Here is a 144,179-nt window from a genome sequence, read left to right on the forward strand (position 1 = left end):
TCCCATGGTCTTTGATAGCTCTGACCCTGTGGTTTGCAGGGTACAGCCTCCCTCCTGGTTGTTTTCATGGGTTGAAGTTGAGTGTCTGTGGCTTTTTCAGGTGCACAGTGCAAGTGTGGGTAGATCTGTCCAACTGTCGGTGGACCTACCCTTCTGGGGTGTGGAGGACAGTGGCCCTCTTCTCACAGCTCCACTAAGCAGGGCCCCATAGAGACTCTTTGGGGGTTCTCCGACTCCACATTTTCCTTCTGCACTGCCTTAGCAGAGATTCTCCATGAGGGCCCTGACCCTGTAGCAAACTTTTTACTAGGCATCCAGGCATTTCCAACATCTTCTGAAATCTAGACAGAGGTTCCAAAACCTCAATTCTTGACTTCTGGGCAACTGCAGGCTTAACACCACGTGGAAACTGCCAAGGCTTGGGGTTTCCAGCCTCTGAAGCCAAAGCTCAAGCTGTATATTGGCCCTTTTGAGCCATGGCTGGAGCAGCTGGCACACAGAGCACTACGTCTCTAGGCTGCATACAGCACATGGACGCTGGGCCCAGACCACAAAACCACTTTTTCCTCCTGGATCTCCAAGCATATGATGGGAGGGGATGGCATGAAGGTCTCTAACGTGGCCTGGAGACATTTTGCCCATGGTCTCGGGGATTAACATTAGGCTCCTTGCTACTTATGCAAATTTCTGTAGCCAGCTTGAATTTCTCCACAGAAAATGGGATTTTCTTTTCTATCACATAATCAGGCTGCAAATTTTCCAAACTTGTATGCTCTGCTTCCTTTATAAAACTGAATGCCTTTAACGGCAGCCAAGTCACGTTGAGATGTGAAGCCAGCTGGACTTGCTGGGTCGAGTGGGGACTTGGAGAACTTTTCTGTCTTACAAGAGGATTATAAAATGCACCAATTAGTGCTCTGTAAAAACGCACCAATCAGCACTCTGTAGCTAGCAAGGGGATTGTAAAATGCACCAATCAGTACCCTGAAAATGCAACAATCAGCACTCTGTAAAATGCACCAAACAGCAGGATCCTAAAACTAGCCAATCACAGGGAGGATTGATAAAGGAGCACTCTGATAGGACAAAAACAGAACATGGGAGGGGACAAATAAGGGAATAAATGCTGGCCACCCCAGCCAGCAGCAGCAACTCACTCGGGTCTCCTTACACACTGTGGAAGCTTTGTTCTTTCACTCTTCACAATAAATCTTGCTGCTGCTCACTCTTTGGGTCTGTGCCATCTTTAAAAGCTGTAACACTCACTGCGAAGGTCCGTGGCTCCATTCTTGAAATCAGCAAAACCACAAACCCACTGGCAGGAACCAACTCTGGACACATCTTGGGAGCTCCTCTGGGATATTGTCATGTGGTGAGTACCATCGGACCCCTTTTGCTTGCCATTCTGTCCTATTTTTCCTTAGAATTTGGGGGCTAAACACCAGGCACCTGTCACCCAGTTAAAAGCAACTAGTGCAGCTACAACACTAAAGACATGGGTATCAGTCTTTCTGGGAAATGGCTCTCTAACAAACCCTGACACTTTGGAGTTGGGAGCGTCGGTTTTCTGGGAACCAGCTTCCACTTTTCCTGTACTTTGGGCTGAGCCAAGGGTCAACAGACAGAAAAGCCATTCAGCTCCAGGGTCCCAACAAAAAGTTGGTTGACCCTGCAGCCATGAGCGGAACTCTCAAAGTTACTTTGCCCAAGTGAGATTTACCCATCTATCCTATCTATCCTGACCCTTGCCTCCTGGGTCCTAACACCTATCAGACAAACTTTCTCTTGCCTCTCTTCTCCGAGGCTAGTCCTGCTTCTAAAAACCACTCGCTGTCTCTGGTGCTTTTCTAGTTTCTCCTATAAAGATTTTTAGTATAAACTTCAGGGCTCTGTTCCCTTCTTTAGGCACCCAGGCTCACCAATCAGAAAGACATAGTTTTTTCTCAAAGCCCCATTGGGGGGGTACCATCCAGACTTTCAGAATCCCTCCTCAGACTAGCCTGCCTAACAAAGGCTATTCCTGAAGCTAGGACACGGGGAGCCTCAGAAATTACAGACTCCAAAATTGGGGGGGCTATCCTTCCTATTCATACGATGAGAAGTGAGGACAAAAGGTGTCACTCTTCCAACCCTGGAGATCCCTTCCCTCCCTCAAGTTATGGCCCTCCACTCCATTTTGAGGCATATCATCTTTATGGGATAAGGGTAAGGTCCCAATACTAAAAGGAGAAAATGCTTAGGACTGTAATTGGTTTTTGAGAATGCATCAGTAAGGGCCACTAAATCCGATTTTTCTCAGTCCTCTTTGTAGTCTAGGATGAAAACTAGTGTTTCTGCTGCTGCTTTGGTGAGTGCCAACTATTCTGAACAGCAGGGTCCAGGGACTGTTGCAGATTATCGGGCAGGGGAAAAAAAAAAAACTGCAGGAGGTTTTTTCTTTCAGATGGGAAACACTCAGGCATCAACAGGCTCACCCTTGAAATGCATCCTAAGCCATTGGGACCAATTTGACCTGCAAATCCTGAAAAATAGGTAAGTGGCTCATTTTTTTCTGCATTATGGCCTGGCCCCAGTATTCCCTCTCTGATGGGAAAAAATGGCCACCTGAAGGAAGTATAAATTATAATACTATCCTGCAACTTGACCTTTTCTGTAAGAGGGAAGGCAAATGGAGTGAAATACCTATGTCCAAGCTTTCTTTTTATTGAAGGATAATCCACAACTATGCAAAACTTGCATTTTACATCCCACAGGAGGACTTCTCAACTTACCTCCATATCCTAGCCTCCTTACAGCATCCCTTCCTATTAATGATAAGCCTCCTCTAATCTCCCTCACCCAGAAGGAAGCAAGCAAGGAAATCTCCAAGGGACCACAAAACCCCCCGGGCTATCGTTTATGTCCCCTTCAAGCTGTAGGGGGAGGGGAATTTGGCCCAACCCAGATACATGTCCCCTTCTCCCTCTCTGATTTAAAGCAGATCAAGGTAGACCTGGGGAAGTTTACAGATGATCCTGATAGGTATATAGATGTCCTACAGGGTCTATGGCAAACTTTTGACCTCACTTGGAGAGGTGTCATGCTATTGTTAGGTCAAACCCTGGCCTTTAATGAAAAGAATGTGGCTTTAGCTACAGCCTGAGAGTTTGGAGATAACCTGGTATCTTAGTCAAGCAAATGATAGAATGACAGCCGAATAAAGGGACAAATTCCCTACTGTTCAGTAAGCCATCCTCAGTATGGATCTCCAGTGGGACCTAGACTCAGATCATGGGGACTGGAGTCGCAAACATCTGTTGACCTGTGTTCTAGAAGGACTAAGGAGAATTAGAAAAAACCCCATGAATTATTCAATGATGTCCACCATAACTCAGGGAAAGGAAAATCCTACCGCCTTACTCTAGCAGCTACAGGAGGCCTTAAGAAAATATACTCCCTTGTTTGATCCTAAAAGATAAGTTTATTACCCAATCAGCCACAGATATCAGGAGAAAGTTCCCAAAGTGAGCCCTGGGCTTGAACAAAATCTGGAGGCATTATTAAGCCTGGCAACCTCAGTGTTCTATAATAGGGACCAAGAAGAACAGGCCGAAAAGGAAAAGCGAGATAAGAGAAAGGCCGCAGCCTTAGTCATGGCCCTCAGACAAACAAACCTTGGTGGTTCAGAGAGGACAGAAAATGGAGCAGGCCAATCACCTGATAAGGTTTGTTATCAGTGTGGCTTGCAAGGACACTTTAAAAAAGATTGTCCAACGAGAAACAAGCTGCCCCTTCGCCCATGTCCACTATGCCAAGACAATCACTGGAAGGCACACTGCCCCAGAGAACAAAGGGTCTCTGGGCCAGAAGCTCCCAACCAGATGATCCAACAACAGAACTGAGGGTGTCTGGGGCAAGCGCCAGCTCATGTCATCACCCTCACTGAGCCCTGTGTATGTTTAACCAGTGAGAGCCAGGAAATTGACTTCCTCCTGGACACTGGCACAGCCTTCTCAGCGTTAATCTCCTGCCCTGGATGGCTGTCCTCAAGGTCCATTACCATCCAAGGAATCCTGGGACAGCCTGTAACCAGGTATTTCTCCCACCTCCTCAGTTGTAATTGGGAGACTTTGCTCTTTTCACATGCCTTTCTTGTTACACCTGAAAGTCCCACACCCTTATTAGGGAGGGACATATTAGCCAAAGCTGGAGCTATTATCTACATGAATATGGGGAACAATTTACCCATTTATTGTCCCCTACTTGAGGAGGAAATCAACCCTGAAGTCTGAGCATTGGAAGGACAATTTGGAAGGGCAAAAAATGCCCACCCAGTCCAAATCAGGCTAAAAGACGCCACCACTTTTCCTTATCAAAGGCAACATCCCTTAAGGCCTGAAGCTCATAAAGAATTACAGGATATTGTTAGACATTTAAATGTTCAAGGCTTAGTAAGAAAATGCAGCAGTCCCTGCAACACCCCAATTCTAGGAGTACAAAAACTGAATGATCAGTGGAGACTAGTGCAAAATCTTAGACTCATCAATGAGGCAGTATTTCCTCTATATCCAGTTGTACCCAACCCCTATACCCTGCTTTCTCAAATACCAGAGGAAGCAGAATAGTTCACTGTTCTGGACATATGTTATAGAGTAGCATTAGGTTGGTGCAAAAGTAATCATGGTTTTTGCCATTACCTCTGTACCAACTAATAGACAGATTGCAAGTTTGTAAATATTTTATGTATTCAAAGAACTAAATTACATCAAATTTTGGAAAGAAAAAGCAATTTCTCTAAGTAGAAAATAAACAGAAACACATGAACCTACTTAAGTTCACAAAGAAAAAAATAGCAATTTCAACCAATTGAATATCACAGAACTCTTCTGGTAAAACCTTAGCAGGATTGAAAAAGTCTTAAAAGACGTATTATCAATTATGGTATTTGTAATGCTATTTTGAAAAAAAGTTGATTAATACAGCAGGTACATATTTATTTATTGTATCAAGAACAAAGATTTTCAAATACAAAAAAACCCTAAAATTACATAATTGTGGAAATTAAGTAAATTTCCTATAATAATTTCATACTGAAAAATGCTAGTATGGACTCATTTAAGTTTCTTTTTTTCAAGTACATATATTTTCTGGCCTTCATCACAAAAACGGACCTAGAAAGCATGCAAACCCAGCAACAATGAAAGATTCTGTGATCTGTATTTTCCTGTCTGAATAGAATTTCTTACCAAAATAAACTAATAAAGAAAGGGTTGATTTGGGGTATGTCGCAGGGAACTTACGACAAGTGTTAGAACACTGACTATCCTTGAAAGCAACAAAACTTTCTACTAACAAGGTGGTGGAAGGGGTAATGGCCGTGTTAGAAAGATCAAGGAACCAGTGTGAAGGTTTTCCTTATGGTCAGATTGGAACATAAAGATATACTAACTGTAAATGATTTTAAAACTATCTAAAATAAAAACCTTTAAGTCAAGAGTGAAGAGATAGGAAGAGAGAATGAGAATGAAGTTGATTATTACACCATCCTCTTGCTCTGAAAATTGATAGTTAAAAATAAAAAAAACTAAGCATTTAACAAGCCTTTACAAGAAAAGATATATATATATATATACATATTTCATATATATATATGTCATCCAAGTTAGGAAGAAGAGTTCTCCTTTATAAAACAATTCCAGCTAATAAAAGAATGATAGAATGAGAAAATCACTAGAATGTGAGATAAAATTGCAAAATTTTTCCAATCTATTTAACATATTAATGTCATTTTTACAAAATGGGCAGGAGATTTTTCTAGATAAAAATAGATCAGATATTCTGATTGATCATATCCTACTATGTTTATGTAGGAGACTGTTCTTGTTTTAAGGAGATCTTTTCTAAGCTATTCTATGGAAAAGCATCATACTGTCTGCAACAAAATTTTAATATCTATATTTTTGGCATGTGTGGCAAAACTTAACTAATTTTGAGTCGAGGTGACAAATTGTGTTGGTCAATATAATTCTTTTTCAACTTTTCTGAAAATTAGACATTTGTTGCAATAAAATTTGGGGAATTTTATTTTAGATTAAAATGTTAAGAAACCATGTACTCTCTTTGGTAGTCACCAAATAATATTTGTGTTATAATATTATATGAGGTAGAATATAAGAGATTAAATATATTATCATTATAATGCTATTTGCTATTTTCTGTACTGGTACAGGTACTGTAAACATGTAACTTTTACAAATTATATTTAACTTTTTCTTATTATGTAAGTCATAATGCTTTAAAGAAAATATCGTATTTTGATATTTTAAGTCTTGTGAATGAATTATAAACAGAATGTTAATTTTATGACCAGAGAAAGAGGTTGTTTGCAAGCAGAAAAACTTGGAATCAAATAAACAATTTTAAATAAAACATCAACTTTTATCCAGCCATTGTCAAAAATAAATAGTAAATGAAGAAAATAATTTATCTTCCTCCTATCTCAATCTTAGTTGGAAATGGGTATCAATTTAGCATCACAAATAGTATATTACAATTACTTATTGACTAGACTGATAATTTCAGCCTTTCTTAATTTCAGTGGGTTAACCAAATTGAGAGCTAAACTCCATGAATTTAAACAAAAACAAATAAACATAAACTACTGTTGGAGTGGTGTGACCAAGAAATTCGAACTTGCAATCTGTCCTTGCAAGTTCTCATCCTAGGTTATGAGGAAACTTGCAAGTTAGGAAAAATTATTTTGCATTCAAGAATTTAAGACATCATTGAATGCAATGGAATAAAGGAACAAGATAACGTATGGAATAAAGGAACAGGATGAGTTTATGGAAGTGTGTGCAGACTTCCTGATAGAGATTCTTATTGGCCAAATTAAGGATTTTGTATTGTTGCTTGACTAATGAAAGATTTTCAAATATTTGTAGCATTTACTATCATCTAGCTTATATTTACAAATGATCAAAATGTCTGTTATTTTAAAAAGGTACAAAAAGGGAGCAAGTTGAGTTTGTCAGGGAGAAAGGTGAGAGCTTTTTGGACTTTATTTTAATGTATAATAGCAATACAGGGAACTATCCAATTTGAAATACGAAGTTTGAATTTGGTAAGCTATGTCTCCATTACCCTGTATTCTTAGCTTAAGGATATGTTTATTCTACTAAACTCACTTTAGAAATATTTTGTCCAGGGAAGGAAAATTTTCTTTAGTATTTCAATAAGGGATCTCTCTCTTATCATTCTTGACTAATTCAGGAAAAAACGAGAACTTTTACCACATTTTTGGCATTAAGCTATTTGATTTTTCTACGCATATTTTTTGAGAACCACATATGTGAAAGGTGTTGCATTAGGTAATGACAAAAACAGAAAGCTCCTGAATTCTGGGAGCCTTTTTTCTAGTATGGAAGCACATATGAATCAGACAGTGAAACAAATGCATTTAAAATAAGGAATCTAGTAGATAACATGGAGTGGCTTTTCCAACATCCATTTCAATTTCCTTTTTGCATACAGTGATTAGAATGCTTAAAATATTACAATTTAGACTCTGTTAAAGCTATAGTTTGGAATAATTTCTTTTTACTTATTGATTGTACTTGCAAGAGACTTTGATTTGAGACTGAATTGTGTGGCTAGAGGAGCTAGGTGCAGGGCTTCTGCTTTGATCTAGCACTTTACAGCAGCAATGGTAATGTTTTTCTGTGAACATTTGTTGTAGTAACAATTTTGCAGTGAGATTAGGATTTTTCACCTATGGGGGCAACATGCTTGTGAATACAGGAATTTTCCAGGAAGTTCAAGTTGGAGGTTTCTCCACCTCTACCAATGAGCTTGTATGAACCTAAAATCATGTATTAGATTGCTTTTTACACCAACCCTCTAGAGTAGATTCCGTTATTGGCATCTACAAACCACTAAGTAAAATGAATAGGTAAATTAGAGATGGGAAACAGTCATTCTAGGACACCAGTTTCTGTGAGCGCCTGTTTACCCTATTTGGTTTGAAAGTTTTAATATTACCAAAGTGTGTTCATGTATTAGTCAGGGTTCTCTAGAGGGACAGAACTAATGGAATATATACATATATATTTTTATTATATGTATAATATATATTATATATTATACATATTATATATATTATTATATATAATAATAATATACATAATATTATAATATTATTATATATTTTATAATATTATATTATATAATATTATAATATTATATAATATATATAAATAATATTATAATATTATATAATATAATATATTATATATATTATATAATATATTATTTTATATATTTTATATATTTAATATATATATTATATATTTATATATAATATATATAAATATTTATATATTATATAATATAATTATATTATATAATATATATTATATAATATAATATTATATAATATATATTATATAATATAATATTATATATAATATATTATATAATATTATATATAATATATATTATATAATATAATATTATATAATATATATAATATATATTATATATTATATTATATAATATATAATATATAATATTATTATATTATATATTATATATAATATAATATAATATATAGTATATACATAATAAACATATATATATGTTTATTAAGTATTAAATTACACCTTACACCATCACAGAGTCCCACATTAGGCTGTCTGCAGGTTGAGGAGCAAGGAGAGTCAGTCAGAGTTCCAAAACTGAAGAAGTTGTAGTTGATGTTCGAGGGCAGGAAGCATCCAACACGGGAGAAAGATTTAGTGAGGGAGGCTAGGCCAGTCTCTCTTTTCAAATTTTTCTGCTTGCTTATATTGCCAAAGGAAATTAACATTTGAGTCGGGGGCTGGGAAAGGCACACCCACTCTTAATCTGGGTGGGGACAATCTAACCAGCAGCCAGAGTGCGGCTAGAATATAAGGAGGCAGAAAAATGTGAAAAGAGAGACTGGCCTGGCCTCCCAGCTTACATCTTTCTCCCGTGATGGATGCTTCCTGCTTGGGAACATCGGACTCCAAGTGCTTCAGTTTTGGAACTCAGACTGGCTCTCCTTGCTCCCAGCCTGAAGACGGCCTATTGTCGGACCTTGTGATAGTGTGAGTTAATACTTAGTAAACTCCCATATATATGAATACATACCTATACATACATATATACATATACATATTCCATATATACACACACACATATATACGTATACATATTCCATTAATTCTGTCCCTCTAGAGAATGCTAATATGATAATTATTGGAGACAAAATATATTTCAGTTACATTAGGCATATTATTTTCAAATTATTTTATCACTCTTAACTTTTAAAAGTACATTAACCACAGTTATATAGGAAACCTCATTACAGATATTAAAAAATAACCAGGTGACTTATCAATGGAGAATGAAAATATATCACTATTTTATAAATGGGTTGGACATAAACAAATGTTTATCCTCAAATCGAATGGCAGGAAATTCATGCTAAGAAAAGCAAGACCATTTCAGAGGTAAGCTCCAAATGTGGACAGTTATGCAAACAAGATAAGAATAAAGATACTCTGCTAATTGCACTCTGCTACAACAAACATATAAAACTTTCATTACAACAAAGAAGTTTCCTGTTACAATACCACTTTAAATATAAAGTAGTCTAATTAGATCAGATAATCAAATTTCTTAATTGGAAAGAGAAACAAAGTTATAACAATCTTAGGAAAATAAATGTTTATTTTGTACAGATTCAAAGAACATTTATCATTGTGAGCCAACCACTTCCCATTGTCCTTTCTTCTAGTCAGAAAAACCTAAGTCTCTTCTGGAAAACCATCTCATGCCCTATTTTCAGTCTGCTGTTGGTGAAGATGAACTTAGTTGAACTGAATTACTTTGAACCAGCAGTTTTGTTTTGCTTATTTTATTTGTTTATTTGTTTTAAGTTGTGGGGTACATGTGCAGGATGTGCAGGTTTGTTATATAGGTAAACGGGTGACATGGTGGTTTTAATCAGTGAGATTTCAGGTTTAAAATATTACCTGGATTATGTTCCTGATACAAGTCTCTTCTAAATTGTGACTGAACTACACATTCAGGAAACAAACAAACAAACAAAAAACAGATGAATTCACATAACACCACTGTAAATGAAGTCTAATAATCAACTTATTGCCAATATCTGGAATAATTTTTATTGCTTACAATAATCAATCATGTGGATTGGTATATACTGTCTGCTCTGCCACAATAAGCAGGGTAGTTAGTAAATACTAATATTAAATCTTAGTCCACATTACATCAACAACTAAGAGCTTTAAAGTCAGTAGTGAAATAACAACTGTTATGATGTTTCTTCTCTATTTGAATTATCTGATCTAATACATCTCGAATATTTCCCCAATTATCCATTATATTTTCTACGTATTCCAAATTGCCATGTGATAAAAGCACAAATTTCTGTTTCAAGCTATATAGTTGCTATGTAGATCATTTATAGAGACAGAAGGAGTTATATTTACAGGGTAAATTTTATGTTGAAGCTTTTCATTTACATAATACATTTAGGGTTTACATAACTCAGGTAGTCAGAAAATGAATGGACCCCATCTTGGGCCAATCTACACTATTACATTAGACACTGGGAACTGACTTAGGAACAAAAGGCGTCAAAAAACTTGACTCCCAATGTTATATCTTGTAAGAGAATGTGTCCAGCAGCCAATGAACAAAGGGTGGAGTAAAGGACACTGTACTCTTTTTCACTTAATAAATAAATGTATAGGCTGGGCACGGTGGCTCATGCCTGTAATCCCAGCACTTTGGGAGGCCGAGGCAGGTGGATCACGAGGTCAGGAGTTTGAGACCAGCCTGACCAACATGGTGAAAACCCATCTCTATTAAAAATACAAAAATTAGCCGGGCATGGTGGCGCGCACCTGTAATCCCAGCTACCCAGGAGGCCGAGGCAGGAGAATCACTTGAATCCAGGAGGGAGAGGTTGCAGTGAGCCGAGATTGCACCACTGTACTCCAGCCTGGGTGACAGAGCGAGACTCCATCTCAAAAATAATAATAATAATAATAAATAAATGTATAAAATGATATTGGTAACTTTATTTTTACCACAAATACATGTATTTTATTTCTTACACTTTCAAAAGCAGAATATAATGCAAAATAGAAAATAATAGCAAGACAAAATAATAATATAAAAGGTAGGAAATACCAGAACATAGAATAGAAAAAAAAATTAAAAATCACTCTAAAACCTGTAAAACTCCTATAAGTAGAATTATATTTCTGTCATATAATAATAACTAAAAAAAAAGGTTTGAGGATGGAACTACAACCATAAATACAGAACAGATACAATGAAATGACAATTCTATAAAATTACTATGCTAATTTTTAAAAATAATATGATAAAACTCCAGATTTCTACTAAGCTAAAAAAGTAAAAAAGAATCCCAGATCATCTGGAAGAGTATGATTTGACCATCTTTTTCTAGATTTCCAGAAATAGCTTCATGAAATAAGAAAAATTTAAAAAGCAAAACCTCATGATATCTTCGAAAAGTAATGTGCGTTACCAATATATTATAAATCTGACAAACATTTTCCTGGAAGAAGTGAAACATCAAGATATTCATATCCAGTTTGAAAAGTATTTCATGTCCATATCGCAGCTGTTACTTTAAAATGTAGTGTCAATGGTCCAGACAGAAGAAAAGATATCCAAGAAAACTTGCAATTATGCCTTGAATGTGAGTGCAGAGTATCCATAATGCATTCCTCAGATTCCTCTGGAATTAGACAGGTTGGGTAAGGAAGTAAGATCACCCACATAGTTGGTTGACTGAGAGATCAATTTCACCTTTATGGTAAATTTTATGAAGTACAGCATTACCAATATATAGAATAATTAAGTAGATTGCTCTTTTATCTGAGCCCCTCGTTGAGGCCAAGGAATTGTGAGATGCCGCTTGGTCAGATTTGATTCAAGTGCTTACTCCTGGGATGACAGATTCAACCTCAATCTTCACTAACAGCAGACTGAGAATAGGGCACGAGATGGTTTTCCAGAAGAAACTTAGGTTTTTAGTATTAGAAGAAAGGACAATGGGAAGTGGTTGGCTCACAATGATAAAGGTTCTTTTAATCTGGACAAAATAAACATTTATTTTCCTAAGATTGTTCATAACTTTGTTTCTCTTTCCAAATAAGTGAAGTGATTTCTGGTCTAAAAAGACTGTCATGTATTTAAAGTGGTTTTGTAACAGGAATGAAAGTTTTAAGTGTGTTTTGGTTCCTGGTAAACATAGAACCTATGAAAGGCAATAAAGCAGTAAACTTATTTCATTACAATTCCTGTAATTAATTATATGCTCTTTTTTAAAACTCCTATTCTAATTATACTGTATAACTTACTGTCTTTAATGGTTAATGATTGTAGTTCTCACTCATGTCTCATAATCCTCCAGATTTGTCCAAATAGCACTTCCACTGTGCAGAGTTGGACACTTCAAGATATCTTGCTAACATACAAATGCTTTGCAATAAATCATTCACTGCTATTTTTTTAAATAGTAGGAATATAGAATATATATAAATAATTCCCGAGGTGAAAACAATGAGCTTCAATACATAACCAGATCCAGGAAAAAATAAAAAATATTTCGTTTTAATATATTATTCTTTAATATCTGCACTTACATTGAAATTAAAATTTACAATGAATCTTTAAAACTAAAGCTATCATGCAGAAAAAATCAACAAAATTCTGCTCAACAAGTGCTTTTAAGCTGAGAAAACATAAGAACAAATTGTTCCTCTTTGGGGTTTATAAGTAAATTTTCATTTATATATACATAATAGTAGGAGAAAAAGGAATAGACATACAATATAGAAGGATGGAAAAATTAAGAGAAGTGAAGGTAAGGGTTTGGTTGTGTTCTGTGTCAGAAGTATAGGACTTATGATCTATACTTATGAAATAATTATCTTTTACACATTATCTCTAAAAAGACCATGCAAGTTCATTTCATTCAACCTGAAGGTATCATTTTACAGCTGAATAAACTGAATTTGAGAAAACATGATTTACCTTTTCTAGTTTCCACATTTTCCTGCTCATAAACTTTCAATCTATCACTGATTTTAGGCATTCCTGCCTTATACATTCTCATGTAGTTATCAGAGAAAAGAAAACCAGTTTGGCTTATGATTCATCACACAACTCAGGTAATTAGAATATTCTTTCATATTTGTGTTGGTAGTTATTTTGCTATTACCATAAAATCAGGAGAAATATATATTCAGCATTTTAACACTATTGAAATGTTAAAAATCATCACAATAGAAATGATAATTATGTATTCTTGCTAGGTGACACTAACAGAGTATCTGTTTAAAATTGCAAGGTACAGAGAACTTATAAGCATGAGTATCAAATTATTCAGCTCTTATAAATCTATTGCATTTTTCCAAGCATCAAATCAGTGTGTTTCTTCTTTCTCATTTGCCTAATTTATGGTAATCCGTACTGCTAGCAGGGTCTCTGAATACTTTGCATATTACATGTATTTGGATAATAGAAAAACACTTTTTTAATCATTAAAATAAGGAAATTATCTTTAAAAATATTTTATTTTAGATTCAGCATGTACATGTGCATATGTGTTACATGGATATATTGTGTAATGGTGGGGTTTGGGATTCTAGTGTACCCATCACCCAAATAGTGACCATTTAACCCAGTAGATAGTTCTTCATCCCTCACCCTCTGTCAACATCCCTGCTTTTGGAATCCCATGTCTACTGTTTTCATCTTTATGTCTATGTGTACCCATTGTTTAGCTTCTACTTATACGTGAGAACATAAAGTATTTTATTTTCTGTTTCTGAGTTATTTCACTTATGTGATATAATGGCCTCCAGCTCCATCCATGTTGCTACTAAGGATATGATTTAATTTTTTATGGCTGCATAGTATTCCATGGTGTAGATATACTACATTTTCTTTATCCAATCAACCATTGATAGAAACTTAGGTTGATTCCATGACTTTGCTATTGTGAATAGTGCTGTGATAAATGTGAGTGCAGGTGCTGTTTTATATAATGGTTTCTTTTCCTTTGGGTAAATACCTACCAATGGGATTGCTGGATCAAATGACAGTTCTATATTTACTTATTTGAGAAATTTCCTTACTGTTTTCCATACCACATTCTATGAAACCAGTATCACTCTGATATAAAAATCAGGTAAGGACACAACAACAACAAAATAAACTACAAGCCAGTATCTTTGATGGCAATAGATGCTTACCATCCTCAGCAAAATAGTAGCAAACCAAATCCAGTTGCAAATCAGAAGGATAATTTATTAGAATCAAATGGGTTTTATTCCAGGGATACAATATGGTTCAACATTCACAAATGAATAAATGTAACTCACCACATAAACAGAGTTAAAAACAAAAATCATACGATTATCTCAATAGATGCAGAAAATGTATTCGACAAAATCGAACATCCTTTCATGATAAAAACCCTCAACAAATTAGGTATCGAAGGAATATACCTCAGAATAATAACACCATATACAACAAACTCAGTCAACATCATACTGAACAGGGAAAAGTTGAAAACATTCCTCCTAAGAACTGGAACAAGACAAGAATGTCCACACTTACTATTCTTATGCAACATAATATGTTCAAGCCGAGAACAAAATCAAGAACTCAATCCCATTCATAGTAGCCACACACACAAAAATAAAATACCTAGGAATACAGCTAACCAAAGAGGTGAAGGATCTCTATGAGGAGAACTACAAAACACGAAAGAAAGAAATAGATGTCATAAACGAATAGAAAAACACCACATGCTTATGGATTGGAAGAATCAATATCATTAAAATGACCATACTGCCCAAAGCAATATACAGATTGAAAACAATTCCTGTCAAACTACCAAATCATTATTCACAGAGTTAAGAAAAAAATCCTAAAGTTCCTTTTTTAAATAATAAAAATAAGACTTTTTTTATTTTTGAGATGGAGTTTTACTCGGGTTCACGCCATTCTCCTGCCTCAGCCTCCCGAGTAGCTGGGACTACAGGAGCCCGCCACCACGCCCGGCTAATTTTTCCTATTTTTTTTAGTAGATACGGGGTTTCACCGTGTTAGCCAGGATGGTCTCGATCTCCTGACCTTGTGACCCGCCCGCCTCGGCCTCCCAAAGTGCTGGGATTACAGGCGTGAGCCACCGCGCCCGGCCGACATTTTTTTTATAAATACAGTTTAAAGCATTTTAAGAAGAGAAAAAAGTGTCTTCGACATTCAAATTGAAAAAAAAAATGGTAAAAATCCCAGCTCTGAGTTCTCATTATCCAAGTTAATTAATAGTTTATATGGAAAGAAGTGAATCATTTTCTCATTTCATATGTGCACTATTGGTTTGCATTTATTCAGAAGCTTTGTAAATATCCAAAAGCTATGGTTCTCTGGCAAGAAAGAGCCAAGGAATAGATACTTAGCATTCACTGGTTGTTATAGTACATTGGCTGCTTCATCCTTCAGTGTTATTTAGGTTGTCTTCTTTATTACTAACACCTCAGCTTAGTTCCTCGCTTAATCTAATGCTAAATTCATAGTTTGGCATTTTCCACTGGTTATCTTGATTGTGGCAAAGAAGAAAGAATATACTGGGGGATTTTTTTTCCCCTAGAATTAAACAATCATACCACCAGAGGAATATCTACTTTTACAATATCAATGAAAGATACACAGATAGGTAGAGGGATAGAGATAGGAAGATAGCTAACTAGCTAGATACATAGATACAAATTGATATAATATAGATATGACAAAAGCCAGGAGATTTTCTAAAGGATAGTTAACTTAGAAAATAAGTGTGTAGTGACTAACTGAAGATAGTTTATCTAGATCTTCTGATGGACATAACCTTGCTCTTTAAAACCAAACTACCTCATTTCTATTATCTTTAATATCAATTTGATCTATATATATGGATAGATAGATAACATATATAATTCTTCCCTATGATCAAAAAACAGTGTAAAATCACAAGATGATTTCCATTTCAAGATTAACTTCAAATTAACAAATAATTAATAGAGATCCACAGTTTCCTCCATACTGTTTCAGATATGAGGAAAAGTGAAGAAATATACTATCCAGTCACTAAAATTTGACAGTAATAATACATTTAACTATCACAATGTAGAGAAAAAGAAATACGTTCTGAGTGGTCAGGGACATCTCCTCCTTTCCTTATCCTTTTAATGGGTGGAGACTACAGGCCACATAGAGACTATGTTTACACAAGAAGTCCAGTTCATTTAGTTTCCATGAAACCTTTCAACAAATATGAGAGATAATTTGTTATGATGATCATGATCATGTTAAATGAGTGAACATAAGTTATGAAGAAAAGTTATTTTCAATGACAATTTGATTAAAAAGTCTAAAAGAGTACAAAGCTCTTCTTGTGGAGACTATTTTTTTCATATTCAGTAAAGTTGCTTTAGTTTTGAGACACTAAAATAATTTGTGTTTAGCTTCAACAATTACTGAAAAACCTGGTTTTAAACTTTTTGAAATAAACTAATTTATAGGGACAGTTTTTTTGTGTTCTGGGTTTCTTTCTCAATTACATTATTTAATCTTCAGAGTTTTCCTAATGTTGTACCCATTTGATATCTTACTGGTATGCTATCAAAGAGAATAGTAAGTGTCTAGGTGGGATATGAGATGTGAGGGTGGAAGTTGAGGTAAGTGGAGAGATAAAATACATCAGAATCTGCAAATCAAGAAAACATGACTTTGAAGGCCTTATTAGGAGACTCCAAAATCATTCACACCCTTCTCTCAAGATAATCAGCATTTCTTGTCTTCTGCACAAAGGAAATAGAGCCAGAAATGTTTACAATTAACATAGAAAGGACAGAAAAAGTTTAGGTAATCAAAAGGCATCTCCTTTTTTTTTTTTTTCCTCCCTTCTGTGTCTGAACTCCATTGACCTAGAGAATGAAGGGGAAAGGAATGTTCCAGGTACAGACAATGTACCCTCCTCTAAAGGCTGCAGAAAAAAGAGAATAAATAAAAGACCACACTCTGCACACATCTCAATTCTCAATGCTGGGAGAAGAGATTATATTTAAATTGCATACGAGATTAAAGTTTAGAACTAGAATCAACTGAAGTATTTAAAAAAATAAATAAATCATGTGGAAAATTATGATATCTGCCTGCATTATTGATAAGGTAACTGAACTTCATTTCCAGCCTCTTGCTGCTTGGAAAATCAATGCTCAAGAAACAAGTGTTGGCAAGAAGAAAAGTTACCTTTATTAGGGAAGCCAGCAACCTGGGAAGATAGTGAACTCACATGCAAAGGCTACCTCTTCAAATGGTGGCTCCATATCAGAGTTTATCAGGGAAATCAGGGGAAGAGCAAGTGGTGATTAAAGTCTTCTTGTGGCAGGAGCTACGTGTGCAATCTCAGGCAGGCAGTGAATCTTCTCTGTCTTGGTCAGAGTCTTGTGACCTTTTGCTGGCGTTAGGCTCTGCTTACCTAGTAGCAGCCTAGACTGCTGGCCAGTCTGCCCCCGAAATTGCTGGTCAGCGTATTTCTCTTAATCTCTGTCAAAGGTCCCGTTTTTCTGAGATTGTTCTGTTCTTAGTGAATAATCTACAGACTTAGGCAAAGCAGTAATTAAAACTCAAATAAGCAAAATTTTTTCTTTAACATGGTGGACGTTCAAAATGGAGTCAGTGTTGTTACAAACTCCCCACTGCCAATGTATCTTTCCATATCTATGGAAAATGGGCGAAGGTCTCATCTTCTGTAACTACTTCTGCTGAGCTGGGACATAGTGGGTATTTTAGTTGGAAGGTTTTGACATGGTGTCATACAGAGTTTTTGTTCTTTTCTGTGGTAGGTGAGAAATCAGAGTTCACTTTTCATTAATGGCATTGTTGACCTTTTTGATAAAGCATAACATTACCAATTTAAATCTTAAGAATAGATCAGTAGTTATTAGCAGAATTGTTCATTTTAATTTAAAAATTTTCTGTCATGCTGATTTTAGTTCAGCAGATAGTATCATGCTGATATTTTGTTCAGAGAATAGGCTAAAAAACAAATCCCAGCCTCCTCCAAACAAGGAGATATAATGGTTTAGAGTTTGTTGTAATCAGATCACTTGCTCTCTAACTTTTTAAATGTTTGTTTCTACTTGAGAGGAAGTACTGATATATATGAACAGGAGGAATTAGTAACAACACAAACACCATCTCGTTCTGTTAAAATATAGTCTAGGACTATTCTGTTATTTAGCACTACTTGTATTAATGGATCTACTAAGTTTTGTAAGTTTGCAAGAGACTTAGTGGCTTCAGTAGCAATTACGATTAAAGTCCTGGGTAGATTTATCAGTTCATGATAATATAAAGCCATTCCCCCATGAAGGCAGAAAAGAGTACCCAAAGAAGTACATGGGTTCTGAGGGTATATGGGTATATGGTCAGAAAGAAAGTCTTTCAAGTCTTGAGAGAGCTTGTCCAACGTCTTTATTGTGTTTTTTTTATTTTTTTAGGAGCGTGAAGGGTGAAAGGAGTTATTAACATGTCTATTAGGCATTATCCTGAATGTGTGTCATTTTACAAGCAATGATATGCCCATGGTACTCAATTAGGAAGTTATATTAATATATATCTTCCAGGGGGCAAAACATATACTCATTTGTTTTACTAATCTAAATGGCTGTATTGTTTTCCCCAAGTATTTCCAGGGAAATCTATTAAATCATCTGTTATGGATATGATTACAGGTTCTTGGTTGTAGAGGGGGAGAGTCTTCCCTGGTGTTGGAGTCAATGTGTAGCTTGTTTAATTGGCATTAGTTTTTACCCACCTAGAAAGGCATGGGGGATTGTGTCTTTTCAGAGGTGAAATGAGTGATTCTGACAATATATGTAACTCTTGGTTTTTTATGGTATACACGACATACTAAATGGTCCCACATGTCATATACTGAGTAATGGTTGGAATGGCAAATCTAACAATCAGTTTTTTATGTATTATTGGCAAAGATTAAGATAGTTTAACTTAAGCAATATGTAACCGCCATGTTAGATGGTAGCAGCACCACCTTTAGCATTCATTATTTTATTAGGATATTTAATATTTTTGTTATTAGAGGTTAGCAAATCTCTTTTTTTCTATATTGCCCCATGTGCTTGTATTACCATGAAGGCATATCTAGAGTCTGTGCAGCTCTCCTCTTTCCCTTGGGATAAAGTTAAGGCTCTGGTAAGGGTTATTCATTCTACTTTTTGGGCTGATGTACCAGGGGGAAGTGCAGGGGCTTTGATTATCTGTTCCAGAGTGGTCAGTGTATACCCTGCTCAATGGTGTCTATTTTTCATGAAACTGCTGTCATCGGTGAACAATTTCTAGTCTGGAGTTGTTATCAGCTGATCACACAAGTCTAGGTGGCTGGAATAAACGACTTGATTTATTTATAAACTGTTATGCTTAGGCTCTATGTCTTGCACTGAACTGCCAAGGAGCAGTGTTGTGGGGATTAGGGTTGCAGTGGTTTGGAGGGTGGTATTAGGATTATCAAGAAAAATGGCCTGACATTTGCCCATACGCCCAGCAGTTATCTCCTTTTTTTAAATAGGGTTAACACTTGATGGGGAACATGCACAGTTATGGGTTGTCGTAGAGTACATTTGTTGGTTTCTTGTAATAAGTCACATGTGGCAGCTACTGCCCTCTGGCAGGGAGGCCATCCTTTGGCTGTTTATTCTGTTTCAAAAAATATACAATAGGTTACAGTTTTTCCCCAAGTTTCTGGGTCAGAACTCCTAGTCCAATTCTCTTTTTTAATGTACTTACAGGGGAAAGGGCTTTGGGGGTCAGGGAGCCCCAAGGCAAACACTAATGTTAATTTTTTATTTATATTATCAAATGTATTTTGGCACTTCATTGTCTAATGCAAGGGTTCTGACCCAGTCATTTTAAAGCATCATACAAGGGTTTTGCTGTGAGTCCAAAGTTAGAAATCTAAATGTCAAAAAAAGTGAACCATCCCCAAGAATTCTCTTACTTGTTTCTGTTTTGGGGAAGGCTTTAATGGCAGCTACTGCCTGTTTCTTATCAGTCATAAGACTGCTTACCTTGTTGTAGGTGGAACCCCAAGTTGACGATGTCTTTTTTTGCATATTTGGACCTTACGTGGGGCCACTTTATAACCCCATTCAGCCAGGTTATTTAAATCCAGTAATGTGTTTTCCAGGAAGTCTTTGTAAGTGGGGCTGGCAATTAGTAAGCCATATACACACTGTAATACTACCCTTCGGTTTAACTGTAGGTCACTCAGATTTTTAGCCGAAATTTCCCCGAAAATGGTGGGGGCATTTTTAAATCCTTGGAGTAATATAGCATAGTAATATTGGAAAATTGTCTTAGCTTTTGGATCATGCCATTTAAAGGCAAACAGGAATTGGGGTTTTCTTTAACTGGTATGCAAAAGACAGTATCTTTGAAGTCTCATACTGAGAACCAGCCATAATCTCCTGGGATAATAGTGACTTGGGCATATGGGTTATGTACTGTTGGATGGATATCTTGAATGATATCATTAATTGTTCTCGAGCATTGCACAAATTGATATTCATTTGAATGTCATTATTTTACTGGGAAAATAGGTGTATTGGATAGAGAGAGACATGGTTGAATAAGCTCATACTTCGAAAGTAATACCTTTGTAATACTGGCAGAGTGCCTTCTAATGCTTCCCTTTTCAGAGGATGCTGCTTTCTTGTTTGTTTGTTTGTTTTTATATGGGATTGTATCTCCTTCTTTTAATGTAATGCAGACCATCTGAACTCTAGTAGCTCATCTGGATTCTCCATCGGCCCAAACAGTATTGCTTATTCTATAGTAGATTTCAGGTGGAAACAATTCTTGGGTCTTGTTTTTAGGCTGAGTCGTCAATGTCTGCAAACACACGGCCTTTTTGGGTGGAATCTGGGTCCTTAGATGTTGTTTTTTAGGAGAAAAGTTTACTTAAGCATTTAGTTTAGCATAGTAATTGTCATTCCAACAACAGAACAGGGCAATTAGGCATATTTAAAAAAAACTAGGTCTTAACTTTATGTCTCCCAATTTGGATTCTAAAGGCTGAGGGAAAGGTATTTGCTCCAGTTTTCTGTTGACTCCTGCCACTGGCACTATAACTTGTGTACTTTTAGTTAATTTAGTATTTAAACTGAAGTTGCTTCAGTATTAACTAAGAAGTCGATTATTTTATACTTCAATGTCATTCGTACCCAGGGCTTCTGTGGGGAAATGATTATTGGCTCCATTATATCAAGGAAAACACCTGAGCCTCCTCAGTCTTATCAGAGCCACAATCTACTTGTCTGTTTCTTTGCTTCCTATTTTTTTTTCTTTTTCTCTCTTATCCTTTTTCTACTGTCATCTTTCCCTTTTAGCCTGTAGCAATCATTCTTTTAATGCCCAGATCCCCAGCAGTAGGCACATTGATCTTTGCCTGGGAGTCCTATTCTGTTTTGTCCCTTACTCTTCTCAGGCCCTCTTTTATTTTTCTGAATGCTTTCTACAAGAGTGGGCACTTGTCTGGCTCTTGTTTTTCTGGCATTGAAAAGTATGTAAGCAATTTCTACCAATAGAGAAGGGTTTATTCTTTCTGATTTTTTCAATTTCCTTTTGATACCTGAAGTGCTTTGGCTGATGAAAGTCAGATTGACTGTCCAAATATTTTCTGGGGCCTCTAGATCCATACCTGAGTATTTTTTTATAAGCCCGATATATTCGTTCCAGCCAAGAGGCTGAATTTTCATTAGCCTCCTGTTGGAGATCATGGATTTTGCTGATGCTACGCTTCTCGGGTACTCCTTTACTCAGTCCCATCAAAACATGTTTTTAGTAGTGTTCTAGTCTTGGCATTCCCCATTGTTATGGTCGCAATTGAGCTCCATTAAGAGAGTCGTCCCTGTGGGGGATCAGAGGTCCTAGAAGGGTCTTTCTGAAGTAGCTGCCTGACCTCATCATTGGCTTTGTCTAGGACTTGTCTCCTTTTACCAGCCATTATCATGAAATTTAATGGTGTTTGAATGTCCACCCAAGTGAGGAAATATGTGGAGAATATACTGGTACATAATTCAGCCATGTGCTATGGGTCATCTCTGTAGGAAGGGCTTATATTATTTTTAGTTTACTAAGTCTAAAGTGGAGAAAGGTGAATGTAATCCCCAAAATCCCATGGGTTGGCCATGTGCATTTAACTCCTGTTGGATCTTAAAAGGGGAGACCCATTGGCCTTGTGCATTTAAGACCCAGTCAGGTCTTAAAAGAGGAGACTGTCTCCAGCCTGCTTGCATAATGTCGAAGGGACACTGCATCTTGTAAATATGGATTATTTAAATAGTCTTCTGGGGGAGTGGGTAGAGGAAGGAGCAGTTCAGTGTGCAACGCTGGCAGGGTCAGCGTGGGAACCTGCACAGGTGCCAGAGCAGGCAGCACCAGGGAAGGCACTTGCAACACCACAGCATCATTTCCCTGTGGCGAGTTTAAGGCTAACAAAATTATCCTATCCTCCTGCTTCTGTTGGGATGATCAGACCCAACACCAGGTCATGGGGGCAACAAAGTCCGACAGAGCCAAAGGATTGAGAAAAAGACAGTTTCAGAAGTAAAGTGGGACCAGGGGGCCATCGCTAGTGTATGGAAGCTGCTAAGGCCCCAAGCTCTGGGAACCCACACTATTTATTGGTAATTCAACATAGAAACAGGTGGTGAGAATGTGGGGGGTCAAAAGGGCAGGCGCATGATCTACAGCTGTGATGGTTTAGCATTTATATGGAACATGTTCTTCTACTCGAGATAATGGGAATACAATTGATCTGGGAGCCTAGGAGGGCTAGAAGCAAGGAGCCAGCAAGTCTAGACACATTCCAGAGGACATTATGTCAGACATGCAAGCCTTGCCTCAGTTTTTTTCTCAACACTCGGCTTTTTCCCAACATGCTTCTTTTTCCCTTCTGTATCTTCCTCAGGCAGTAGAGGCCAATGAGATTTCACTTTATGCAGTCCTCTTTGCACCACTAACTGGGAACCTTTCTGGGAAGCATCTTTATTACATGATAGAATAAACACCTGAGCATAAGTATTTTTTTCCATTTACCTGATCTTTGATAAAACTGTTCAAGCTGTAAGACTGTATAAAAGTTCAAAAACCCTAAAGGCCACCTCTCTTCTAACACATGCATCTGCCATGTTGTATTACAACAAAATGCCATTTTTTTTTTGTTTTCCTTTGTCCCAAGGTCATAGCTATAGGCTGACCAGTTAGCTAATATGCTTTTTCTTTGAGACAGAATCTACAAAATACCTCCCATGGTAACAAGAAAACAACACACAATCAAAACAAATGAAGTGCTTCCCAAACACCATCTTCTTCAAGGGAGGAGACCAGTACGGAGTCACTACAAGTTGTTTCTTCTACCAACGGTACCACAAATGGCCCCAAAGGCCCAAATGGTAAGGAAAGAGGACCCCTGGTGTTCACACTGGTGGCTGTACCTTGTTATAGAGCTGGTCAGCTCATCTAGAGAGCTTGTTCCCATTTACCAGCTCTAAGTGAAAATAGGCAGCTGGCGTCAATTGAGGGAAAGAAGGGTGTTTCCCCAAAGTGAAAAAGAGTCTTGGCAGTTTGCCTGTGTCAGGCTCGGCCAACCACAAGTAGCTGGTGTTACTGAAGGCTTGCTGCTAACCTCTGGTAGCAAGAGAGGGTTAGCCCATACGTGCTGCCACAGTCAACCGCTCCAGCCATTGTGAATCTAAATGAGCCTCTCGGTAACCTGAACAAGGTAGCCCTGGTGCACTGCTGCGGCCAATTGCTTCATCTGTTGGGAGCTGAGCAAACAGCTCAGGGAGCATGAGACTCCGGACTAGCTCACCAAATATTGTAACCAAACTCAGGTTCGGGACACTTGACACCAGAACAACCAATGCTCAAGAGACAACTGTTGGTAAGAAGGAAAGTTAGCTTTATTAGGGAAGCAGGCAAGTTGGGAAATTAGTGACCTTGTTTCAAGACTACCTCCCTGAATTGTAGCTCTGGACCAAGAGTTTTTAAGGGAAATCAGGATAAGTGTATGTCATAATCAGAGTGTCCTTGTGGAGGAGCTACGTGTGCAATCTCAGGCAGGCAGTCAGTCCTTGCTGTCTTGGTCGATGTCTTGGGACCTTTGCTGGCATTGTTAGGCTGTTTTTATCTAGTTGTGGCTAAAACTGCTGGTCAGTCTGTTCCCGGAATTTCTGGTCAGCATATTTCCCTTTTATTTATGTTGAAGGTCCTATTGTTCTGAGATTGTTATATTCTTAATGAGTAATCTACAAACTTAAGCAAAGAAGTAATTGAAACTCAAGCAAATTTTTTCTGTAACATGGCAGGGATTCAAAATGGAGTCAGTGCTGTTACAATACGATCTTCTATTCAATAAAGAAGCAAAAGTACTCACAGCAGAGTGGGGTAAGTGAAGAAAAATAAAATTATTTCCTATTTTTGTTTTTTGTATGTATCCCTAAAGTTCAAACTCTTCAGAAATTGTTATAAAGTTAACTCAAAAGAAATTCAGTAAATGATTTTGTGTTCTATTGCTTCAATTATTTGAATTGATTGTATGCTTTTCATGAACCAGGTTTTAAAATTTTTCTGTTTCTTTATAAATCACATGGAAAGTTCACACTCAGACTGTTTAATACAAAGAGCATTCGATTAGAAATCTGAAAACAACTGGGTGAACTCTAATGCAGTGTTTAAGATGATGTCTAGTCTTTGATATCATTAAACTTCCCTCAGCTTCAGTTTCTATATCTTAAAAAATAAAGATATTTAGTGTAGTAAATTTTCATTGCTAACAATTCAAAATAATTTATTTACCTAACATATCTAATAATGCTGAATAAATAACACTAAGCAATTATAAAACTAAAAATCGATTTTAAATATGTGGTTTCATTAATTTTATATATTTATGATTAAAAATTACTGTCTATGAGTTTATTGAAATTAAAGTTAATCATCGAATATTTTGGTAAGATAATGTTTGAATATTACTTTATAGTTATTGAAAGAAAACATATAAATGTAGACTTTAATTCCCATAAAAGGAAAATATAACCACATGAACATAATTGAGAAATTAATAGAATATATTTTAATGTAGTAAAACAGTATAAGTCACATCAATGAACAGTATGAGATTACTTCAAAATAGGTTGTAAAGAATAGACATAAGAATTTACATACAAAATAGAATGGATTAATCACAGAAGGCATATGAAGGTTTTCCTTGAGAGAGGCCACAGTTTGGCATTGACAAAGATGAGTGAAATAAAGCACTACGAGTAGAAAAGCATGGAAGCTTGTAAGCCAGGTATATGTTATGAGTATTTTTAATTAGCTTATTTATTTATTTATTTACAGTTTAAGTTTAGTAACATGGGCAGTTCTGGTTCTAGCTATGCTGGAAAAATGAACATCAGAATTTCCCCTACTACCATAAACAATGATAACACTAAACCCGTCATGGAAAACAACTGTTTTCAGGTCTTGGACAACAAATATTGCAAGTCTTTGATTCATTTGATAAGGGAAATATATAATGGGAGCTCCACATGCCTGGGCTTTCTGCCTTAGAACCAATTTCATACAACAGCACAGAGGGGTGAAATCCTAACAGATTGGCAATTCCACTGGCATAAAAAGCATGTGGCAGAGATTAGTACTGTGGAGATTGCTCAAATATGCAAATCAGGATTCTGAAGAGAGCAAAAAGGGAGCACACTAGAATCTGAATAGAAGTCTCTCCAAGCATTTGTCCAAGTACATAGCTGTATATGTACAAAACAAAATAAAATGTGATCCCTGGAAGAATCAGCTACTGAAGAACTGTGAGTTAAATGGACATTCAGAAGTTCACATAATTCTAGGAGACACAGAAGTTACAACCATTCAGTGTTTAGAAATTTCACAAAAAGCTCCCTGAAGCAGTTGAGATGACAAATAGGCCAAACATCTGAAGTGACCTAATCTTGCTCCAGAATAAGAACAATTCTAACATGCTCTAAGAATCACAAAACAAAACTCCTAAAACATCATTTTGAGCAGTCAGTAAATTAATTGCTTTATGAATTTAAAAAAGAATACTTTCCTTAGAAGGACAACATAATTTAAAGTCTCATCAATGTAAAATTTATGATGTCAGCATAAAACTTAAATATATATATATATATACACACACACACACACACACACACAAAGCGGCAGAAGAGTCTGAAGCATAAATAGAAGAAAAACCCCATAGAAATATATCTAAATGTTGGATTTGGCTGACAATATCTTAGAAGAGCTATTGTAAATATATTCAGTGATTTGAAGTAACAGATGAACATTATATTGAAATAGATGAAAAACGTCGAGGAGAAAGTTGGAAGTATAAAAAAATGAAAATTATAGAACTTGAAAATTCCCAGTATTTTTTAGAAAATTATCAGATAGGCATAAAAAGTAGATGGGATACTTTAGAAGAAAACATCTGTAAACTAGAAGATAGGTCAATAGAAAATGTTAAAACTGAAGCACAGATGGGGAAAAAGAAAAATGAATAAGACCTCATGTTCAGTAGTCCAACAAAAAATATTTCATATATATATGTAAAAGTCATCTCAGAAAGAAAAAAGAGGGGAAAGGGGTTGTGCATTGTTTCAACAGACTTGGATAAAGCTAAGAATTAAATAGTTACTACCATTTTTATTATCATTTATCCTGAGTCAGCAGCCACTGAATATATGGCTTGAATATTGTATTAGTATGTGTGAAAGATATTTCACATTATGTTTTGAAAGTATTGCATTTCTGTATGTTTGTCTTATGCAAGTTTTGTACTACAATTAGGATAATATTTGTATGAAAATATAGAGAAGATATGTAGTGTTTTATTACCTACTTGTTAAATATTACAAGTGACAAGAAAATAACACACATAAGTTATTCTATATAATCTATAAATATTACAAGAGACAAGAGTGACAAGAAGCATAAGTTATTCTATATAATCTATATTCTCTATTTTTATAATATTTATATATTATATACCTAGATTTCTATATATAGATGTCTATACTTATATACATATATCTGCAAATCTATCTTGCTGTATATCTATATAATTTATAAGCACATATAATCTACTCTGATTATATTTTAGGATTTTGTATACAATTTAAAGTACTTTTAGGGTCATTTTTAATTATGAACATTTTAACAATTTGATTCAGCAATTCCACATCTAAATATTTACCCAAAATAATTGAAATCAAGGTTTTGAAGAAGTATTAGTATTCCTATACATATTGCAGTACTATTTATAATGGCCAAGATATGGAAACAAACTAAATGTCCACTGGTAGATGAGTAGATAAAAATAGTGTGATATATGCATATAAGAGAGTATGACTCAGCCTTAAAACAGAAGAAAATTCTGCAGTATGTGACAATGTGAATGAACTTCATAAGCATTACTCCAAGGGAATAGGCCAGACACAGAAAGAATCATAATGCCTAATTGCCCTTATATGAGGTATTTAAAATAGCCAAATTTATATAATCAAAGATTGGAATGGTGATTGCCAGGGGCTGGGAGAAAAGGTAAATGAGGAGTTAATAATCAATGGGCATAAAGTTTCAGTAAAGCAAGATGAATAAGCTCTAGAGGTCTATAAAATGTTGTACCTATAGTCAACAATAATGCATTATACAGTTAAAAATATGTTAACAGGACACATTTCATGTTAAATGTTCTTACCACAATAACATAACATTTTTAACACAGAAGTATTTTAAAGCCAAAATTGTATCATCATGATTGGTAATTTCTTGGTAGTTTGTACTGTAGTTTTGCATACCTCTAGTCATAGTTCATTACTTTTTTTTTTTAATGTATTCTGCTTGCTCATGTTGGAATACAGGCTCTACCACGTACTACTAACATGAACTTGGCTAAATTATTTAATTTCTCTAAGCCTCAATTCCCTTTTATATGAAATTGGTATAATAATATGTAATTTATAGGATTATATGGAGGATTACATAAGAAAATTAATGTAAAACTGCTTAGCCTAATGTCCAGTATAAAATATTATATATATAAAACTTCATTAACTAAATTCTAAAGTATTTTCACAAAATTCTAACTTTAAAAATACATTGAAAGTCATTTCTTCATAATCATTAGCATTAATTTAGATGTTCGTTAATCATCTCTTCTTAAATACCTTGGGGATATTGTATGAACATTTGAAAATCCTCAGCTTTTGGTTAAAAACTAAATGCTTGTCCCACCACCACCACCACCACCACACACACACACACACACACACACACACACACACACACACTCTCACATACACACAATGTGACATGTCACATTCACATGGCAACATGAATGAACTTTAAGAACATTACCCTAAGGAAATAAGCCAGACACAAAAAGAATATTAATGCATAATTGCCCTTATATGAGGTATCTAAAATAGCCACATTTAAAGGATCAAAGATTGGAATGGTGATTGCCAGTTACTGGGAGAAAAGAGAAATGAGGAGTTACTAATCAATGGGCATAAAGGTTCAGTACACACAACCATTTGATCTTTACCCTCAAGCCTTCTGTTGCATCTGTGTTTTACAAAATCCACAGTATTACAGCCAGGAGATTATTTTTCTGTGATCTCTCTTGATACTACAACAATTATTTATTGACATTCCTGATTGACTTTCTATTATATATATCTCTCTCTATATATATACACACACAATTGTGTATATATATACACAATTGTATATATATACACACACATATATATACATAAGTATTATATATACATATATTTTATATATACATATGTATACACATATTTTATATATACATATATTATGTATACATATATTTTATATATACATATATTATACATACATATATTTTATATATACATATATTGTGTGTGTATATATACATGTGTGTGTGTATATATATACACACACACACACACAATTAATATAGTATGACTGAAAAATATCGTTTCCTGGAGATCCTAGAATTGTCAAGCCTGATAGTCAACAAGGTTACCTAGGCTTTTCCCTGAAACCAGTGATAATGTCGAAAGTTTTCTCTTTATCTCAATTTGTATCCATCTAATAACGTTTTCTTAATGAGGTTATTGAACATAGACATTTATAGATAACTTCAGAGTAAATGTGAGGAAACATTTATAAGGGAGAGCCTTTATAAGATTTGAGTGTTGGCATCCTCTCGGCTTTGTTTACTGCTATTTCCTTGGTAATATACAGAATACTTTTAATCTAAGAAAGATGAATAAATATTAACTACGAAAAAGAATTTGCAGAATTGTTGATTGTACGGCTACCTGCTCCTGACTTTCTTTTTCCTTCAACTTATCCTCTTTCATGGTTGAAACACAGATGGCCTTAGATATTTATACATAAAGGGATACTGCATGTCTTTTAGCTTCGTAAATCTAATTCCTCCATTGAGTGGGAAGATCAAGTTCATTAGTGTTTAATTCTATTAATGAATTTATGTTTTTAAGTTTTATGCTCTGCCAACATATAGGTAACTTATATTTATTAAATCAAGCAGAGATTGGCATGAGTTGTGTAAAATTACTAAAATGGGTACTGTAGAATCACAAAGAAGGGTGTAAGCCATGATGATTGGGCAGGTATCATGGTGAGATTTTAGTATGTTATGCTTCAAATTTCCCCCCACCAAATTATATCATGCAATAGCTTTTTCCATGTTTAAACCCTTTAACACCCCCTACCACCACCTTTAACAATCAAACAAACCCTGAAACTGAGTTGAATATTTATCTTATTATTTCAGCTAAACATCCAACTCTGAGTTTTTATGGTCTCATCACAGATAAAGCATGTTCAATAGTTTACTCATATTTCATTTTTTAAATTATACTTTAAGTTCTAGGGTACAAGTGCACAACGTGCAGTTTGTTACATATTTATACATGTGCCATGTTGGTGTGCTGCACCCATTAACTCCTTGTTTACATTAGGTATAACTCCTAATGCTATCCCTCCTCCCTCCCCCAACCCCACAACAGGCCCCGGTGTGTGATGTTCCCCTTCCTGTATCCATGTGTTCTCATTGTTCAATTCCCACCTATACGTGAGAACATGTGGTGTTTGGTTTTTTGTCCTTGTGATAGTTTGCTGAGAATGATGGTTTCCAGCTTCATCCATGTCCCTACAAAGGACATGAACTCATTATTTTTCATGGCTGCATAGTATTCCATGGTGTATATGTGCCACATTTTCTTAATCCAGTTTATCATTGTTGGACATTTGGGTTGGTTCCAAGTCTTTGCTATTGTGAATAGTGCCACAATAAATGCAATAAACATACATGTGCATGTGTCTTTATAGCAGCATGTTTTATAATCCTTTGGGTATATGCCCAGTAATGGGATGGCTGGGTCAAATGGTTTTTCTAGTTCTAGATCCTTGAGGAATCGCTGCACTGTCTTCCACAATGGTTGAACTAGTATACAGTCCCACCAACAGTGTAAAAGCATTCCTACTTTTCCACATCCTCTCCAGCACCTGTTGTTCCTGACTTTTTAATGATCGCCATTCTAACTGGTGTGAGATGGTATCTCATTGTGGTTTTGATTTGCATTTCTCTGATGGCCAGTGATGATGAGCATTTTTTCATGCGTCCGTTGGCTGCATAAATGTGTTCTTTTGAGAAGTGTCTGTTCATAACCTTTGCCTACTTTTTGATGGGGTTGATTCTTTCTTGTAAATTTGCTTAAGTTCTTCGTAGATTCTGGATATTAGCCCTTTGTCAGATGGGTAGATTGCAAAAATTTTCTCCCATTCTGTAGGTTGCCTCTTCACTCTGATGGTAGTTTCTTTTGCTGTGCAGAAGCTCTTTAGTTTAATTACATCTCATTTCTCTGTTTTGGTTTTTATTGCCATTGCTTTTGGTGTTTTAGTCATGAAGTCCTTGCCCATGCCTATATCCTGAATGGTATTGCCTAGGTTTTCTTCTAGGGTTTTTATGGTTTTAGGTCTAACATTTAAGTCTTTAATCCATCTTGAATTAATTTTTGTGTAAGATGTAAGGAAGCGATCCAGTTTCAGCTTTCTACATACGGCTAGCCAGTTTTCCCAGCACCATTTATTAAATAGGGAGTCTTTTCCCCATTTTTTGTTTTTGTCAGGTTTGTCAAAGATCAGATAGTTGTAGATGTGTAGTATTACTTCCAGGGGGCTCTATTCTGTTCCATTGGTCTATGTCTCTGTTTTGATACTAGTACCATGTTGTTTTGGTTACTGTAGCCTTGTAGTATAGTTTGAAGTCAGGTAGCGTGATGCCTCCAGCTTTGTTCTTTTGGCTTAGGATTGACTTGGCAATGCGGGCTCTTTTTTGGTCCCATATGAAATTTAAAGTAGTTTTTTCCAATTCTGTGAAGAAAGTCGTCAGTAGCTTGATGGGGATGGCATTGAATCTTTAAATTACCTTGGGCAGTATGGCCATTTTGACAATATTGATTCTTCCTATCCACGAGCATGAATGTTCTTCCATTTGTTGGTGTCCTCTTTAATTTCGTTAAGCAGTGGTTTGTAGTTCTCCTTGAAGAGGTCCTTCACATCCCTTGTAAGTTGGATTCCTAGGTATTTTATTCTCTTTGAAGCAATTGTGAATGGGAGTTCACTCATTATTTGGCTGTCTGTTTGTCTGTTATCAGTGTAGAGGAATGCTTGTGATTTTTGCACATTGATTTTGTATCCTGAGACTTTGCTGAAGTTGCTTATCAGCTTAAGGAGATTTTGGGCTGAGACGATGGGTTTTTCTAAATATACAATCATGCCATCTGCAAACAGGGACAATTTGACTTCCTCTTTTCCTAATTGAATGCCCTTTATTTCTTTCTCTTTCCTGATTGCCCTGGCCAGAACTTCCAATACTGTGTTGAATAGGAGTGGTGAGAGAGGGCATCCCTGTCTTGTGCCAGTTTTCAAAAGGAATGCTTCCAGTTTTTGCCCATTCAGTATGATATTGGCTGTGGGTTTGTCATAAATAGCTCTTATTATTTTGAGATGCATCCCATCAATACCTAGTTTATTGAGAGTTTTTAGCATGAAGGGCTGTTGAATTTTGTTGACAGCCTTTTCTGCATCTATTGAGATAATCATGTGGTTTTTGTCTTTGGTTCTGTTTATATGCTGGATTACATTTATTGATTTGTGTATGTTGAACCAGCCTTGCATCCCAGGGATGAAGCCAACTTGATTGTGGTGGGTAAGCTTTTTGATGTGCTGCTGGATTTGGTTTGCCAGTATCTTATTAACGATTTTGGCATCGATGTTCATCAGGCATATTGGTCTAAAATTCTCTCTTTTTGTTGTGTCTCTGCCAGGCTTTGGTATCAGGATGATGTTGGCCTCATAAAATGAATTAGGGAGGATTCCCTCTTTTTCTATTGATTGGAATAGTTTCAGAAGGAATGGTACCAGCTCCTCCTTGTACCTCTGGTAGAATTCAGCTGTGAATCTGTCTGCTCCTGGATTTTTTGGTTGATAGGCTATTAATTATTGCCTCAATTTCAGAGCCTGTTATTTGTCTATTCAGGGATTCAACTTCTTCCTGGTTTAGTCTTGGGAGAGTGTATGTGTCCAGGAATTTATCAATTTATTCTAGATTTTCTAGTTTATTTGCGTAGAGGTGTTTATAGTAGTCTCTGATGGTAGTTTGTATTTCTGTGGGTTTGGTGGTGATATCCCCTTTATCTTTTTTTTTATTGTGTCTACTTGATTCTTCTCTCTTTTCTTCTTTATTAGTCTTGCTAGCAGTCTATCAATTTTGTTGATCTTTTCAAAAAATCTGCTCCTGGATTCATTGCTTTTTTGAAGGGTTTTTTGTGTCTCTATCTCCTTCAGTTCTGCTCTGATCTTAGTTATTTCTTGCCTTCTGCTAGCTTTTGAATGTGTTTGCTCTTGCTTCTCTAGTTCTTTTAATTGTGATGTTAAGGTGTCAATTTTAGATCTTTCCTGCTGTCTCTTGTGGGCATTTATTGCTATAAATTTCCCTCTACACACTGCTTTAAATGTGTTTCAGAGATTCTGGTATGTTGTGTTTTTGTTCTCATTGGTTTCAAAGAAGATATTTATTTCTGCCTTCATTTTGTTATGTGCCCAGTAGTCTTTCAGGAGCAGGTTGTTCAGTTTCCATGTAATTGAGCGGTTTTAAGTGAGTTTCTTAATCCTGAGTTCTAGTTTGATTGCACTGTGGTCTGAGAGACAGTTTGCTAAAATTTCTGTTCTTTTACATTTGCTGAGGAGTGCTTTACTTCCAACTATGTGGTCAATTTTGGAATAAGTGTGATGTGGTGCTGAGAAGAATGTATATTCTGTTGATTTGGGGTGGAGAGTTCTGTAGATATCTATTAGGTCTGCTTGGTGCAGAGCTGAGTTCAATTCCTGGATATCCTTGTTTACTTTCTGTCTCGTGTGTCTGTCTAATGTGACAGTGGGGTGTTAAAGTCTCCCATTATTAATGTGTGAGAGTCTAAGTCTCTTTGTAGGTCTCTAAGGACTTGCTTTATGAATCTGGGTGCTTCTGTATTGGGTGCACATATATTTCGGATAGTTAGCTCTTCTTGTTAAATTGATCCCTTTACCATTATGTAATGGCCTTCTTTGTGTGTTTTGATCTTTGTTGGTTTAAAGTCTGTTTTATCAGAGACTAGAATTGCAACCCCTGCTTTTTTTGTTGTTGCTTTTCATTTGCTTGGTAGATCTTCCTCTATCCCTTTATTTTGAGCCTATGTGTGTCTCTGCATGTGAGATGGGTCTCCTGAATATGGCACATTGATTGGTCTTGACTCTTTATCCAATTTGCCAATCTGTGTCTTTTAATTGGAGCATTTAGCCCATTTACATTTAAGTTTAATATGGCTATGTGTGAATTTGATCCTGTCATTATGATGTTAGCTGGTTATTTTGCTCATTAGTTGCAGTTTCTTCCTAGCATTGATGGTCTTTACAATTTGGCATGTTTTCGCAGTGGCTGGTACCAGTTGTTCCTTTCCATGTTTAGTGCTTCCTTCAGGAGTTCTTGTAAGGCAGGCCCAGTGGTGACAAAATCTCTCAGCATTTGTTTGTCTGTAAAGAATTTTATTTCTCCTTCACTTATGAAGCTTAGTTTGGCTGGTTATGAAATTCTGGGTTGAAAATTCTTTTCTTTAAGAATGTTGAATATTGGCCCCCACTCTTTTCTGGCTTGTAGAGTTTCTGCCAAGAGATCTGCTGTTAGTCTGAATTGCTTCCCTTCATTGGTAACCTGACCTTTCTCTCTGGCTGCCCTTAACATTTTTTCCTTCATTTCAACTTTGGTGAATCTGATAATTATTTGTCTTGGAGTTGCTCTTCTCGAGGAGTATCTTTGTGGCATTCTCTGTATTTCCTGAATTTGAATGTTGGCCTGCCTCGCTAGGTTGGCGAAGTTCTCCTGGAAATCCTGAAGAGTGTTTTCCAACTTGGTTCCATTATCTCCGTCACTTTCAGGTACACCAGTCAGACGTAGATTTGGTCTTTTCACATAGTCCCGTATTTCTTGGAGGCTTTGTTTCTTTTTACTCTTTTTTCTCTAAACTTCTCTTCTCGCTTCATTTCATTCATTTGATCTTCAATCACTGATACCCTTTCTTCTACTTGATCAAATTGGCTGCTGAAGCTTGTGCATGCATCATGTAGTTCTTGTGCCATGGTTTTCAGCTCCATCAGGTCATTTAAGGACTTCTCTACACTGTTTATTCTAGTTAGCCATTCATCTCATCTTTTTTCAAGGTTTTTAGCTTTGCGATGGGTTCAAACATCCTCCTTTAGCTTGGAGAAGTTTGTTATTACCAATCGTCTGAAGCCGTCTTCTCTCAACTCATCAATGTCATTCTCCATCCAGCTTTATTCCATTGCTGGTGAGGGGCTGCATTCTTTTGGAGGAGAAGAGGTGCTGTGATTTTTAGAATTTTCATCTTTTCGGCCCGGGTTTCTCCCCATCTTTGTGGTTTTATCTACCTTTGGTCTTTGATGGTGACGTACAGATGGGATATTAGTGTGGATGTCCTTTCTGTTTGTTAGTTTTCCTTCTTACAGTCAGGACCCTCAGCTACAGGTCTGTTGGAGTTTGCTGGAGGTACACTGCAGACCCTGTTTGCCTGGATATCACCAGCAGAGGCTGCAGAACAGCAAATATTGCAGAATGACAAATGTTGCTGTCTGATCCTTCTTCTGGAAGCTTTGTCTCAGAGGGGCACCCAGCTGTATGAGGTGTCAGTTGGCCCTTACTGGGAGGTGTCTCCCAGTTAGGCTACTCGGGGGTCAGGGACCCACTTGAGGAGGCAGTCTGTCTGTTCTCAGATCTCAAACTCCATGCTGGGAGAAGCACTACTCTCTTCAAAGCTGTCAGACAGGGATGTTTAAGTCTGCAGAAGTTTCTGCTGCCTTTTGTTCAGCTATGCCCTGCCTCCAGAGGTGGAGTCTACAGAGGCAGGCAGGCCTCCTTGAGCTGCGGTGGGCTCCACCCAGTTTGAGCTTCCTGGCCACTTTGTTTACCTACTCAAGCTTCAGCAATGGTGGATGACCCTCCCCCAGCCTCGCTGTCGCCTTGCAGTTGGATCTCAGACTGCTGTGCTAGCAGTGAGCGAGCCTCCGTGGCTGTGGGACCCTCTGAGACAAGCACAGGATATAATCTCCTGGTGTGCCATTTGCTAAGGCTGTTGGAAAAGCACAGTATTAGTGTGGGAGTCTCCTGATTTTCCAGGTACCATCTGTCATGGCTTCCCTTTGCTAGGAAAGGGAATTCCTGGATCCCTTGTGCTTTCTGGGTGAGGCCATGCCCCACCCTGCTCCTTGGGCTGCACCCACTGTCTGACAAGCCCCAGTGAGATAAACCCAGTACCTCAGTTGGAAATGCAGAAATCACTCGTCTTCTGCGTTGCTCATGCTGGGAGCTACAGACAGGAGCTCTTTCTATTTGGCAATCTTGGAACCTCTCCAGTATTTCATTTTGTGTAGAAATACTGATAGGTATACTGCATAGCTACCTTTTTTATTCCACATTATTGTTTACATTGTTTACCTCTATTCTGTAAAAATTCTTTAAGAGGAATATATTTAAGTAAGATTTTTAAATTCCTCTTTTAACAGTAGAACAAAAATCTTTGCTTTATCTCTAACAGCAGTTATTTTTCACTTGCTTTAACGTTTTATTCAACATTTTGAAGGTAGCTGAGCCCTTAGAATTAAATATTTTTACTTGTTTTCTCCCATGTTTTGTAAATAATCCACCATGAAATTTGAGTAACAGTTTTTAACTAAACATATTTGACTTATTTTCCTTACTTAATGCTAATGTCTACTTAGCAAAATGTCTACATACCAGCGTATCAGAGTATAGATTGAATCCACACTATGGTTTTACCTATAATAGCCTCTGGATTTGTTCTTAAAATATACTTTTATTAGCTGCTTTTGTCTTAATCCTTGAGTTTGCAAAATCAATATGTGCCCATATTAACATAACAGGGTTTACATCAGTCAATGAAATTTGAATCTTTAATAGAACCTGCTTTATCTTCTATCTCTTACCAACCAACCCTTACACATAATATCAGAAAATACAATGAATTATAAATGTATAGGTGATAAATTCTTCCCCCTTTAAAACTCCTCTACAATGTTTTCTGAGAATTAGGAAGACTGTACAAGTTAAAAAGACAGTGCAATTGTGTATTCTTAAGAAGCTGTGTGAGTATGCATTTAGCAATTCTCTCAATAGCAATTTCCTAATCTGACCTTATCCATTTGTGATCTATTTTTATATTTAGATATAATTTGAAAAATAAAAGTTCGCATCCTTGCTATAGAGATAAGCAAGTATTTTGATGATGATGAAATAAACATAAGATTACGCTAGCAATTTCACTCAAAATTGACAGATGAGATGATATATGCTATATATGATATGTGATATAAGCAATATATGTGTACATACCTAGTATTGCATATGAAAAACACTGGAATATGATATACTTTTGGGAAATTGTATGTTTTCTGCCAATATCAAATTTAAGTACCAATGATGGATATCACACTTTTCTCTTGTTTTTCTTTATTAGAATATCAGTATTCATTCCTTATTCATTTGTGTGTCATCGGCATTTACTGCACAGGCTTAACCTAAACATTAATAAAAAGAATCAATATTTATTAAACATTTTATAGAGTGTGGATCAAGTATCAACTCTGAAAGTGATTTACTATATGTACAATTTAAGGAAACTACTTTATTTTTATATCAAACTTATTGTCAAAAAGATGGCAATAATAATAGAACCTCTATCAAACCGTTGTATGAGAATTTAGAGAAATGACCTAAGTGAATTAGTGAGCAGAGATTTTGGCATACAGAAATTCCTCAATATTACACCGGCTATTCTGTACCAGACATAATACTAGGAACTTTAGGTTTACCATGTTATTTAACCCTACAACAATTCTCTGCAAGGTAAATAAACAAAGTAAATTTATATCAAATAAGATATAGCACCAGTAATTAACTTCAGAGAAGGCTGACCCAAAGCCTACACTGTAATATTTCTATTTCATCCTTGCTTAGTGTTTAACAGATAAATGATTAAATATATATAGTCATAGGATTCCTTATGAAGAAAATCTAGAATCCATGTGTACCAACACCACACATTTATTTAATGTTCATTGCTTGTTAAGTAAAAAGATAAGTGAGGGAAATGCAATTATAATTCACTTTGGAAGGTTTGAGACATATATATACACACAACACACACACATGTCTTATATATATATATACACACACACACACATATATACACACACACACATATATACACACACACACTTTTAACAAAATTTTTTTGTATTTTTTACTCTAAAGGTTGACAAATGAAAGCAGCCTATAAATTAGCATCCATACCCAACACTTTGATAAGCTTTTAATTATTTATTCAGGAAGTGCTACTATATAGAGTATCAGGTGAAGTAGAGATCTTGCTAGACTATGAAGATATAAATTGACTTAGTACGCTCTAGAAAATAAGTTAAAATAATACATGCATTGAAACGGAATGGGACATATCAGGCAGAAGTAAACCTAGCATGCTTGAAATGAAAAGGCTAAGATTAATTTGGTTTAACAGATTCTTTATGTGGAAAGTAGTTGGAAAAATGTTAAGTCCAGACGATGATCATGTTGGACCAGGCTTTTACTGTCAAAATAGGGAGATTATTTTATATACGATATGATAAACATAAAGGTTTTACAGAGTTACATGGCATCAAGAAAACTAGATATAGATAGACAGATCTGCAAAGATTAGGAATATTGGGAGGAAAAAAATTGGAGTCTGTAGGATCACTTAAGTAACTACTGGAAAAATAAAAGCACTGTGATATACTGATACACACTTTATAGATAAAAGATTTGGTATGGGTTTTAGATAATCTTGCACTTAGTAAATTGATACCAAAAATATAGACATAAAAGTGAAAACTTAAAAAAGTAATTTCTTAACCCTAAGGTTGATTAAAATTATAATTGTTTATGTTAAGTATAAGGAAAAATTTAACATCATTTGGAAAACACATTTTCTTATTAAAGGTATATGCATTATAAAACATTTTTCTAGTTTTTTATTAATTAAAGTTTTCCAGAAATTCAAGGAATTCTGACCAATCTAAATAATCAGTGACTGATAGAAGGTTATTTATATTTAGTTTATTCGCTAATCATTTTTATCTAGCATTTATTTGATTGGACAAACAAAAAGACTTCTGCTTCATCACCTCATGGCTACCTTCTTCCTTTTCAGTTTTGTAAAAAGCCATTTTAGCTAATTCAAGCAATTCATAAAACTGCATTTTCCCTATGACAAGCAAATAATTCATCTGGGACTATGAATTATTTTTGCTTCTTCACTTTCTATAGAAAACTGTCCATACCAATAATAAATACTAATAAAATGATACTAGCTAGTATTTTGTTTATTCCTCATTATGTACCAGGCATGTTTTAAGCACTTTACATATATCAATTAATTTACTCCTTCTAACAAGTATAATGCATAGATAACAATTTTCCAAATTTCCAGATGTGAAAATTGAATTACGGAGTCATTTCATTTTGTTTCCAGTGTGTCTGTTGCCAGCTCAACAGCTTAAATTTGGCCCTTCTGTACCAATGGGAGTCATGTTTCTTTAGATGGCAGGTTCATAATTACATTCTTTGACTCTGAGTTCACTGAAAATATCTAATTAGAAGAAGAATAAAGCTTTTTCTTTGACTATTAGGTTTATAGGCTGCTTTCATTTGTCAACCTTTAGAGTAAAAAGTAGAAAAAAATTTTGGTAAAAGTGTGAGAAAAAGAAGCTTCACAAGTAAAATCCAATTACAGGAAACAGTGTTTACTTTTGGTTTGCATTTTGCTATATATTTTGACATTCTATTTTAAAATGAGCATATATAAAATAGAGAGAATATTATAATTAACCCCCATATATCTGATTTGATAGGAAATTAACATTTTGCCATATTTAATTAATTTTTTGCTGAAGTTTTATAATGCATAGCTCTGATATTATGGCATTTTACACCAAAATTCTTTATTTTGTCTAGGCAAGAGTACAGGTATATTCTTATACAATCAAAATATCATTATCAACTATAACAAAATTAGCAACAGCAATTTAATAATCTCATCTAATATACAGCCCATCTTCAAGATTATTTTCTGATTTTCTTTCACATATATGAAAGTACTTTTTTATCATCACTATATTTTAATTAAAGTACACATAGGGCATTAGACATTATGTCTCTTAAATCTTTTAATTTTGAATATCACCTATTTTTATGCCATTAACTGGTTTACTTGTCTTACAGAATTTCCTGCATTCTAACTTATCTTGTTGCCTTCTTATTGTTTAGCATGTTCTTCTGCCCCCTGTGTATACCATAAACTGAAAATTCATTTTCCATTTGTCATTGCAAAAAAAAAAAAGAGGAAAAAAATTGCATATGGTTTACTTCATATTTCAGCAGGTAGGTGTATAAAATGCCTGGTTGTCCCATGATTAGTGAAGTTAATTTTGTTAGTGGTTTCAGGTGGTAGAATATGAGTCCTGGCTGGTAAAGGTGCTTTTTCCCTATGACCAGCAAATCATCGGCAGGTGAAATTTGGCAAGCTCTGGGAGTTATTTTCTCATAAATATTTTATGTAAGTTTTTTTAAGTACTCATTTATGTTCTTTATGTTCTTTTCTTGAATCAATTATTTATTTAGTGTTTGCTAAATGGTGACTGTACCGATTTTGCTTTTCCTTCTGCATTCATTAGTTGATAATATTCTACAAATAAAGACTTGCTCTAATCAGAAGATATGGCTTAAAAACCATAACTATGAAGGTAAATTAAGCAAGCAACTGCAAATATAAATATATGTAATAGTTACATATATATATACACACACACACATATATATACACACACACATATATATATAGACATTTCAGAGTAAAAAAAAAAAGACCTATTTAGCATTACTTACCATTTCCTCAACTTATTCCTTAAATGATCTAAATTTAGTGCATGTTCTTTGTATAATAGGATTTGTGCATATATATGCACATAATCACAAGAAAATTCAAACGACTATATATTCTTCATAAAAGTTATTATATGTACATATATATTTGCAAGTCAGGCAGAATAAGTGTTGAGACAAGAATGATCTGATTAATATTATTATAAGGATCCATCAAAATGCTTCATACCTTCAAATAATTATGTATTAAATTCACACTGTGATGAATTATCTCCAGGGAATATATTTATGATTTTAAGAGGCATCTGTTAAAAATTAGAAAGGAAAAAATAACATTCTGAAGCCAGCTTTTTATCAAAATCATTTTGACAGCTCCAGGCTTCCTACAGATTGAATTCACCTGAAAGGCAACAAATAACGTTTATGTCAACTGTAAGGAAATAATCAGTGTGAAGCTTGGAATTGTTAGTAGGAAATATCATTTTTGGTACATAATTTTATTATATCAAAGCATGCAAAACTTTCTGATACATAAGAAAAATTAAGATATTATTGAAAGTTGGTAATATTAAAGATATATTTGTATACTTGAGATATTACATTTTGTTTCACTCAAAGTTTTTTATCTTCAGTAAATTATGACTATCAAAATCAATAGTTTTATTTTAAAAACATATAATATTATTGGTTTGCCTTATATAAGTTTACCCCATTAATAAAGAATTATACATATCTTTACTTAAGACTTCAAATTTACTTTAAAAAATTATATAAAAATTGAGCCATTTATTTTATAAAATTGAGCTATCAGACTTAGAAATCTTTTAACTATCTGACTTAAGAAAGAAAACCTAATCACTACTAACTAGACATTCATTATCTAAAAAACAAAGTGCTACACATTCTACAAAAGTAAATACACCAGGACAGTAAAAGTATTCAATTTATAAAAGATAGAGCGAATACGCACATACATACGACAAAAAAAAAGTATGTGAACAATGCATATTATAATCCAAATATCTGGAAGATAAACAGAAACAAACTAAAGCAACATTTCTTATTGTTGGAGTGGAGTGGGTTATTAAAGATTAGCTTGAGGCCAGGTGCAGTGGCTCACGTCTGTAATCCCAGCACTTTAGGAGGCCGAGGCAGGCAGACACGAGGTCAGGAGATTGAGACCATCCTGGCTAACATGGTGAAACCCCGTCTCTACTAAAAATACAAAAAATTAGCCGGGCGTGGTGGCAGACGCCTGTAGTCCCAGCTACTCAGGAGGCTGAGGCAGGAGAATGGCGTGAACCCGAGAGGCGGAGCTTGCAGTGAGCGGAGATTGCGCCATTGCACTCCAGCCTGGGCAAGAAAGCAAGACTCTGTCTTAAAAAAAAAAAAAAAAGAAAAGAAAAGAAAAGAGAAGAAAAGCTTGAATGATCAAGCAGTAATCGATTAGTTTTTGATATATCAGTATAAGTTTATGTTAAGATACATGCACATGGATACATTAAAAATATCTATAGATATGTGTATATACACAGGTTAGTAATACACATGTATATTTTCTTGTGTAGAAATCCTAGAAGGAATTACAGCCCAGGAGCATAGTACTTTTCTTTCTAATATCGTTCTCCAATGAACGGTACCAGGGCTTTTTAGATAAGTGGCTTATTTTAGCACAATGACGAGGTATATATAATTTGAGCCTAGGGTATCTTTTAGTGCCAGAAAGTAAGACAATATTAAAATTAAAAAGTCCAAAGGAACAAAGAAACCAGTGAAAGAGCTGAGGATGAGCAAGGCTGGAAAATTCAACAAAAAATAAACAGAGTGGTATTGGATTATAATAACTCAATGTAAACTTTATGAATCTACTGAAAAAAACTAAATATGAAAAAAAACACAAATATCTTGTACCAAAGAATATTAAGTAAATGATGGCAGACAGCTCTTAATTTCCCACTCACTAAAAGTTTCCTGCACATATTAACTTCTTGCAGAGTACTGTATAGAAAGTGGGAGAGGAAAGAATAACTAAGTAAAGAGCTAATGAACTCAGGTAATCAAGATGAAAACTCATAGTGGTAAGTCTTGTTAGTCATGTTGATTGTGTGTACCATTAATGTGATTTGATGAGAAAGACATTTTACCTCTTCTTCCCCAAATTACATAACCCCAGTTTAATCATTAGACAAGCATCAGGTTAATCTCATTTGAGTGAAATCTACAAAATACCTATCCAGTATTTTCTCCTCATTAAATTGAAAAATATTAAAAAATAAAGTCTTAGAAACTGTCACAGCTATGAGGAGCCTAAAGAGACGTAATGACTAAATGTAATTTGGTATCATGATTGGAATCATGGCACAGCAAAAATACATTATAAAATAATTAAATATGGCAGATAGTCAATGGGATACTATTGAAGCATGAAAAAAAATGAAATCCTGTCATTTGAGACAGTGTGAATGAATGTGAAGGGTTATTAGGTTAAGTCAAAGAAGTCAGGCACACAAAGACAAGTACAGCATGATCTCATTCATTTGGCATCTTTGAAAAAGCTGATCTCATAGACTTACAGAGTAGAATAGTGGTTACAAGAGGCTGGGGGAGGGTAGAAGGAAAAAGAGGTTGAAGAGAGATTGGTCAATGACTAGAAAATTGTAGGTAGATAGGAGAATAAGTTTTGATGTTCTATAGAATAGCAATGTGACCATAGCTTAAAATATTGCATTGTGTACTTCCAAATAACTGTAAGAGAGGACTTTATTTATTTATTTATATTTTATTTTATTATTATACTTTCAGTTTTAGGGTACATGTGCACAACGTGCAGGTTTGTTACATATGTATACATGTGCCATGTTGGTGTGCTGCACCCATTAACTTGTCATTTAGCAATAGGTATATCTCCTAAAGCTATCCCTCTCCCCTCCCCCAACCCCACAACAGTCCCCAGAGTGTGATGTTCCCCTTCCTGTGTCCATGTGTTCTCATTGTTCAATTCCCACCTATGAGTGAGAACATGCGGTGTTTGGTTTTTTGTCCTTGTGATAGTTTGCTGAGAATGATGGTTTCCAGCTTCATCCATGTCCCTACAAAGGACATGAACTCATCATTTTTTATGGCTGCATAGTATTCCATGGTGTATATGTGCCACATTTTCTTAATCCAGTCTATCATTGTTGGACATTTGGGTTGGTTCCAAGTCTTTGCTATTGTGAATGGTGCCACAATAAACATAGAGAAATGCAAATCAAAACCCCAATGAGATACCATCTCACACCAGTTAGAATGGCAATCATTTAAAAAGTCAGGAAACAACAGGTGCTGGAGAGGATGTGGAGAAATAGGAACACTTTTACACTGTTGGTGGGACTGTAAACTAATTCAATCATTATGGAAGTCAGTGTGGCGATTCCTCAGGGATCTAGAACTAGAAATACCATTTGACCCAGCCATCCCATTACTAGGTGTATACCCAAAGGATTATACATCATGCTGCTATAAAGAGAGGACTTTAAATGGTCTCAACACAGAGAAACAATATATATATATATATTTTTTGAGACGGAGTTTCGCTCTTGTTGCCCAGGCTGGAGTGCAATGGCGTGATCTAGGCTTACTGCAACCTCCACCTCCTGGGTTCAAGCAATTATCCTGCCTCAGTCTCCCGAGTAGCTGAGATCACAGGCTCCCGCCACCATGCCAGGCTATTTTTTGTATTTTTAGTAGAGACAGGGTTTCACCATGTTTACCATGCTAGTCTCAAACTCCTTACCTGGTGATCCACACACCTCAGCCTCCCAAAGTGCTGGGATTACAGGTGTGAGCCACCATGGCTGGCCAAAGAAATAATAAATATTTTAGGTGATGAGTATGCTGAATACTCTGATTTGATCATTCCACAATATATACATGCATCAAAACATCACACTGTATCCCACAAATAGGTACAATGATTACGTGTTAAATAAAACACAATAGAACTACAAAAGGAAAGAAATAATGGCTTTAATGAATAGTAATATATCAATATTGGTTCATTAATTGTGATAAATATACCATACTCATATAAATCCTTAATAACATGGGAAATTGAGTGTGGGATAATACCAACTCTCCATACTATCTTCATAAACTTTCTATGAATCTAAAACTATTCTGTAATTAAAAAGTATATTTTAAAAAGTTTATGGACTTAAATGTAATGTAGAGTACTTGGTTAGATCCTGAAAAAAAAAGAATAAGTAATATAGCTAATACTATACCTACTTTAATTTTATAATTTTGTCAAATGTGCTATGGTTATGTAAGTTGTTAACATTAGGGGAAGCATGGAAAAGACATCTTTTTTTTTACTACCATTAATTTTTTTTGTTACTCTATAATTGTTTCAAAATAAAAAGTATATCAAGAAATATAAATGATCTTAAAAGTTATTTTTATAAGTTCACAGTTTTTTAGAGAAACACACACACACACACACACACACACACACACAATCCCCTGTTGTGTGTTGTAGGCCTAGCCTAATCCTGTGAAGAATGGACCTGGTATGTAAAACATGTCCTGTGTCCTAGAATTAGACAGCCCTTACCTAACCTTGGCTTCTGCTCTGGCCCAGCCTCTCCTAACCTCTCTGCACCACCTTTTCCTGTTTAGACTAATTTCCAATCTACCAGAAGGAAACGATCAAGTCATAGAGCAACCCAGTTAAAACTGAGTCTCCCATGAAACATTTTCAAGGTGGAGGGGGTTTCAAGAGGACGCTATGGCCGAAAAGTCAGCTCTCATTGGCAAAAATGATGTAGTTCAATAGGCTGTGCACTCCAAGTAGTTACTCTCCAAGGTAATAAAAACAACAAAAAGTATTCCTGGTGTGCAGACCTGGAGCTTCTGGTGTCTTATCCCTAAGATTGCTCATGTACCTGAGAATTCAGTGCAGGAATGAAGGCCTTAAATTGAAATATACAAAAATACAAAACTACAATGATTGTATTAAGGAAAAAAATTCAAATGAATAAGATACGTCATTTGCACACAGCTAGTGTACAGTTGGCACCCCGAAGAAAGTGAGACCAAGGTGCAGTATCCAAGAGAGTGAATAAACAAAATTACATTGATCAGAATGGGGTAGGGGTGGGGGTAATCAATCATAGGAGCAGCAGATCTGCAGCTGTTTCCCAACCATCGTTTTTACCTTCATCACTATTCATTGTTTGGGACAGTTCCCAATACCCTATCCCAAGAGTGAGTATGAGGATGCAAGATGTGAAAACAAAACAAAACACTGCTTTACTCCTAAGAGGTTTTCTCCCACATAACGTAGTGGCTTGGAAACATGAATCTCGTCCTACACCCAATCCTTTCATTCTAGCATAGGAATTATTATTATACCTTCATGTAAAGGAAAATGACTTCCCTGTCCAGGCCATTTTCAAAAGCTGAGAATTCTGGGGATGAGGCCTCTGATAAAGCATAAAGGTTCTCCGCTGATTTCTTCCCAAAAGCGCTCACTGTATTTGGACAGAACATGGTTGGAGTTCCGTTGCTTCACTTGTTCCCCTGATCAAGGGGGAAGAAGAGGGGATGCTGTGAACTACAGCCTGAGATCCATGACAGTGACACCTAGCCCCAGTCCACCCTATTACCACTCTCTCCACTCTTCCTGCTTCTTGAAAATTCCTGGTAGCAAAAGAAGAGCCTCCACCCATAGTGGCTCAATTCTGGGCCTCAGGGAACAGGGCACAGTTGTGTGTATCTTCCTCTTCCTCCCCAAAATAGGCTGGCTTTCCCTGTGTGCTAGGGGCTTGCTGGGCCTTCAGCAGATATGAGGCAACGGTATGACTGATGCTCTGCACAGTGGTGCTTCTTGGGCTGATGTGGCAGCTGGCATTCCTTGGCATGATGGTTTAGATCTCCACTCTTGTGCCACCTGCCTGCCTCTTTTTTTTGTTTTGTTTTGTTTTGATTTTTTTGAGATGGAGTCTCACTCTGTTGCCCAGGCTGGAGTGCAGTGGCATGATCTCGGCTCACTGCAACCTCCACCTCCCGGGTTCAACAGATTCTCCTGCCTCAGCCTCCCAAGTAGCTGGGATTACAGGTGAATGCCACCACGCCCAGCTAATTTTTTGTATTTTCAGTAGAGATGGGGTTTCACCATGTTAGCTAGGATGGTCTCAATCTCCTGACCTCGTAGTCTGCCTGCCTCGGCCTCCCAAAGTGCTGGGACCTGCCTCCTTTTGATATCTGCATTTTTCTCCCCTTTGTCTGCCTCTCATTTTCAGTACAGAACATCCCACTAGGTCTGGTGACACAGATAGATTTCAGACCCTTGGCAGACTTCTTACAGGTGAAGTCCACTGCCTCAACCTCCTTCCGGCTCTGGAAGCCCTCCACGTGCAGCTTACTCTGGTGCACAATGATGCCCACTGGGAGCTCAAGTGCAACTCCAGATCAGGTGGTCATGGACAGGAAGCTCAACCCAGTGCACACCTTGAACGATTTATAGATAGTTTTAAGATGGGAACAAGAGATGGAAGTTTCTTAGCTTCTTCAGGATTTTTGCATAATTGGTTTAAGAGTTGTGGAGATCATCCAAAAATTAAATGTGTATGCATGTGGGTGTGTAGGTTTTCTTTTTGAGAGAGATGGAAAAGAAGGCAAAGTAGGAGACACATTTTTAGAACAGATGTGGTCCAATAGGTAAAAGGAGATGGGGAACACAAAAGAAAGGATGGTTCAAGATCTCCACTTTAAGAATCAGAATGGATTCTTCTGTGTACAGCCTGTGCTGTCAAGGGATGGATATACAAAGCAAGGACTAAAATCCTCAACATTTCAAAATGTGGGGGTTCCAGGGAGACCCACAAATGGGGGTTCTTTGTGGTGCCTGAAGCCACTGTTCTGCCCTGCTGCAGTGATGATCAGTAGTGTCATGGTAGCTAAAGGAGTAAAAAGAGAGTTTCATTTGCTCACTGTAAGATCACTGCAAACCTACTTTCCTGTGTTGAATTGGGAAGAATGCAATAGAGCTCCTTGGGTGGTGTGGGTTTGATCCTGGGTTCTTGTCTCCCAAATGCTGCCCCCATTCTAGTTTTTGTATTTCTCTGGGCTTTTAGAACATCACTGAACTGGTGATTGCCAGATGGCCTAGTTTGTGTAAATATAATGTGTTGGTCTTTCTCTATGTTCTTTGGGGTTTATGTTTACAAACATTTTGTATTGACAGAAACATAGCCAAAGCATTCAAAGATGGTTGGGTACCAGACAAAAATATCTGAGACATTAGTTTTTGGGGCCGCCTTCTTAAAGTGGAGACCTTGAACCATCCTTTCTTTTGTGTTCTCCATCTCCTTTTACCTATTGGACCACATCTGTTCTAAAAATGTGTCTCCTACTTTGCCCTCTTTTCCATCTCTCTCAATAAGAAAACTTATACACCCACATGCATACACATTTAATTTTTGGATGATCTCCACATCTTAAACCAATTATGCAAAAATCCTGAAGAAGCTAGGAAACTTCCATCTCTTGTTCCCAAACTCCTGAGTCAAGACCATTTTTTGATGTGATTCGTGACAAACACTTAAGATACTGCTTTATTTTGTTTGGATCCATCCTACTTAATCCTTAATCCTAAAGCAGAGAAAAGTAATTGAGGACCTTTCAGGAAGAAGTGGGGTAAGGAGGCCAAGAAAGGGAATATGAATATGTATCCAAGTGACTCAGGAACTTTTATGCAGGTGCAAGAAACATGTCAAAGTGGCCACAAGATTGTTTAATAGGAGACATATGGATGTAACGTCATGTTGACTGGTAGAAACCAAAGATTTGTGTGAAACTATTAATTTATGGGGAGAGAATGGGAGGGTAGGAAAGCCTGTATCTCTCTGTTCTTTTCCTGATCCTTTCCCCTCATTCCTGAACTGTAGGAGACTGAGCCCCTTTGGACTTTGGTGACCCCATCGCTGGGTGTGTTTATTTGATGGTTTATTTTGCTGTACTGGAAACTTTCTTTCTTATTTTCTAATCATTTTGTAACACACATGTTGACTTTTTCACTTCTCTTCTTTCCTGGGAAAATACGATGAATAAATAAAGACTTATTGGAACTGGGAAAAAAATAGAACTGAGCACAAATACAAAACAGATTCTGGAAAACTAACAAGTATTTAATATATTTAAAGATACTTCAATGCATGGATCATAGGAGTTCCTATAGGTAAAAAAATAAAGGGACACACAAAAAAATCCTAAAAACCGCAACCCAAGAAAAAAAATTAAATAGTGTTGGGGCTGCATACACAAGAAGAGCACACCACTAACTTGAGAATATCAACCCAGAATGACCAATACCATGAGAGATTCCAGTAAAATTACTGTATTTTAAGAAAAAATATCAAAACACTTAAGCATCTAGACAAAGAGTAAATGGCATAGAAAAGGAAAGAAATGAAATATCAGAAAACATCAATATAATGCTTTATAGCCAAAGAAGATGGTATAAAACATTTAAAGAAATCAAAGAAAATATCAAGGAAAAAAACGTGAGCCAAAGATTTTATGACCAACAAAAGTAACTATCAAGTATGATGACCACAGACAAATTGTTATCAACATGCAAAAACTGAGGGAATAATGTTTTCATGAGCACTTCCTGAGCAATCTAGCAGAGCAAGCAGTAGAAAACTATAATTCATGGGCCAAACTGCTTTGATTCTGTTTTTTTTTAAATAAGGAGTTATATTTACACAGTCATGTTCACTTATTAATACATCCTTTAATAGTGCTTTCACAGTAGAATGGCATACCTGTGTAATTGCAAGAGAGAATATATGGCCTAAAAAAACCGTTAAATGTATACTATCTAGTCCTTCATGATAACAAGTTTTCTGACCCATGAATGAATAATGAACTTCTGATAAGCTACAAAGAATAGTATGTAGTGGATTTGTGTTCTATCAATGTATATAGTGTGACTTGTAAGTGGAGGGGGAAGAATGAATAGAGTATATATAAAATTTATTAAACCATATTTCATATTTTATCTATACATATATCTACTGATCTATGTATTTATTTGTCCATCTATCCTATCATCCTGATTGTTCAGTTTCATTGGAGAACTCTGACTGATACATATTAAGAGTACTAATATGGCTATGCTTCAAATACTGTATATTTCAACATAGCAAATAATTAATTATGGTATATTCGATTTCCATATTCTCTGTAATCTTGAGAACCAGTACTGTCAGTGAGTAAGAGAGGAGACATAGGTGCAATTCAGTGGTATTTTAGTAAAAATCCTGTAGTTAAGAGTTTGGATTGAAATTATCTATATGAATATGCAACATATTTTATAGTGTTTGTGTATGCTTGTGTGTATTATATATTTTTCTATATGTGACCACTGAAAATGCTTAAAAACAATGAATAATAAAGTAGCAATGAGCATCTCTAGTTATCTGACTGTAGTCATAAAATGTCATCTCTTACTTAAAGAAAGCAGTGTTTCTTAGAAAAATGACTAATTCCAGTATTGGAGCAAAAATTTACAAGATGACCCTGGAGTATCTTGTTACATCAGATAGCAAGAAAGCTATCAGTGTTTATGGGGTACTATCAAAATGTTAAAACAAGAAACTGAAAAGATTTCTGCTGTCAAATATGAGATCAGTTGAGCTCATCAAATACAATAATTGCGACAAATTACAAACTATGTGTTCAAATCCATTAGTTTATAATGATATTAAAATATTAACAATTTCAGCATTTTCAAATATAGTGACTAAAACAAAATATTTATATGGCCTTTTCTCTGTGAACCATACCACTAGATAATCAAAGGATAGATGAAGATAAGTGATTATTTATAACATAATTCAATATATAAATACAAACATATAACCGAATATTACCAATTGTCAGCCTCCAATAAATCAATGTATCTTGCAGTGAATATCAATGGCTAGTGATGTCCAAAAAAAAAAAAAAGGAATAGCAGATATAATGAGACTCCTCATGAAATAACATAACAACAATAATAATCCGGCCAAAAGGATGAAAATCAAGCTTAAACTAAACTCTGAGATTCTGTGACAATTTTGGAGAACTACGAAGAACAGAGGAACACGCTGAAATGCAACAACAGAATCCAGAAACTGTGGAAAACTCCATTGGTCAAAAGGAAGAGGCACTTTAACAGATACATTGTAAGGGGGAAATTACAAGATGGAGAGAGAACGTTTAAAGTAAAATATACTATACAGATCACAAAACTTCTAGTGTCTAGGTATACAAATTATACAAAAATTATAATAAAATTACTCAATAAGTTAAAATTATAAAGAAATGTAAGAATTGATGATTAAACAAGATAATGGTTACTTGTATGGGAAAAGAAGGATTTGATATTGGGACTGAACACAAGACAGGAATTTAATGGGGGGTGGGCAAAGTTTTATTCCTTGAACTGGGTATTGGTTAGAATATTGTACACTTCATAAAAATGTATTAAACCATATTTTTATGTATGTATGTATGTATGTATGTATTTATTTATTTTGTGAGATGGAGTATCACTCTGTAGCCCAGGCTGGAGTGGAATGTCAGGATCTTGGCTCACTGCAATCTCCTCCTCCTGGGTCCTGGTTCAAGCAAGTCTCCTGCCTCAACCTCCCGAGTAGCTGGGATTACAGGCACATGCCACCATGACCAGCTAATTTTTGTATTTTTAGTAGAGATGGGGTTTCATCATGTTGGCCAGGCTGGTCTTGGACTCCTGACCTTGTGATCCGCCCACCTCGGCCTCCCAAAGTGCTGGGATTACAGGCGTAAGCCACGGCACCCAGCCATTAAACCATATTTTTACACATTATTCACGTATCTGTGTTTTATTTATAACAAATATATTGGGACCAAAGAACTCATAACCAGGTCAATGAGTATGTGCTATAATCTCAATTTATTCAAAATTGGCTTATAAAAAGGAGATATTTTATATTTTTACATAATTGTAGAGATAGAGATATTTACTGTCACTCTATTTGAGTGCTTTAGTTAATTCTAGTTCAAGTTTTAAAATTTTTCATTTGCATTTATAAAATTTTGAAACATAATATTCTTATCTGTTTTCTGTAACGTAGCATAATTTCTAGGTACACTTTTAATACATTGGCTGAGTATTAATTGATTCAACATAAATGTCATTTCTGTGGAGGAACTTTTTGCTTTGGGCCTGCCTATCATTCTTAATTACTTTCTGAAAATGTCCCCGTCTGCCATTCTCTCAGTCCATATGAATAAGGAGGGTCTCCACCCCTGGTACTGGACTTAGGACAAGTGATCCACATTATGCCAACTCAAGAACCAAATCCTCCCATCCACAGTGGATTTTATTGGGAGAACACCAGATGATATGGTGGTTCTAGTCCGTTTATATAGATCTATATCCTGGCCATAGCATTTATTTCAGGAATAGGCCTAGTAACCATTTTGTAAGCAAGCCAATCATGAAAAGTGTGTGATAATATACTAAAATAGAACTCTCTTATTTTGCTATTGGATGTCTAGGTGGATGTAGGATTGGGACTGTGGGAAGAATTATGACTGTGGGCAGAATTATGCCTTCATTTCAACCTGGAGAAAAGCCACATGGTCAGAAGAGAGAACAGACTCTGTTTCTTATGACAACGTTTGACACTAGGTTAAGATAGAACTGTTTACAGTATAATTTCTCACTTTTCAATTATGTAATATAATCATCTCCAATGGAGTTGTATTTTTTGACAAATTATTAGAGTCACCATGTTGCATTTGAACACTAGCACGTCCAAATAACAATTTGTTATGACAGTTATCCTTGAATCTATTTAAACATATTAAATACATCAGGGCATTTGATAAACAATGTTTGGTAAAATATTTTGTCAAGCATTGTGGTAAATTAATAAAATTTTACAACATTGTTGAATTTAGAATCTTACATCCTTGTTCATTTATTTGAAAAGGCTTTAGTATTCTCTACTATGTGAAGTATGAAATATGCAGTTTTAGGTGTGAGACATGTGACCCGTGTGAGACCAATCTAAGACTGAAGGGATGTAACAAGAAGAGACATAAAGGTGAAGAAAGTAAGATCTTTCATTTCAAGGACCTTGTGATCACACACACTCACACACACACACACACACACACGCACACACACACCCCAACAGTACATATAAACACACACACAATGTCTTATGAAAACATAAGTTCATAATTGTTACTTGCCTAACTTCTTCATTCAGCTGTATCCTATCTTAACCTTTTACTGCTGTGACACCATGTCTTTTATTTGGTTTCGTAGAAGGAGAGCCTGAGATGAAAATTCTTGTTCAAATTATTTAAATGGTTGATCTTAATGAGGAGAGTGAATGAAGCAGGCTAGAAAACAGAGAGAAAAGCTAAACAAATGTGAGTTATCATTTGAGGACTAAAACGCTGAAACACTTGGAAGTTATGAAGCAAAATTTGTACCACAGACATACTCCCTCTTTACAGCAACAGGGGGAATGTGTATCGTTATTTGTCACTCAGACATTGGCAGAGATCAGCCTGCAGAAGTGAAATTGGTTTAGCCTGCAGGGGATAAACATAAGGGTGCAAGGGCCAATTCTCCAGAGAAACAGGAAGACATGAGTTGCTATCAGCCAATATTTTCACTCATTGATGATGGGTGTCACAGCCAAAATGAATCTAGCAGGGGACTAGTAGCATCCACCTCTTCATGTTTATCAAAGTTAATATAGTTGCAGGTATATTGCTTCTCTCTGCCTAGGCTGCCTATCAAACCCTGCCGTGCCAGAGAAAGTTGGGCCCTGCTTAAGTGTTGTTTATACAGTACTTTATGCCTCTAGGATCAATTATCACAGTAAATATAATCACTCTCTTTTCTTTTCTTTTCTTTCTTCTTTTTTTTTTTTTTTTGTGAGACACAGTCCTGCTCTGTCTCCCAGGCTACAGTGCACGATCTCAACCACTGCAACCTCTGCTTCTCGGTTCAAGAGATTCTCCTGTCTCAACTTGCCAGGTAGCTGGGATTACAGGAGTGTGCCACAATGCCCAGATAATCTTTTGTACTTTAGTAGAGACAGGGGTTTCACTATGTTTGCCAGGCTGGTCCCGAACTCCTGCCCTCAAGTAATCTACCCGAAGTGCTAGGATTACAGGTGTGAGCCACCGTGCCCGGCCTAATCATTTTCTTCGAAGTAGGTCTTCACAAGTCTGAGAATTACTTGAGGATAATAATTAAGTCTGATTAATCTTTACTTCCTCAGACCAAATGCAGTAATTAAATGATATATTATTGTAGATTACATATATGTTGTATTTTAGTTTTTTCAAGAAGTTGATAAAATGACAAACACAAAACTGAAATTTGGATATACAGCCCAGTTGGTATAAAATACTGCTTTAGAGGTGAGTCTCTTGGAGTAAGTAAACTACTGTTCAGATGTTTGACAGAGAAGTTATTTTAACTCTCTAAGCTTCAATTGCTTAATTTTACATTTTTACAATTAGAATTTTATATTAATTTTATAAGGATGAAAAGTATTGCCATGATCCTGTTTCTTGAACTAATTGAGAAAATGTATATAAAAGGGATTCGTATAGTAAGTATAATGGTAAATATTAAGTGTTGAGCATATGCTAGATATTTTAATGATGATTGTAGGAAAAACCATGGTTGCAAGAAAATTCCAAGTATCAAAATCTCATGTTGATATTTCATGCTTTAAGTAATTTTAAAGAATCAACAGATAAAAAGTAGCACGTTAGACCTGAATTTGATATTTTCTGAACCTGTTTTATTAGATATTCAGATTCATGGCACGTGACACAATGGATCATGAATATTGTTGCTTTATCTGAAGCTAGATGTATCATTCAGATCTGTATGTATTCTCATTGCGAGCATAGAGTTTATCCTGGCAATGTCAATATAACATATTCATGTAATCATGGAATTATTCCCTAAACGGGAGCTTCATGTTTAGTCTCATATGGTTCTATCAGTTTATAAAATATATCTCGGGAGTGACAGGAAACATGAAAAAGAAAGTACCTTGCATAATGAAGACCTAACTCCTGCAGCTTTTTTAATTAATTCAGTTTCTTTAATTAATTATCCTTTAAGACTGTGCCCGCCGTAGCTATGTTTCAGTCTGCCAGAACACTAGCAAAGATCACCAGACTGTTTCTGAGACAGTTTTTTAATTTTTTTAGAACTGAAAAATATGAATTCATTTAATAAATTGCCCCATCCAAAATTATGCCAAGAACACTTTGAGATGGTGATGGCTGCAATGCATTCTCTTTCTTCTGAAATCTGTGCTAAGAAACCACATTAATAATTTAAACCCCTAATTACAGATGAAAGGCTTGTATTTCATTTTGCCTTTTATACCTGTTTTCAAATGTTCTATTTGCTTTCCACAACTTCTTATTCATCAAAATTTAGGAAGCTATGAATTAGAGGTTTGAGGATTACGTAATTCAGAAAAAAACTGCCTAGTTTTTCATTGTCATTAAAAGCTATGAATAAATTAAAATAGTGTAAAATGTGTTGGATTAATCCACATTTGGTTGGTTTAAAGTAACATAATACATGTGTATGCATGTCTGTCTGTGTGTGTGTACTTTATCACAATAATGAATATTGCTGGAAAGTGAATGTGCTGGAATAGCTTCAGAGAGCTTATCTCCATATATTTTCTTAATTGGCACATTATTGTACATATTTATGGGCTACAGTGTGAGATTTTCATACGTGTATTCAATGCATAATGATCAAATCAGGGTAGTTAGCATATCCACCAACTCAAACAATTATTATTTATTTGTGTTGGGAACATTCAAAGTCCTCTCTTCTAGCTATTTGAAAATACGCTATAAATTATTGTTAATTGTAATCACTCTACAGTACTATAGAAAACTAGAAACTATTGCTTCTATCTAGCTGTAATTTTATACCCCTTAACCAAACTCTCCCTATCATGCCCTCACCACTACCTTTCCCAGCCTCTAGTAAGCATTATTCTACTCTCTACTTCCATGAGAGCAATTTATTTTTGCTTTCACATGCAAGTGAGAATGTGCAGTATTTATCCTTCGATGCCAGGCTTATTTCACTTATCTTAATGTCCTCCAGGGTTATCCATATTGCCATGAAAGGCAGGATTTCGGTTTTTCTTATAGCGAAATAGCATTTCATTGTGTGTGTGTGTGTGTGTGTGTGTGTGTGTGTGTATGTATATATATATAAAATATTTTTAATACATTCATCTATTAATGGACAGTTAGGTTGATTCCATGTTTTGAGTATTATGAATAGCACAGCAATAAACATGAGAGTGCTGATATCTATTTCACATATTGATTTCCTTTCCTTTGGATATATACACAGTAGATGGATTGGTTGATTTAATGGTAGTACCATTTTTAGTTTTTTGAAAAACTTTTATAGTGTTTTCCATAATGGCTATGCTAATTTACATTACCACCAACAGTGTATAAGTGTTATCTTTCTTTTCTCCACATTCTCACCAGTATTTGTCATTTGTTTCTCTTTTTGTAAGTAGCCATTGTAATGTGAGTGAGGTCATATCTCATTGTGATTTTGATTTGCATTTCTATCATGATTAGTGATGTTGATTATTTTTTATGCACTTGTTGGACATTTGTATGTTTTCTTTTGAGAAATGTCTATTCATATAATTTGCTCATAAGTAAACCAATTTATTTGGTATTTTGCTGTTGAGTTGTTTGGGGTTTTGTGTATTATAGATATTAATCCTTTATCAGATGAATGGTTTGTAAGTATTTTCTACTATTCTGCAGGTTTTCTCTTCACTCTGTGGATTGTTTCCTTTGCTGTGCAGAAGCTTTTTAGTTTGATATAATCCCTCTTGTCTATTTTTGCTTTCATTGGCTGTGTTTTTTTATATCTTATCCATAAATTCTTCGCCCAACCCAATGTTTTGAAGTGTTTCCCGTGTTTTCTTCTACTAGTTTCGTAGTTCCCCATCTTACATTTAAGTCTTTAATCCATTTCGAGTTCATATTTGCATATAGTGAGAGAAAGCAGTCTAGTTTTCTTATTCTGCATATGGATATCCAGTTTTCCCAGATTAGTGAAGAGATTGTTATTTCCTCAATGTAAGTTCTTGGCCCCTTTTTTAAAACTCAGTTGGCTGTAAATATGTAGATTTGTTTCTGGGTTTTCTATTTTGTACCATGTTTTTATGCCAGTATCATGTTGTTTTGATAACTATAGCTTTATAATATATTTTGAAGTCAGGTAGTGTGTGTCACCAACTTTGTTCTTTTTACTTAGAATTGCTTTACTCGTTGACACATTTTGTGTTTCCATATAAAGTTCAGAATTGTTTTCCTATTTGTGTGAAGAATGTTTTTGTATTTGGTTAGGGATTGGGTTGAACCTACACATTGGTGTGCATAATAGGTTTACTTTCATAGTACTAATTCTTCCAAACAATAAACAAGGGATGTCTTTCCATTTGATTGTGTCCTCTTCATAGTCTTCCTTGTAGAGATATTTCTTATCTTTTGGTTAAATATATATTTTAGGTATCTTTTATATTTTTGTAGCTATTGTGAGATTTCTTTCTTGATTTTTTGTCAGCTAGTTTGTTATTGTTGTATAGAACTGCTACTAATTTTTGTATGTTGATTTTTGCATCACGTAACTTTACAGAATTTATCAGTTCTTAGAGTTTTTTTGGTGGAATCTTTAGGCTTTTCTCTGTATAAAATTATGTCATCTGTGAACAGGAACAATTTCACTTCCTCCTTTCTAACTTGGATGGCTTTTATTTCTTTCACTTGCCTAATTGCTGTGGTAAAGACTTCCAGTTCTGTGTTCAATAACAGTGGTGAAAGTGGGCATCAAAGTGAGCGTGCTTGTCTTGTTCCGGGTCTTAAAGGAAAAGCTTTCAACTTTTCCTTAATCAGTATAATGTTGGCAGTGGGTTTGTCACATATGGCCTTTATTGGGTTGAGATACATTCCTCATATATCTAATATGTTGAGAATTTTTATCATGAAGTGATGTTGACATTTATCAAATGTTTTTTTCTGTGTCTATTGAGATAATCACATCTTTTGTCCTTTATTCCCCTGATGTAGTGTATCACATTTATCAATTTACATATATTGAACTATTCTTGCATCCTTGGAATAAATCCTACTTTATCGTGGTATATAATCTTTTTGATGTGTTGTTGCATTCTGTTTGCTAGTATTTTTCTAGAACTTTTACATCTATGTTTATCAATGATATTGGCTTATAGTTTTCTACATTTTTGTTGTATTTTTTGTCAGGTTTTAGCACATGGGTAATGCTAGACTTGTAGAATGAGTTTGGAAGAATTTCCTACCCTTCAATTTTTTGGTATAATTTGAGAAAAATTAGTGTTAGTTCTTTTTTAAATTTTGGTGGAATTCAGCAGGGAAGCCATCCAGTCCTGGGCTTTTTTGTTGGTGTTGTTTGGATTTTTTTTAAAAAATGCTAAGTCAATATTGTTACTTGTTATTATTCTATTTAGAGTTTCTGAAATTGAAGACAGGTGTCTTTAAATAGTAAGTCAAAAATAAAAGACAAAAATAATAGAATAAAGAATGAAAAAGTCCTATGGGACATATGCGACACCATTAGGTAAACAAATATTTGCATTAAGAAATGTCCACAAGAAGAAAACATAGGACAACATAATAGAAAACTTAATAAAATAACAGCTGAAAACATCCCAAATCTTTAGAGAGATACAGACATCCTAACACAGGAAGCTCAAAGGTCTCCAAATAGATTCAGCTTATTTCCATTCTCTTACCTGACCTGCATGATTCAATTAAATTAAGCACTATAAGATAAATATCAAAATATGTATTTAAAGACCCAATATTTATATGTGGGCAAAAATAAAATGTTGAAATTTCACTAATTTTGTTTTTTACTCGAAATTTCCCCTCCCCATTATCAGGGTTCATATTATAAATCCATCCTTTTAAACTACATTTTTCAGTACTTTTTTATTTCCCAGGCTCTGTTTTAGGCAATATTTTCCAGGATCATTGTAAATAAGATATACAAAGCCTCTGCTATTAGACAAATTATATTTTTATTGCGAAGACAGAAAATAAATTATAAACTGGTATGATATCAGGTCATAATTAAGTGCTTTGGAGAAAAATGTAGGGCAGGCAATGTGTTGTGAGATGGTGGAAAGGCTGCTTTATATAGTCCACAGGGCTGGCCTTTGTGAAGAGCTAATATTTTAGCAAAGATTTTAAATGATGTGGGCAGCAATAGTTGTAGGACACATAATGTGTATAGGCTTTTAGGTATAAATAAACTTGGTATATCTTAGATGCACAAAAAATGCCTCATGTGCAAGAAGGGAGACTTAGGGAGAAAGAGCCTCAAGGAGAGGAGATAAGCACAACAAAGTGCTCCCCTTGGCTCTTACTGGAACCCTATTTTCATTGACATTTTTAGTAGCCAAGCCCCAAAAACTTTATAATACTCTTTCCATCTCTTTGTTATCCCCAGCACCTACTTCATTAAAAATAAATTCTGCTTCTAAGTGGTTTCTAAAACTTTTATATAAATTAGGGGCTTCTATTTCATTGTTCCAATTACCCCCAAGGCCTACATAGAGATATGAGAAATCTAAAGTTATTCTAGGATCAGGAGACTTCTCTCTTGTTAGAGGTTTAACATTTAATAATACATAAATCAGTGTTTCTCTGGACAGATCTTACTAATGAGCACAAAGTTATATATAAACAACTCTCCTTTAAAATAAAATGTCCCAACCATTTGACTCCTAAAGTAATATGTGACTTCTGCTGTTCTCTTGCAAGAGGGGGAAATTATTAAATATTCTTCAGGGACTTTCTCCAAGCTTATACCCGCCTTCATTTTTATCTTGCAATCTTAGATGTTCATAGATAGAACTTTAAACCATATTCTGTAGGGTGAAGAAGAGCATTTTTATCCTTTTATCTACTTTCTCATTAGCCAGACATTAGTTAATCATTGAAAATAGAGTCCTTACCTGAATATACATGAACTAGAAAATCTTTCAGGGTCCTGTCACTCAGAAATTTCCTCTTGAATAAGCCTCCCAGGGCTATGATACTAATAATGTAAGATAAATACAAATAGAAAAACAATTACTCTTGGAAACAAGGGAAGAGACACTCTCTACAATCTACTCCCTTTTCTTAAATATTTACTTCATATTCTATCACTTGTTAATGTAAGTTCCTTCTTAGTCTCTTTGAAATGTATGTAAACCTTTTTAAGAGCTAAACAAGCCTCTTGTCAGTTTTAAGATTCAGGAATTACTTTCTCAAGGACCCAGGGATGATCTTTTGGAAATGGAATCTTTAAGGAAGATGGTACTACCACTTTCTGTGCCTTGGTAAGAGACTAACTTCAGTGGGAACCTTACCTTATGTTGCAAAGTATCTTGTGTCATAAAGATATAAGAAGTTTGTTTGTTCTCTGGATAAAGCTAATTAGCTAACACATATGGTCATCACAATTGCCAGGTAAATCTAGGATGAACTATGTTTGACAAATAGTGCTGTCCTTCTTGCTTTAGGACTAGCTAGAGTTTATCTTAAAAACATGGATGTAATACGTTCTATCTGCTTGGCTATATAAAAAGGTGAGATTTTTTTTCTTGTATTTGCAATCCCATAGGGATCTGCCTGTGATGTGTATCACATTCTGGCTTAATGATTATTCAGTAATAATGTATTTTCTTTCTCTACTGCCATTGTGGAGAGGTTTTCTGGGTTTCGAAGACATTTTATATTTAATTACATTTTCCACAAATTTCATAGACTGTAGATCCTGAGCCAGGGATGACATGGGGAGTGGGCAGTATCTGCTTGAGGCTGATAAAAGGAGGAGCTGAAAGATATTTATAAGAAAAAAATATATATCAAGTTGGAAAGATTATAAGAGCATAAATTTGAAGGTGAAGATACTGGGTTCAGGCTTTGAGAAACAAATCAGAGATATAACAGTGAGTTTCAAATCTTGATTTAAAGATGAAATACAGATTTCCTAATGTGCTGTTATATGGGCAACCATTACTTAGCTCTGACCAAGAGTGTTAACATTGTTCAGACGTTGTTGGGGCTTTGCTGGCATCCTGCACCTAAATACATTGAAAAAAGCAAAATGCTTTGTTTTTCTCCCCCTGAAATAAAGACTTTTAAGCACATTTATTGTTCAGAACACCTGTGTTCCAGGCATCTATTTAAGGCATTCTAAATTCTAAGATAATTTCTCCAAATCATATCTTAATCAGCAAAAGGGTGACAGAATCTAGCCAAGTCTAGGAAGATCAACAAGGACAGAAATGAAAAAGCAGCTCAAAGAATAAATATAATTTGTGGTCTAAGAGCAGAAGGAATTTGTTATACTATCTTTATGCTCCTTGCTACAAAAGTAGGCATGGGCTCCCAGGTGTATTTCTGATCGTCTGTGTGTATGTGTGTGTGTGTGTGTGTGAGGGAGAGAGAGAGAGAGAGAAAGAGAGCGAGAGCTTGTTTCTTTTCTCAGCCAGTAAGAAATTAAGCTATAGTAGAACTCATTTATAATAGAGCTGGCAACAGCGATTTCTTGAGATTTACAATCAAATGTGCAACAGATGTAATTTAAATGGAAGAGTTAATATTATTTGTGTGTGTGTGTGTTGTGTTTATATGTGTATGTAGTATTTATTTTTTTATAAGTCAAATATGGCAAACTTGCATTTAATTCAAGCTCATGTCAGTTATTTATATATGCCCTACATACTGAAGAAACAAGTCTTGATTCTTATTTCTGACATCTCACTAAATAAAAAATAATTTAGAGTATTTCTAATGAATTTGATTTTCTCATAATGTGAATATCTTGTATGTATGTTTATCTTATTTTGTGCAAATATGACATAATGAAGCTTTATTTTTTTGTAATTTATACCATGGTTAATCATAGCTGAAAGGCCAAACTTAAATTTAACACAGTGCTTTAAAATGAAATGCCTTTCCAAATGAGTTAATGTTCATCGTTACTAATTGCACTTTGAAGGGCTTTTATCCAAAACTACTTGTATGATACCGCAGAAATAGTCAATGTCAGTAAATGGCATTTTAACATATAAATTTGTTGCTATAATAGCAAATCATTTACTTAGAGGAATATAAAAGTTTTGAGAAAGTAACTTCCTATCAATAAATGTAACTTTTGCACGTACATTTCTATCTTACTAAAAAAAAATTTTTTGCTAATTTTTTTTTCAGTAGTTGACCTCTTTAGTTTGATATATGAACATTTTTCAAATGCGGAATTATTTATTAGCAAGCAGCTGTGTATCTGAAACACTTTAATTATATAAATAATGCAGATGATGGTCATATTTCAGTTAAATGTCAGTTTTTCATTAGACAATGTATCTACTCATTGTGAGAAAGATTCCATAATGAAGAAAACAATGCTATTTGTGAAATGTTGCTTTGGTTATTCTGGAATATGTTAAAAACATATAGCACACAATTTTGCAGGCACTTACTACTCATTCATATACCAATTTATTTTCTTTATGAAAATAATAAATGGATTTTTTGTAGAAGAAAAGCACAGCCTTGGGTGGATGGCTACATGCTCCTTTTGCCATCAGTTCCCTGCACAGACCCTGCTCGTAGAAGGCAGAAGCCCCTCCAGCCAATAGCAGCACTCTCAGTATGGGACAATGCTGTGTGTTGTTTTACTCCTCTATGATATGTTAAGGAAAGCAAGTTCAGAAAAATAGAAACCATACTAACTTTTAAACAAATATATTTTAATGTAGGTAATTGATTAAACATATGAAGGAATAAAAGGTACAAGGAACACTAAAGTAGCTGTGGGTAACCCAAGAGCTGAAAGAAGCAAGGGAACAAGGGGAAGAAGTCAGCATTACTAGAATATAGATGCTTAGAGAAAGGGCCTTTGTGAGCCTGTGTCTGGGGCCCAGACCTCTGGTGAGAGGATACTGGCTAGTGCTGGTACTGCTAAGTGGGATGAGGGTGAGGGATCAGATAGTTCTATTAAAGCAGGAACGATCTAGAGCTTGGAACCAATGGCCACTTCCAAGGTCAACTGTCTTTGCAATGGCAACACTGACAAAAAACGCAAAGTGAAAAAGAAAGGGGAACACCTTTTTCTCCTCCTTTTCTCTTCCAGTCAGCATCTACTGCATCCTATTTCACATGCTGACAGACAGCCACAAGACAAAGGGGAAATTAGCCTCCAAGATTCCGGCTCACCATCCCAAGCAGAATTTAAAAGGGTATGTTTAGAGGTGAGAAGCATTAGGCTCAATATCTGCACACTTTCCTTGCATGAGATTTGATCACCAGAGGGAATTCCGTGCTGCAGTCTCAGTGTTACAGTTTTTCTGAAACTGGAAAAAAATTCAAACTGGGCTCTCCAAGTCCCAACCACTGTCTTGGGCTGTGGGCAGTCTTTTGGCTAAATTGGAATATCCAGATCCAGATGGATGAGAAGCTGTGTCTGATGGTGAAGGAAATTCTAAAGCAGAGTTGAATGCACCATAACAGGGTATGGCAGCCACTGGGGCAAAGGTCAGCAACAGGCTGACAGCCACCAAAATACCAGGGACTGACTCCACCCAATAACCCCAATGAGCTTAGAAGCAAATTCATTCCTATACCTTACACAAAAAAGCAGCCCTGTGGAACCTTGATCTTTTAAGACCTGGAACAGAAAAAGTAGGTAAAACACGGTGTCCAGAATTCTGCCCACAAAATCTATGACAGGGGTGTCCAATCTTTTGGCTTCCCTCGGCCACATTAGAAGGAGAATTGTCTTAGGCCAGATATACACTAACACTGATGATAGCTGATGAGCTAAAATACTGTAAAAAAAAAAAAAAACTCATAGTATTTCAAGAAAGTTTATGAATTTGTGTTGAGACGTTCAAAGCCATCTTGGGCCACATGCAGCTTGCAGGCCGCAGGTTGGACAAACTTAATCTGTGAGATAATGAACATGTTTTGTTTTAAGCCATTAAGTTTGAGGTGATTTTTAGGGTAAGCAATAGAATATGACTGCAGAGAGCAACCAAGGATAGTATGTTTACTTAAATCTTGAATCCCTGGCTTCTTCTCACCACTTTGAAGAAGTTTCAAATTCTAAGAAGAGAAAGAGAAACCTCTAGTGTAGCTAACAGTAGAGTGGATACCTTGGAATTACAATTTGAGATGTCCCTTCGTGAGTAACAGCTGAATGAGCCCCACTCTTTCTCTATTTTCATTGTGGAGCATTCCCTTACCCAACAGTGAGACCACGTTAGCAAAATGAAGACCAGTGACCAAGTCTGTTTACTTGCCACCCTTAATGGGACTCTTGACTCTACTGTCCAACTTATGTACACTACAAAAACAAACAAAAAGGAGGCTGGGGTTTGCCAAGTAACTGTGGGCTTGCTTGGAATTGAAGATTTAGATAGCTATTATCCTTAGAGCTAAGGACGGTCTTAATTTAAAAAAAAAAAAAAAGTTCCCTTTTCAGTATTTTGAAAGGTCATTATTTTTGGCCAAGAGACAGCTGTCAAAATTATTTTAAATATTCCTGGGTTCTTTAAATAAATTGTGATTCATGGTCATTGAATAAATGTTACACTGAATATGGATATTTTATGTTCAAACACTGAGTGTAAGCAAGCTAGTTAGACACATCCATGAACTCTTACTGATGAGTTCTATCACTATATTTGTAGCTCATTGCCAGGTACCTGCTGTACTTACAAAACTTGTCAAGATTATACAGTTGAAACAATATCCCATAATAACAGAAGAAAAACTACTTGTTCTTCTCAAAAATATTTCATGAAGGCAGGAGCTCTTTGGGATGCTATTCCATTAACAGTGAACATCACTGATGCTTGGATCCCTTCTGTGGAATATCAAAGCTAAAATGAAAAATTAGCTCCCACTTCACAGGCAACAGCTGATGTTATCACTGTGACTAAACAGACTGCTGCCATGACTGGTAGCTGGTATGAAGCTTTGGACATTCAACACTTTGTAATTTTTTATGATTGTTCTTCCAAAAAAAGGCCAGGATCAATTTGCTTCCATGTGGCAAAGCTTGCCATACATCTGTGCACTCCTTTTACAAGGTATGTGAATTATTCTGCAGTATTTTATCAAAGGGTCAGACAAGTTTTAGCACAGTATGAGCTACTGGTATGTGCTAAAATATATCTTTTCATTTAAGACATTCTGATGGTGCCTCCCAATGAGGAAACTGTTCATGCTGGAGTGATTAAAGTTGCCTGGGCCTTGAGTGAGAATACAGTTTAGAGCCCTGATATTCCAATGTCCTCTATTGTAAAGTGAAAATGGCATATCCTGTTAAGGCCAGCAGAGGCCCTCAAATCCTTGGCCAATTCCAAGAAAGAGGTGCGAGGAACAGACCCATGATCAACAGAATAAGTACCACTCACTGTATTATCTGTACCACTGGTATAAGAGGATCTCAGCTATAAAACTTGTGACCAGATAAGACAGTGTGATTTGCTGATGAAACAATCCACTTCCGGCATGAAATATCTAGTGGAATGCCACAGCAATCCCCCATAAAAATAATAAACAGCTGATTGTGTGTAGTATCGGATATTCTTTATAAGGGGCTTAATTTCAGGTCCTGCTCTGGGATATGAAGTATGAAGAGATTGATTGAAATGTATCTTCATCTAGACTCATGGGTAGTTACTAATAATGCCTTAGCTGTATGATGAGGCCACTAGGACACCAAGGTATAGATAACAAAATATGTAGTGATATAATGTATGTTTAACTTATAGACTCTCATATATATATAAGAATAATATATATATAAATATATTTCACATGTACCATCAGTCAGAAAGCAACCATTTAAAGAACACCCTCTAGATTGAATAAGTATGTGTACTCAATTCTATTATAGCTTGGTGGTTTTATGCTCAAAATATTACAGCAAAGAAATTAGCACAAAGAACTACAAAGTCTATCCTATTTGCAACCTATCCCAGCCTCTGTGAGGAAGAATTCTATAAGAACTGTTTTCAGCTACTTATAAGTTACAGACCATCATTCTCATTCTACCTAAGCTTAATTGCTGTGTGTTAGGGGTGTAAAATCAGAAAGTCTTTGGAAAATAAAGTGTATCTTTCATTTTATTCCTTTGTAGTTTGTAACTTTATCCCTGATATTCTCACCTTAATATCTTGGTTCCTAAAAGAATCAGTACTTTTCCATAATAGCTGGGAAAAAAACAAACAAACAAAAACCCAGAGTTGCTCCTTAATGCCCTGGTCATATTTTTCTCCATCACGGAGCTACCTTCATTATACTCTCTAACAGCCCCCAACCTGTGTGCCCACCAAAGGAAGTATAAATACTGGATAGATTTGGATGTTGTCTTGAATACAAGTGTGGGTGAGACTCTTTGTGCCTCTAGGACTTGTTTTCCTCTACAGATGGCAGGTACTCCGCTGTTTCCCTGTTGGACCTGAACACTTATTTTCTGAAGATTGCTAAAAATCCAGAAATCATTACTGACACTTCTTTTCATTGTCTCTGGTGTCAACACCACAACTTTTCTGAATGATGAAAGCCTGATATACACAGGCTTTCATCATGAAGCACAGATGATTATGAAGCCCAGTGAGTTATCTCAAACTTATGGGACACTGTATAGGAATTTTCTGATCAGATAGCCTAGGTCTTTATTGCTAAGCACAGCAAATATTACTCTTTGTCCAGGTTGTACTGACCCTGAACTCTTGAAGGATCTCTAAGAAGGGGAGGATAAAATGTCTAAGTATTATACTACTTTTGAGTCAATACCTTAGCTCAAATTGAGATCTCAGAGAAATATCTGAAGGAGCAGGCAGATAACTCCGAGTGTGCCAATTGGTTTTGGTGTGATAGACTTTATGTTATAAGCTTTGTAATCTTTTGAATTTTGCTGCATCTTCTTTAGCTCTGCAAGCAGGCATTGAAGGCCCAATTAAAGTCTAAATGATTATGATGTTAGACTGGGAACTGTGCATCTAATAAGACTCTATGGGCCAGTGATAGAGTGAAGGGAGAAGAGAAAAGCCTTTGGATGAATGGCTCTTCCTGTCCACTTTTCTGTTCCATGTAGTCTGGCACAGAGCTGTTTAGTTGCACTGAACTGGTTCTCAGAGTAATATCCAGACATCTACCTGATATTGGCAAGGTTCATATGAAATCTCCCTGGCAGAGCTCTGTATTTGTTTCCTAGGACTGAGTTTTCTTGTCATGTTCCTTGTTGCAAATAATATAAAGTTACTTTACCCTATTTTGGGATAGCATACACCTATAAGAAGCTATGTGAGGGAAGGGTATTCTGTCATGGGATTCTCTTCTTGGTAAGTTTGCTGGACAAACCAGATGTTTAAATGGAAAAACTGTGCAAAGCTAAAGGGGCTTGTGTGTTCTGGTTCAACTCTGCTTCTCCATCATTATCAACAAATCTTTTAACACTTTCTCATTAAGGGCTTGGGTCACTGTGCACTCTGGATAACAATATGAAGAATCCCTATGCTTATTGAGGAAGGACATGGCAGTATGTTCTTACCCTTCCATTTAGAGTATGAATCCTTTGAATACTAAAATAGATTTCTATATCTCATATAACCCAGAAATATCCATGCACATACTATTCACAGAAGATATTCCTGGATTAAAATTCTAAATTCATATCAGTTATTTATTTAAAATTTCAAAAATTAGATCTTGTCTTTTCAACTTGATCATGTGCCCTTTTAAAGGAGAGGTGTAATTTACATGTTTCTAATATCCTTGAAGCACCTACCTCAACTTTTAAATATAGTGGATAATAAATGTGTGTTGGTTTATAGTTTCACAAATTTACCTGTTTTGGGGGCATAGTCATTGCATGAATAGTCAAATTTTGATAGTTTTATTTTTCTGAGTAATGTATTTATTTGGAAATATATAATATATGTGCATAATCAAAGAAACAGAATATATATTGAAAGTAAAATGTTAGAGTTCTCTCTTATTACTCATTCAGAGTCCCTTTATCCGCCTCTATTATGATTCTTTCTGCATGTATACAGAGATATTCCAGAATAAACTAAATATTCTACCTATTAATATAATTTTTGCCCAATAGTAGCACATAAGATTACTACTCTGCTTTTTTTCCCACTAACTGATATTGATACATTTCCTTCATTCCATAAAAGTATATAAAGTTGCTTCATTATGTTTTTACTATATGTTTTTAATAGTTACACTCACTCTGTCGCCCAGGCTGGAGTGCAACGGCACAATCTTGGCTCACTGCAACCTCCACCTCCTGGGTTCAAACAATTCTCCTGCCTCAGGCTTCCCAAGTAGCTAGGATTACAGGCATGTGCCAGCACACCCGGCTAATTTTTGTATTTTTACTAGAGACAGGCTTTCACTATGTTGGCCTGGCTGGTCTCGAACCCTTGACCTCAGGTGATCTGCCCTCCTCGGCTTTCCAAAATGCTAGGATTACAGGTGTGAGCCACTGGGCCTGGCTTATTTTGTGTGTATATGTGTATAGATACAAGTGAATTAAGTGAATAAAATCCCAACTCCCAACAGACTAGCAATCTTTTTTTTTTTTTTTTTTTTTTTTTTTTTTTTTTTTTTTGAGACAGAGTCTCACTCTGTTACCCAGGCTGGAGTGCAGTGGCGCGATCTCAGTTCACTGCACACTGCAACCTCCGCCTCCCTGGTTCAAGTGATTCTCCTGTCTCAGCCTCCCAAGTAGCTGGGACTACAAGCACGTGGCACCGAGCCTGGCTAATTTTTTGTATTTTTAGTAGAGATGAGGTTTCACCGTGTTAGCCAGGATGATCTCAATCTCCTGACCTCGTTATCCACCTGCATCAGCCTCCCAAAGTGCTGGGATTACAGCTGTGAGCCAACGCGCCCGGCCCAGACTAGCAATCTTATTAGGAGAGACAGTCACTTAATAAATATATAGTAACAAATATACAACATATTTTATTGTAATAGGTGATATTAAACACTTACTCAGCATCCACAACAAAACCAGAAAGCCAAGGAGATTGTTACAGATAAGGGTAAAAGTAGATATACTGTTTACTAGCAGAGGACTACTGAAGGCCTCATCGAGGTCCAGTAGAGATCTGAAAGGAAGGATCTGCAGTTATCCAGTTGCATTACATCCCAAAGAGTGGGAAAAGAGGGTACAAAGAGATGCAAATGTTCAACTTGCAGCAAGGAGGGGAGAAAAACTGGGGTACAATGAAAGAGAAGGTCTGGGAGATCAGGTCTAACAATGTACTGGAATCAGATCAGTTAAGCTTTTTAGGCTGTTTTATTACATTGGTTTTACACTGAGGAATAAGAGAAGTGATAGAGTCATGAGCAGATTGACACGAATGAAATATTTTGACCTGACTTACAAAATAACAGGAACACTATGAGTCCTGTTTTAAAAATGGACTATGTAAGAGAGGGCAAGAGCAGCAAGAGTAGGTGGGAGGAAATTTCAGAAATCCAGATGAGAAATAGTGTCTGGGTAAGTGATGGTGTCAATAGATACAGAGAACTGATCATAATCTGTTTATATTTTGCAGTCAAAGTCTACAGAAAATAATGATGGACTGGATGTACCATGTGAGAAAAAAAAAAAGTCAATGAAAAGTCCAGGATTTCTGGCTGGAGTAACTGGGAGGATGAGGCTGTAAGGGAGATAATAAGCTCTGTTGGGGTCTCTGGAAGGGCTATTAGTTGCTCATATAAACAAGATATGATGGTTAATACTGAGTGTCAACTTGATGGATTGAAGGATGCAAAGTATTGATCCTGGGTGTGTCTCTGAGGGAGCTGCCAAAGTAGATTAGCATTTGAATCAGTGGGCTGCGAAAGGCAGACTCATCCCTAAGCTGGGTGGGTTCAATCTAATCACTTGCCAGCACAGCCAGAATATAAAGCAGGTAGAAAAACGTGCAAAGGCTACACTGGCATAGCTGCCCAGCCTGCATCTTTAATACAGGCCTACCTACAATTATAGATAAAATTACAGCTGATCATATTTTGAATTCTATAGTTAAGAGGAAGCAAGTACTATAGATATTAGAGAAGTATTGTTTCCTGAAGATTAAAGTCCAAAGATGGCTTACTTTTTATCCTCCCTTCAAGATGTCATTTTCACATCTTGGCATTATGCAAGGAAATGCTCATCTTTTCTATCTGAAAAATAGCAGTTCTGATTTACTTCCTTAATCTGCCACGGTCTTATAGTACCTGAGATATTTTTAAAAGTTACAGAAAGAAAGTATCTGTTCACTTGGAACAATAGACATTGGGCACTGGGGGGTACTAGCATGGGGAGGAGAGTGAGAGTTGAAAATCTATCTGTGGGGTGCTATGCTCACTACGTGGGTGACAGGATCATTCATACAACAAACCTCAATGACACACAATCCACCCATGTAACAAATATGCACATGCGCTGCCTGAATCTAAAATAAAAGTTGAGAAGAAAAAAAAATACACCTGTTTCACATGAAGACTTTTCTTTTTATGAATGTCCGTCAATTAACATATCTTTCAGGGTGACTACATATCAAAAGTCAATTCAATAATTGCCATAAAATTATCATTACCCAAACTTTTTGACATCATCAATTTTACTTGTCATTACCCAAATGTTTTGACATCATTAATGTTACTCCTTTTATTATTCGTTTTGAAATATTCTGACTTAACTCCCTTGCAGTGGCTATGTATTTGCCTAATACATGTACATATGGACATGTGCGTGTCCATGCATGCATGCACACACAGACACCTTTTGTTACCCATACCACCCTTCTCCAGTTCTAACATGCTGTTCCTTTGTGATAAGAACCTTGTTCCTTTCTAGCAAATCATACTGTATAATTTCCCATTGCTACTTTAATACATTAATAACTACTTAGAGGCTTAAAACACTTTTTTTATTTTTAACATATATTTATGACCTCACAATATCATAGTTCATAGGTTTGTGTTGGCTCAGCTAGTTTCTCTGCTCAAAGTTTTACAGGCAGAAATCAGTGTCAACAGACTGTGTCATCAAGAGACTCCAGAAAGAATCTGATTCCAAAGTCAGTCCAGTTTTCAAAAAAATCCAGTTCCTTGAGGGAAGAAGACTTACAGTCACCATTTCCTTGTTGGCTGTCAGCTGGGGGCTGTCTTCTGCTCTTACAAGCCCCTTTCTAATTCTTACATGTGGTCCCTTTAAACTCAAAATCTGTCCAACGTTCCTGCTCTCTTCTGCTTCCAGCTGGAGAAAGTTGTTTGCTTTTAAGGGTACATGTGATTAGATTGCTCCCGTCTGAATAATATAAACTAATCTCAGGTTCTAAGGTAAGACCAGTGACCTCAGTTGTATTTTCAAAGTCTATTTTGCCACGAGATAGAAACATTCAAAGGTTTCAGGGATTAGAGTGTGGAAATCTTTGGGGAACCCTTTTCCCTATCACACATACATGCCTCCATCTACTCATATCTGTTTTCAGACTTATCTTTCACACTTCATGTTTGATTTGCAATTTCTTTACTTTCTTCAATATCACTATCATATCCATCCTTAGTAACTTGAATCTAGCTAATTTTTGAACCACTGACTTGTAGACATAATTTTCCCTTTCCCAGTTTTCATGTTCTTAGCCTCTTCTCTATTTCCACATTGCTCTACCTTAGAAATTGTATTGACAATGGAAGGTCCTATTTCAACTTGGTAAATCTTGTGTCTTCAAAATACATAGCAAAAATCAGAATCCACATCCTCCTATAACCACCTATATGTCGAAGGCAGGACATTTAATTCCGTCTTTGATTTATTTATGAGAAACCGTGTTGTAAATGCTTTCTAACTATGTACACTATAGTGCCATCATTTTAAGTTAGTAATCCCGCAGATAGCTCTTTGACAAACATTTCCATTAAACTGGGTAACATAATTATAATCAATCTTTACCCAACTGTAAATCAAATAAATTCATTTTTATTTTACTGCTTTATGAAGGTGATTTACAGAAACTTGCAGAATGCGGCACCAGATCCGCAGGACTTAGAGCCTGAGGATTGTATAACTGAGTTGTTCTTTAGAGTATAGGAGACCTTGAGGCAAATAGTGGTTCCCTCCAAGCTATTATTAAGGCTTCCCACAGAGGTCACTGTGAGAACTATATCAGAAATACTCATTAAGAACAATGTACAACCTAACAATTACTAAGACCGTTTTCAATATCTACATCATCCCATTGTGAGAAACCCTAAATCCAAATTCTCTGCAGCTTGAATATATTAAAATAGAAATGAATATTTTTTCAGTTACCATAACCTATACTTTAAAATTTAGTCAATAAAAAAGTAACATGAACATGATATAACCACTTTACTATATATATAACTATATATTATATATATAGTTATATATATACGTATTTTTTAAAAAATTATTATACTTTAAGTTCTGGGATACATGTGCAGAATGTGCAGGATTTTTACATTGATATACGCGTGCCATGGTGGTTTGCTGCACCCATCAACCCATCATCTACATTAGGTATTTCTCCTAATGCTATCCATCACCTAGACCCCCTGACAGGCCCCAGTGTGTAATGTTCCCTTCCCTGTGTCCATGTGTTCTCATTGTTCAGCTCCCACTTATGAGTGAGAAGACTCGGTGTTTGGTTTTCTGTTCTTGTGTTAGTTTGCTGAGAATGATGGTTTCCAGCTTCATCCATGTCCCTGCAAAGGACATAAACTCATCCTTTTTTATGGCTGCATAGTATTCCATGCTGTAAATGTATCACATTTTATTTATACTATTTGATCCAGCAATCTTATTACTGGGTATATACTCAAAGGATTATAAATCATTCTACTATAAAGACACATGCACACATATGTTTATTGCAGCACTGTTTACAATAGCAAAGACTTGGAACTAACCCAAATGCCCATCAATAATAGACTGAATATAACCATTTTTAATATTTTGATTAGTGCATATATTTTTATATATAAAGATATTATGTGTATGTCTATATGTGTATGCATATAAGTATTTGTGCATCTATATGTATAGATTTATATACATATATGTACATGTACATATATATCTATATATTATATATAAGTAAACATACATGCAAACCTATAATATACATATTTTATTTCAAATCAGCATGGCATATATATGTGTTTTTTTATTTTTAAGATCGTTTGTCATGACATTTTTAGTAATAAATACAGTTAAATTGCTGTACTTAAGAGGTGAATCCTTCTGCCTATCTTTGTAGAAATGAAATATTGAAGAAAAGGAATATGCATATTTTTAAGCTATCAGTATATTTATACAATATTTTTGATGTTATCATTCTAGGACCTGAGGAAAGAAGACAATTTCAGTTTGTTTAGTAATGATAATATGTACAAGAGGGAAAGTGCAACATATTTCTAAATATTTCTAAATGAACTGGACTGTTATGACTGTAAGAATGCCAATGTCCTTAGTGTGGTTAAACATCATCTTATCACACTTCTCAATAATGATTACGCACTTAGTTTTATTTAATAGATCTTCTGACTAAAGTGATCAATAGAAGTACTTGATTTTAAAAAATATTTGATTTGAAACATTATGCTCATAAAAGAAGAAGTTATGATGTCAAAATGTACAGAAAGAGGAAGTAAAGGAAACTTAGTAAAAGACCTGTCACTAAAAAATTACCTTCAGGGTCTGTAATTTCAAATTCATATTCTCTCTCCCTCTCCCTCTCTCTCTATCTTTCTCTCTCTCTCTCCCCCCCGCCATATTATCTGAGGATTAAGATAAGAATTATATTAAATCTAGCCAAATCCTTTTTTTTTTTAACTCCTTAGCTGCCACTTTTTGAATCTTTAATAGCAGTATACTCTGACATCTCTTTGTTTCTGGATATGAAAGTTTCTACAAATTTAAATCAATAACATAAAAGTTGGTAGTCACGGATGAACATTAGGTAATCCAGCTTCAGTTTAACCCTGGAAACCACATCTCTTTGTTTCTGGATATGAAAGTTTCTACAAATTTAAATCAATAACATAAAAGTTGGTAGTCACGGATGAACATTATGTAATCCAGCTTCAGTTTAACCCTGGAAACCAGGAACTGTGATCCACAAAGTTCTAATATGAACCACTGATGAGCTAAATAGTTGAGAATTAAGGCCTGTTTCTGATAGAAGAGGAGGAAAGAAATACACCTAAGTGGCAAATGCTTCATTATAAACAAGGGTCCTTCTAGGTTCTTGGGTGAATGCATTGAGACTGAACTTCACTATTTATTGTTCCCAGTTGGTATGATTCCATTGTAGACAGGCCATATTATAAAAGATCTCTGTATTAGTTTTCTGTTGAATATATAACAAATTACTACAAGCCTGGTGACTTAACACATATTTATTATCTGTCTTAGAGTTCTAAAAGTCTGAAATACAAAATTGATCAGCAGAGTTGTGTTCCTTCAAAGATCTCAAGAAAGAGTCTGTTTCCTGGCCTTTTCCAGTGTCTACAGACTACCTGCATTCATTGGCTCATGGCCCATGCCTTAAATTTTCAAAGCCAAAACCAGCACCATGGTATCTTCATCTCTCTCTCTCTCTGTCTCTCTTTCACACATACACACATACACACACACACACACACACACACACACACACACACTTACTTAACTGTCCTTCCATTCTCTTGTTTCTATCTCTGTCTCTGACTCTCCTGTAATCTTGGTCGTTGCATTAGGCCAACCCAGGTAGTTCAGAATGACCTTCCCATCTCAAAACCCTTAACTTAATCATTAATCACAATCTGTAATGTCTCTTCTGGGAATGTGAAGTAAAATATTCATAGGTTCTAGGGATACAGATGCAGATATATTTAGGGGGACACTATTCCCTCTAAACAAGAATGTTAAATAAAGATGCTTGACATTATGTGGCATAATGAGTAATAACCCAGTTTCTAGACTCAAAGTTGTTGGTTTAAATCCTACTGCTGTCGTTTAATAGCCATTTTACCTTCTGTTATATATAAACTATCTGGGCCTCAATTTTTATTACATTATCATTTCTTATATTTAGTAAAATAATTTCAAAACCATAATATAGTACCTGACTCATAGTAAATTATCATTATTGTTAACCAAAAACTGAAAAAAAAATAGCCTGAATCTTAGAATGCTTCATTCATATCACTTACATGAATATCTTGAAAGGGATAAAAAAATCCTTCAAGCATCACTTCCCATGAAATCACCACCAATTATTTTGTTAATATAATTTCATAGCTTTTATTTTTAATTTTTTAAAGTAAAATTGTACATGCATATAGCTTAGAGAATCAAATCATTCTTTAAGGTTTATCATAAAAAGCAGCAATCCCCTGGCTTCATCAACCACCTTCATCTTTTTACTCCCCAGAGGCAACCTCTTTCAACTCTTTGAAGCAGTTTCAAAGGAAAACTGTTCCTTTGGCATTTGTTTATGTTTCTATACAACATGCTTATACTGCTCTTTCTTGATTTTTTAGTTTTAGGCTTTCCGTCTCACCATGGAAATGAAGAAAAAGCTGTCTTCGATTTTCTACACTCTTAATACCAACCACACCTACACTTCCTGTTTCCGCTCCTTTTATATGGTTGTATTATAATATTCATTGGATTAATTGTATGTTTTCTCTTAACTTTGTGCTAAATTATATTTTATATATAGGTGATCATGTATTTTAGCATTTACTCAACCCCAGGTTTGAGAATAAAAGTAAGTATTATTAAAGTTAGTACTAAGAAAATAGGTAAAAATCATAATTTTTGGTCACTTTAATTAAATTTAAAATGGAGTAATAATAAATAATGTCATTCATTTAAGTAATACTGATTTTCACTGCATACTAATGCATCTTAAGAAAAAAATACATTGTAGATTTATCTTACAATGGCCATGTATATAAACAATTTTATTTTTGTCATGATTTCCAACGTAAAATGAATGCAACCTTAACTCAAAATCCTATTCCTTCACCATATTTTTTATTCCACTTATTGTCATGGAGCTCTTGTCACTTTTTATCTTGTGTATAATTATCTTTGAATTTATTTTTAATTTTAAATTTATTTAAATGTATTAAATTTTGAATTTATTTTTATATATAAGTGTACAGTAGTGTCTCCATATCACTATACTATATTGAATAATACATGAAGTCATTGATCTTTTCAATAAATTCTAAAAGCCTGTTTCAATACGGTATTGAGTATTGTAGAAATAAGTATATTCTGAATCTCAAATGGTTATCAGTTTTTTATTCATATTACTGTAGCCAAATTGAAGATACCAAAAATATCCTAGGAATTCCAAAGCAAAATGCATATTTTTTGCTCAGTGGTTTTGTGACAACTGTGATCTATACACATGTAGACTTCATCAAATTTTGTAACAAGATATAGAAAATGTCTTAGTCTAAACACAGTACATGTAATTTACATGAAGGAAATGTACATTTAACAATTTAACACACAGGGAATATAGATGTTAATTATCGAACACCTTCCAAGACAAACATTCCTTAATTATTCTCTTCTTAAAGCTTGCATGTCATAGATAAAAACATAATCAAATTTGAGTATACACATGGAACACAGAATTTGTAAATTGTAATTAAAACATTTTAACAATAAAAATCTAAATATTTTTTCTTGAAAATATATTTGGCTGTTACTGGGCTGGATTTTTTAATGGACTTAACAAACTTAAATATAAATATTATACTGAACAGTTTTTGATTAAAACATAACTATTTGTATCTCTGACAGGTAGACTCTGAGGTTTCTAAAGGCCAAAATTTAAGAAAGTTTAGTGCTTTAGGACTTTTGTGTCCTTTATGTTCTTCTGATAAGCAAGCACAATACTTGACTTAGAAAATTTTTGTACATAATAAACAAATGAATGGTAGCTATCTACAGTTTATTCTACTTAAGAAAATCTTAGGCTATGCTGTTTCTGTGACAATAAACTAAGCCAGAGCTTTGTGATTTGGGCCTGCATATCCAGCAAAAATAGAATTTTGAATTGAATCTAAATGCTCTCTTGGAAAGATGTGAGAAATGTAATCTGCTTAGGTGTTGAGATTCAAATCTGCATGTGATAAGGCATTTTAAAAATTTACATATAAGATCCCCAAATAAATCTGCCATTACACTATGATTCCCAATATAGAAAGCCGATGAACAAGCACTTTTTTTTATATGATATCTTCTATAAATTTAAAAATGGCAGTTACATATCAAGATTTGTTTCCTTCGTGAAGATTATCTAGTAAGCAAATGTGTTGTTTTATTGAGCTGCAAATCAATAAAATAGAGTTAAAGATGAAAGATTTAATTAGCATTAAGTCCAACTGTAGATGTTTTATAATAGAGGAAATAACTTTTTAATATTTGTATCTTTTATTTATATCCTTCAAAATTTATTTTTATCTTTTGAATTCACATCTTTTATTTAGTTGTTTTTTATTTAAACATGATAGACCTAGTTATTAAAACATCAATTCTATTTTTAAGAAATGTTACTAAACATAGTTTTCAGTTTGTAGTATTTTTCCGTCATTTGTCTCTTTGCTTTAATATGTTTATCTACCTCTAAAAAGATTTTCAAAAACCTATATTTTTTTCTCCTTCGTTATTTGTTGCCTGTAATCTTACTTGATCAACATCTTTATCTGTACTTTCTTTTACACTAATATTTGCCAATGATAGTTATCTATAACTCAAAATATATCCAGATTCTAAGAATTCTTATAACTTTCGCTGCTGTGTTATCATTCAAGCCACCATCATCTCTCATCTACACTATTGTGAATGCCTTCTTACTGCTCTTCCTCCTTTTATCCTTGTTCCTCCCACCAATTGTCTACAAAAAAATCAAAGGTAATTGTTTTAAAATATCACAATGAAATACTTGTCCACCCAAAACATCCAATGACTACTCCCCTCACTTAAAAGAGAATCAGAAAGCTGGGTGCAGTAGCTCATGCCTATAATCCCAGCACTTTGGGAGACTGAGGCCGGCAGATCACCTGAGGTCAGGAGTTCAAGACCAGCCTGGCCAACATGGTGAAACATGGTCTCTACTAAAAATATAAAAATTATCTGGGCGTGGTGTTGCATGCCTGTAATCTCAGCTACTCAGGAGGCTGAGGCAGGAGAATCGCCTGAACCCAGGAGTCAGAGGTTGCAGTGAGCTGAGATTGCACCACTGCACTCCAGCCTGAGCGACAGAGTGAGCCTCCTTCTCAAATTAATTAATTAATTAATTAATTAAATTAAAATAAAAATAAGTAAAAAGAAAAATCAGAAGTCCTTATCATGACTACAATGGCACAACATGACACAGCTCCACTCTGTTTCTTAGTGTGCTCCTTACCAACCTCGGGTTTCTATTACTTACCTACTCTCTGCAACTCCTGTTAGCAAACCTAGCAAACAGGATGTTAGCAAACCTAGCAAACAGGATGTTAGCAAACCTAGGCTCTGATCCCCAAATGACTAGCACTTTAAGGCCTTTATATAAGAATGAGAACATATGAAATTTAAAGTAGTTTTTCCAATTCTGTGAAGAAAGTCAATGATAGCTTGATGGCATAGCATTGAATCTATAAATTACTTGGGCAGTATCGCCATTTTCACTATGTTGATTCTTTCTATCCATGAGCATGGAATGTTTTTCCATTTGTTCATGTCCTCTCTTATTTCCTTGAGCAGTGGTTTGTAGTTCTTGAAGAAGTCCTTCACATCCCTTGTATGTTGTGTTCCTAGATTTTTATTCTTTTTGTAGCAATTGTGAATGGGAGTTCACTTATGATTTGGCTCTTTGTTTGTCTATTATTGGTGTATAGAAATGCTTGTGTTTTTTGCACATTGATTTTGTATCCTGAGGCTTTGCTGAAGTTGCTTATCAGCTTAAGGAGATTTGGGGCTCAGACAATGGGGCTTTCCCCAATCACATCATCTGCAAACAGGGACTATTTGACCTCCTCTTTTCCTGTTTGAATATCCTTTATTTATTTCTCTTGCCTAACTACCCTGGCCAGAACTTCCAATACTATGTTGAATAGGAGTAGTGAGAGAGGGCATCCCTGTCTTGTGCTGGTTTTCAAAGAAAATGCTTCCAGTTTTTGCTCATTCAGTATGATATTGGCTGTGGGTTTGTCATAAATAGCTCTTATTATTTTGAGATGCATTCCATCAATACCAGGTTATTGAGAGTTTTTAGCATGAAGGGCTGTTGAATATATTGAAGGCCTTTTCTGCATCTATTGGGATAATTTTGTGGTTTTTGTCGTTGGTTCTGTTTATGTGATGGATTACATTTATTGATTTGCATATGTTGAACCACCCTTGCATCCCAGGGATGAAGCCGACTTGATCATGCTGGATAAGCTTTTTGATGTGCTGTTGGATTTGGTTGGTCAGTATTTTACCGAGGTTCATATGGAACCAAAAGAGAGCCTGTATAGCCAAGACAGTCCTAAGCAAAAAAAAAAATAAAGCTGGAGGCATCATGCTGCCTGACTTCAAACTATACTACAAGACTACAGTAACCAAAACAGCATGGTACTGGTACCAAAACAGATATATAGACCAATGGAACAGAACAGATGCCTAAGAAATAATGCCACACATCTACGACCATCTGATCTCTGACAAAAACAAGCAATGGGGAAAGGATTCCCTATTTAATAAATGGTGTTGGGAAAACTGGCTAGCCATATGCAGAAAACTGAAACTGGACCCCTTCCTTACACCTGATACAAAAATTAACTCAAGATGAATTAAAGACTTAAACATAAGACCTAAATCCATAAGAACCCTAGAAGAAAACCTAGGCAATACCATTCAGGATATAGACATAGGCAAAAACTTCATGACTAAAACACCAATAGCAATGGCAATAAAAGCCAAAATTGACAAATGGGATCTAATTAAAATAAAGAGCTTCTGCACAGCAAAAGAAACTACCATCAGAGTGAACAGGCAACATACAGAATGGGACAAAATTTTTGCAATCTCTCCATCTGAAAAAGGGCTAATATCGAGAATCTACAAAGAACTTAAACAAATTTACAAGAAAAAAACAAAGAACCCTATCAAAACGTGGGTGAAGGATCTGAACAGGCACTTCTCAAAAGAAGACATTTATGCTGCCAACAAAATTATGAAAAAAAGCTCATAATCACGGGTTATTACAGAAATGCAAATCAAAACCCCAATGAGATACCATCTCACATCAGTTAGAATGGTGATCATTAAAAAGTCAGGAAACAACAGGTGCTGGAGAGGATGTGGAGAAATAGGAACACTTTTACACTGTTGGTGGGAGTGTAAATTAGCTCAACCATTGTGGAAGACAGTGTGGCGATTCCTCAAGGATCTAGAACCAGAAATACCATTTGGCCCAGTAATGCCATTACTGGGTATATACCCAAAGGATTATAAGTCATTTTACTATAAAGACGCATGCACATGCATGTTTATTGCAGCACTAGTCACAATAGCAAAAACTTGGAACCAACCCAAATGCCCATCAATGATAGACTGGATGAAGAAAATGTGGCACACATACACCATGAAATCCTATGCAGCCATAAAAAAGGATGAGTTCATGTCTCTTCAGGGACATGGATGAATCTGGAAACCATCATTCTCAGCAAACTAACACAGGCAGAGAAAACCAAAAACCAAACACCATATGTTCTCACTCATAAGTGGGAGTTGAACAATGAGAACACATGGACACAAGGAGGGGAATATTATACACTGGGGCCTGTCAGGGGGTAGGACACTAGGAGAGGGATAGCATTAGGAGAAATATCTAATGTACATGAGGGGTTGATGGGTGCAGCAAACCACCATGACATGTGTATATTTAGGTACCAAACCTGCACGTTCTGCACATGTTTCCCAGAACTTAAAGTATAATAATAATAATAAGAGTATGAGCACATTAGACTCTCCATAAAGTGAGACAAGTGATGCTGGGTTACAAAATCATCTTCACTGTGTAATTTTGTGCACTGGGCTATGACCACACGATTAAGATCTCTGGTGACATGTGTGTAGCCTCCTGGCGGACCCTCCCTTAAGTGGTCCTCCAAACTCTTCACTCTTCTCTTGGCTGAATCAAATAACAAGGAGAATTTATTACACATTCAGAAATATTACATAAGTCAGAAATTGCCTTCTTTGCTTTGATTCACTGAAACTTGGGGATTAATTTGTTGCTATAACCCTGCCTATGCTTTCATTTGTTTTATTTAATTTTGTTTTGCTTATTATTATTTATCATCTCTATATTTTCCTCCTTAATTTGTTAATTTGGTTAAGTTTTTCTGTTAGTAGTGTAATAGTAGGTCCTTATTTTCTAATCTAAGTGTATCTTTTATAAGAAATCATGCTTAGTTCTAGTTTTCATAAGAATTGTTATAAATGATTATTCAAACTTTTTTTATCATTTGATATACACTACTTACTACATATACTTTTATTTACCTATTCATTTATTCTTGGTGTATTCAATTTGCTGCTATTCATTAGGATTATTTTTAATTTTAGTAATTATTATTCACTTGTTTTTTTTTGAGACAGAGCCTTGCTCTGTCACCCAGACAGGAGTGCAGTGGCACGATCTCGGCTCACTGCAAGCTCCGCCTCCCGGGTTCACGCCATTCTCCTGCCTCAGCCTCCCAAGTAGCTGGGACTACAGGCGCCCGCCACCACGCCTGGCTAATTTTTGTATTTTTAGTTGAGATGGGGTTTCACCATGGTCTCGATCTCCTGACCTCATGATCCGCCCGCCTCGGCCTCCCAAAGTATTGGGATTACAGACGTGAGCCACCGCGCCCGGCCACATTTTTTATAATTGACAAAATTGTATATATTTATTGTGTAAGCCATGATATTTTGAAGTATATACACGTTGTAGAATGGTTAAATCTAGCAAAGTAACAAATACAGTAACTCACATAGTTATCTTTATTTGTGTGTGGAAGCATTTAACATCCGCTGTCTTAAGGTTTCCATGAATACAATATATCATCATTAACTGTAGTCACCATGCTGTACAACAGATCTCTTGAATTTATTCATTCTATCTAACTGTAATTTTGTATTTTACCTATTTTCCAAGAAGGCAATGTTTACTTGCTAGGTATTGCTATATAATATTCTACTAATATTTGAAAACAGAATCCATTTTTGTAAGATACATTGTTTCTTCCTCTACTCTTCTTCTCTATTCATGTCTTTTGGAATGATATCCAATTTAAAACGTGGCCTTAAAATACTTGTACTTCTCTATTACTTCCCTCAACTCATCGATAAGATATTGAATTTATTGTTTGCTGCCTCAAAGTCTTAGGTTTTGCTGAGAAAATGTAGTATTTTTAGGTTAGTCTAGACCAGGGTTTTGTTTTGTTTTGTTTTGTTTTGTTTTGTTTTCCTGTAAAGAGTCAAATAACAAATAAGTTTTGGGGGTGGATTCAGTCTTCGTCCCAACTACTCACACCTGACATTATAGTGCTAAAGCAGCCATAAACACTGCAGAAATCAGTGGCATGGTTTTGTTCCAATAAAATATTATTTACAAAACAGGCAGTGGGCTGGAGTAGTTTGCTGACTACTCGTTCAAATTAGTAATACTCGATACTATATCTCTTCATATTCAAAAGTCCTAATTCACAATTTAAATAACATATTCCTTGTTGATCACCTTCCACCAAAATTTAATTCTTTCACAATCCCTCTTTTTGTATCCTGTTCTGTAGGTTTCAATTCTGGAATGTTGTTTGGTTTCTGACATAACTAAATTATTTTCCTCAGTAAGGTAAAGATATAAAATATAATTGGATTTCTGAGGGTATGAAAAATCTCCATTTTTTTACTCAAATTATGGATAGGCATAGTATGATGGATTTGTTATCCTTTTCTTTACGGATTTCCTTGTGTTATCTTCTAGCTGAAATGTCAAATGCTGGTATTATAATTTTTCTTTTGCAAGTTACTTTTTTCTCTATGGTGGTTAGTAATATTTTGTCTTTAACTTTAGTATTTGATAATTTTATCAATACTTTTTTTCTCATCAATTCTGCACGAAACCAAATCAAATTTTTCAACATGGATCAGGTTTTGTCATGAGAAATTATTTTATATGTTTATAAAATAATTTCTTCTTCCTCATTGTATTTATTTATTCCTTTATTTGTAAATATTTATAAAAATTAAATTTATGAAATAATTTCTTCATTGTATTTATTCATTTATTAATTTGTAAATATAAAAATTATATTTATGAAAATTTCCTCTTCCTCATTGTATTCATTTATTAATTGTATTATTCCTTTATTAATCTGAGATCCTGATGGAAAGATTACATAATTAGCAGATATATACTATAGATCTATATTTTGATGTGTATATGTGCTAATTATGTAATCTTTCCATCATAATCTCAGATTCAACAACTTTTCTCCATACTTTAAGATATGTATCCCATTTGATTTTTATAGCCATCAATAGTCCTCAGAAGTGACCATATTATTCTTCGTTTATATATTATCATTATTATTATTCTAAAAATTTTATTACAGATGCTCCTTCACTTACAAGGAGCTTCCATCTGAATAGATTCATGGTAAGTTAAAAATATTGTAATTGAAAAGTGCGTTTTCCACCTACAATATTTTCAATTTAGGATGGGTTTATCTGAATGTAACCCCATCATATATCAAGGAGCATAGTGAATGAATATCATTTTTACACTATCATAAAGTCAAAAAAATTGTAAGTCAAACCATGGTAAATTGCAGACTGTCTGTCTTCCTTGAAGGTTTTAAAATTTTCTTATATGTTATTAATACACATTTTTTTGTTCAAAGTATCATCAGTCTCTCATGTATGTTTTAATAAGAAGCCCACTGTTTTTTGAATCTTGCCTTTTAAAATTATTATTCTGTGGTTGCTGAGCAACATTGGGCAGGTTATTTTTATTCAATGAAACCTGTTTCTTGCCCCTTTCAGATCTGCCTGTCAAACAGAGGTAAGCCTAACTATGAAAAGAGTTTGCAAAACCTTATAGCAGTTTCCTTAAGCACAAAGATACTTTGGGGATAGTGGAAATTTTCATTTTCTTGATTGTGATGATAGTTTCATGAGTGTACATGTGTGTCAAAACCTACTGAACTGTACTCTTTAGGTATGTATCATTTATTGTATTATGCCTGAATAAATATTTTTATAATATATAGTTACAGCAATTTTTCTGCAATTAGTATAGAATGAGAGGACTCAGACCTGAGTAGTAAAAGATAACGTGTGTGTGTTGGGTATACACATACACATACATACATACACACTGCTTCTTTATTTCAACGTCTCAACATTTCTAAAGTCCTGGAAGTAATGAGGTATGGTAGAGAAATGACAAAAGTGCTGTTCAATAACAATGAAGTCAGTACCATTAATATTTAGAATATCAACACCTAAAAGGGCCTTAGTAAGCAACAGGGTGATAGATGGATGAAATAAGGGTGTATTTGTGTGTGTGTGTTTCTCTCTGTGTGTGTGTCTATGTGTGTGGGTCTGTGTGTGTGTGAGAGTTAGTGTGATGGATTAGTGGTTAGCCTAATTTATTTGACGCTAACTGAAGCATTTGAGAAGCCCTTTCTGATGAGATTCTGCCTGATGATGAGAGGACTTGTTAACTCAGATCATTTGTTCTGGTATCAACATGACCAAGAACCTCTAGCCCCATTCTCAGCACGGTTGTACTCTTCCTGCTTTACCTTTATAATATTTCTCCCCACCTCCTAGTCATATTACTTAAGGTCTTATAATTTTCTTTGTAATGCTTAAGTAACTGAGTTTAATTTCTGCCTTTTTCTTTAGGTTGCATTTGTGTCCCTTAGCTGAGTTGTGTTTTTAACTCACATACTCCAATGTCTTGAACATACTAGTAGACAACTACTCCCATCTTTAAAATAGGAATGATGATACCTACCTTATTAGTCCTCAAAGGATGTTGTATATAACAGGAATAAAATTATAAGGAAAGGCCATTGTAAAACTCTAAGACAAAATTTAAATGCTTCTAGTAATTTATATAGCTATTACAAAGCGTTGATGTAATATGCATGAGACCAGATTATAAAAGAAAAGACTACTATTTGCATATTGTTAGTACTAATTTATTGACATTAAATATACTTTTCTCAAAGGAATTGACACTTCTAAATGGAATCTCTTTAACAACTGAAGATATTAAATGCATTACTAGGGGAATGACATATAATACATGAAAATTGTATTTTAAGGGTATGTCATGAAGAAAACAATACAAATATATTTTGAAGGGTCACAAATGCTGTTTAAAATCTTGCTTATGCTTTTTGAATATTTCAAAGTCAGCAGAACAGAAAATGTATTTTTAAATTACATTCATTTTCCAGAAACAGATATTACCTATCATCTTAACTCTCCCTTGCCTGTCAAGACTTGTCGCACTGCTTTTTGACAAGCCAGGCAAAGAGATTTGTCCATAGCTATCAATTTTTATTCCATAAGTATTCACAAAGAAAAAATGTATTTTTCTAAGTGGTCATAGGTCTAATCCCAAATTAAATTACCATTTCCTGCACTACCTACAAAATTTTATGGTTAAAAAAAGGACATGATTTCACCCCCTAGAAAAAAAATCATATATCTCTCTGAGTCTTCTTAGTTGAAAATTTAACATTCTATGAGACTTTGTTATCCTATTTACAGGAAAAAAAACTTTTCATTTTAAGATGATAAATTATATAAGAAAAGACAGTGCTGGTAACTTTGCAAGAGATCAGAGAAAGAAAGCTTGTATTTATATTTCTATATTCTGACATGGAGAATGTGGTTATAATCTAGTATTTTCTTTCACATAAGAGAGATAGCCGATCATATTAGTCTTCAACTTTTTTAAAAATTTTGCCTCATATTTTTAAATGTGCCAAAATATTTACTAGATTTCAAAATAAATAAATAAAATATGCTTTCAGTTACTTATATAGGAGTGAAGATTAGGATTAAATGGAGGAAAGTTTGTGTGAAACAGACTGTTACAGGACTACAAAGAAAAACGTTTTAAAAAATTTCTACTGTGTAAACTCCTTTTTCATTTTACCCAAAGTACGTTCCATTGATCCCTATGTTTTGGGGGAAAATATATCTGTATCCATCCACTTATCTCTGACCTATCTCTGCTTCTATGTCTCTATCTGTGGATGAATCCATCTATCTATGAGAGACAGAGCATTTCAATGGTTTTTACTTTTTTTTAAGAAAGGGTCTTTTGTCTCTTGTGTCTATTGTCCTCTATTGTCCAGGGTGGAGTGCAGGAGCACATTCATGGCTCATTGCAGCTTCAGCCTCCTGGAATGAGGTGATCCTCACATCTTAACCTCCCAGGTAGCTGGGACTTCAGGTACGTGTCACAAGACCCTGATATATATACACATATGTATATACACACACATATATACGTGTATATATACATATATATACATGTATACATGTATACATATACATATATATGTATGTGTGTGTGTGTGTGTGTGTGTGTGTGTGTGTATATATATATATATATAATTTATTTATTTTTGTAGAGGTGGGGTTTTTCCATGTTGCCAAGACTGGTCTTTTTTTTTTTTTTTTTTTTTTTTATTATACTTTAAGTTTTAGGGTACATGTGCACATTGTGCAGGTTAGTTACATATGTATACATGTGCCATGCTGGTGCGCTGCACCCACTAACTCGTCATCTAGCATTAGGTATATCTCCCAATGCTATCCCTCCCCCCTCCCCACCACAGTCCCCAGAGTATGGTATTCCCCTTCCTGTGTCCATGTGATCTCATTGTTCAATTCCCACCTATGAGTGAGAATATGCGGTGTTTGGTTTTTTGTTCTTGCGATAGTTTACTGAGAATGATGGTTTCCAATTTCATCCATGTCCCTACAAAGGATATGAACTCATCATTTTTTATGGCTGCATAGTATTCCATGGTGTATATGTGCCACATTTTCTTAATCCAGTCTATCATTGTTAGACATTTGGGTTGGTTCCAAGTCTTTGCTATTGTGAATAATGCCGCAATAAACATACGTGTGCATGTGTCTTTATAGCAGCATGATTTATAGTCATTTGGGTATATACCCAGTAATGGGATGGCTGGGTCAAATGGTATTTCTAGTTCTAGATCCCTGAGGAATCGCCACACTGACTTCCACAATGGTTGAACTAGTTTACAGTCCCACCAACAGTGTAAAAGTGTTCCTATTTCTCCACATCCTCTCCAGCACCTGTTGTTTCCTGACTTTTGAATGATTGCCATTCTAACTGGTGTGAGATGATATCTCATAGTGGTTTTGATTTGCATTTCTCTGATGGCCAGTGATGATGAGCATTTTTTCATGTGTTTTTTGGCTGCATAACTGTCTTCTTTTGAGAAGTGCCTGTTCATGTCCTTTGCCCACTTTTTGATGGGGTTGTTTGTTTTTTTCTTGTAAATTTGTTTGAGTTCACTGTAGATTCTGGATATTAGCCGTTTGTCAGATGAGTAGGTTGCGAAAATTTTCTCCCATGTTGTAGGTTGCCTATTCACTCTGATGGTAGTTTCTTTTGCTGTGCAGAAGCTCTTTAGTTTAATTAGATCCCATTTGTCAATTTTGGCTTTTGTTGCCATTGCTTTTGGTGTTTTGGACATGAAGTCCTTGCCCACGCCTATGTCCTGAATGGTAATGCCTAGGTTTTCTTCTAGGGTTTTTATGGTTTTAGGTCTAACGCTTAAATCTTTAATCCATCTTGAATTGATTTTTGTATAAGGTGTAAGGAAGGGATCCAGTTTCAGCTTTCTACATATGGCTAGCCAGTTTTCCCAGCACCATTTATTAAATAGGGAATCCTTTCCCCATTGCTTGTTTTTCTCAGGTTTGTCAAAGATCAGATAGTTGTAGGTAAGCGGCGTTATTTCTGAGGGCTCTGTTCTGTTCCATTGATCTATATTTCTGTTTTGGTACCAGTACCATGCTGTTTTGGTTACTGTAGCCTTGTAGTATAGTTTGAAGTCAGGTAGTGTGATGCCTCCAGCTTTGTTCTTTTGGCTTAGGATTGACTTGGCGATGCGGGCTCTCTTTTGGTTCCATATGAACTTTAAAGTAGTTTTTTCCAATTCTGTGAAGAAAGTCATTGGTAGCTTGATGGGGATGGCATTGAATCTGTAAATTACCTTGGGCAGTATGGCCATTTTCACGATATTGATTCTTCCTACCCATGAGCAAGGAATGTTCTTCCATTTGTTTGTATCCTCTTAAGTGATCTGCCAGCCTCAGCCTCCCAAAGTTCTATGATTACAGGCATGTCTTATTGTGTCTAGGCCAATTTTGTTTTTATTTTCTTTTCTGTACAGAATTCTTTTTTGTTTGTTTCAAGTAATACTTACAGTAGTTATTTAACATACTTTGGGTAACATCACTCTATATTTAATATTTTAAAACTTTTAAACTATGATCTGGCATTTTGATTTTAGTTTATTGGTATGCATCAGATTTTTTCTCCAATTTCTTCCAATGTTGAGAAAATTTAGACTATAAATCCTGAAGAATGGTTTATTAGTCTGTTCTCAATGCTGCTAATAAAAACATAACCAGGACTGGATAATTTATAAAGGAAAGAGGTTTATTTGAATCACAATTCCACATGGCTGGGGAGGCCTCACAATCCTGGTGGAAAGCGAAGGGGAAGTAAGGCATGCCTTACATGGCAGCAGGCAAAAGAGAGCTTGTATAGGGGAACTCCCATTTATAAAACTATCAGACCTCGTGAGACTTATTCACTACCATGAGAACAGTATGGGGGAAACTGCTCCCATGATTCAATTAAAACTGTCCCCCACCCTTGACACGTGGGGATTATTACAATTCAAGCTGAGATTTGAGTGGACACACAGCCTAACTATATCAAATGGAATAGTTTGAAATAAGTGGTATGATAAGCAAATTAAAAAAAAAAAAACTCCAGCCGATGATTAGAGATGGAAATAATGTGAACTATATATAAATTGTAGTCATGGATTAGCTTGCCAGAACGCTGGACATTTTTGATATATTATTTTCTATTCATACTTTTGAATTATCTCTCAAATTAATATATGACTGCATATATGTGTAAGGGTATATGTGTGTGTGTATGCAGACATGGCATATATGTGGGTATATACATATTTATATTGGCTACAAAGAAGCCTATTATACATATTTAAAAGATTTTGAATACAGCCCTTTTAAGCATTTCGTTTTGAACATCTTGAAGCATATCAAAATTCATAATGGGATAATTGCAGAGGAGCCTCCAGAACAAGGTGTATTGGGATGGGAAAGACTCCTAAATATATCCTCACACTATTTTGGCATGTGTATTATAATGCAAGTATCCTTACTATGTAGATTTGTTGCCTTCTCTCTAAAACTGTCTATATGTTATCTGTCTCAAAAATTCCTTATTGATGAACTATGAGAAAGGAAAATGTGAATAATGAAGTTTATTATACCAAGGTTTTGTGAAGATGCTGCATGCTTAGGATCTCCATAGGCAAGAGTTTGGTGAGGCAAGACTGTCTTATACAAAAGTTTTTCCCTATCCTAGAACAAAAATTAAAAATGAAACAAGCAAATTCTCATGTATTGAAAATTGCCTGTGAATCCGGTACTTGAGTTACCTTGCGTGGGTCACATTGAATAGTCATAGTCATCCCTTAATATTCATGGAAGAATAGTTCAAGGAGCTTCACAAATGTCAAAATTTGTGGATGCTCAAGTTCCTGATATAAAATGATGTAATATTTGCATGTAATATAGGCACAACCTTCCAAATAGTATAAATAATCTCTAGATTACTTATAATACCTAATACAATGTAAGTGCCACATACATAGTTGTTATACTGTATTGTTTAGGGAATAATGACAAGAGGAAAATGTCCGTACGTATTCAGTACAGATGGGATTTTTTAATGAATACTTTTCTATCCAACATTGATTGAATCCATTGATGTGGAACCCATGAATATGGAAGACCAACCCATGGATATGAAGGACTAAGCACATAAATAAATTGCACACTAGATTAAGTCTCACTTTACAAGATTTTGGGGTCTTCTTTAGCATTAGTGGCTATGAAATAAATTCTTATGAGATGCTCATAATATTGTATCTCTTGAAGAACTTTACTTATATTTTCAACTTTTTTTTTTTTTTTTGCTAATGTGTACCCTAGGTTGAGAGTTATTAAACTTTTATTTAACAACAACAAAACAAAATAAAGGTACTTATTGGCAGATTTTTGAAAGACAGGTTAAAGCACAAGGATAGTAATATAATTGGGAATTTGGTGCACCCTATCATTTGCTTTCCTTTTTTAAATCTTCCTTGGCATTCTCAGTTTTTTTGTTTTGTTTATTTAAAAAGAATATTGGTGATTTTTATACCTAATATTATGGGACTTGTACATCACATTGCACGGATTTCTTACGTCTAACATCACAGCCTATCCCTGACTGAATTAGTAAATGCATTTTCCAAATGAATTTACAACTTATGTAGTAATTATCACATTTGCCAATGTTTGTCCTTGTTTACACATGAATGTTAGCTAAAACACTTTCGATTATTGCCAACATTAACCCATTAAAGATGTATTTGATTCTCAACAGTCAAAATAGAATTTGAGTTTCAAGGCATTTTCGAAATCTTCTAATCCACTGATATTCTATATCACCATATCCTAAAGCTTGTGTATTTTAGACAGATAAGCTCCAATTTAGGTAGCCATTGGGAAAACTTTTTTTGTGTGTTTCTATGGCTAAAAAACTAGGAATAAGCCTTTGTTTTCTTCTGATTTTCTTATTTCACTGTGGAGAATCTTGAAGACTCCAGAACTCAATAAATCTTTGTCCATTGTCTCATTCATGGTCACTTGGTAGCAGACATCTTGCCTCAATGTTTGGGCACAAAAATAGTAAAATAAAAATTGTCAATATTCTCACATAGAGCTAATTGAATATTGACATATTGCATAGCACTCAGCAAAGAGATACATTTATTTTTTAAAGAAATGGGTATTCTATTTCCTTTTTTAATGTATGAAACAAAACCATTGATGTGCATTATTGTTGCTAACAGCCAAAGTATATATTTATTGACTCATTTTTCACTCATTTTTTCACTCCACTATATGAAATTAAATTGAAAATTTACTTTTACAGCATTCAAGTGTACTTTATGTGCAGAGCAATACCCAGGGATCAGTGTTTACAAATTAAGAGATGGTCCTTAAATATTTGTACAATGTAAAATGCCTGTTGGCTGTAAAATGATGTTTTGAAAATAAAGGATAAGATCAAGACCTGAACCAGTAGTAAGAATTGTGTAATTGTAACTATGATTTCCTTGTAATTTTGCTAACTAATTTTCTAATTTTGCTAACTACATACTTCATTGACTTTATACATCCACATGACATCATTTTTCTTAAAATTCTGAGGCATTGTGTGTGTGTGCACATGCATGCACCATAATTGCCACAAAAGAAGCTACCAAGTATCCAAGCACATTTAAAAGATTTTGTATAAAGTACTTTTAAACATAAATCAAATATGTGGCTGTCATGACTGGTTATTACAACACAAATCATGTGTTGGCCTATAGCTGTTGAAATCCCTAGCTGCTGAATGTCTTAGAAATTATATTTTTCTTTTTCTGTACTCTATGGAATTTGAGGCCGATCTCTGAGGTTAAATCACTTTTTTGACCTCAAAGATCTTTCAAGAAGTATTCATAAGAAGCTGTCTCTGGAGCCTGGAGCCTTCCACTTTAAGGCAACAAATGATATGAACTGTGTAGCTAGTAAAAAAAAAAAAAAAAAAAGCAAGTAAAGGTTTAGCTAATAGAATCTAATGTCATGTGAATGAGATTTTCTTTTGCCACACAGTTGTTTTTCATTTTCATTATTTATAGCAATTATTATACCAAAATCACATAATAATAATATTCCATAACATATTAATACCTTCAAAAGATGTATGATTTTACTTAAGGTAATAAGCATAGTTATTAGGGGAAACATCTCTCTCCCACAAATGATTTTTATGAAAAGAGATTTTCTTTAAATACAAGTGAGTTTGAGTTGCAATTTTCACTTCCTTAGACAAAGATGATCTGAGTTCTCTGGTAAGTCAGCAATAGTATTTACATTTCTTAATTGGTCAGAATTATTTAATAATTTATCAAGATTTCTGGATGTAGGATAAATTTGTTTCTTTATCTTTTGTTTTTCTAGATTGCTGTGAGAAGGAGCCATGTAAGTAAGTGAGTATTTTCTACAATTAATTGTTTTAGTTGAAATTTACAAACACTAGACTGAGAATTTAGTGAATATATTTTTTCTCATATTAGATGATTTTTACCTTAAAATCAATTTTATCAATAATGTAGGTGATATTTGGATTCTCTTCATTTTTCTTTCTTACTTATTAATTGAAGTATATTTGAGGAAATGGTTTACTTCCTTTATTATACTTTAAGTTCTGGGATACATGCACAGAACGTGCAGGTTTGTTACATAGGTATACACTTGACATGGTGGTTTACTGCACCCATCAACCCATCATCTATGTTAGGTATTTCTCCTAATGCTATCCCTCCCCTAACCCCCCACCCTCCAACAGGCCCCAATGTGTGATGTTACCCACCGTGTCTATGTGTTCTCATTGTTCAAACTCCCACTTATGAGTGAGAACACGTGGTGTTTGGTTTTCTATGCCTGTGTTAGTTTGCTGAGAATGATGGTTTCCAGCTTCATCCATGTCCCTGCAAAGGACATGAGCTCATCATTTTTTATGGCTGCATAGTATTCCATGGTGTATACGTGCCACATTTTCTTTATCCAGTGTATCATTGATGGGCATTTGGGTTGGTTCCAAATCTTTGCTATTGTGAATAGCACTGCAATAAACATATGTGTGCTTGTGTCTTTATAGAATGATTGATAATCCTTTAGGCATATACCTGTAATGGGATTGCTGGGTCAAGTGGTATTTCTGGTTCTAGATCCTTGAGGAATCGCCACACTGTCTTCTACAATGGTTGAACTAATTTACACTCCCACGAACAGTGTAAAAGCGTTCCTATTTCATCACATCCTCTCCAGCATCTGTTGTTTCCTAACTTTTTAATGATCACCATTCTAACTGGCATGAGATGGTATCCCACTGTGGTTCTGATTTGCATTTCTCTAATGACCAGTGATGATGACCTGTTTTGCATATGTTTTTTGGCCACATAAATGTTCTCTTCTGAGAAGTTTCTGTTCATATGCTTTGCCCACTTTTTGATGGGGTTGTTTTTTTCTTGTAAATTTAAGTTCCTTATAGATTCTGGATATTAGCCCTTTGTCAGATGGACAGATTGCAAAAATTTTGTCCCATTCTGTAGGTTGCCTATTCACACTGATGATAGTTTCTTTTGCTCTGCAGAAGCTCTTTAGTTTAATTAGATCCCATTTGTCAATTTTGGCTTTTGTTGTCATTGCTTTTGGCATTGTAATCATGAGATCTTTGCCCATGCCTATGTCCTGAATGAGATTGCCTAGGTTTTCTTCTGAGGTTTTTATGGTTTTAGGTCTTACATTTAAGTCTTTAATCTGTCTTGAGTTAGTTTTTGTAAAACGTGTAAGGAAGGGGTCCAGTTTCAGTTTTCTGCATATGGCTAGCCACTTTTCGCAACACCATTTATCAAATAGGGAATCCTTTCTCCATTGCTTCTTTCTGTCAAGATTGTCAAAGGTCAGATGGTTGTAGATGTGTGACTTTATTTCTGAGGCCTCTAGTCTATTCCATTTACTTCTTATTCACTGGGAATTACTTCCTATTCAATCCCTGCACTTACCATAATAACACAATGTTTACTTAATTATCCATAAATTGTTTAACATTTTTTAATTACACAGATTTCCATTTCCCTTTAAGAAAACTGGGTAAAGGGTTTATATTAACTTAGCTCATATTTCTTTACTTTTTTAACCAAAGTATAGTAAAAGATTAACATTATTGTTAATTTAAATCTTACACATCTTTCCTTTTTAAAAAAAATACAAAATGGCTGTCCTTAATGTACATTTCTATAACAACAAAAATCATGGTAAGGATTAAGGAAAATCTGAGTCATACCTAACATACCATAAAAAATGTAACGTTGGTAAAAGAGACAATGAATAAACTAGAGAAAGCTGTTTGGGATTTAAATATAATTCAAATTTATAAATGTAATAGAGTATATAATAAGTGTATGTGAACAAATATGCATTATAATGTTAGAGTAAAAAAATGCTATTATCAAGAATCAGCTGAGAAAGTTGAAAGCTTCACAAATTCTGTGTATTTACTTAAAGGGAATTCACATGGAATAGCATTGTACTTTTACCAAATGAAGTAAGTCAATTTCCTGAAGATTTTTAGGTGAAATGACTGATAGTGGTCAAAAAAAATTATCTGTTGAGTTATATATTATTTATTTATTTAGAGACAGAGTCTCACTATGTCTCCCAGGCTGGAGTGTAGTGGTATGATCTGGGCTCACTGCAGCCTCTGCCTCCTGGGTTCAAACGATTCTCCTGCCTCAGCCTCCTGAGTAGCTGGGATTAAAGGCATGGGCTACCAAGCCTGGCTAATTTTTGCATTTTTAGTATTTTTAGTTTTTGCATTTTAAGTTTTGTATTTCACCATATTGGCCAGGTTGGTCTTGAACTCCCAACCTCAAGTGATCCGCCCCGCCTCAGCCCCCCAAAGTGCTGTGATTACAGGAACCAGCCACTGTGCTTTGCCAAATTATGTATTTTTAAATTGGTATGAGTAAATCAAAAACTGGATTTGTGTGTATGTTTATGTCTGTCGTTGTGTGTAGTACACTATAAAATGAGACTACTCTATAAAATCTGCTGGATATTTAAAATTAAAAATTAAGGATTCAAATAAAAAGGACAAGCTATGTAGTAAGAATAATTTTATAATTCTGATTTTGACTGTCATAAAGCATTACGCTAACAATATTACTACAACTGCTACTTCTACTAAGTAAACCAAGAGATATTAAAATGGGCCTATTTCTTGATGGTGACATGGTATTTTGTTATCCACCAACACTCAGTTGGGGTTATACATTACTTTGTCTATCTGACCTTCAAAATTATTTATGAACCTAATAATTTTATCTTGGTTCATAATATGTTACTAGAATATAGAATTATATTACTATATTCTCTATTATATTTAATTATATATTCTAATTATATATACTATATTCTATGTATTATATTCTATATTGCTAGAATACAGAAAATATTAATAGAATACAGAAACATCTTAGCATTTCCATCCTATCACAATGATGCTCACTCCCTGAAAGACCTCCTGTGCCCACAAGGCCCCGGTGCATTTTGAAGTTTTTGTTGTGATAATCAATGGTCTGTTTTTGAGGCTGGTGTCAATGTTTAGTTCTTGGGCTGTTATGCAACTCTCAGTTTGGGTTGCTTATGTGGAAAACACAGAAATTTTGGTTTTGGAGATTACAACTCAACAATGCTGTATAATTTATCTTCCATTTGGAGGAATCAAAAATTTCAATGTAAGTGTTTTCTGTATTTTACACCTGAATTGATAGTGACTTAAGGAAACTGAGATGAGACTATGGGGCCATACTTGCTTTGCTCATTATGTAAAGCTAAGGAAGTATTCATTGGTGTTTAGTCATTGCTAAAGAATCCTATTGTTCTGCACAGGTTGATTGTAATCAAAATAGCTTATAATAGGAAAGCAATGACTTAGCAGATAGTTGAACTGCTTTGATTATAGGAAACAATGTCCCTCAGAAAGAAGTTAAAATATATCTGAACTTACATGAAGGAGTGTGATAGAATATTAAAATGGAAGATTGAACTGAAACAAAAAATGTATTTTGAAATGAATAGATATTATAAAAATATTTCAATACATTTTATTTTCTTTATTAAAACTTCTGAAGCTAGGCTAGGCTGAGTTACAGAATATGGTAACCACTATTTCAGTTTCCCTTGGTTTTGGGCATAGCCAGATGAACAGGTTCTAGTAAATGGGATGAATCAATAAATGGAATTGTGTAGCTTCTGGAAAGTGTTCTTAATGGGAGATAACTTTTTTCTCCTCATTGCTGGATTTTCAGATTCTCACCCTGTAGACTTTTCATATGGTCTGAAGGCCGTTGTGCATTTTGTAGGTGTTATACTAGTGGCCAGTTCCAGATGCAGATATCATTATGATTCCAGCCAATGAGGGTTATACTATGTGGAAGATTGAGTAGAGAGCTGGAAGAAACACAGATCTTTGGTAAACCATTGATGTAGACTAGGTACCTTGTGACAAGAGATATATCACATATTATGCCCCTACTTCATGTTTCTGGGAGATTGTGGCAGTTTCCTTCCAGCTGGGCTGCCTTTGGAAACCCTATCAGTTTCTCTCTGTCACTGTCTGCCTCTGTTTTTCTCTTACTCTTTTCCTTTCAGAACTCTTCAGTCCTAATACATACTTAGGGTTTTCTTTATTCCTTCTACATTTTCTGAACTCCCCCTTCCCAGATTCTGTGGTTGAGTAAATAATCTGGAATGTTTTGAAACACTTCTCAACAATTATTGCTGCCATTTTATATCCCCCAGAAGGGTTGATTTATTCATTGGAAACTTATTTAATAAGCTAATTTTAGTGAATTTATTATCAGCTGTTATTGGACAACTATACATTAGTTTCTAGATAACATTATAATGCTTAGTCTTTATGTTCATTAAAAATAAAGGTCAGATTATATAGTGTGAACATTTTAGGCCATGGGGCTTATCAGCAGAGACAGTTAAATACCTCTCAAATTTTCACACAAGGCGGCTACATCTTCTGCCCATGTGTATGTCCAGAATGGCTATAAAATAGGTGCAAATTAATTAATAAATTTACAACATAAACTATCTTGCAAACAAACACACACATTGACCTTCACCTCAGGACAGATATAACTCTATAAGTATTGAATTCTCATACTTCATGTATATACTGTTTACTGTTATTGAGGAAAAAGTCAAAGAGAACTAGTCCTTGTTTTGCAAACTAGATGACAGGAGGAATACTCAGTTTACTGTGACAAAGTAGGCAATTCTAAGATAAATAGCTCCTAGCAATGCTTTGGAAGGGAAATTTTCCTTAGATGGTGGCTCTATAGAAACTCTATGAACAAACTGTTATATATTTTACAAATCTGCCATCTACTTTTTATGAGCTTTAGTTGCTCTTTATGACTATAATAAAAGGAGAGTAGAAGCCATGTGTATATCCAGTGGTCCCCCAAGCAAGCATCCTTATGCAGAAAATGTAATGAGATGGTAGGATGTTCTTGCCCTTAAGCTGCTGGATGCTCTCTTAACTCTTGTTTTGACACCATTTTATTGTGCCTATAATAATAAAGTACATGTGAAATACGTTTCACAGATTTCAGCATTGTTAATCTAATAATTGGCAACATAGTATGTCCACTATCAACAAATAACACACAAATCAATAAGGAAATGAAAATTTTAAATAATTCAAACATTCCATTGATATGCATCTTGTCATTTAGATATGTATTTGTTAACAGTGCAATACAATTATATGATATTTTAAAATAACTTATACCATTAAGCATAAATTTGCTATTATAATTATTAAAGGACAGTTAAAATACCTTGTATATAAAAATATCAACTCATATTTTATAACAGTGATAGATTTGTAAATTTGTACCTTAAATTCTACATAAATGTAGATATTCTTTCATAATTTTAACCTCTCATAGACTTTTTACTATAGTTTGCCATTAAAAAAGGAGATATAAACAATTTCAAAAAATATTGTTTCATAGTCACTATATGTCATAACATATTGTTCAAAATGACATGTAAGAACTATGTTGAGTTTTAATTCCAAAAATTGTCATGGTTTAAAACTTTTAGGTACAATGTGTCTTAATTGACTAATATTTCTTTGACATCTTGAGAACCCACAGCTATATTGTCTTCTTATGATTTGTTGACCTGTAGAAATTTATGATTTAAATTTTGAACTCTATCAAAATATATTTTAACCTTATTTTTCTTCAGTTCAATTTTCTGTTTCTTTATATGTTTCCTTGGTGTTGTTTTCTAAAATCCTAGCAAACATAGTAATATGCATTTTTATGTCACTACAAACTTTTTCTTAGTGATGTTTTGGTGTAATGCAAATAAACATGTAAGAATTCAGTGCATCTTAACTCAAAGCTATTTCTTTTCTTTTCTGAGGTCAGCACCATGGTGTTTATTTCTCTCTACCTATGTCTTCATTTTTCATAAAAGAAAATCTAAGCATAACAATTGATATAAAAGTAACTCTGTAGCATCCTGGTCTCCATTAAACAAATTTTAAATCCACATAGACAGAAAAGTTTTGCCTCCTTGTTCACCTTACCAACATCTATTTACTTCTCCTTTTCTTTCATAGTTTTAAGATTTAATTTTGACACCACTTTAACTAAAGTTGTGACCTCATTTTGAGTGCAGTGTCCTGAGAACATTGAGTATTTTCTCTCATTGCTCTTATGTCTACACAATTAGTACTTTCACATTATTGGATACATAAATATTGACCCAACCCATCAATATCACCTTTGCCAAAAATAAACAGCATTTATTTTGCTTTTCTGCCTTTTCACTATCTGTTGATTTTACATAGAAGCCCTCTTCATTCTCTAGTTTTCTTCATCTTACTTGTCATTTGGATCTTATCTCCTCTATCAACGCTTCATCAATGTCCAAGATTTTTCTAACTCTTCATTCTTCTATACTACTACAGTCATTACCGGTTATGCTTTTCATCTGGCAGTTTGAACGTTCTTCATGTTGTTATTAGTGTTGTTAATTGCTTAAAAACGTGTCCTGAATCCTCAACTAGGTTGAATACCCTGAAGAAAGAACTGGCTTTTAACTATGAGTTCACGGTTGATCTGGGAATGTTCTTATGTAGACCTATGAATCTCCTGAAATTATAGATAAGACAATGTATTTATGTACATTTCTATGTATACTTTTTTTTTCAAAAACACAGTGGCTAGAACTCTATCAATTTAGCAAAGACATTCATGTGTAAAATCCATTGATCTAAAATAATAAAAATCATAGTTTGCACTTTTCTCTTCCATAAGGCATGTAAGTCAAAAGTAATTGAGAAATATTTGTAATTGATCTCACAAACCTTAGGCTCTTAGTTGGAATACCTGGGGCGATACTCCCTAGAAGTGTACAAAAACCACAGCCAGACAACGACTAACAAACAAATGCAACCAAGCTATAAGTTAGCTCAAATCCATATCGGTCCTCTCTCCTATTGGGTTGTATTACTTATATTATTTTTTAAGAATGATTTTACATATTTTATTTTCTCATGAGATATGTTACACATAGTAATTTTGTAAAATATATATGTATATTATAAGAAATACTTATGAAGAGAATATCCACATAAATACCATGAAGCTCAAGATCTGGATAATTGCCTGCAAAACAGAAGCACCCTGGAAGACCCTCCATATATAAATTTTCTTCTTTACTCCTAGAGATGATATTCTTCCTAAATCTAGATATATTAACATATAAATAAACATTAAGATATACCATGATTGCCGATAGAAAGATTCCTGTTGGGAAAAATACTATTCATGGGCCGCTCATGTTTCTGCATGTTATTCATTCAGAACCACAAACTCCATTTTTTCCTACTATCTTTTCAAAGTTGTTTGTGATTATATTAATATAATAAGCATCCCATGTAAAAAAGATAATATCTCCTTCTCAGGCAAGGGTTAGACAGCCTAATCTTTGCCCAGTATAAAGTATGTGTTCCCCAAGCCAGCATTCTTGAAACTGTGGCAGGCTAACTGGAGAGCTGACAGGTAAAATAAAATTTCAGACCCTTCAGAGTTCTTGACAATTCTACCTTATAAAGATATTAAGTCTCCACAGATTTTTAAGTATATGCAGTATAATTCCAATCATATCATATTTTTGTTGAATGTGACAAATGTATTCATTATATGCATATAAATGTAAAGAGAGTACATTAGGCAGAATAGTTCTAAAGAAAAACAAGGTGGAAGGAGATTATCTATAAGCTAGCATAACTTTTTATATAGCTAAAGTGATTAAGAAAATGTGGAATTGGTACAAGCATTTGGAAATCAGATGTTGGAACAGAAAAGAGAGCCACAAAATAGATCTATAGTTATATGGGCCCTTGATATATCAGAGATATGTTGTGGTAGATAAATAAGGAAAGAACAGATATTTTAATAAATTGAGATACCACATTGTCATGTCTATATAAAAATAAAATTGAATTCTTATACAATATCATTTCCAAATATTAATTCCATGCTTCTTTGAGAAAAATATAAAGATTTTAAGCAGTTGATATACCTGAATATTATCATGAACTTCTTTGGAGTTGAAAAGAGGTTTTAAACGAGATGAAAAACAAAAATCATAAGGGAAAAGATTTCTAAATATGAATATGTAATTTTAAACAGGATTCAAGACTGGTATAATTTAAAAAAATGATTATAGCAAGTGTTATTGGTTATACCATGTAGAAATGAAATGTCTTCTACTTTGCTGTAGAGGGTGTACAATGGCACAGTGACTTTGGCAAACAGTTCGGCAACGTTGATGGTCCATGTATGGTATGACCCAGCAATTCCAACTCTAGATAGGTACTCTGAATAATCTTTAGTCTTTGCATATATGCATCAAGGTGTCAGAAATGTTTGAGAGATTTGTTTATGAATACTCCAAACTAAAAATGACTCAATGACTATCAGCAGTAGGATGGAAAGTAAACTAGAGTATAGTATGGCAATACTTTTTAGCAATGGAACTAAGTGAAATACAGCTACATGCAACATAGATGTATCTCACAACATGTTTAAGAGAAAGAAGCTAGTGCAGAAAAAAGGGGAATGGACAAGTCATCGATATAAACCAAACTTAGTGACAACTAAATGCTATTATATATGTATGAAATATAATTGATAACGGATAAGCTATTAAATTTTTCAGTCAATGGCGAAAGCTTTTAGCTCATGGTCAAATAGAAATGGCATTAGTGTGCATCTTTGTTTCATTCCTGATCTGAGGAAAAATAATATTTCCTGGTTAATATATTTGCTATTGGCTTTTGGAGGTAACTATTTTCAGGTTGTGGAAGTTTCACTCATTTCTGATTTCCTAAGAGCATTTTCCTTATTAATATGTATTGCAGTTAGTCAAAAGCTTTTTCTGCATTTATTGTGACAGACTTTTTTTCTTATTCAACATCTCAGATAAATTACGATATTTGATTTTCTAGTGTAAAAATGAATTTAAACCAAGTAGGCTACAATGTATGTTTTGATCAGTTTGCTAATATCTTGCTTAATATTTCCACTGTGTTCCTGAATTAATTATCTATAATTATGACTTTTCCCTGCATTGTCATCTCAATTATTGGTAAAGAGGTTATGTTATGTTAGCCTCAGAAAATGAATTGTGATATATTTTCTGTTTTGTTTATACTCTGCAACAATTTATAAGATAGGTCTGTTGCTTTTCCTTTAGCATTATTAAAGTTTGCAGGGGAAATTATATAGGCCTTCAATTTCCTTAGTGGCAAATATTTTTAATATTGCTGTCATTGTATTCATATAATTGTTTTATAGTTAAATTATTATTTGCATCATGAATCATTAAATAGGCAACATTTATATTTTTTATATGGCAAGGGTAAGGAGTTGAATTATTTTATAATTGAATTAATATATAAGAGTTGTAAGGTTTACGTGTTTTCTATTTCATCTATTTGTTATTTAAAGCTAAGTTTTTATTTAATGATAAAAATCATTCATAACATGATAGGTTTTATTTTTGGCAGAATCTGGTGCTAATGTCTGTTTATCATTCTGATTTTGGATGTATGTCTTCTACCTGATCAGCCTTCCTACACATGTATCATTTTTGTCACTTGAAACTAACAATATTTTAAAAGATTTGTTTATTTATGCTTAGTTTTAGTTTCATTATATTATGCTCTGCTCTACATTGTAATATTTTTCCTATTTTTAATTTACTTTGAACTCTTTCTGGTATTTTGAGTTGGATTATTTTTAACATATTTATTTTCAGTCTTTCTCTTTTATGATACACACACGAGATGCCACAGGTCTGTTATGTATGGATTTAGTTACATTACAATGTTTAGCTTTCATTTTAAAATTTTTTCTATTAATTTCTATCATGATTTCCTCTTTGACCTGTTTTCTATTTAGAAGAATATTGAATATCACAACACATTAAGGCCTTGTCTAGACATCAGCATAATTATTTTTGGTGTCCTACAATTACTGCATACATTTTCAACCCTTGGAAGATTGTTGAAGTTGCATTATGAACCATTAAGTAATCAATATTTGTAAGTAAATATTAATCAATACTATAATTTATATTCAAATATTAATATAAATATGAATGCATTAATTATGGTTTATAAATAATATTTAATGTGATTAATAGGATAATTTGGAATTATTCTGTATTTTGGTACTAAAATATTACCCTCTTTAATTCACATTGTTTAAAGTCTCGCTTGTATATTAATAATATAACTTGTCTGTTGTGATATATCTGGAGACAGAAGGGCTCACATAAGGCATTCATATTTTTTTTAAGCTCGAAACACAATCAGCGTAGAAAACGGGTAGGCATTTTTCTTTTTCTTTTTTTTTTTTTGAGACAGAGTCTCTCTCAGTCGCCCAGGCTGGAGTGCAGTGGCCGCGATCTAGGCTCACTGCAAGCTCCGCCTCCCGGGTTCATGCCATTCTCCTGCCTCCCTGCCTCAGCCTCTGGAGTAGGTGGGACTACAGGCGTCCGCCACCACGCCCGGCTAATTTTTTTGTATTTTCAGTAGAGACGGGGTTTCACCGTGTTAGCCAGGATGGTCTCGATCTCCTGACCTCATGATGCACCCGCCTCGGCCTCCCAAAGTGCCGGGATAACAGGCGTGAGCCACCGTGCCCAGCCACGGGTAGACATTTTTCAATAACATTAAAAAGTGATTTAGAAACCCAAAACTTATAGGAGTGAAATATTATGGTTATGACATACAATACATAGTCTAAGGAGTAAGACGAAAAGAGAAGATGTGAAATGAGTTTTTTCAAAAAGTTTTGGCTTTGAATGTGCTTTTCTGTACTGGAGAAGCTAGAAAGCAATTTGTATGTCCAGGAGATGACAACTGCCCAAAAAAGACTTAAGTTTTCATCACTGGCTGATCTATAAGCTCTGTGTAAGAAGGAAGTAAAAGCTGAACCTGAGGCAGAATTACAAATGGCCTCCTTAAGTGTTAAAGGAGTGCCCTGGCACTGGGTCAATCGTCAAAGATTAAGCTCCTGACATTCAACAAAATACCTGTCAAAACACTGAATAAACAAAGGTAGCCTTCAACAATCAAGATAATCAAACCTTGAGAGAGACAATCTGATATATAATGCTATCAAATTGTAATAGTCCAAAGTTCATTAAGAATGACCAGAAAAAAGAAAAAAAAAACTTAAGCTACAATGCATATAAAAAATAGTGTAGGCAAATAATTTCTGACTAAGCCCTGAAAAACAAAACACAAGCAACAAAACCAAAAATAAACAAATCACAGTAAAACAAATAATCAAGAGTTAACAGACAACCTGCAGATTAAAAAATATTTGCAAACAGTGCAACTGACAGAAGATTGATATTGAAAATTTATAAGGAACTCAAAGAACAACAACAACAAACCAAATAACCTTATCATAAAGTGGGCAAAGAACATGCATAGATATTTTTCAAAATAAGACATACAAATGGGCAACAAGAATATTAAAGAATACTCAACACCACTCATCATCAGAGAAGTGCAAATTAAAGCCACAGTGAGGTACCAGCTCACGCTAGTCAGGTACCAGCTCACGCTAGTCAGAATGACTATTACTACAGAATAGAAAAATTATGTTGGCAAGGTACACAGTGAAAAAGAATGCTTATACACCACCATTGGTGGGATATAAATTAGTGCAAACTCTTTGAAAACCAGTGTGGAGATTTCTCAGAGGAACAAAAATAGAACTACCATTCAGTCCAGCAATCTCACTGTGGGGTATCCCACACACACACAAAGTCGTATTAAAAAATCCCTGCACGCATATGTTTATTGCAGTAATATTCACAATAGCAAAGACGCAGAATCAACTTAAGTGTCCTTCAATGGATGAATAAAGAAAATACGGTATATATTATATAATTCACAAATACATATACACACATAAAATGGAATACTATTTAGCCGTAAAAAGGAATAAAATTGTGTATTTTTTTGGAGCAACATGGATGGAACTGAAATATCTTAAGTGAAACAACTTAAAAACTGAAATTCACATATTGCATGGTCTCATTTATAAGTGGAAGCTAAATAATTTGCACAAATAGGCATAAAGTGTGAAATAATAGACATTGGAGACTTAGGTGAAAGGGTGGGAGAATAGTAAGGGATGAGAAAATACTTAATGGTCACAATGTACATTATTTGTGTGACGATTACACTAAAATGCCAGACTTCACCACTGCATAATATAGCCACATAACAAAACTGAAATTGTACCCCTTAAGTATATACAAATAAAAGAAAAAATAGATTGACAAAAACTGTCCACGAGAAATCATAAGCATTTAACTTACTAAACAATAACTTTAAATGAACTATTTTAAATATGTTCAAGAACCTGAAGGACTAAATAACATTTTTAAAAAATGACTTATGAACAAAATGATATTGTCAATGAAGAGATAGAAATGGTAGAAAGGAACCAAACAGACATTCTAGAACTAAAAAGTAAAATAACTAAACTTTTTAAAAAATAACTAAATGGATTCAACAGTTTTGAGTAGATAGAAAAAAGAATCAGTGAAGATGAATATTGAACAACTGATAATACAATTTTAGTAGCAAAAAGAAAAATGAATTTTTTTAATGTGATTAGAATTTAAGTGACATTTGGGACAAGAGGACCAACCTACACTTTATAGGAGTCTCAGAAGAAGTGGAAGAAAAGGGAATAGAAAAAATATCTGAAGAAATAGTGGTCAAAACCTTCTCCAATCTGAAAATATGAACTGCATACCTAAGAAGCTAAAGAATCTCCAACTAGGACAATCTCAAAAAAATCAACGGAGAGAAAGATTATAATTAAGTTGCCAAAGGAAAAAGAGAAATAGAGAATCTTCAAAGCAGCGAGAAAGAAGCAAATCCTCAGATAGAAGGGATCCCCAGTAAAGTTTATAGATGATTTCTCATCAAACATCATGAGGACCAGAAAGCAGTGGGATGACATATTTAAAGTTGTAAAAGAAAAAAAAGGAGAGACAATCAATAATTCTAAAACTTGCACAATTTTCTAATGTAAAACAATAAATTTTATATCCGTCTTGTTGAAGAATGAAAAATTAATTAATGCATGCACAGATAAACTAAATATAAGAGGGTTTATTATTGGTAGACCTGCCCTGTAAATAATTTAGGCTGAAACGAAAGGACTCTAGACATCAACTTAAATTTGTATAATTTTTAAAAAAATGATAAGGTAATTACATATGTAAATTTAAATGGCAATATTACTAAACTTTGGGGTTGAAACTCCTCTTTATTTTCTATATGAATTTAAAGAAAAAGCACAGTATTCTCTGATGGTAGTTTGTATTTCTGTGGGATTGGTGGTGATATCCACTTTATCATTTTTTATTGCATCTATTTGATTCTTCTCTCTTTTCTTCTTCATTAGTCTTGCTAGCAGTCTATCAATTTTGTTGATTTTTTTCAAAAAAACCAGCTCCTGGATTCATTGATTTTTTTAAAGGGTTTTTTGTGTCTCTATATCCTTCAGTTCTGCTCTGATCTTAGTTATTTCTTGCCTTCTGCTGGCTTTTGAATGTGTTTGCTCTTGCTTCTCTAGTTCTTTTTTTTTTTTGAGACGGAGTCTCGCTCTGTCGCCCAGGCTGGAGTGCAGTGGCGCGATCTCGGCTCACTGCAAGCTCCGCCTCCCGGGTTCACGCCATTCTCCTGCCTCAGCCTCCCGAGTAGCTGGGACTACAGGCGCCCGCTACCACGCCCGGCTAATTTTTTGTATTTTTAGTAGAGACGGGGTTTCACCGTGTTAGCCAGGATGGTCTCGATCTCCTGACCTCGTGATCCGCCCGCCTCGGCCTCCCAAAGTGCTGGGATTACAGGCGTGAGCCACCGCGCCCGGCCGCTTCTCTAGTTCTTTTAATTGTGATGTTAGGGTGTCAATTTAAGATCTTTCCTGCTGTCTCTTGTGGGCATTTAGTGCTATAAATTTCCCTCTACACACTGCTTTGAATGTGTCCCACAGATTCTGGTATGTTGTGTCTTTGTTCTCATTGGTTTCAAAGAACATCTTTATTTCTGCCTTCATTTCGTTATGTACCCAGTAGTCATTCAGGAGCAGGTTGTTCAGTTTCCATGTAGTTGAGTGGTTTTGAGTGAGTTTGTTAATCCTGAGTTCTAGTTTGATTGCACTGTGGTCTGAGAGACAGTGTGTTATAATTTCTGTTCTTTTACATTTGCTAAGGAGTGCTTTACTTCCAACTATGTGGTCAATTTTGGAATAGGTGTGGTGTGGTGCTGAAAAGAATGTATATTCTGTTGATTTGGGGTGGAGAGTTCTGTAGATGTCTATTAGGTCTGCTTCGTGCAGAGCTGAGTTCAGTTCCTGGATATCTTTGTTAACTTTCTGTCTCGTTGATCTGTCTAATGTTGACAGTGGGGTGTTAAAGTCTCCCATTATCATTGTATGGGAGTCTAAGTCTCTTTGTAAGTCTCTAAGGACTTTCTTTATGAATCTGGGTGCTCCTGTATTGGGTGCATATATACAAACTACCATCAGAGAATACTATAAACACCTCTATGCAAATAAACTAGAAAATCTAGAAGAAATGGATAAATTCCTCGACACATACACCCTCCTGGATGTGCTTCCTGGATACTAAACCAGGAAGTACCGAATCCAGCAGCACATCAAAAAGCTTATCCACCATGATCAAGTGGGCTTCATCCCTGGGATGCAAGGCTGGTTCAATATACGCAAATCAATAAACGTAATCCAGCATATAAACAGAACCAATGATAAAAACCACATGATTATCTCAATAGATGCAGAAAAGGCCTTTGACAAAATTCAACAACTCTTCATGCTAAAAACTCTCAATAAATTAGATATTGATGGGACGTATCTCAAAATAATAAGAGCTATCTATGACAAACCCACAGCCAATATCATACTGAATGGGCAAAAACTGAAAGCATTCCCTTTGAAAACTGGCACAAGACAGGGATGCCCTCTCTCACCACTCCTATTCAACATAGCGTTGGAAGTTCTGGCCAGGGCAATCAGGCAGGAGAAGGAAATAAAGGATATTTAATTAAGAAAAGAGGAAGTCAAATTGTCACTCTTTGCAGATGACATGATTGTATATCCAGAAAACCCCCATTGTCTCAGCCCAAAATCTCCTTAACCTGATAGGCAACTTCAGCAAAGTCTCATGATACAAAATCAATGTGCAAAAATCACAAGCATTCTTATACACCAATAACAGACAAACAGAGCCAAATCATGAGTGAACTCCCATTCACAATTGCTTCAAAGGGAATAAAATACCTAGGAATCCAACTTACAAGGGATGTGAAGGACCTCTTCAAGGAGAACTACAAACCACTGCTTAACGAAATTAAAGAGGACACAAACAAATGGAAGAACATTCCATGCTCATGGGTAGGAAGAATCAATATCATGAAAATGGCCATACCGCCCAAGGAAATTTATAGATTCAATGCCATCCCCATCAAGCTACCAATGACTTTCTTCACAGAATTGGAAAAAACTACTTTAAAGTTCATATGGAACCCAAAAACAGCCTGCATTGCCAAGTCAATCCTAAGCCAAAAGAACAAAGCTGGAGGCATCATGCTACCTGACTTCAAACTATACTACAAGGCTACAGTAACCAAAACAGCATGGTACTGGTACCAAAACAGAGATATAGACCAAGGGAACAGAACAGAGCCCTCAGAAATAATGCCGCATATCTACAACTATCTGATCTTTGACAAACCTGACAAAAACAAGCAATGGGGAAAGGATACCCTATTTAATAAATGGTGGTGGGAAAACTGGCTAGCCATATGTAGAAAGCTAAAACTGGATGCTTTCCTTACATCTTATACAAAAATTAATTCAAGATAAATTAAAGACTTAAATGTTAAACCTAAAACCATAAAAACCCTAGAAGAAAACCTAGGCAATACCATTCAGGACATAGGCATGGGCAAGGATTTCATGTCCAAAACACCAAAAGCAATGGCCAAAAAAAGCCAAAATTGACAAATGGGATGTAATTAAACTAAAGGGCTTCTGCACAGCAAAAGAAACTACCATTAGAGTGAACAGGCAACCTACAAAATGGGAGAAACATTTTGTAATCTACTTATCTGACAAAGGGCTAATATCCAGAATCTACAAAGAACTCCAACAAATTTACAAGAAAAAAACAAACCCCATCAAAAAGTGGGCGAAGGATATGAACAGACACTTCTCAAAAGAAGACATTTATGCAGCCAACAGACACATGAAAAAATGCTCATCATCACTGGCCATCAGAGAAATGCAAATCAAAACCACAATGAGATACCATCTCACACCAGTTAGAATGGTGATCATTAAAAAGTCAGGAAACAACAGGTGCTGGAGAGGATATGGAGAAATAGGAACACTTTTACACTGTTGGTGGGACTGTAAACTAGTTCAACCATTGTGGAAGTCAGTGTGGTGATTCCTCAGGGATCTAGAACTAGAAATACCATTTGACCCAGCCATCCCATTACTGGGTATATACCCAAAGGATTATAAAACATGCTGCTATAAAGACACATGCACACGTATGTTTATTGTGGCACTATTCACAATAGCAAAGACTTGGAACCGACCCAAACGTCCAACAAAGATTGACTGGATTAAGAAAATGTGGCACATATACACCATGGAATACTATGCAGCCATAAAAAGGATGAGTTCATGTCCTTTGTAGGGACATGGATGAAGCTGGAAACCATCATTCTCAGCAAACTATCACAAGGACAAAAAAACAAACACCGCATGTTCTCACTCATAGGTGGGAATTGAACAATGGGAACACATGGACACATGAAGGAGAACATCACACACCGGGCCTGTTATGGGGTGGGGGTAGGGGGGAGGGATAGCATTAGGAGATTTACCTCATGTTAAATGACGATTTAATGGGTGCAGCACACCAACATGGCACATGTATACATATGTAACAAACCTGCATGTTGTGCACATGTACCCAAAAACTTAGAGTACAATAAAAAAAAAAAACACAAAACAATAATTATAAACCTCTGTCAATGGGTATGTAATGTATAAAGATGTAGTCAGTGACAACAATATAGAGACGTAGATGAAGACGTGTAGAAGCAGAGTATTTGTATACTGCTGAAATAAAGTTGATGTTATTAAAACTAGGTTGTTATAAATGTAAGATCTTAATTGTAATCCCCAAGGTAACCACTACAAAATTAAAATACACATAAGAGAAAGGAGGTAATCAAAGTGGTACACTACAAAAATATCAACTAATTACAAAAATGAAATAATTGAAAAATTGAGAAACAAAAAACATATGCATCAAACATAAAACAAATGGATAAATGTTAAGTAATTGCTTTCTTATCAGTAATAAAATGCATCAAATCTTCAATTAAAAGGCAAAGTTTAGTAGAACAATTTAAAGAAATGATCTATCTGTATGTGCCACCTACAAGAAACTTACTTTAGATCCAAATACACGAAGAGGCTAAAAGTAAAATAATAAAAATAGATAGCTCATGAAAACAGTCACCAAAAGAGCACTTGGATGTCTCTTAATAATGAGATGAACAAACAGACAGAAAACCAGTAAGAAAATAGTGGACATGAACAATATAATAAACCAATTAAACCTAACAAACAGATATATACACAAACTATTCCGCCCAACACAGAAGACACATTTTTGTATTCAACATATAACTGGAAGTTCTAGATAGGGCAAGAGTTACATAGAACATTTTCCAGCATATACCATAGCTTACACCAAAACACAAGCCTTAACAAATTTAAGGAGACTTAAATATTACAATGTGTTTTCCTTCTGAACACAAAAATTGTAACCAGAAATTAGTAACAGAAACTGGAAAACTCACAAATATATGAAGATTAAACGACAAACTTTTAAACAAATTGATCGAAGAATAAAACACAAGGGAAATTAGAAAATATTAGAAAATGTCTTGAGAGAAATGAAAGAAAAACAACACATATGAAGTCACATGGGTCATAGAAAATGCAGTACTTAGAGATATATTTTAACTATAACCAACAAATTTTAAAAAGCAGAAAAATCTTAAATTTACAACCTAACTTTACATCTTAAAGAAAAAAAGCAAGTCAAACCAAAATCTTCATATGGTTGTGTGTGTGTGTGTATGTATTTATTACAGTGATGTATTATTCAGCTATAAAATGAGGGCATTATGCTAAATGAAATGAGCCAAACACAAAAATACAAATACTGTATGATCTCACTTATACATGGAATCTAAAAAAAAATCTAACTCACAACAGTGGAGAGTAGAATGGTGGTTGGTGGTTGCCAAGGGTGAGAAATGGGGGAAATAAAGAGATTTTGGTCAAAGGTACAAACTTTTACTTATAAGATGTGTAAGTTCTAGAATCTAAATTATAGCATGGTGACTATAATAAAAAACTGTGTAATACTTGACATTTGCTAAGGGAGTAGATCTTAAGTGTCCTCTCCAGTGCACACAAGTGAATAGTAAATAAATTCAGTGGATTGATATTTTAATTAATTTTATTGTGGTAATAATTCTGCTATGTATATGCAATCTACATGTGCTCCTTGAATGTTTAATATTTTTATCTCAATAAAGCTAAAAATATAGAAATAAAAATGTATAAGTAAAATTGTATGCAATAGTGAAAGGCTGCTTGTCCCTAAGATTGGGAACACATCCATTATTAAATATTATACGAGAGGCTGGGTGCGGTGGTTCAAGCCTGTAATCCCAGCATTTTTGGGATGCTGAGGTGGGTGGTTCACTTGAGGTCAGGAGTTCGAGACCAGCCTGGCCAACATGGTAAAACCCTGTCTCTACTAAAAATACACAAATTAGCTGGGTGTGCTGGCAGGTGCCTGTAATCCCAGCTACTCAGGAGGCTGAGGCAGGAGAATCGCTTGAACCCAGGAAGCAGAGGTTGCAGTGAGCTGAGATCCTGCCATTGCACTCCAGCCTGAGGTACAAGAACAAAACTCCATCTCAATAAATAAATAAATAAATAAACAAATAAATAAATAAATTATACTGGAGGTTCTAGTCAGAATATCAAGGCAAGAAAATTAAATACATTCACAAAGATTGGAAAGAAAAAAATGCAGAAGAAAAAAGAATTCGCATGAAGCATGGAAAATGACAATCTGTCAAACAGATAATTGGTGTTCATGAAGTAGGAATGGAACAAATAGGACAAAAATATTCATGTAATTATTTTTAAAAATTAAGTTGTTTAAGTAATAAATAAATTTGTTAATCACAGGGCATATCATATTCACAGTACAAGTTTTAAAAAGTATTAAAACCTTTAGATAATAAAAACATCACTAAGAGAGTGAAATAACTTATTTACAAAATGAGATAATGTACTGTGAAGTATGTATCTTGTAAGAGATTTATATCAAGACATTAAAAAACTACAACTCTACAACAAAAAGACAAAACAACCCAATTAAAAACAGGCAAAGGATTTGAATAGACATTTTGCTAAAGATATGCAAATGGCCAATGAGTACAACATGAAAGTTATTAAAAAACCATTAGTTATTAGGCCATTGCAAATCAAAATCACAATGACATAATGTTATACCTACTAGTATCACTATAGTTAGAAAATGTAGAACAAGAGTTGACGAGTAACTGGGAAATTTGGAGAATCATACTTTGTTGGTCCGCATGTAAAATGATGCAGCTGCTGTGGAAGACAGTTTGGTGATACCTTAAAATGTTAAACAGAATTACCATATGACCCAGCATTTTAATTTGGTATCCAAATGAATGTAAAACATGAATTCAGATAAATGCACACTAGTGTTTATAGCAGCATTATTCATAACAGCCAAAAGGAGGAAATAACCCACGTGTGTCTATCAACAGATGAATGGATAAACAAAATGGGGTGTGTGTGCATACTGTGGAATATAATTGAGCCATAAAAAAGAAATGAAGTTCTGATACATGTCACTATATGGATAAAGCTTTTAAACATTATGCAAAGTGAAATTAGCCAGACACAAAAGGGTCAATGTTGTATGATTCCTCTTATACAAATATTTAGAACAGGGAGATTCACAGAGACAAGATTTAGAGTTTACTAGGGGATGGATTAGGAATAAAAAATGGGGAGTTGTTACTAATTGCCAGAGTTTCTGTTTGGATTGATGAAAATTTTTGAAAATAGTGGTGATTGTTGCACAAAACTGTAAATACAATTAATGCCACTGAATTGTACACTTAAGAGGTTAAATGGCAAATTTTATACATTTTACAATAAAAAATATTAAAAATGTGAATTATAATTTAATTTTCATAACAGTATTTTTATTTGTGAAATTTTTTTACAATTTGCTTTTTTTTGGTATGTTCTACATTTTTTTCCATGTACTAAGTATCGTGGGAAGTTCCATCCTCATACTCATGCTGCTTTTCTACTTGCTAATATTGGATACTTCTTGCCAGGCTCTTTAAATTGTGCTGTAACCTGGAAGAAACCTTCCTACTCTCCACAAACCCTGAATAATCCTGAGAGTTTAAACCTCACCTAATTATTCTCTATCATTTAGAAACTAGAGGGGTGGAGGATTGAGAGAGGAACAGTATAAAATTTGAAACCAGTGATGCATTGGCTGAAAAACACTGACATGAATTGTGAGAGCAAAGAAACCACAGCTGGTTTTGCAGGTGCAGTCCAGGTGGGCCTTGGCAGCTGATGTTGAATTGTACGAATTGTAGCTCTTATATTTTCTGGGCTACAGCTGATACTGTAGGTTCAGCTAAAATAGTAAATTACTAGGAGGCATCATTAAGTTCCAATTAAGATTCACTTCAAATCAGGTAGCTCTTCCATCTGAATGTTTTTTCAAATACAGCTCATGTCCACATGCTTTAAGTTGTGCACTAATACATATCAGTAGTACACAATTCGTGGCACCATTAGTAATAAGATTAATAGGAGTGCTATAATTCCAAACTCTGAAAATAAAAGAACTGCAAATAATTTATACAGATACTCTGTCACCATAATTTCCTGCTTTTTAAATGTCTGCTGCACAGAGTGACTTCCTTTCAAAGAGCACTTTATGAGAAGGAAAAGCATAAAGGGTAACTTTAAAGTCAAAATCCTGAAAAAGAATATCTTAGCCAGGTGATTAAAATTAACATCAACAGTGATAAGCCCTTTTGATAGTATGTAGCATTGATATGATGTGAAAAGAATGTCATTTCATCTCTGTGGCCTTCCTCCCCAAAATACATATCCCTAGTTTTCTCAGGAGATAAGCATCAAGCAAAGCCCAAGTGAGGGACATACTACAAAATACCTGACCATTACTGTAAACTGTAAGGTGGGCAAAACCAAGGAAAACGTGAGTAAGAGTCGCAGCCAAGAAAAGCCTGTGGAGACATGACTACTCAATGCAACATGATATCCTGATGAGACTCTGGAAGACAAAAAGAATATTAAATACAATATAAGGAAATTTGAATAAGTTGTGAACTTTATTTAATAACATATTGTATGGGTTCAATAATTGTGACAAGTATACTATAGTAACATAAGATACTACATAGGGAAACTGTCAAATATATAGGAACTCTTTGTACTGTCTTCACAATTTTCTGTAATTAGAAAACTACTGTAAAAGAAAACTGTATTTTAAAAAAGCATTGTTATATTAAAAATGACACAAAACATGTGCAGCAGATGTTGGTTGAAGCCAGAAATTATGCATTTGTAATAAGCCTACGGTGCTCTTTCTGTTGCTGGTGCTGCTTGCCTGGGTCTCATGGAGTGGCAGGCATAGAGTGGCCTCCAGGTCAGGAGAATGGGCATCATGTGGAACTTGTTAGACATACAAGTCATTTCATGTCAGATCTATCGAATTAGAAAGTCTAGGGTTGGGGCCCAGCGGTATGTTTTATAGCAACCCCTCCAGAGGTGCTGATGCGAATACATAAGGAAAATTGATCTAAAATCCACCACTAGCATGTTATTCTCTCCCCCTTTTTTGTTGGAGTGGGAGTGGAAGATAAGTTGGAGGTACGGGTGTATATTTGAAAAGTTAATTCACTGAATAAATAGTTATAAAAATTTACATCTTGAGACTGAATTTTATGCTAAAGAAATGGATTTATGCAATTTGTCCATGAACGTCTAGTCACTGCTTATGCAAGCTTTCCACGGCTATTCATTGACAGAAGGTTGGCTGATTTATATCACCATATAAAAAGAGCATAAATAATAATTTATCAATCATTTGTATCTCCTGAAAGAACTACAAATTATATTTTACAAATTACAAATAAATTACTATTGGATTCCCGATCAGCTCAGGAATTGGATTCCTGATTCTAGCTCACTCATCTAGAGGTTTAAACGTATCTTTTTATTGAATATTTTGTTTAGTTACTAGATACACATATAAAGGATGTAATTTTTTAAAATATATGGTATAATAGCTTTTAATTTCATTTTTGTTTTTCTTGTGTAACCTATTCTCTATATACTTACGTATTTTGGCTTAATATTATGTTTGATAATTTATTCATGTTGATATGTCCACAAATATATTGGAATTTCATAAAAATTTCTTTGGCAAAGAAGGCACAACTTTCCTGTTCTTCAGAGGATTGTTCCTTTCTGATATTTGTAATTACAAATGATGATAAAATAAAAACATTGTACAAATCTACTTTTGCACAAGGATGATGATGTCTATAGAACATATAACCATGAGTAGAAATGCTGGACCCAAAGTTATGACAATATTTTACTTTCCTAGGTATTGCCCCAATTTTCTCTTAGTGCATATTTTAATGGATTTCCCACTTACCAGTTTTTGAGGTATCCTATTGTTCCACATATTCACAACATTTGTTGTGAATTTAACTTCCACCAATCACATGGAATTGAGGTCACCACATACATTTCCAAAGCATATTACCTGGATATTATGAGGTTGAGTATATTTTCAAACATTTGCTGACTCTTCAACTTCTGATCTATCAATTATTTCATCATATCTCTTATTTTTTTCTTTTGGCACATACCTTTATATGAACACTTATATTGTAACTGTTAATCTACATGAGTGTGTGCACTGCAAATATATTGTTCAGGCTGCGGCATGTATTTTTAATTTTTGTGTTGTCTTTTGAGAAACAGAAGATTTTAATTTTGTTTAGTTAACTTCATTACTTTATAGTTTGTATTTCTTTTTTCCTCTTGTAGTAACCCTTTCCTTACTCCTTTCTGTGTTTAGGTTGGCAATAAGACTTTTCTTATTTTGTTTTCAGTCAGGTTTGTAAGGCAGAAGTAAAGCTGTTAAGCTGTGAGTATTATTGCAAGTAAGCAAACACTTGCATATCTTGTGGTTTATCTGCAGGCTCACCTGATTGGTATGGAGCAAAAGCCAAGGGCTTTGGTTCAGTCCTCCACTGCTCATCAGATCTCCCATTTCAGCTTCCTGGGCCAGGTGCATGTGCAGATAGATCCAGCTCAAGGATTATGAACTTCTCCTCCTGATCAGCTGTCATGTCAAGGGTAGAGGCAGTGAGAACAAGATTTTAATTTGCCTTTATGATTTCTGATCTTACTCTCTTCACTTTGCATACATCTTTTCTTCTTGACTATCAGCCACCATACAGTGACTCCAAGTCCACTACCAGATATGAAGACAACCACCTTCCATGGACTTCTTCACTTGCACCACATGTTGTTCTTGGTGAATGGTGTCTCTTATATTCTAATCAATTCTTTTTAGCTCTTTAGCATCTTAGCTTTTCAAAAAATGTGAAAGATCTAATCTTTAAAATAAACTCTTCTTATCCATATCAATCGCATTGATTCTTGTTCCCTAGCCAACTCAAAACACTAAGTTTAACTTTTCAAGTAATGTGGCTTTACACACGTAAATTTTGAATACACAGATTATTAATCAATGTAGAATTTATATTTTTGCATGAGATAAGGCACTGATTTGGTTTTAAGTTCTATAGGAAAACAATTGACCCAGCATCACAATTAAATAGGTCATCAAATGATAATATGCATATGTCTTTCTCTATTACTTTTCATTAATTTATATCCCTGGAACTATTCCACACTGTCTTAAACATTTTGTAATTTGTAATGATAATGTATGTTAATATTCAATAGTATATATCATGCCACCTTGCTCTTCTTAACAGTGTCTTTTTGTTTTACATTTTCTTGCAATACGTATATGTATGAAACTTATGACTTATGATACTAAGTCTTCCTACTACTATATATACATGTGGTATGTAGCTTAGTTCATTTAGATCTTTGTGTGTTTGTATCTACATGATTCATTCCTATGTATAAAATGCATGTCCTTTTTTATTTTAAATGATATATTTTCATACTTTCTATTCATTATTCTTTTTTTTTTCCTTTACCCTAAGGAAATAATTTAGCAAAGGTTTATCCTCCATTCAAATTCAAATTTTCCTTAAGTTGGTTATTCAATGTCCTATATTGGTGAATTGGTTAGAAAGATAGAAATTCTAATTTAATTCTTACACTAAGTTAAATTTAGTATATAATCATCCCCCATTTATACAGCACATATGCTTGTTATATATCAGTTGACTCTGTTTTATGGAATCCAAACTGGTACAGAATTCAACCAGGCCAAGTTAATGGTAAATGTTTGCCCCCCTTTAACATCTCAATAATGAAAATGGCATATAGACAAGATTTCCCTGTTGAGACATAGGTGGTAACAAGCCAAGTCTCTTCTAACTATAAGAAGGATTTTACTAAGAGCTTCCAACCCCAAATAGTTAATTATATAGTGATAAAGAGGTCAATTCTTTAAGAAGTTATCTAACTGTAAATATATATATATATGTGTGTGTGTGTATATATATATATATATATATATGCACCTAACATCAGAACACCTAAAAATATAAACCAAATACTAATAGAAAAGAGAGACAGGGTACAATTCAATAATAGTATGGGAAGTCAATACCCAGAGACAGATTTTCAGAGAAAAGATAATGAGGAAATGTCATATTTAAATTACACTTTAGAGCAAATGAACATGATACACAAATACGGAACATTCAACCAAGAGCAGCAGAATACAAATTCTTCTCAAGCACTCACAAAATATTTCCAGGAGAGATCACAGGTAAGAAAATAAGTCTTAACAAATTCAAGAAGATTGAAATCATGTCAAGTATGTTTTTAAACCACAGTGTTATATAACTAGAAATCAATAACAAGAGGAATTTTGGCAAATTCATATATTCATAAAAATTAAACAACATGCTCCTGAACAACCAATGTATCAGTGAATAAATTAAAAGAGAAATTTAAAATACCTTAAAAGTAATGAAAATGGAAATACAACATACCAAAACTTATGGGATGCAGAAAAAGCAGTTCAAAGAGGGAAGTTTACTGCAATAAACACCTACCTACCTCAACAGAGGTAAGAGATCTTAAATAAACAACTTTTTTAATGAGCTAAAAAAATAAAAACAAAGTGCAAAATTGCCAGAATGAAAAAAATAATAACTATCAAAGTAGAAATAACTAAAACAGATACTAGAAAAAACAACGGAAAAGATCAATGAAACTAAGAAATGTTTTTTTAAAAAGATAAAGAAAATCAACAATACTTTAGCTAAACTAAGAATAAAAGAGAGAAGACTCAAAATCAGGAATGAAAGAGGTGACATTATATTAGATACCATAAAAATACAAAAGATTATGAGACTAATATGAATAACTAAATGCCAACAAATTGGATAATCTAGAGAAAATCAATACATTTCTTCATACATACAACCTACCAGGACGGAATCACAAAGAAATAGAAAATCTGAATAGAAAATATCAAGAAAAGATTTAATCAGTAATAGCCCAGGACCCAATGCTAAAGAATAGCTAATACCAATAATTCTCAATCCTTTTGAAAAAACTGAAAAGGGAATCATTCCAAACTTTTTTACAAGGCCAGAATTATCCTGATACCAAAGCCAGACACGGACATTACAAGAAATAAAAGTACAGGCCAACATCCCTAAAGAAAATAGATGAAAAATTCCTCAACAAAACGCTAGCAAACCAAATTTAACAGCACATTAAAAGGATCATTCCCTTTTAGATAGAAGAAACAAACTTCAACATAACAAAGGTCATCTTCAAGAAATCCACAGGTAACATAAAACTCCAGTGAAAAGTTGAAAGTTTTTCCTCTAAGACCAGGAACAAGACAAAGATGCTTACTCTGCCACTTTTATTTAAGATAGCAGTGGAAGACCTAGTTAAAAAAAAAAAAAAAATCAGGAAAGAAAAAGAAATAAAAGGCATTTACATTGGAAAGGAAAAAATAGTCCTTGTTTGCAGGTGACATAATTACATATTAAAAACACTAAATATTCCACCAAAAATTATTAGAACTAATACACGAATTCAGTAAAGTTGCAGGATAAAAATTAACATCCCCAAACCAGTTGTGTTTCTATAAACTAACAATAAACTATCAGCCCCCCCATAAAAATCAAGTGAACAATACCATTTAAAATAGCTATGAAAAAATAAGTAACGTACTTAGGAAAAAACAACCAAAAATGTTAAAGACCTATATACTGAAAACTATAAAACACTGGTGAACAAAATTGAAGAAAACTCAGATAAATGGGAAGTTATCTCACATTCATGGATTCAAAGATTAATATTTTCAGTTTCCAAACTGCCCAAAAGGATCTAAAAATTCAATGCAAACCCTATCAATATTCCGTGTCATTTTTCACAGAAATTGAATAAATATCCCCAAATTCATATGGAACCATGAAAGATTCTCAATAGCAATTGTCGGTGAAATAAGCAAAGCAGGAACATCACACTACCTGACTTCAAAATATACTACAAAGCTATAGAAACCAAAAGAGCCATGGTAGTGGTATAAAAATAGACAAATAAATCAATGGAACTGAATAGAAACCCCAATTCATAAATTTATAATCAATTGATTTACAATACATTGATGAGAACACACAATGGAGAAATAACAGTATCTTCAATAAATGTTGTTTCTACAACTGGATATTCACATGTGAAAGAATACAATTAGACATTCTTTTCACATCATATACAAAAATCTACTCAAAATGTCTTGAAGACTTAAACATAAGACCTAAAATTGTAAAACTACTAGAAGAAAACAAAAAGGTAAAACTCCACGCAATTGATCTTAGCAATGATATCTTCGAATAGGAAACCAAAATCACAAACAACAAAAGCAAAGACAGACAAATGATATTACATCAAACTAAAAAGCTTCTGCACAACCAACATAACAGTCAAAAGAGTGAAGAGACAATGCACAGAATGAGAGAAAATATTTGCAAACCATACATTTGATAAGGGGTTAATATTTAAAATATATAAGAAACTCAACTCAATAGTAAGAAAACAAATAACCTGATTTTAAAAATGGGCAAAAGGTGTGACTAGACATTTCTCAAAGGAAGACATATTAATCACCCGCAGATATATTAAGAAACTCTCAACATCTTTAGTCATCAGGTAAATGCAAATTAAATCCCCAGTGGGAAATCATCTCAGAACTGTTAAAATGGAAATTATATAAAAAAAGATAACAAGTGTTAGTGAGGATGTGGAGAAAAGTAAACCCTTGAACAATGTTGGCGGGACTGTAAATTAGTACATCCATTTGGAAAATAGTATGGAGGTTACTATAAAACTAAAAATATCACTACCATATGATCCAGCAGTCCCACTACTAGCTATATATCTAAGGGAAATGAAATTAGTATATCAAAGATATCATTGCACCCATGTTCACTGCAGCATTATTTTTAATAAAGATATGGAATCAACGTAAGTGTCTATCAGTGGATGAATAAAGACAACATGGTATAGATACATAATGGAATACTGATCACTTATAAAAATAAATTAAATCCTGTTATTTGTGACAACATGGATAAACCTGGAGGACATTATATTAAGTGAAATAAACCAGGCATAGGATGATAAATACAAATGCTCAAGTATATGAGAAATTTTAAGTTAAATTTAGAAGAAGAATGATGGTTACCAGGGGCTGTTGGTGGGAGCACGGAGTGGCAAAGGAATTGAGGAAATGTTGGTCAAAGGATACAGAATTTCAATTAGATGGAAGGGAAAAAATATGTTGCTTTCTCAAGTGTTTACTGCAGGCTTAGATATTGACTTAGGGTTAAACTTAGTGCAAGAAACAGTGAAGTTCAACATAAGTTTTCACATAACAGTAGTGTATTTCTTGTTCATGTAAATGAAGGAAGGTGGAAGAACAAGACTAGGATTGTAGCTCCCCAATGCTCAAGAACACAGGTTCTTTCCAGTTCATCATCCTGACATCCCCATGTGTGGGATTCATTATCATAATCTATTGGATGGCTACTGGTGACTGTAATATTTAATCTTCATACCAGAAAATAAAGTAGAAAAAAGAAAATGAGCCATGGGACCTGCCTAATGACTAAATGTTTTTAATGAGCACTTTCCTACATCTCATTGACTAAAATGTGGCCACGTGGAAATATCTCCACAGAAAGGGAGTCCTGGAAATCTTGTCTTTATAACAGAAAATCATGTGCAGTCTCTGCTACAGTTTACCAACCACATGGTTGCATGGTTTCTCAAAACAACAGATTGAGGGAGATTGGCACAAACCACTTTTGCCATGTGAACATTCTTTCCCTGAGCTATAAGTGTAAAACATTCTACCTTCTCGAGGAATTTCTAACGGACAAAAAAAAATATGCTTCTGTCATAATTTTGCTTTAGTTCCTATTCATTTATTTTTATGAAATTAATCCAATTGACAAATGTGATATATTTGGAATCATTTTTATTAATGTGTATAGAATGCCATTATTAAAGCAAGAAACAGACTCTGCTCCTCATTCCTCATGAAGTAGTGAGAGGAAGAGTGTCATTTTCTATACTTTTTCTTCCCAAATGAGAAGCACATGAGGAAAGATCTCCTACTTCCTCATGTGCAAAATAAGATACAACCCAAAAGACAGGAAAAGTGGTATGCAAAACTTCCAAAGCTAACTTAAATCATAAAGCAAAATTCAGACCATTTCCATCAATATAATTTTGGATTAATTTCAGTTATTGCTTATATGAAGTTCTGGATAAACAGGAATTTAAAAACACACACATATGCAATTTCTTAGTATAATTCAAACAAAATTCATACACCATTTAATTTCAAATTAAATACGTGGAGTATTATATTAAAAAGACACAAAAGCCATTAAGAAAACAATTCAGAAATATGAGAAAACATATTTATGCTAATTTGATGCTGTTAAATTCCATAATAGTCACAGCAAGAACCGCTAAAAATTATGACCATTTTCTAAACTAAATATTATACCTTAAAAAGACTGTTTCATAAAAAATTTGTTTTTTATGCATAATTCCAAGCTCATATTTCAAACAACATCCTTACTCATGGATATGGGCAATATGGTGTAGCTTCTTGCTGACCATCCCTGCAATAATTCACAAGTTTCGGCTTCTACAGTGCAGCTGTGAAGTCAGTAGGGAGTCATTCAGTTATTTGTGATTTTAGCCATCTGTCAGCTAAATCCAAGCATCAAATGCAAAATTGTACACATGGGGATATTATGGGGATTTGTGTCTCACCCTAGAGGATATTGGATCTGTATACCTACAAAAGATCCATAAATGATTATTTGCATAAGAGACATCTATTCCTTTTCCACTAATGCTTATGCTATGCTAGGTCCGAGAATTTTCAAAACAGAAGGAGTCCCTGTAATCATGAAAAAACTGAAAATGGATCCTACAGATTACTTTGGCATCTTCTTTAGAAAATGTGTGATTTCTGAGCACAGCATGACATTAGGATGAATACTACTTCTTAATTGAAAATATTTTACAGTACCAGAGGAAATAAAATTAGATTGAAAATTATTCAGATCCATATGAATTTAAGTGGAAGACTTCAAAATAAACATTTCAGAGGTCTGCAACTATGTAAAACACAAAAACATACCTCACTGATTGTACAGAACTACTTGTTAGTGTAATTCTTGCAGTGTATTTCAATTTCAGAGAGAAGAGTTATGTTAACTGCAGTATTTACCACTTACAAGCTTTCAGTCACATATACTGTGAAATTTTGTTTTGTGTATAATTAAGAAAAATATATGGATCATTTATTCTATACATGATACTGTTTCAACACTTTCAGTTTACAGTCAGCTAGAAATTTAAAGGATGCCTGGCTTCTAATACTAAAATGTTCATTTTAAAACAGTTTTGAGATATTGATTCTTCTTACCTTCTTGAAATGTTTTTTACTTTATTTTCCTAGCATCATATAATATAAAGGATCATAGGCCAGAAAAATTTAATTAGCCTTATAGCCTTCCACTTATGAAATGTGTGCTTAGATTAGTAATTTACAACTCAAGAATCAATTTCTTCATCTGAATTTCAAAAGTAATGACAAGAGCTCTTAGAACTCAAGTAAATGGTAAACAAGGAAACATATCCGTATATGTTTATGCTATTGATAATAAAACAGCAGGTCCCTTACTCTCTTTAGTTAATATTGGCACAATTAGTGATAATATATTAAGATATTTTCCATAATCAGATCATATGTCATACTGAGGTGTAAAATCAATTTCCCTTTACTCCAATCTAAAATACTGAATATGCATAAGACTGAATTTTTGTGTCCTCACAAAATTCATATGTTGAAATCTAACTCCTAATGTGAAGGTATTCACATGTGAGGTCTTTGGAAGGTGATTATATCATGAGGATAGAACTCTCATAAGTGGGATAAATTATCTATGAAAGAAGACTCCAGAGGGCTCCCTTGTCCCTTCTTCCATATGAGGAACATATTGAGAAAAGATTCTATGAACCAGGAAGCAGACCCTCACCAGATATGAAATTTGCAAAAGCCTTCATGCTGGACTTCCCAGCCTCCACAACTGTGAGAATAAATTTTTGTTCCTTACATACCACCTGGCCTGTGACATTCTCTTATCACTACTCAAATGAACTATGATACCGTCAATAACAATGCAGGAATTCTCCATACGTATTTTTTTAATCTTACTAAAGGAAACACCAATTTTAAAAAGAAATAATTTAAAGATGGTACTTAGGAGAGATCTTGAAACAACAATACTTCTATTAATAAATAATTATCTTTTTTGGTTATCCATTAAATGTTTTAGGAACATCTTCACTCCAATCCAACCCATTGTTTTTGTAGACAAGATTGAATTTTGCTGCACAATTCTCTATTTATGCATGAAAGCACTTGCAATTTGGTGGTGATAGTCCTGAACCTTTTCCATTTTGAATAAAAATAAAAAAAAATTGAGGGCAGTAACTGACCCAATAGCTTAGTAACTATCATGATTTTCTACTATAGAGTTAAAAGCCCATTATCAAAATTGATGGGATAGGGAAGCCATTTGGATACTACCTCTGTATTTAAAAACAACAAGAAAAAACATTTTTTTCAATGTATTCTAACCTTGAGAAATTAAAATAAAAATAAGCACATCATGATTTAGAGCAGAAATACTAGAACAGAGACAGAACTTATCCACCAAGTTAGAACCTTAGAATCTGAAATAGTTTAACTGAGAGGTCAAAAATCTGCTCTTCCATCTTCTAATGGGAGATCTCAGGCAGATGCAAGTATTTAGGTCAAATTACTTTTAAACACTTGGGGCAAGTATTAATGCTCACCTATTTAGGTATGCTAGATATTGTTGCTCAATATATAGTAAGGTCTAGCTATGGGCAGTAAAGATGTTCTGAACTTGATACTGGAGGTTTATGCAGATATAGAAGTAAATAGGGTCAAGGTTGGGTATTTTCAAATAGAAATAGTGTGATGTTCACCCCTTCCTGTGTCCATGTGTTCTCATTGTTCAATTCCCACCTATGAGTGAGAACATGCGGTGTTTGGGGTAACTAAGCTGCACGCTGTGCACATGTACCCTAAAACTTAAAGTATAATAAAAAATAGAAATAGTGACTGTAGATACTAATTTGTAGATCCATTGCCTTTGTCTGATTTTATAATTTCAGTGAATACTATGTATAAGCAGTGTGTAATGCCCCATCCATTTTAAGGAGCTGTCTATTCGTACCTCAGTTCCAATTGGCCAACCTATTAGGAAACTGGAATTGTTCAAGGCAACCACAATAGTAAACATTGAAAAATACACAATTCCAGAGTTAAAATTCTTAACTCTGATTAAAGAAATGTTTGTAGCAAATGTTTTCATTCTCAGTAACTCTTTTTTTACCTGACTTCTGACTACTATGCTAACCTGATACTTTTATGCTAGAAGATATTTCATATAGTTAGTTATGGTCCATTTGAAATACCATTGATAGGTTGTTACTAGGCATGGCCAAAAATACTCTCATCAATGAGGCAATGTCATCAGAAATTTTTAAGGGTAGAAATACTGATCATGTTCTGTGCAATGTTAGAGAGGTATTATTCAGGAGAGGGCAACTCAATGAAGTTTACTTGGAAAGTAGCAGTGGTGTATTCGAAAACCTCTAAGAGAAATAGCTGGCAAAAGGAACTGCCACATACACAGGTAGGTTACTTTACTGTCATTGGGGCCAAATATAGGGCAACCAGAAACCTTCCTGCCACCCTTACTACATGGTCTGAACCTTATGTTTCTTTGTCAGTAGAAACAAAACACTGCCCATTTAACTAATAGGAATGCCTGAATTAAGAGTCACTGATTGGCTGGCTGAGAGGCTAAGTTGGAAACAATTTCACACTGAGTCCTCAACTTATACAGGTTCCACCTGAAAGGCTTCCATAATCTTAAATTACACTTTCTTTTCAGAAACACAATGCGTGATCATAGAATTGTACTTCTATGTGGAAGACAGAAATTTAAGTGTTTCCTTTCCTAAAACATTGTGAACTATAATTTGGGAATGATCATAAGAGAAATTGAATTATTTTAGGAAACATCATCTTTTGCTCCTGTAGTCCTAAGATGACTGTAAAGATCTCTCTAAGGACCATTCTTGGTTAATTGGTGGGGTTTCTATAGGGATTACTATATTTATAGTGTGTATTTTATAGGAAGTAATTCCTACAATGGAAGTCATGCAATTGGACTTTAAATGCTGTACTGAACAAACTAAATGTATTTGGTTCCATCTCTGTCACAAAAATTAGAATGGACAATAAAGTGGCATACTCAAAAAATTATCCAGAAGTAAAGACAATGTAGAAAGAAAAAGTGAATATTTTGGGGAGAAAATTTTCAGTGGGCCTCTCTTGTGTCTGCTGCTTTGCAAGTAAGGAACCAGCTGCATTTTGTTCTGGGAAATCTTTATAAGAATGTTCGTGTAGGGATGTAGGGAACTGCCTAGGAAGATAGTGTCTCTTTCAGGAACAAAGAAAACATTTGCTTACAGCTTGGAAGATAAGAGATCATCTATCCCTTTGGAATAAAGAGCAGAAATATTTACACACAAAATATTCAGATTGCCTAAAATCATAATTCCTTTTATTTAAAAATTCCCCTCTGCATCGGCATGTGTCTGCTGGATCTCCTTCCATCATTCTATACAACCCCTGATACTCAGGTTTTTGCTCTCACTGGGAGTAAAAATATTTCCTTCTGTCTCTGACCAAGGAATCTTATATCTTCTACCAGGATCCATGAAATTTTGGCAGGCATAAGTGTTTGTTGCAAATAGTGCAAAATCTCAGATTATTCCAGGTCGGTACAACTAAAAATTCCATCTGGATAATTCAGATAAAAAATGGCACCCTTTCACCATGACACGCCATTGTCTCAACTGACCAATATACAACTACAGTTACCATTAAGTTCATGATTTATAGGCTATAAGTTAATAGATTAATTGGATAATTATCGTAATTGAACATTATACCACTGGCAATGGCAACAGCATTCTTAAACCATCACACAGAAAGAACTATTGGTATTCTAAATAGTATGTAACAAATACATTTAAAAGGTGGGATTGCTACAGGTACAGAAGCTGATGATGATTAATGGAAACACTACAGTAAGTCTCAGGGCAGAACATCTCTGAAAAATGTAGTCTTTATATTTAATATAGAATTAGCTGATTAACATAATTAAAAATGGAATTTGACTTTCTGTAGCAACTGGCTGGCAGTGGATGGAGGAAGAAAAAACATCATCAAGTTGTTGTGATAGGAGTGGATGAATAGTGACCAACATGACACCTGGAAATCAGTATCTATGGAATCCTGTAGAAGATACCTGAAATATGCTTACATTCACAAACCAGTACAACCTAAACTTGCTGGTCAGTATCATGTGGTCAAAGGATCTGTCACTGGCAATATGCGGTACATGATCAAAGTTTACTTCTGCTGCAAAGAATTGAAGAACGGTACTGTAATTTTAATTGATGTATGGCATGTAAAACATTGCTTTACTTTCTGCTACATGTGTGTTATAACCAAAAGGTTATAATTTTATTGTCAAAATTAAATGTAATTCAGACTTATGTACAGCATAAACCATAGAATGAGTGAATATTTCTGGAAGCTTATTTAAAGCCTCTAATTAATGTAATACTTATGAAGAGTTACTGGCTAGAAAAAGACATTTGGCTTTTAAAATACCACATGCCCTATTATAATCTTACAAATATTCAAATGCCTATGAATAAAAACAAAAAAAATTGAGCTAGAAATACACAATTAAAAGGCCTTAGAAGGAACACAGTTATTAATAAAAATATTACAGCAATAACTCCTGAACCCCATTTTATGTTTCAAGTCCAGATGGTCATTGAGGTGTGAAGTATCTTTTTTTGAATAAAATTTTGAGGAAATTTTAAGACACATTAAAACACAACCAAGATATATGTGTCAAAGAGATACTGACAGAGCTTAGAAAGTGTCTCCAGAAGAAAAGAGTTATCCAGAGACCTATAATCCATTCCGATCAAATCTCCTGAAAGATATGCTAGTAAAAGAGATTTAATAAATATACTATTTACTAATAGAATGTAGATTATTTGACTAGAAGTTCTTATGACAAACTTGTAATCCATAGATTTTGGAGACAAGGGAATATAGCTTCCTGTAACATGTCATGAAAGCTTTGGTATGTAAAATAAGCTTTTTTCTTGATGAAAATGGCTTTCTTTTATGTAAACAATAATAACATCTAGCACTTAGGAAACTCGTATATCATATACAGCTGCACATCATTGTTTCCTAATGAGGCTGGAAGGAAAATAGGAAAAAATATCTGTAGCTCTAGATTTGCCGTTTCATCTGTGCTTCACAACTACTTCTACTTTGAAAGTAATATTAAAGTTTGATATTGGGTAAGATCTGAGATTCCTGTATCTGACTTGATGATATGATATTTTCTGTTATCTCAATATACATACATCTCAATGTATAATTTTTTGAAAGGCAATACACTTTACCTGAATGATACAAGTTTCCATTGGAGTTTTGTTTCATTGTGTTTTGTTTTTTATCAAGGGAAAATTAAGAGGGAGAAATAAACTGTCATTACTCAAGGAGAGCATGCACAATACAACTTTCCAGCTCTAATTCCAAAGTTTGATTTCTCTTATTTGAAGCTCGTGATATTTTGTTTGCTCAAAAATGGGAAGGATGGGGTGGTTAACAGACTTCTTGTTGGAATTATTTAACAGACTTATGTAATTTCCTGAGTCTGTTTTCTTTTCCATGTTTCAATTGTGTGATGGGAAAGTGAGTCATTTTTCTAAGGACTAAAATACAATATAAGAATAAACTTTATAAACCCAAAGAGTTTGAAGACAAGAATATCTGACCAAAAATAGACACATTTCCCCTTCATTGTTGTCATCTGCAAACATCCAAGACACTTTTCTACTTATGAGGTTCTTGAGTCTTGGTTCACACTATTTCTTTCTATCCCTTTTCCTCCATGGGATCCATATCCATATGGAAAATTTGCCCATAATTCTGGTCTCCAAATTTGTGTAGCCCATCAACAAAATTATACTTTATTTTCCACCTTTATCCCCCAATCTCATAGACAAACTTTTCAACCTGTCAGTATAATAGCATAATTTCTGAAATATCTAATTCAAGTATCCTGTGATTTGAAACACCCTCCTATATTTCTTGTTCGCTTAAGTGGTAACACTTTCAAAATCTCTATAATTCCAAGTCACTAAAAGTTTTAAAAGAAAATGGTGCTTTCATAGATTTGGTGCTAAAACTCACTTTGTGGTAAAACCTGACATGATTGACTTCATTCATCACGTTTTTATGGTCATTATTTTTCTTGTTTGATGTGACTATGCATTTGTTCAGAGCAGAAAAAGAATCATATTTGATTAGCAGGTTCTTCTCCAATCCTTCTTGGAAATGTTCCATAAAAAACTTAATTATTTAAGTCTAAATCATGCTGAATTATGAAACAAATTTGGTTCCAAGGATTTCAGACAAGTGATTGTATACCAGGAATACAATATTTATTTGAACTCACCAAGACTTAAAATCCTGCGTTCAGCTACTTTTTATCTTATTATCACCATACATCATCTTTCATGCCTCCTGTTTAGAATAACAAGTCCATCATTACAAGAAAAAGTTGCAAACACAAGGAATGTTTTCTTCTCTTATTAACAAAACAAAACAGATAACTTGTCTGTGTTTTTCCTGGGTGCATCTCTGCAGTTGAAATATCATGACCACCAGTCTTCTTTAAATTCATCTCAAGAGAGGAAACCACAGACATTCAGCTTGCCTTCTAGCAATGGTAAATTCCTTAAGCCAAGTGTTTCCTAATTGCTTTATTCTCCTTTGAACTCACTCAGTTTCTCTCCTGTTGCTCATGATGGATAATCAGATGTGCTTACCTCCACCGATCTATTATCCAGCCAATTGAAAGGCTCAAATAGAAAATGTCATGCTTCTCCCCGACCAAACCATGAATTTTGTCTTCAGTTCCTCACTCTCATTCAATTTCAATTTTTTAACAATGCATAATAACCTGAAATTCTCCTACTTACTTGTTAATTTGACTGTTGTCTGTCTTCATTACAGCTGGATTAGAAACTACAATAAAGAGAAAAAAAAAAAAAAGCTTCAGCCTTATTCCTTCTGAAGTTTCCAGGTCTAGAATAGTTCTTGTAACAGAGTAGGTGCTTAATTTAATAATATAATTTAACCTTAAAATCCTGTTTTATTACAATCTACTTAAAGTGGACTCCTAGTTGTGGGTGAATGAGTCTAATTTAAAATAAAGGGATAAAGTTTCTTTTTTTTTTTTTTCTGTGCCAACAATCTTAAAATACAAATTTAAAACTGTGCCTTCAGTTCTGCTTCTCCTTAAATGCAAAATTGGCGCTTGATAAAATAAGTTATATTTACTTTTCTTGGAAGCATTTCCGTTTGAATTATGTTGAATTACCTGAATCAACAGAGCATTTTCAAGATATAAAAATTTTAAAAAATTAGATGTATTTCTCATTGCCAGATTAAAATTCTCCTCTTTATTACTTTAACATTTTATGAGCTTGTCAGGTATAGAATTTGGTTCTATCTGATCTGAAAGTTAATTACTGTTTATGTGAGAAAGTTGATTCACCTAATATTTCTTTGCACAAAAATTGCTAGTTTTAGATTCGAGACTTCAAGTGTAAAAATAAAGTCGTTAAGTACATTAAGGACAATATGTTTTTCAAGGGTCCTTCCAGATGCTTGTTTTTGTGATTATATTCGTTAAAGAAGAAAGGAAGGAAACAAGAGAAGAAGAAAAAAATGAGAAGAAAGAGGAGAAAGAAAAGAAGAGTGAGCAGGAGGAAAGACGAAGTAGGTGCTAGAGAAACTAAAGGCGCATAGTCTCCAGCATTAGCTTGTGTACTGTAACACCACAATCATGAAGTTTTATCTCATAGCCTCTTTATATGCTGCTTTTGGAATATATGAGCCTTTAAACACATTTTAGAAGGTTTTGTTAGCTCTCTAGATGCTGAATTAAGGGCCGGCACAATTTTGCATTGCATAAAACTGCCGCCCAGGGCTCCAGACCCTTCTTTTAGTGTCCTTTTCCTCAGTCAGTGTCTCACATTTCCTGCTTATTCCCTCTCTCCCAGTACTTGACTGTGCTTATTACTGATTCACACTTTAGATTCAAAGTGGTTTTTTTTTTTCCATTCTCTTAACAAAACTGTGCTTTTCTCAATAACTGTAAGCCTTATACTAAGATAAAGCCTCGGAGTAAAGTTGTTCTAATTTCTTTCACCAAGCCTAGGGAAATGGAAGGAGAAAATAGAAAATTGAAAAGTTGCTCCCCCCCCCACCGCCCGATATAACCAGTTTCTTGACCAAAAAAATAGCAAGGTTGGGAATTCATATTTTTGCATAAGAAGCTATCATGCAATCAGGGATCGTATAGAAAGTAAGCCGTTACAACACAGAATCGTATCTATTTCTTGGAACAAGAAATAGAAGAAACTGTAAAAGGGCACTGCGGATGGTCCCTTGTCAGTTTCTAGCTACCAACAACCACGGCAGCAATTATAACATTTAAAATAGTGATTCCTTATAATTTACTCTATCATAGTAGTCTCCCCTGGAAGCACCCACACTTTTATCAGAACACAATAATTAGGCCTGCTTGGGCCTTTACCATATATTTCATTACACTCTGAGTATACAATGCGTGAAGCACTCATCTGCCATCTTCACTGTAATGTGTGCTTTAACATCAGTGAGCATTTTTACCCTAAAGACAGTCAACATGTGTGTTTTGACTAAGTATCAAAACTTTTCTGTTTATCAGTTATCAGTTCTTCTCACAAATAATATTCTAAACAGGAAAACACCTGCCACAAAACATCTTGGACATTTGTAAAATTGCCCGAAGCTTAGGCTTACAAATTAAATAATAAAATCAGGCCTTGTAAATTACTGAGTACAAAGGCGGAGCGTGGGATTGTGGACAAATGTGATATTTTGAGCTATTATACCCTTTATATAAGTTCACCAACGTAATTTGATTTTACAAAGTAGGGATTTTATTGTTAGTAATGAATGAATTGACTCTCAGAGAGTTGACATCTAAATTGGAGTTCAATTCTTCAGATAACTTCCTGGAATAACCAATAGTAGTTCGAAGTAAAGTACTGAGACAAATTGAGATAAATTCATCAAAAGGAAAATAGACTGTAAACAACTAAAGTTACTTTAAGAACTTTGATTAGGACTACCAAAACAGCAGTTCAACATTCCTAAAATTGTAGGTTAAATTGTAAAGATTTGGTTGGTAAAATTATTTAAGCAGGACCAATAATTGGAGGAGTAATCAAAAATTATCTTTATCACTTCAGAATGATACTACAATGAGAGAATTTTCTAAAAAAATTAAAAAAACAAAAAAACATGGTGTCTGTGGCATCCATTCCTGTTTTGTGGTATTTTTATGTTAAATTCAGAGAGAAAACTGTCTTATAATTAAGACTGAAAAGCATAATCAGTGAAGATAAAATCTGTAAATGCATGGGTAAATCTAAACAATTGTTGACACAAAAACTGAAATGTCCTCACTGTATTGATGACTTTTAGATAAAATAAGAGTAGTGGATAATAAATTTTTGTTATTGAGAAATGTTTAAATGTTTAAATATAGTGTGTTAAGGACATTGCATTATTTGAAAAGAAGTTGGATAAATTTATTTACTTCAAATTTTAGTGAAATATAATTTTTAATAGCTATTTAGAGAAATTAAGTACAAAACTTCAAAATGATAGAAGAAACACGTAATCAGCATGTAGTATATATGACTGAAGAGAAAAAATAAAAACACTGAAATATAATATGGGGTAAATAAATCTTAACATATAATATTTCCATATTAATAAAAATGCTTATAACTGAATAATAATGCAAATGTTACTGATATAGATTGTGGGATGCTGACCAAATGATACTTAGAAGAATATTTATCCTTTTAAAATCTTGTATATGCAAAAAATGTATTGCATTTAGTTACATTTGAACAGTATATAGGCTAAAATAATATGAAATAGGAATATCATTTGAAGAGATACAAGAATGATGCAAGGACATTATAAATAGTTTATTGAAAAATTGCTGAAACAGGAAACAAATATTTAATAGAGATGAACAGCAAAGCCAAAAGACGGTTCTTTGAGTAGAAAAGAGCAGCGAACATTTGCAGCAGCAGTTTTATGTTGTCAATGTCAGGTTAGTTTTTGCTAATATTACTTTGGAGTTCTATGTGATGTGATGAAAACATTTTATGTTCTTCCATTATTTGTGCTATATAATTTAGACTGATGTAATTCATCACTTTATATATTCTTCCCCTCTACACACCTTCTGAATCAAGGTAGGTGGTAACCTTTCTTACCTTTTTATATTGTGGAGAGTACTCAAAAAAAAAAAAAAAAAGAGATGGCTGGATCATAGGGCAGTTCTGTTTTTAATGTTTTGAGAAACCTCCATAATGACTGTACTAGTTTACATTTCTACCAACAGTGGGCAAGAGTTTGTTTTCAACACATCGTTACCAACACTTGTTATCTTTTGTCTTGTTTAATAATAACCAATGTGAGGTGATATATCTGATTATGGTTTTAATTTGCATTTCCTTGATTAGTAATGTTGAGAATTTTTTCTTACTCCTCCTGTATGTCTTCTAAAGGAAATAAAACGAATACGTTGAAGGGATACCTGCACACTCATATTCATGGCAGCATTATTCACAATAGCCAAGATATTAAATCAGTCTAAGCATCCAAGAAGGAAATCCCATCATTTTTGGCAACATGGATGAATCTGGAAAACCTTATATTAAGTTAAATAAGCCAGCCATAGAAAGACACATACCACAAGATCTCACTTAAATGTGGAATCTAAAAAAGTCAAACTCACAGAAGCAGAAGTAGAACTGGTGGTTAAAAGGGAGTTGGCCAATGGGTGGGTGGGTAGTAGGGGCAGACTGAGGAGGTGAAGGTCAAAGAATACAAACTTTCACTTAGGCAGAAATAATAAGTTTAAGAGAGCTATTATACAACATGGAAACTATAGTTAATAACAATGGATCAGGTACTCAAAAATAACTAACAGAGTTAATGTTAAATGTTCTCACCACAAAAACATAATAAGTATTTGAGGTAATGCCTGGCCTGTGATAATTAGTTTGATTTGGTCCTTCCACAATGTATGTATGTATGTATGTATGTATGTATGTATGTGTACGTATGTATGTGTGTGTGTGTGTGTGTATAAATCTCAAAATGTCTTATTGTATGTGATAAATATATAAAATTTTTGAGAATTTTAAATTAAATACACACATATAAAAAGGATGAAAACAAAAAATCACATGTATATTATATTAGAAAGGAGAGCATAAAATAAGTAGATATACCTTGATTATAAGATTTTAATTATTAAATTTCTCTAGTATTAGCACAAAGATTGACATATCAAGTAATAGAGCAGTGGAGAACCAGACTCAGTCTTTCTATACGACAAGTTAAAGATTGGTCAATTCCACAAATAGCACTAATAAAAGTCAATAATATGGATCAAAATATATCACAATCTTAAGCAATACATAAAAAATTAATTCAAGATGAATTAAAGACATACTTGAAAAGAAAATCTGTATAAATTTTTAGAGTAGTAGGGTGTTATGTTTATGCTTTGAAGATTATTAAAAATGTATTTAAAATCAACACAAATCAAGAAATAAATGATAAATTAGAATACATCAACATTTAAAATTTTTGCTCCCAAAAAGATGTCCTAATCTGCAAGAAAGTATTTAACACATAGACTAGATTATTAGTCATAAAATTCAGAAAAATACACAAATCAAAGAAAAATCAAAAAATTCCACATTTGTGTATACATTTAAGAGAATAATCTCACCCAAAACAATAATAAATCCCTATTTCCAAAAAGAAAATTTGGGAAAACAGCCTAATATTTAAACATTTTTGTAAATAAATATTGTAAAATAGTAATCCACAATGAAACTGAATAAACTGAAGCTACATATAACAAAAGTATCAATCAATGTTCAACTAAATCAATATTGAATTGAAAAAGCCGGTGGAAGAAGACACACAGATGAAATGTGTAGAAAGTAAAAAGTGTAAAGCATGCTTAGGCAATAGATATAAATTTTTAAAAGTTACAGGAATGATTTAAAGGAAATCCAGGATAGTGGTTACATTAGAGGTGGAGAGGGATGTTATCAGTCAAGGTAAACAAGAACTTCAAATGCATATATTTAGTGTAATACTAAAATGTGGATATCAGTGCATTAATCTTTAATGCATTATTCTTTTTGAATATTTAAAATATTGCATGATAAATTTTAGCTGGACTAATACTTTATATCTTCTTAGGTTATTCTGAGAATTAGTGGTTATATAAGTAGGCATAAAGCATGGTGTATGGTACAATCAAAATATTTTTATTGTTATTAAAATTATGATGTTTACAGTTGTTTAGGAAGACTTCTTAGTGAATTGACTGTTATGATAGCCCATTTCAAAACCCGTGTATGACAAATTATATTTAAATATTTAAATATAATTTAAAAACACTTTTCTCATCAGTACACAATTTCATTGCAATTTCAGATTATAGTAATAAACTTATTTAAATAATGATGTTAATATCACATTTAAGAAAACCTGTGTTTCTATTTGCTTTAAAGAGTATTATTTGAATTTTATTTCAATTTAATTTTCAATCCTTAAAGTTGATAATATGTAGACTTTATTGATCTCTTTATTATGTTCTGCTTTCAAGTTAGAAGGTGAAAAACAATAGAAAAAATGTAATTGATGAAAGGATTTATGTGAAAGAAAAACTATGAAGAGCTAAAATACAATATAAATATGATTATAGTGAAGGAAGAATGTCATTATATTAAATAGACAGTACAATTTGTTTTTTTTTCTTTTGTGGGTTTCTTGTACATGTGCCTTAATGTTTCATATGTTTCCTGTAAAAAGGAATCAGTGGAGAAAACATCACATAATTAGGATTTATAACCTATGGAACTAAAGACATTCAAACTATAGTTATAGTCTTCCATTATGGTTCCACAAACCAAAATCAAGGCAGAACCAAAGAACTCTTCTGTGTAATGATCAAGTGAAGGGATATACATAGACGAGACAAGACCATTTCAGAAAATAAATAAATAAATAAATAAATAAATAAATAAACCAGTAAAATAGAAGCAATCTATCAAAATAATTTTTATGTACTGAACGTTGGCTTGGAAACAACATGGACAATCAAGTTCATAGAAAGACAATAATGTGCCAAAATTATTAAAACTCAGATAAATTGAACATCTTCTGGCCCCTTTAGGAAACTTCCAGTTTCAGCTCAGACATGAAAAGATCTGGGAGGTCATCGCTTACTTCCTTACAATAAACAAAGACTGGACAAAAATAAAATCAATAAATTTTCTTGGACACATCAGATAATTGACTTGGAAAAGCAAATTGAGGTGGAAAAGAAAATCACTACCCCAATATCTAGAGAGACAGACTGATCCAGGTAATTACAGCCAACATCTATTTACCTGGGGTAGAAACCACTGCAAAGAAAAACTGTTAGGACATATTATATAAAAGTCCTAACATATATATTGTGTCCTTTCTCATATTATTTAATAAAGTGTGAGCATTACAAAACAACAACAAACAATAACAAAAACTGGAATGGACACTTAAATAGTAACTATGACAAATTGCTGAAAGATGATTGTGAACTCTGGGTGAGAGTGAGAAAATAATTGAGGGAATATTTTTAGTGGTCCAATACATTTTTATGGGCTTTACATCCAGAATTCCTAGGAGATTCTCACAGTAAACGTTTGAGAAAGATCTCACAGCTTTGATAGGGGACAATGAATAATCTCTGTGACATACTACCAGAGTTATCTGCAAAACAAGGCCTTCTCTTCAGAGAGAAAGACTGTATGAGCTTTGTCCCAAAGTCATTGATAAGATGCAAGAAAATGGGCAATGTTAGCAAAAGGATTTTAAACAAATCTAAGAAAGGATCAAAAGAAAGTCTAGAAATTCAAAAATAATGTAATCTACATATAGAATACGTTTTTGGACTCAATAGACTAGACATGACTATGAAAAGAATCACTGAATTTGAGTATAGGCCAAAAGAAACTTCCCAAAATAAAGTGCGACGAAAAAGAATGAATGAAAAGAAGAGGAATAAAATATCCAAGAACTATGGGAAAATGTCAAAATGTATATATTCGAATGAAATAAAATCAGTATGTAGAAGAGATTTCTGCACTCCCATGTTTATTTCAGTTGTACTTAAGTAGCCAAGATATGTAAAATAGTGTCCACCAACAAATGAATGGATAAAGGAAAAATGGTATATATACACAATGTATACTATTCAGACTTTAATAAGATGGAAACACTGTCCTTTGCAATAACATGAACAAACCAGAAAGACATTATGTTAAGCAAAAAACGCCAAGCACATAAAGACCAACACTGCATGTTCTTACTTATATATGGGAGTTTAAGAGTTGATCTCATAGAAGTAGGAAATAGAATAATGGTTAGGAGGCTGGAGAGGGGAGGGGAGATGATAGATGAGGAGAGATTGGTCAAGAGGTACAAAGTTACAGTTAAATATGAGGAATATGTTTCGGTGTTTATTGGACAGTAAGATGACTATAATTAACAACAATGTATCATATATTTCAAAACAGAAGAGAGGATTCACAATGTTCTCACCACAAAGAAAGTTTGAAGTATTTAATTTTCTATTTACCTTCATTTGATTAATACACAATATAAACATATATTAAAACCTCACATTGTAACCATAACAATGCACAATTCTACGTGTCAATCAAAACTGAAACAAACCTTTTAAAAGTGTATAATGTCAAATTTGAACACCAGAATGAGAAGACAGAACAAAGCAGAAAAAAAATACGTGAAATGCTAATAGGTGAGAACTCCTTTTCAAAATTGATGACAGACACCAAACCACAGTTCCAGGAAGCACAGAGAAATTAAAGCAGAATATGTATCAAAAAATACTATTCCTATTCATAGCATATTCAAACTTCGGAAAAAAAAGACAGAAAATTTTGAAAGATACTGGCACAAGATGAAAATACTTTAGTTTTAAAGGGATAAAGATAAGCTTTAGTGCTGATGTTTTGTCAGAAACAATACAAGCCGGCAGAAAGTTGAGCAAACATGTAAAGTTGAAAGAAAGAAAAAAAAAAAGAGAGAAAAATAGAAAGAGAAAGCAAAAAGAAAAATAAAATTCAAAATTCTATGTCCAGCTAAACTAACTTTCAAAAGTGAAGGAGAAATAAATGATTTCTTAAACAAGCAAACACAGAAGGAATTGTTTTCCAGCAAACTTGATTTGTAAAATATGTCCATAGACATGAGGCATGAGGAAATGATGTAAGTCAGAAAAAAACATTTACATGAAGAAAAAAATATCAGAGAAGAAATAAATGAAGATGAAGGAAATATTTTTCTTATTCTTATTGATCTTAATAACTTTTTAAAGGTATTAATATTAAGTTGAAATGTGTTGTGTGATTATCCATGTGATTATAGCACATGGATAAAAAAATGGATGAGTGCTATAACATGGGAGACAGGAGGAAGGAACTTGGAACTCTCCATCATAAGACACATAAATTACACACAAAGACAAGTAGTGTTACTTAGGAGTTGAATTAGATTCATTAAAAATATTTTAAACACTAACACAAACCAACGTATATATTTTTTAAACTGTGTAGCTGATATACTAAAGGAAAAAGTAAAATGAAGCTATACAAAACACCCAAATAAAATCAAAGAATGCATAAATATTTGCCTCTGAAAAGGTATAGAAAGTGTAATAAACTTGACTGTCATTAATCTAACTACATAATTTATAACTTTAAATGTGAACAGTCTAAATGCAGCAACTAGAGATTATTATAATGAATAAAAAATTATCTAATATGTCAATTTGTAAAAGTACTTTTTAATATGAAGGGTCAGATAGTCTTGAAATAAAGAAATGAAGAAACATTTACCATACTAAAACTGATCAAAGAAAGCTGGAGTCACTACATTAATTTTGAAATAGCAGACTTTAGAGCAAGAAAAATTATTGGAGATAAACAGAGGTGCAACATAATAATAAAAGTGTCAATTCTCCAAGAAGATATAATTCTAAATGTGTATACACCTAGCTACAGTGGTAAAATACACAACAAATAATTAAGAGAAGTTAAGACATAAGTAAACAAATCCACTATTATAGTTGTAGTTTTCAAAATAGCTGTTAAGAAGGATGAAATTGACATAAATGGCATTATAAGTCCATCTTATGTATATGATATTTATGGAAACTTCCATCCAACAAAAAAATAAATACACATTTTGCTCAAACTCACATAAAACACCCACCAAATTAGACCACATTCTGGGCCATAAATTTTATTTTACAAATTAAAAGAATAAAAATCATTCAAAATGTGTTATTAAACCACAGTGGTATTAAATTGTAAATCAATAAGAGAAGTATAGGTGGAAGACCCACATATATTTGTAGATTAATCAACTCGATTATAAGTAACAAATGGGCAAAAAATATTTTTTAATTAAAACTATTTTGAAGTGAATGTAAATAAAAAATACAACTCATTAAAGTTTGTGTGATGCAACAAAGATCAGTGTTTAGAAGGCAGTGTGTCATATTAACTCCATAATTACAAAATTAAAAACCTGTAAAACTTGGCAATCTAAATTAGGACACTAAAAGTAGCAATTTAAAATGCAAACAAGAAGAAGTAAAAAAAAAAAAGTAAGGCAGAAATCAATGAAATTAAAAATTGAAAAATAAGGAAATCAACACAACCAAAAGCTGGTTTATTGAAATTATCAATAGCATCAATCAACCGGTAGTCAGACTAAGACAAAAAAAGATAACACAATATTTACTAATATCAGAAAAAAAGAGATACTATAGCTACTGTTCCCATGGACATTAAAATAGTCCATCTCATCCACTAAACAAGCACATAAGTAAACCACCACAAAAGCTAGCCCTGGTGAAGGAGTGATAGTAAGCATCCATAATGTCTAGAATATACTACTTATAATGTCAAGTTTTAAGCAAATATTATAAGCTTTGCAAGTAAACAGCAATGTTTACCACATAAACAGGAAAAAAATTAGTAGAAGTTACTCCTGTTAAAGCCAACATATGAAACTTAATAGACAAAGACATTAATGGACTTTAAAAATATTTGTAAAAACTAGAAGAATTCATGCTTACAGAAGTACAATGACAATGTCAGAGTATTAAGAAAGATATAAACTACTTTTTAAAAATCAAATTGAAATCTGGAAACGAAAACATACAATCCAAGTTAAAAATTTACTAGAGTGTCTTAAGAGAAGATTTGAGCTGGTAAAAAAAATAAAAAATAATAAAACTTAAAGATGTATAGAAATTATGCAATAAAAATCAGGAAAAATGAGCAAATTAAGATTCATTAATTAACAAAAATAAACAGAGCTCAGGGAACTGTACGACAACATTAAGCAAACTAGTGTACTAGTGTGAGTACCTCAAAGAAAAACTAACAAAAGAAAATAAAATTTTCAAATGACAGAAATCATTTGAAATTTGATGAAAAGAAATCTATACACTCAGGAAGCTCCAGAAACTCTAAGCAGGATAAATCCAAAGATAACCCCAGACACACATATTATAAAAGTTTATTAAAAGACAAAGAGGTCTATCTTTAAAGGAGTAGGAAAAAACAAATGACTTGTTACCTCTGAGGGGATTCCACTAACAGTTGACAACTCATTAAAAAAATTAAAAATAAAGAGGCCAGAATGCTGAGAGGCTATGAAATAATAAATAATGACAACCAAGAATTGTTTTCCAGCAAATGTATCTTTTAAAACAAATGGTAAAATCATTACCCAAATAAAACTGAGCAAATGTGTTACTTGGAAAATTGGCTTTACAATATATAATAGGAAGTTATTCAGGCTGAAAGCAAGTAACCTTGTATGATAATCTAAATCTAAAAACAAAAAATAAGAGAACTGATTAAAGTATTTATGTAATTATAAAATACTATATATATACATATATTTCCTGTCCTTTATGTTAATAAGTGATTTTAAAAGCAAGTATATAAAATAATACGCATGAAATTGTATCATTGGACTTACAGCATTTAAAAATATATCAGATAATAGAATAAAAGAGGTGGGTAGGAGAAAACCTAAATGGGATGTAACAAAATTGTACTAAACTGTAACTTGAATCAACAGCATCAACTTAAATCTACAGAAGCTAATGAATAGAATCAGAAATGATAAAGTGGTTAATATGAAAATTCTAAAGTATATATTTACTCTTTTTTATTCAGCTTCTTTAAAAGATAAATGCATGTATAGCAATAATAATAAAAATGCAGGTTTGGGTTCTTTACATATATAAATGTAATATATAAAACAATAATAGCACAAAAATGGAAGAAGGTATAGAACTATATTGAAATAACCTTTCTATATCTCATGATGATTAAGTTAGTATTAATATAAAGTAGATTCTGTTAAGCTGTAAATCGTAAACCCTAGAGAAATCACTAAGAAAATCATTTTTTTAAAATAGAGTAAGGTATTAAATAAATTGAACATTACAATAGAAAATGTATGCTCAATGCAAAAGAAAGCAGTAAAAAAAAAGATAACAACATGAGACATACAAGAAACAGCAAAATTGCATACATCAGTATCCCAAACCTTATCAGTAATGATATTAAATGTGAACGAATTAAAAATCCAACCGAAAGGCAGAAATTGTCAAATTAAATTTTTAAAAAGTTCCAACTATATGTTTTCTATACAAAAGTCAATTTAGATTTAAACATACAAAAAATCAAAAGTAAAATAATGGAATATAGTATTTCATGTTGGCAACACAAGAAATCTGGTGGCTATACCAATATCAAATAAAGTAACACCAAAACAGTTACCAAAAGAAAAAGAGGAATGTTTGATAATCATGCAATAATCAACTCATTAGAAACAGATTACAATTATGAATATATATGTACCTAAAAAGCGATAACACTACACTAAGCAAAACTGACAGAACTGAGGGGAGAAAAGACATTTCCACAATAACTGGAGACTTCAATGTCCTTCTTTTAATAATGGTTAGAGCAACTATGAAGAAGACTGACAAGGCAGTAGTAAAGTTAACAATCAACAAGACCTAATAAATATGCATTGGACACTTGACCCAACAACAACAGAGTACACATTCTTCCCAAGTGCTCATGGTACATTTTCCAGAATAGATCAAATGCCAAGCCTTAAACAGAATGAATAAATGCAAAGCAGTAGAGATCAATCAGGAATGTACTCCAAAGAAAATGGAATAAAATCAGAATCATCAATAAAAAGGGCCCTTGGAAATTCACAAATATATTCAAATTAAACAAACACACTTCTAAATAACCTGTGGGTCAAAAATATAACACAAAATTCTAAGTGCCTACCTGTGTTCAAACAAGGAGGTTCTTGTGGATTTAGGGAGGCATCATTTGGTGAGGTCAATTCCAATGACATGTTAATGCATCGATTTTAGAGCCAAGTTGTCCTCTTGCAATCTCCTGTATTAGGATTAGGGTGGCATATTTAGAGATAGGATGACCTCAGCAAAATGGAATGGCCAGATTTAACTATCATCTCTCCACAGAAACATTGAAAAATAACTATAACCAGTCAGATCCAACTTCACTAGAATTTTTAAAAAGTTCCAGATTTACAGCAAGAAATGCAGCAACAAAGAAATGCTGACTCAAGAAAAACATAGCTGATATAAGAAATAAAAATACTCGTGATATTTTTGCTTTCCCTTGCTCCACCCCCTTCACAGCATGGTAACAGTCTTGAAGGTAGCTTATGCTCCCAACGTAGGACCTTGGTTCCTGGGACTGAAAAGAGTAGAACAAACTTCATTTGCAAATTATTGTGCATGCCTGCTATAAACTCTTTGAAGACTCCTTGAAGGATTGAGATAAGGTGCTCATCAATCTTTCACTTAATTCAGAACTCAGGCTGGAAAAAGAATGAGCATCATTCAAAAAAACCACAAGATGGGCCAGGCACGGTGGCTCACTCCTGTAATCCCAGCACTTTGGGAGGCCGAGGTGGGCGGATCACCTGAGGTCAGGAGTTCGAGACCAGTCTGACCAACATGGAGAAACCGTGTCTCTACTAAAAACACAAAATTAGCCAGGTGTGGTGGTGCATGCCTGTAATCCCAGCTACTTGGGAGGCTGAGGCAGGAGAACCACATGAACCTGGGAGGCAGAGGTTACGGTGAGCCAGGATTGCACCATTGCAATCCAGCCTGGGCAACAAGAGTGAAACTCCATCTCAAACAAACAAACAAAAAACCACAAGATGATCTAAGGAATCAAAAATGCGTGGGACAAAATATTATGTTCTAGACATGTAATAAACTACTAAGGCTGAGGAGGAATAGCTAGGGGAGAGTTTCTTTGAAAAATTAAGACATTCAAAAATATCTATGCATACAAGGGAATTAAGAAAGCCACATATATGTCCAGAGCAAGACACATACTCAACAAGACCCAGAGCTTTTATCTCAGGCTAATCAATAGACTTAATACAAGTCTGGCTAAATGTCTGGGTCTATGGCACAGAGCTAATCTCAAATATTGGGAGAGGCATTTTTTGTTTGCTTGCTTGTTTGTTTTAGACCCTGGTAATAAAAACAAAAAAAATGCCAGTACAATAGCTGAACACAAGCTAAAGAACAGACATGTCAGTTATCACACGAGAAATGGAATAGTCTGCAAAAATAGGTTAGAAAGTAATTAGACAGACTTCTACTACAGTCTCAACCAGATAATAACAAACTTTGAGGAAAGGAGAGAATCTCCAAGTTACCACACAGTAATATCCAAATATCCAGGTTTCTACAAAAATCACAAGGCTGACAAATAGGAAAGTATGGCCCATGTAACAGAACAAAATAAATTGACAGAAACTGTCCCTGAGGAAGTCTGGACATTGGATTTACAGAAAAGGTTTTAAATATACAGTTATATGTTACTAACCAATGGCAATATGTCCTAAGAAATGCATTATTAGACAATTTTGTCAATATGCAAACATCAGATTGTATTCAGGCAAAGCTAGATGGTATAGCGTACTATATATCTAGACTATATGGTGTAGCCGATTGCTCCTAGGGTAGAAACCTGTACCGAATGTTACTGTACT

The 144,179-nt window shown here is 34.3% G+C and overlaps 1 protein-coding gene across 1 annotated transcript; it reads left to right on the top strand.

Moving 5' to 3' along the window:
* The first annotated feature begins 1,046 nt into the window (after window positions 1–1,046).
* Window positions 1,047–116,544, top strand: LOC129136850 (uncharacterized). Its single transcript, XM_054665474.2, has 6 exons — window positions 1,047–1,372; window positions 2,444–2,532; window positions 23,432–23,594; window positions 24,510–24,588; window positions 92,421–92,445; window positions 116,097–116,544. The coding sequence occupies exons 1-6, from the start codon at window positions 1,124–1,126 to the stop codon at window positions 116,104–116,106; spliced, it is 615 nt and encodes a 204-aa protein (XP_054521449.1). The 5' UTR covers window positions 1,047–1,123; the 3' UTR covers window positions 116,107–116,544.
* Window positions 116,545–144,179: the final 27,635 nt, after the last annotated feature.

Source organism: Pan troglodytes, chromosome 14, assembly GCF_028858775.2.
Source record: "Pan troglodytes isolate AG18354 chromosome 14, NHGRI_mPanTro3-v2.0_pri, whole genome shotgun sequence".
Taxonomy (NCBI): Eukaryota; Metazoa; Chordata; class Mammalia; order Primates; family Hominidae; genus Pan; species Pan troglodytes.

Coding starts and splice junctions, on each gene's coding strand:
- LOC129136850 (XM_054665474.2), top strand. CDS start 1,124: ATGCTGGCCACCCCAGCCAGCAGCAGCAACTCACTCGGGTCTCCTTAC. Junction 1,373..2,443: donor CTCTGGGATATTGTCATGTG/GTGAGTACCATC, acceptor TTTTTCTTTCAG/ATGGGAAACACTCAGGCATC. Junction 23,595..24,509: donor TGGCCCCAAAGGCCCAAATG/GTAAGGAAAGAG, acceptor GTAACATGGCAG/GGATTCAAAATGGAGTCAGT.